This window comes from Molossus molossus, unplaced genomic scaffold (assembly GCF_014108415.1).
Source record: "Molossus molossus isolate mMolMol1 unplaced genomic scaffold, mMolMol1.p scaffold_m16_p_10, whole genome shotgun sequence".
Classification (NCBI taxonomy): domain Eukaryota; kingdom Metazoa; phylum Chordata; class Mammalia; order Chiroptera; family Molossidae; genus Molossus; species Molossus molossus.
This window is the reverse complement of record NW_023425345.1, coordinates 32,883,350-33,027,528: the sequence shown is the minus strand read 5'-3', so window position 1 is coordinate 33,027,528 and position 144,179 is coordinate 32,883,350. Positions and strand designations below refer to the sequence as shown.

The window sequence follows — 144,179 nt, the reverse complement described above, 5'->3', positions numbered from 1 at the left end:
ATATAGAAGCAACCTTTTCATCCATTGACAGATGACTAAAGAAAATACACACACACACACACACACACACACAGGAATATTACTCGGCCATAAAAAAGAATGAAATCTTGCCCAGCAGGAGTGGCTCAGTGGATTAAGCATCGTCCCATAGACTGATAGGTCTTGGTTCAATTCCCAGTCAGGGCACATGCCCAGATTGCAGGCTCCATCCCCATATGGGCCATACAGGAGGCAGCCAGTCAATGTTTTCCCTCACATGGATGTTTTTCTACTTCTCTCTCCCTTCCTCTCTCTCTAAAAATCAATAAAAACAAATATTTTTTAAAAGAATGAAAAAAATGTTGTCATTTGTGACAAATGGATGGACCTAGAGGGTATTATGTTAAGTGAAATAATTCATACAGAGAAAAACAAATACCGTATGATTTCACTTATATGTGGAATCTCAGAAGCAAAACAAACAAAATAGGAACATGTGCATAGATACAGAAAATAAACTGATGGTTGGGGGTAGGGTGTGGATAAAAAAGGTGAAGGTGAATAAGAGGTACAAACCTCCAGTTATAATAAATATATAAGAATAAGTCACGAAGATGTAATGTAACATAAGGAAAATAGTTAATATTATAGTAATAACTTTGTATGTTGAATCACTATGTTGTACACCTGAAACTAACATAATATTATATGTCAATTATACATTACTTTTAAAAAAATAATTATAGAACCCAAAACAATGAAAGCAGTAGGCCACATCTACTCTGCTCTGGCCCCACCATATCAGGGAATTCTGTTATGCTGTAGCCACCATGCTTCAAAGACAAATTATCAAGATGAATTGGACCAAAAGAGATACCAGTACCCTAAAAGGACATAAAATCATTCCACAAAGCTTTAAGAAAGAAGGCAGAAACTAAGACTGATGGCTCTGTCATCAGAAAGAAGACTAAGGGGGCCACAATAGTTGAATCCAAATATTTGTAAAACTGTCCAAATGTGTGAATGGAACAATACACTTCTACAGGACAGAACTGTGTTGAGCAAAGGCTTCAGGAAGTACAGTTTTGCCTGAATCTATCACAATTAGAACTGTTTGAAGATGAGCTGACTCTGACATTTGTGAACTGTGTTTAAACAAAGGCTTGACAAATGGTTAAAGGAGATATATTAGAGGGGATCCACGTGGGAGTGAAATGGACTATATGGATTTTAGATTTTTTTTTAATCTTAAGTTTCATACTTTGGGCCAGGGACACAGTATGATAGTCCTCACCTGAGTTGTTATAGCAAATAAAGAAGTCAGAAATATAGGACAAAACTAAAGGAGATCTTGGGTCCTGAGGTCCTAATCTTCTGTTCTTAGTCTTGGGTTTGAGGACAGCCAGGCCACTGTTGAAGTAAGGTGGAACCTCAGCCTTTATGATAGAATCACCAGATTTTTTTTTTTTTTTTTTTTATCCTCACCCGAGGACATTTTTTTTCCATTTTTTGCACAGATAGAGTGGGAGGGAGAGAGAGGAACAGAGAGAGAGAGAGAGAGAGAGAGAGAGAGAGAGAGAAACATCGATGTAAAAGGGACACATCGAGTGGCTGCCACCCGCACGACCAACCAGGGCCGGGGACAAACTGCAACCGAGGTACATGCCCTTAGCGGGACCCGAACCCGGTTCTCTCCGGACCGCAGGCTGATGCTCTAACCGCTGAGCCAAACCGGCCAGGACGAATCACCAGATCTTAAAACCTTACCAAAGAGTTTGAGATTAAGGATGTTGACTGGCCTCAAGATACCTATTACCACTAACCCAGCAACTGAAACAAAACTGAGCCTCTTGGGGGTGTCAGATGGGCAGTGGGGTAATGGATCCTTCCAATCATGAGAAGGAAGAGCAGCAGATACTGGGGAATAAGTCCATGACTTTATGACTCTTAGACCTATGTGTATAACAAAGTACCTCCAATGTTATAATATTAGATTAAATAATAGTAGCTACATTGTATTTCAACTTTAGACTTAAGATAGAAAAAAAAATGGTTTCCCATTTAGGCACAAAAATGTATATGCATATTTTTTAAATTATGAAATATCTAACCATAAAAAAAGAATATATTGATTGATAATATGGCTACATCATGGAGAATACATTACAATTCAAAATAACTAAGGAAAACAATATTATCTAACACATAAATATTATTTAAAAATAGAAAAAGTAAGTAAGAAATAATAAGTTATAGCAAACACTATGTGAAAAACCTTTATTCCCACAACCCTAATGTAGTAACTATTATAATGTCATTTTTACAGAGCTAAACTGAAGCATAGATAAATAAAGTAATCAAGGTAAATACAACAGGAGGGTAATATATTTAAGCAGAAAACAAACAAGGCATACGCTCAAACTGGGGCACACACACAGAAAGAAGGGAATGCTGAAACCCCACGGTGCTCAGTGCATAGGAAAGCAGGCGTCTCATATGCCAATGGTGGGAGTATAAACTGATACTGCATTTCTGGAAGGGAATTTGACACTAGCTGTAAAAAGTCTTCAAAATACGCATTCTCGCCCTGGCCAGTTTGGCTCAGCGGTGGAGCGTCGGCCTGCGGTCCAGAGAGACCCGGGTTCGGTTCCTGCTGAGGGCGCGTGCCTAGGTTGCAGTTTGTCCCCGGCCCTGGTTGGGTTGTGCGGGTGGCGGCCACTCGGTGTGTCCCTTTCGCATCTATGTTTCTCTCTCTCTCTCCCTCCCCACTCTATCTGAACAACAACAACAAAAATATGCATTCTCTTGTTCAATCTAGCAATTCACTTCTGGAACTTTTCCTAAAGAAAAATAAGTATGTGGACAAAGGTTTCTCCGCAAGATTATTCATCATGCCCTTGCTTAAAATTGTTTCAGTAAATAGGATAGCTAAAATACTAAATTGCAATGATATCTCTAAAAATGATATAGTAAATATATATATACACTCATGTAAAGATACTCCTAATATTTTTCTAAGTGAAACAAACAGCATATTTTTTCTGAAAACAAAAAAGTCTAAAATTGTTTGTATCAAAATAAAAATGATAATCAATCAACATCATTTTCTTTCTTTGGAGTTTTCTCTATTTTTAGACATTGTGACAAGAAATCCATACATGAGAAGTAGTTAAGAGTGTAGTTAAGAGTGGTCTCTGGCCCTGGCCAGTTTGGCTCAGCGGTTAGAGCATTGGCCTGCAGTCCGGAGAGACCCGGGTTCGGTTCCCGCTAAGGGCATGTACCTCGGTTGCAGTTTGTCCCCGGCCCTGGTTGGTTGTGCAGGTGGCGACCACTCGATGTGTCCCTTTCACATCGATGTTTCTCTCTCTCTCTGTTCCTCTCTCTCCCTCCCACTCTATCTGAACAAAGAATGGAAAAATGTCCTCGGGTGAGGATGATAAAAAAAAATTAAAAAAAAAGAGTGGTCTCTGGAGCCTAAAAACCAGGCTTCAAATGCCGGCTCTACTGTTACTCAATATGTGACCTTTGTAAGTTAATTAATCTCCTCATAACGATGATATGAGGATTAAATGAATTAGTATAGGTAACACACTTAGAACAATGCCTGTACTCTAGTAGACATCAAAAGAATTAATAATAATTATTATTGCTTATAACATTAAATAAATTCTCAACAACAAAAGTAAAGTCACCAACCTGACAGTATGATAAGAACACAACATCCTCGACTTTCAACCTATACATTTATGAATTTTCATAGATAAGAACAAAATAACACTCCACTTCAAACAAGAAAATAACATTCAACTTTGTTGTCAAGAGATGGTACCAGTGGTCACACACATTCATTGTAGTCTCAGAGAACACCTGTTTGTTGTGTCTGTGTCTGGTTTCTTAGATATTTTATAGTTTTAAAGCTATTATTAGCCATGCCATGCCAGTTAAAAAGCAGTGAGTTTAAAGTATAGTAGAGTAATAAGAGGCATATGATTATAAAGGAAATAAAAAGAGAAAAAGCTTTTCACTGAGAGTAGTGGGAAGATGATGAGATGCTACACATACAGGTGAGATGAATCACTGGACCATAAGAAAAATTCATTAGGGAAAATAAAACATGTGACATTTGAAAAATGCCAGGCCTATTTGATCTTCAGTAATCAGCAGCAGGTGAGGAAAAGTGAATAAGGACAATAAACAACTTTGAAGATATGGCCAGATGATGAGCATCAAAGCTGGACATCTGGCAACCTAATGGTCATTCATTGTAACTATTTGTCTGAGAACTTAAATGCCAAGCATGGTCAATATGCTGCAAATAAAACCTTTCTTACAAACTATGGATGAATCCATTGGTCAAGGCCTTGTTTGAATCTGCCCAGTTTCCTAATGGAGTCCAGAGGTGGTAAGAAATCCACTTGAAACACTAAGGAAATCTCCCATCCTAATTATGGAGAGAATCAGGCAGGGAGCTTTCAACAGCCTCAATAGATCTGCAATGTAAACAAAAACCAATAATCTGGGGAAAAGATATCTGATAGACTACATGCTAATTGGGAGAATAGCATGGCTAGTTTCAACTTTTCAAACTTACATTTTGTGGGAATGCACGTGAAAAATGCAAGCTTAAGCCCTTCTTAGGAATGCTACTTTGGCTTTATTATTAATTTTATAGCTAATCTTAAAGACTCTGTTATTCTTTTCATGTTTAAAGTAGTGTAGTGTCATTTTGAATTATGTGCAAATAGACTTAAAAACAACTTTTTTTGTAAGTGGAGGGACTTCTATACTTAGCCTCACTGAGGTGCCCAGAAAACTTGGAAATAAGAAAAATAAGACCAGCTGATGCATAAAATTACAAAGCCACCTGAAGGAGTCAGAATGGTTCTTGGGCAAACACTCAATTATAACTATACTCAATATTTTAACATATATAAAAAAAGAACAAATTAGGCAAAAAGCAGTGTTCATCCCAGAAATAAAAGCATCACTGAGGCCAAGTCTGACAGAGTCCACCCTGGCATTGTTCAGGAAGGAGAGGATGAGACTAATGGATTTTGAGTATGCTAGCTTTGTTGATAAGGCCAATGCTAATAGAGAGATGGCAAATTGGCAAGTAACCAGCAACAATATCTTATGCTAGGCTTATTCTATTAAACATGAGATTTATCTAACTCTTTCTACTCTGTTTACTTGATCATCAAGCAGCCATCAAATTATGGTCTCGATTCCTATGTAGAAATCCTTCCAGAGACATAATGCTATGTCAATGAAGCTCATGATAAACATGGTCCTTATAACCCTAATTTCACCGTTGTATATTGTTAAACTGGCTAGTTACTAGTTTGCTTTCTGTCCAGCTGCACAACAGAGAAAATCCATATCAACCCTGTGTCCATATATGTGAAGCCATTTCTCACTGAAAATTTTTAAACTGGCATTCTTAGTTTGTAAATCAGTCTTCCTAAATTTGGTTAATGTGAGTCAGCCCTTAGGAACTAGCTCAACCCTTCTTATGCAGACACTGCAAGACTGAGGAGCCTGACTTTGGGCACAGACAAATGAGGCCATCCTGTGCAATCACCACTAACATTCCCTGGTAGTAATGCCCTGACACTGCTGTCATTGCAAGCAAGCATCTTACATTTCTACAAGGTACAAATCAAGAATTCTCTCTGTATTCAGCGGTGTTTATTTCAGGCTCCACTGAAAGACTCATATATTGGGAAGGTACCAGGGCAAAGCAACAAATACAATTTTTTGATTAACTACATGTTTCAATCCTGGGAAATACAAGGCTGAAGGAAAGAGAAGTAGTCAAAGCCGCGTGACCTCGCAAAACAATGAACATAGCCAAGTAGACGGTGGATTCCGATTTCTACCACTTTTTAAAACATGGTGTACTCCTTGGCACTGGTTTAGGAACACTGAAAATCTGACTAAATGCATTATGATTCCCTGGCTAATATATAATAGCACCCCTTGTTGTCCACGATTGTTATTGATTACATGGAAACTACTGTGCCGAGTCATAAAATGCTATCATTCTCTACAGTAAGTGTCAGTCCCATAGCAATTTGAATGACTTAATCTACCCATAGCGGTCTTCCATCCTTTCCTCTGCTTCCTTGGGGCTCCATTTCTGATCCGTTAACTAACAAGAACAACTGACCCTCTCATTAAGTCACTTTTTTTTTTCCACTACGAGAATGCAAGTAACCAACAAAAGCTCCTCCAGAGGTTCGCAGAAAGGAAGTAGTTAAATGATAAAAATGTGAAATGTTATGCAGCAAGCTGTGTACAATTAACTAGAATTCAAATATACACCTTGTTCCAATCCAAGCCATTTATCAGATAAAAATAGTCTGCTACAAGAATGTCATGATTAATGAGGTGAGACTCCAGCTAATTACTGTTTCCTCCAGAAGTAATTAGGTTGGCATTGCTAATCAAGATGAATGAACACTCTGACCCGCTTTTTTAAATGTAAAACTATGAGCCGCGACTGCAATAACATCACTTAGTTCAGGCAATGTAGTCTTTATTAGGCTTGTAGTTTGATTAAATTCCTTTGTTACACCAGGCTTTCCACACATGAACAGATGAATGCTGTGATGTTCAAAGAGTTTTTCACCCTTAATTAAAGACTGAAAAGGCTTGTTCAATTCACAGGGCAATACGTAGGACAGCTCTAAATTGATAGTTTTAAGTAGAGAAGAACGAAAAGCGTCTTAGGGCTTGTCCAGCTGTGAGAGGTTTCCTCCTCCCACTGTCATTCCACTTATTACAGCTGGGAAATGAATGTGAAATACTTTTATTATATTTTATTAAACAGCTTTTTCTCCTTCCATTCTAGCCTCTTTTAAGGAACACAAAGCACATATCCGGACTTATTTTTTTAATGCAATTAATGTAAGAGGGAAGGAGTATAGCTGTCAGTACCATTAACAGCACAAACCGCCGCGTGGAACGTAAGTGTGCAGAAGCAGGCAGGTCCGCGCGGCTGATTTCTGCGGGTCACATTAGAGTGACTAACACTCATACTAATGGCGATGGTGACGCAAAACAATCTTTTCTCAGGATGTGAGCATATTTCATTTTCTTTCGCCCAAAGGGGCAAACTCCTTGATTAGCAGCTAAATTTATGTGAGATAAACTGTGAATATGATCTCTTACTAACCTTTTACCAAAAATGTCAGTACCTTCGCCCCCAAATTAGTTTGCTGAAGGCTTGTCTCAGATCTTGGCAACTTTTCACTTCCACACACTTAATAGGTTTGCTTCATCTGCCTCCCCTATCTTGACTTCTTCACAAATTTTCATTCTCTGATTCCTAATGTTTTTCTATAGTTATTCCAAAAGGGTGGGAATATCCTCTCCACACTTTCTATGCCAGTTGGTTTATATTTCCACTTGCCAGGTTGGGAAATCCTATTTTTATATCTTCTACTTAATTATATTCCCAGTCTAGAATGTGCTGTCTCCTCTTGATTGACATGTTTGGACCTCCTGCTGCTTTGTTTTTCTCTGTAATTTTGTATACAGGAGGATAAAAAAATCTTAAATGTTGACACCTTGTCTAGGCCTAGGAGTCGGTTTCTTTTTTGGGATTTTTCCTTGTAGAATTTCATAAATGGCTTTTAGTATTAGTAATTTCTTTTCTTTTTTTTTTTTTAAACGTTGTCTTCATTTAGAAAAATATGAATGCAGCTGACCTGCAGGTCCGACAGCGTCTGTTCTCCTGAATGCTTTCTGACAAGTAACAGAAGCCAGCCATCCTAAGCCCGTGCCTGACAGAGACACAGAGATGGAAAATGGGCCACAGAGGGGCACAAAGACTCATTGTGCAGACAGAAAGCCTAGACACCAGAGCCTGCGGCACCAGGATAGGTAAATGTGTCAGGACATGCCCTGCTGCTCCGGGGTAATTGTCGGGGTGTCATTATACACGACACTTCATTCTCTCTCCTAATTTTCCAGTTGGGTTTTGAATTTGTCATAGTTCCGTGTCATTTACTTTACTCCATCATTATTCTACACCAGGCTGCCTTGCTCAAATGTGGCTCCCCTCACATCTACGGGTAGCGTTAGATTTCATCCTAAGATGTTGTATTAAATAGCTCCCAAGCTTTTTTAGACTTGTCTCTCGGGTTCTCTCTTTTCCTTGGTGCCTGTCTGTTTAGCACAAGGATAGCTCCTGTTCTGCCTGATAAACCCAAGCTGGTATCTTGTGCTTTCTGCCATGTGTTATTTAATTAAAACATGTAGTTCTTTCTTGGTCTTCTAAATCGTTCTGACACCATAGTAGCTGCTGAGACTCGGGGCAGAAGTGGGGCTTAACAGGGCTCTTGACCTTGATCTAGCCTTTTAGTTTCATAATTTTGTTTGTTTGTTTGTTTGTTTTATTATGCAGTCTCAACTCCCTGGTGAGTATAAAGATAAACTCTTTGAATAGAGGTTGTGCCAGGGACTTCCAGCATATATTCCTAAGGCAACAATATATACAATAAATTCTTATTCGTCTTAATTATAGATTCAAAAAAGCCTCAGAAGTTTTCTATGAAAACATAAAATCTTTAAGCTGGGGTCCATCACTGATCTATTGCCTGAATTTATATAGAAAAAAATGAAGTTAAATACTAAACATGTAGTAGAATATCCATCAATAAAGTAATTCACAATACTACCCCTTCTTTATTCCTTTTAAATATCATATTTGATTGAATTATTACCAACTCTATTCTTCACATCTGTTTTGAAGATATTACATTGAAAATAAAAGTTAATCTAATCCTTTCTCAGTCTCCCTGTTCATTTTTTCCCCCAGTTAGAGTTCCTTTATTTATAATCCAAGACTAAGTTTTGCGATTCAGTTTTGTAATTATACGTGAGGATTTTTTTTAACTGACTTATACTGAATTCATAAGAAGTGTATAAACATTCGCTAATAACAGTAGATGAACCTGAGAGTCACAATCTCCAGGAGTGAACAGGGAAGAAAATTCAATTAAGGCAGCAGTGATAAGTTTAGAAAGTCTGAATCTCTTTTCTCACATGATTATTTTAGGGGTGCACTAAGAATAGACAGACAGTGGTTTCTTGAGTAAAATAAGAGTGAGAAAGCCAGGAGTTTGTACAACACCAACTTACCAGGGCCAAGACATGAACCCAGCCAGCAGCAGGGGTTCTAGCCATCGAGCAAGGCAAAGATCCAGAAAGAGTGGTGAATTCTATCTTGATTTAGCCAACTGTCGGCACCAGGGTTGCAGCAGATGGTACAAGGTCCTGGTGCAGCGAATGGAATCCAGGGGACCCTTGATATTTGGAAGTTTTAAGATCAATCATTTCTAATCTAAGGCCATCTATCCATCTGATGATAGCCACTGGGAAACAGGAAAGAGAACCAAGAACAGTAAGCACAGTACGCAGGGCCCCAGAACCTCGCGTTAGCCCAGTCCTGGACGCTACAGCACATGAGAAAGAAAAGCTGTGACTTACAGGAGAAACGCAGAGGCCAACAGGCCTGCAGAGGCATCATACATTCATTCAACAACCATTTAATAATGGTCTGCAGTGTGTACTGCAAAAATGAGGCTCCTAACCATCATGGAGTTTACAAATGAGTGGAGAGATCAGTAAGTGTCACCAGCAATAATAAAGGATGAAAATGCTATGAGATGGGGAGAAAAGAGTATCAGGAAAACCTCCCTGGAGGAAGTTGTTTAAGCTTGTGCCAGATCTGGCGTCCAATCTACTGCAAAGGAGAACCTGGGAGCAATTTGGAGACCCGTGCTCAACCACAGCCACTAGATCCGTGAAGGAGAGTATGAAAGAGGAAGTTAGGAAAATCCACATTATTACCAGCTAGGGATTTGACCCTAAACAATCATGTGGAAATCTTGATGCTAGTGAACTCTTGCAAGCAGAGAATAATACTCTCTTCTTAGATGATAAGCAGTTTACGCAACCCAGACTCAAATTTACTAAACTATGTTCCATGGATCATTAGCCCCATAGAATAATCCAGGTCAAAAAGATTATGTGGTCAAATGCCTTTGGAAAATTTTGAATACTCTATTACCATTTCTTTGAAAATCATAAATTATACTGTGTATTTAATTAAATATATTTATCTAATTTATTAAATTATTAGTTATATAGTTATATTTATATAGTTATATGTGTTTAAATAGTGATATTAGTTTATTCAACTATATAAACAAATAAGGACACATTAAATATATATTTACAGTACTAAAAAGATTTATAGTTGAAAAGTGTGCTTGAATTGTATTACCATCATAATTCACAAATTTATTTAACTATGGAGTTGATTTTTATGTAAAAACTATTAATATTTCTTGGAATTAGTATGCATACATTGTACTTCAGAAAAAAGTATTCTAAATTAGGCATTGGAAAGCTTTTTCTATAATGGGTCATAGAGTAAATATTTTAGGCTTTGGGGGGCTGTATAGCCTCTGTCACAACTAATCAATTGTACCATTGTAGTGAAAAAGTAGTCACAGACAATATGTAAATGAATGGGTATGGCTGTTTTCTAACAAAACTTTTATTATAAAAACTGGCGCCCTGGCCAGTTTGGCCCAGCGGTTAGAGCGTCAGCCCACAGACCAGAAAGTCCCGGGTTCGGTTCCTACTAAGGGCACGTAACTCAGTTGCAGTTTGTCTCTGGTCCCAGCTGGGGTCATGTGGGTGGCAACCACTCAATGTGTCTCACATTAGTGTTTCTCTCTCTCTCTCTTTTTCTCCCTCTCCCTCTCCCATGGATCTGAAGATAAATGTAAAATGTCCTCAGGTGAGGATAAAAAAAACTGGCATTAGGCCAGATTTGGATCACAGGCCAGAGTTTGCTGCACCTTATTCTTGACAATGACTCATCACCACAGGCACCACACCAGAGTTTTCCCTTAGCCATCCAGTGATTCATATGCTAGCAGGAAAAAAAGTGATAGCCAAGCTAAGTAGAAACAATGTTAGGTCTGTATTAACCAAGGGGAAGAATCCAAAAAGAAAAACTCATTGAGTAGGAGAAAGTCCATTAATGTGTTTGCTGAACACACAATAGCTCCATCACTTAGTCCCAGGGACTAATCATGTCCTTGGACAGATCCCTTATCAGCACTTTTCTGGGTAGTGTGAGTGGGCGAGGAAGCAACAACGGGGATATAAGAGCAGAGTATACTGAAATTCATACAATCAAAATACAGATACAGTCAAAATAGAGATCATTTCCATTATCACAAGAATCCGTCAGTCCAGGCGGTGTTGCTCAGTGGTTGAGTACCGACCCATGCACCAAGAGGTCACGGGTTCGATTCCGGGTCAGGGCACATGCCCAGGTTGTGGGCCCGATCCCCAATGGGGGGCATGCAGGAGGTGGCCAATCAATGTTCTTTCTCATTGAGGTTTCTATCTCTCCCTCTCCTTTCCTCCCTCTCTAAAATCAATAAAGAAAAAAAAAATTTTTTTTAAAGAATCCCTTCTGTTGCTTACTTATAATCACACCCACTTTTCTCTTAACCACACCTCCTCCTTAAGTCCTAGCAACCATTAATCTGTCTTCCATTTTCATAATTTTGTCACTTCAAGAATGTTATATAAATCAAACTAGGCAGTATATAATCTTTTGGTATTCGTTGTTTTCACTCAACATAACTCTGGGGGTTTATCCAGGTTGTTGGTACACTGATAGTTTGTTCCTTTTCATTGCTGAATAATATCCCATGGTATAAAAATACCAGTTTTTTTAAGCACTCACGGTTTGGTCATTTCAGTTTCTGGTTACTACAAATAAAGTTGCTGTGGACACTTATTTAGAGGTTTTTTGTGTGAATATAAGACACATGGTCTAACTTAAAGCCAAATGAGAAGTCCTCCCAGTCTACCCTGAGTTGTCAAGGGAGTAGCTACATTACATGGCCACAGAAGAATGAAGTTTAGGGATCAGTAATTCAATCTGCCACAGAGGAGGTACCTCCAGCTCTGAGCTACCAAAAATAATGGAGCAAAAACTTTTCTTCAGTGTGTTTCCCTCCATGCCCATTAACACTCGCATAGCAACCTAAGGAGTTCCTGTCTCTTCACATTGTTGCCAACCCTCAATATTTACCCACCGTTTTTACTTTTTTTCTAATATGTGAAAAGTAGAATTTTATTGTTGTTTTAATTTGAATATCTTAGATTATAGATGAGTTCATAAATCTGCTACCATTTAAGCTCTATAGTCTATAAACTGTCTATTCATATGTGTTACCCATGTTTTTTTCCTCAGTTTACTGTTTATTTTTTTTATTGATTTTCAGGAATTCTTTCTATATTTATATATTAAGCCTTTGTCCTTTACTGAACAGAAATCCATAATTTTTTTATTCCTTATGCTTTACTGTACATCCCCTGTGACTATTTTGCAACTACCAATTTGTTCCTAGTCCCTTCACTTCTTCCATCCAGTCTCCCAACACCCTTTCCTCTGACAACCACTAGTTCATTTTCTGTGTTATTGAGTCTGTTACAATTTTGTTTGTCCAATTATTTTGTTCTTTAGATTCCACGTATAAGCAAAATCATATGGTAATTGTCTTTTTCTGAATTACTTATTTCACTGAACCTTATACCCTCTAGGTCCATCCATGCTGTTGCAGTTGGTAAGATTTCATTCTTTGTTATGGCTGAGTAATATTCCATTGTACACTTTTTTTTTTTTAATCCTCATCCGAGGACATTTTTCCATTTTTTGTTCAGATAGAATGGGAGGGAGAGAGAGAGAGAGAAACATCGATGTGAAAGGGACACATCAAGTGGCTGCCACCCGCACAACCCAACCAGGGCCAGGGACAAACTGCAACCGAGGCACGTGCCCTTAGCAGGAACCCATCCCGGGTCTCTCTGTATTGCAGGCCGACCGGCTCTTACCGCTGAACCAAACCAGCAAGGGCCATTATATACTTTTTGTTATCCACTCATCTGTTGCTTCCATATTTTGACTATTATAAGTAGTGCTGCAGTGAACACAGGGGTGCACATATCCTTTCTAATTCATGTTTTGGGTTTCTTTGGATAGATTCCCAAAAGTGGAATCACTGAGTCATCAGGCAGTTCCATTTTTAATTTTTTGAGGAAACTCCATACTGTTTTCCATAGTGGCTGCACCAATCTACATTCCCACCAACAGTGCGCAAGGGTTCCCTTTTTTCCACGTCATCGCCAACACTTGTCAGTTGTGGATTTATTGATGGCAGCCATTCTGACAGGTGTGAGGTATATCTTAGTGTAGTTTTAATTTGCATTTCTCTGACAATTAGTAACATTGGTCATCCTTTTGTATGTCTATTGGCCATCTATCTGTCCTCTTTGGAGAAGTGTCCATTCAGGTCTTCTACCCATTTTTTAGTTGAATTGTTTGCAAGTTTGGTGTTAAGTTTTATACGTTTTTTATAAGTTCTTTAAATTTTAGATGTTACCCCTTATTAGATGTATTATTGGCAAATATGTTTTCCCATTTAGTAGGTTGTCTTTTTGTTTTGTTGATGGTTTCCTTTTCTGGGTAAAAACATTTTAGTTTGATGCAATCACATTTGTTTATTTTCAGGAATCCATAATTCTAACATAGTCAAGTTCATAAAATTTGTACTTGAATTCATCTAGAATCCACTTTTATATGTGGTGTAAAATAAGGATCTAGCAATATTTTCCCCATTTTAGTGAGCTTATACTCCACTGGTCAATTTGCTTATTCTTGAGTCAGACCAAACTATTTTATTTTCAATAGCTATGTAGTATGATAATAATCTTCATTTTGTTCTTTTTCAAGTTTGATAGAGCCATTTATTAACTTTAATATACATTTTAGAATGTGTTTGGCAAGTTCCTCAAATATCCAGTTGGAATTCAGCATAAGTTTGTAGATTGGGAATTAACATCTTTACTGGGATAAATCCGCTCATCTATCCACATGGAATATCATCTAATTTATTATAATCTTTCATGTCCTTTAATTGGATTACAAAGTATCATGCTAATCACTTATGCATTCCTTGATTGTTTGATTCATAGATATAGGACAGTGTTTATTTTAATGTGTGTGTTATCTTATACTTTTAGCTGATTGTTGTTGATTTAACACTACTAATTTTTGGAAAATCTTTTATGTAGAAAATTTGCTGAACTCTTATTAACATAATCTCCAACAAGTATTTTTGTTGTTGATCCTGGTGGATTTTGTATAAAGATTATTATATAATTTGCAAATAATAACAATTTTCTTTTAAACCATGTTCACATACATTTTTCTCGTCTTATAGAATTGAACACAGCTTCCAGAATCACATTAAATAGTTGTGTTGACAGTGCTTACCTTGCTTTGTTCTTAACCTTTACGGACATGTAGCTGAATTTTCTCCAGAATGTATACTTTCTAAAAGTTTTCAATATATATCCTTTATCAAAATAAAGAATCTCTTCCATTCCCAATTTTATAAGACTTTTTAAAAATTATCTATCAATATTTCCATTTTCTACAATTATTATTTAATTTTTCTTTTTTTTTGTTTTACTTTATCTTTTTTCATTTAAGTTATCAAACTTAGCATATAGTTGTTCATATTTTTGTATTCATATCTATAGTCATTTTTTAAAATCTCACTCAAGGACATGCTTTTATTGACTTGAGAGAGAAACATCAAAGTGAGAGTGAGATATCATTCAGTTGCCTCCCTCATGCACCTTGACCAGGAATCAAACCCACAACCTTTAGGACGATGCTTCAACCAAAGAGCCACATTGACCAGAGCTACAGGTATGTTTTAATTTTAATTTTTCTTTTTTTATATGTACGTCACTTTTACCTTATTAATCTTTTTACCAAAACAGCTTTGAATTTTGTTAATGTTTATTTTTTGTCATCTATTTAATTGATTTCTGCCTTTATGATCTTTTCTACTAGTACTTTTCAAACTTCTTGAGCAGAGTGCTTACTCATCTGTTTTTAATAAAACTTCCCTCAAAGTATTGTTTTAACTGTATTATATTGTATTTATATTGCATCATATAAATTTTTATTATCCCTCAATTCTAATTATTTTTTATTTGCTTAATATTTTATTTTAAGGGTATTTGCAGTGATACTGGTTTTCAGTTATATGAACATTTAAAAGCAACTTTTTAACTATTGATTGGTGGATCGAGAATATGATCGATGTGATATTGATTCTTTGGAATTTATTAGAGTTTCTTTTATGAGTCACAGTTTTTTTGTATGTCCCTTATATTATTTACAAGGATATATATTTTCTGCTTATTGAATAAATCTATATAGATATGTAGATTTATAATATACAAATAAGATGTATGACATTTATAAAATTTTATATTCAATAGTACATTTCATATATAAGTTTAAGCAAATTACTTATCCTATTCAAATTTTAAACTTAAATTTTATTGCCTCTGTGATTTATCAGTTTTTGAGAAGAGTGAATTAAAATATCCAATTATTGTTATTGAGCCATCTGTCTCACTTCATAATTCTATCACTTGTTGCTTTGTATACTTTTAACCTATATTAAGTACATATATTTTTATTGTTATAATATTTTTAGTCATGTACAATGTATCTCTTTATCCTTAATGACTTTTGCCTTGAATTCTATTTGCCTAATATTAAAGTTGTTTCATCAGACTATTTATTTTAGTTCATATTTGCCTAGCAAATATTTTCACTTTTTTACCTTAAAACGACTGTCTTATTTTATTATTAATTAATTTTTGTTACAGATGTTTCCCCTTTTTACCCTTGCAGATACCCTCCTCCCTATCCCACCCCACCACCCCAAGCATTATTGTCTATGTTCATTGATTATGCATACATGCATATAAATTCTGCATGTACTGTTGTATTTTAATACAATCTGAGATGTTTCTGCAGTCTTATTTTATATTTTCTGTTCAGTATGTTTTATAATTTTCTGTCTTCTATTTAGTGTAAAAAATTCTTCTGCTAATGCATTCTATTTGTATTTTCTGGGGGATACCCTTATCTTATTAAGACCTATATTCATGCTCACTTACCCATTTCAAGTTACTCAATATTCAATACTTAAGAATATTTTCCACCCTGGCCAGTTTTGTTCAGTGGTTAGAGCATCGGCCCATGGACCAAAAAGTCGCAGTTTCGATTTCAGTCAAGGGCACGTACCTCAGTTGTGGTTGGCCCCTGGTTCTGGTTGAGGTCGTGCGGGAGGCAGCCAGTAGATGTGTCTCTCTCACATAGATGTCTCTCTGTCTCCCCCTCCTTCTCACTCTATCTGAAGTAAATAGAAAACTGTCCTGGGGGGGCAGAGAGAGAGAGAGAGAAAGAAAGAAGGAGGGAGGGAGGGAGGGAGGGAGGAAGGAAGGAAGGAAGGAAGGAGAAAGAAGAAAGAAAGAAAGAAAGAAAGAAAGAAAGAAAGAAAGAAAGAAAGAAAGAAAGAAAGAAAGAAAGAAAGAAGAGAGAAAGAAAGAAAGAAAGAAAGAAAGAAAGAAAGAAAGAAAGAAAGAAAGAAAGAAACTGAGACTAATAGCATCCAGGCAAAAAGAGGATAACTGAACCAGTCTGGGGCTTGCAAATCTACCCAGAAAAGTAAGACTTGACAGTGGTGTTTAACATGGATCATCCCATACTCATCCAAACCCACTAGAGAGAGCCACAAACAGCATAACACCAACACTCACAGGGAAAATTTGGCAGGCTCCAAAAACTCACTGAGATAGCCAAAATGGTCAAACAAAGGAAAAAATCCCAAATAAAAGAACAAGAGAACTCTACTGAAGATGAGGTAAATGAAATGCAATTAAGCAAGTTATCTGAGGTAGAGTTCAGAGTCATGATCTTGAGGAAGATCAACAGCATGAGTAAGGACCTCAACACCATGAGTAAAGATATAGAAACACTGAAATCCAACCAAGTAGAAATGAAGAATGACACAGTAGAAATAAATAACACATTGGGAGGACTAACCAGCAGAGTAGATGAAGCTGAGGACTGGATCAGTGAATTAGACGACGGGGTAGAAAAAAATCAACCAATCAGAAAACCGAAAGAAAAAAACAAGAAGACAGCTTAAGAGAACTATGGGACAACTGGAAACGTAACAACATTCATATCATAGGAGTCCCCGAAGAAGAAGAAAATGAGCAATGGTTAGAGAATATATTTGAGGAAATAGTCCCAGGATACTTTCCTAACTTGATAAAGGACGAAGGCATTCAAGTCCCAAGTAAGAAGAACCCAAACAGGCCCATAGGAAGAAAAATATAACCACACTGACCACTAAAAATGGCAATAAATAAGTGCATATCAATAATCACCTTAAATGTAAATAGATTGAATGCTCCAATAAAAAGACACAGAGTAGCTGATTGAATAAAAGAGCATGACTCATATATATGTTGTTCATAAGAACCCACCTCACAACAAAAGACTCATATAGATTGAAAGTGAAGGGATGGAAAAATATCTTCCAAACAAACAGAAAGGAAAAAAAAAAGCTGGGGTAGCAATACTTATATCTGATAAATTAGATTTCAAAATGATGACCATAACTAGAGACAAAGAAGGCCAATACATAATATTGAAAGGATCTATTCAACAGAAGATATAACCTTCATAAACACATATGCAACCTAATATTGGAGCACCAAAATATATTTAAAAATCTTCTGGAGGATTTCAAATGAGAAATTGACACCAATACAATCATAGCAGGGGACTTCAACACCCCGCTGATATCATTGGATAGATCCTCTGGACAAAAAATTAACAAGGAAACAGAGACTCTAAATGAGGCACTAGACCAAATGGATTTAATAGATATAAACAGAGAAGTACACCCCAAAACTGAAGAATTCACATTCTTTTCAAGTGCACATGGGACATTCTCAAAGATAGACCACACATTAGGGCACAAACTAAGTCTCTACAAGTTCAAAAAGATTGAAATCATATCAAGCATTTTCTCAGATCACAATGGCATGAAACTAGAAATCAATTGCAACGAGAACATGCAAGACATTTGAACACATGCAGGCTAAATAGCATGTTATTGAACAATGAATGGGTTACCAAGGAGATCAAGGAAGAAATTAAAAACTTCCTGGAAACCAATGAAAATGAACACACAACAACACACAATTCATGGGATGCAGCGAAAGCAGTTCTGAGAGGAAATTTCATAGCACTACAGGCCTACCACAAGAAACAAGAAAAATTCCTAACTGACTATCTAACCTCACAACATAAAGAAATAGAAAGCAAACAAAAAGAAAACCCCAGAGCAAGTAGAAGGAAGGAAATAATAAAGATCAGAATAGAAATAAATAACATAGAGACCAAAAAAAAAAAAATCAAAGGATCAATGAAACAAAGACCTAGCTTTTTGAAAAAATAAACAAGACTGATGGACCCTTAGCTAGACTAACCAAGAAACAGAGAGAGGACCCAAACACACAAAATCAGAAATGAAAGAAGAGATGTAACAACTGATATCACAGAAATACAAAGGACCATTAACAAATACTATGAACAATTAGACGACAACAAATAGATCAATGGAATAGAACAAAGAACCCAGAAATTGACCCAAAACATTATGCTCAATTAATATTTTACAAAGATGGCAAGAGCATACAATACAGCCTCTTTAATAAATGGTGTTGAGAAAATTGGACAGCTACATGCAAAAGAAAATGAAACTAGACCATTAACTTACATCATACACAAAAATAAACTCAAAATGGATAAAAGACTTAAATGTGACTCATGAATCCATAAAAATCCTAGAAGAAAACATAGGCAACAAAATTTCAGACATCATATGCAGCAGAATTTTCACTGATGCATCACCTAAGGCAACAGAAACAAAGGAAAAAACGAATACATGGAACTACATCTAACTAAAAAGCTTCTGCACAGCAAAAGAAACAATCGTCAAAATGGAAAGGGCACCCATTGTATGGGAGAGCATAATTGCCAATGATACATCAGATAAGGGGTTAATTTCCAAAATATATAGAGTACTTATATAACTCAACAAAAGGAAGACAAAAAACCCAATTTAAAAATGGGCAGAAGAGCTAAATAGACACCTCTCCAAACAGGACATATGAATGGCTAAGAGACATATGAAGAAATGCTCAACATCACTAATCATCAGAGAGATGCAAATTAAAACAACAATGAGGTATCACCTCACACCTGTCAGAATGGCCACCATCAACAAATCACCAAAAAACAAGTGTTGGAGAGGGTGTAGAGAAAGGGGGACTTTAGTACACTGCTGGTGGGAATGCAGACTGGTGCAGCCACTATGGAAAACACTATGGTGATTCCTCAAAAAATTAAAAATTGAAATGCCATTTACCCAGTGATCCCAGTTCTAGGAATATACCCTACGAAGCCTGAAACACCAATCAGAAAGATTATATGTATCCTATGTTCATAGTTGCACTATTTACAATCACCAAGATCTAGAAACAGCCAAAGTGTCCATCAATAGATGAATGGATAAAAAAGCTGTGGTACATATATATAATGGAATACTATGCAGCTATAAGAAAGAAAGATCTCTTATCCTTTGAGACAACATGGAGGGACCTTGAGAGTATTATGCTAAGTGAAATAAGCCAATCAGAGAAAGACAAATACCACATGATCTCACTTATTTGTGGAATATAATGAACAAGGTGGGCTGATGAACAAAATAGACCGAGAGACATAGAAAGGAGTATGGTTCAGACTGACAAACCTCAGAGTGGGAAGGTGAGGGGGTATGGATGAGATGATCCAAAGAACTTATGTATATGTATGCATAACCAATGGACACAGACAACAATGCTAGAAGGGAGGGCGGACAGGATAGAATGGAGGGGGCCTGGGGGGCGGGGGGAGAAACATCTGTAACAAAAATAAATTAATAAAAATTGAAAAATAAATTAAAAATAGGCTTCCAGCCCTGGCCAGTTTAGCTCAGTGGCTAGAACATCAGCCCATGGACTGAAGGGTTCGATTCCCCATCAAGGGCACATACCTGGGTTGCAGGTTCAATCCCTGGCCCTGATTGGGGTTGTGTAGGAGGCAATCAATCAATGTGTCTCTCTCACATCAATGTCTCTCTCTCTCTCTCTCTCTCTACTATCTCTCTCTCCTCTTCCCTCTCTCTCTTCCACTCTATAAAAAGAAGTCAATGGGAAAATATCCTTAGGTGAGGATTAACAAAAATAAAACAATTAAAAAAAAGAATTATTTATTTCAATTGTTATAATTTTTATACCAAGTATTTCTACTTGGCTCTTCATTATAACTGCTCCTTTATGCATCATGTAACCAATATTCTTTAGTTTCTTTGAGAACATTTATTATATTTATTTTAAATTCTTAATCTGGCTCATTAATTCTTATTTGCCTTTGATAGTCTAGTTTGGATCCCTTATTAATGACTTAAGTAAAAATTTTTTTTTTTTTTTTTTAATCCTCCCTGAGAACATTTTTTCCATTTTTTTGTTCAGGTAGAGTGGGAGGGAGAGAGAGGAACAGAGAGAGAGAGAAACATCGATGTGAAAGGGACACATTGAGTGGCTGCCACCCGCACGACCAACCAGGGCCGGGGACAAACTGCAACCGATACGTGCCCTTAGCGGGAACCGAACCCGGGTCTCTCGGGACCGCAGGCCGATGCTCTAACCGCTGAGCCAAACCGGCCAGGGCTTAAGTAAATTTTTTACATATTATTACTTCATATTTGTATGAGAGTCATGTTTTTAACTTTTTGAAAAGTAGTCTTTAATAATTTGTGAAGTTTTTTCACTGTGATAGACTCCTCTACTGGAGGCTATTACACTGTATTGTCTAAGAAATTCACCTTAGTAGCTCTTTCTCCAAGAAAATATCTTCTTGAGTCCTGAGGTGAATCCCAAGGACAATATAATTTTTTCTTCATTCTGTTTTTTATTCTTTTTACTTTGTTTTTATTTTTGTTTGTAGCTGTCGTTCTGCCTATATTTTGCCTAGTTTGTGATTTGGGCCATGTCTTTTGTCACCATCCAGCCCAGGGAATAATAAATAATGGACCAATAGGCCAAACCCAACTAGGGTAGTCTAGATTATCCTGCATATCCACATACAAAATCCATATATACTATATTCACTGCATCTCTAAATAACTGACTTTTTTGACACATGTTCACTTTATATTTATGTATAGTTCATGCTCTGAAATTCTTGAAATATTTAACTTGACAGAATGAAATCACTAGCATTCAATTTTTGAAAAGTCAAATGATCACATATGAAATTTGGTTGTAAGCAGAAATTGACACAGAATCTTCTCCAAAGAGTTACTGTGTGCCCAGCTGGTGTGGCTCAATGGTTGAGTATCGATTCATGCACCAAAAGGTCGCCAGTTTGATTCCCAGTCAGGGCACATGCCCAGGAGGTGGGCCAGATCCCCAGTGGGAGGCATGAGGAGGCGGCCGATGAATGTTTTCTCTCATCAATGTTTCTATCTCTCTCTCTCTCTACCTTCCTCTCTCTCTCTCTAAAATCAATAAAAAATAAAAAAACAACAAAAGAAGAGTTAGTGTGTGTTTTTAGAGGATTACTGATGTAGCCTTAGACAACTTCATGTAGTAGCTGATTACATGAGGCAAACAAACTTGGATGTATAAGATTAAATGCTGCTTTATAAATCATTAAAACCATCCTAAAATCAATTTAAAAATGGACTAGCAGCCACCATACTTTGCTCCAAAGAGGAATAACATGCTGACTAAGCAACACAAATGCCACTTGCTCTGCTTCAAACCGAAGTAACCTGCTGGGTCAGCACCATGACAATTAAAACTCCAGCAGACAATAGCAGTAAAAGTCAAAAACAGCAAAACTACTGAATACAAGCTAAAAGACTGGACATTTTATTTTCTCTGTTGTTAATAACTGTATTAATATAAGGTTCTAGAAAAAGCATAATAGCAGCATGTGGCATAAAATCATATACAAAAAAACTGTTTTGAAATATGCACTAGAAAGCTATCTAAAAAATGAGAGAAATGCCTTAAATTCCCAAATATCACCTGCTATTGATCAAGAGACCTAAACTCAAATTAATTAGAGATTTTGACTTCAAAACACTGCAGCAACTTGGCAGCAGAAGCAGCAGCTGTTTTCCTGTAGATGACTCGGCTTCTTTCCACTTCTCTTCCCAAGACTTTTCCTGAAGTCACAAGAATTAGTTCTTCGAAACTCACCCATAAACACACTAAGTTCCTGCTGTAATGATATCCTCGGGGCCCTCACCCTGATATTATTGTAGATCGTTTTTGAAGATTTTTTTTTCTGTTATCTCCAAAAATTAAACAGCTTTAGCTGGGTCCAATAAGTAAATACAATAATTTCCTGCCCTTCTCCCACCAAAAAATAAATAAAACTGAAACAAGTAAAATTCCAGTATATGCCATCTCATAATGGGAGAACCATTGCAAATTGAAGATGAGATGCATATATAAAAAATAATCTGAGAATATGGAACAGCAAATACTCCTAAAATCTAGGTGTTTTTTAAATGCTTACTTACTTTTTTATTTGGGCCCAAGATTCCTACTTCTGGAAGCTTAGACTGGCAATGTAATAAAAGTTATGACGTGGAAAAGAAATAGAAACAGAGGAACATTTTAAGTTAGATTTTTTTTTCCGCAAAGTCCATGGATTGTGGGAGAAAAGTGAAAGACATAAAGAGAAAAATATAGTATTAATGAGAGGACATAGCTTTAAACAAGTTTAGGGGATAAAAAACATATTTTATTTTTGGTGTTTTGTTTTGTTTTGTTTTAATAAGTCTATTGTGCTGCGAGTTCTGTGGTGTAAGCACTATTCTTATATCCCCAACACCTAGCACATGAAGTGCTGAAAATGTAACAGGCACTGGATAATACTTGTTAAAGATATGACAAAATTAACTAATTAATGAACTATGTAAATGTTCTGTGATGATTACCATTATTTACAAATCAGATTTCAGTTAAGGCTAGGTGTATGAAGAAGTATTCCAGGCCAAAGTCTCTCAAACTTTCATGTTCATACAAATCACCTAGATGCTTTGTAAACATGTACATTCTGACTCAGTAGTCCAGGGTAGGGCTGAAAATCTGTGTTTCTAACAAGTTCTGAGGTAACACTTATGCTGCTGATTCACAGATCGCACTTGGGAACCGACTTCTGGGCAACTAAACCTTCAGGTTTATAAGGGTGCTCCAGTGGGCATCGTGACAAGTGTTGGGGCAGATGACCAGCAAGGACAGAAGAAGGCTTAGACTAAACAGGCAGGACAGTAGTGGCAGAGGAGGTAGCCACCCAAGGAGTAGGTCCACGGTTTCTTTCGCTTTTGCTCTGTTAAATGAAAGCTTTTATCTCCTGTTTTAAAAGAAAAAATGAATTTCAAGAATCAGTGAGTGAGAGGTGAGAACAGACTGTCTCTTTACCCTTGAATGATATTATGGCCATCCATACAGCTTTATGAGGCTAAGGATTGTAAAAGACCAGTCTGCTCCCCTATGGAACCTTCTCAAGGGTCCTCTTTTCCTGGAGGACAGACCTTGGCTACAACCCCAGAAGGCCTATTCCCCAAGAACTTTGCAGTTTGAAGGAGAATGTTCTGGCACCACGGGCCTCTCCAGCAGATTCACCAATTAGCTGCCCTTTTCCATCTCTCTTCCCACCCCTTAACTCTACTTCCCCTCTGCTCCAAGACTCACAGATACAGAAGATACCAAGATGAATCACATTATGCCTGCCCTCTGCCCTATGCCTGATCAGCCATCAATCTCCACCATGGCCTTCATACTAATGGAGGCCACAACGCACTCAAAGAGATTTTCCCTCTTCTAGAAATATTATTTAAGGGTCGGAGTGACTAAATCTATTCACTTAGAATTCTGGCCCAGAAGTTCCATGAATCTTTCATTTTAGCCCTTGAAGTTAGCTTTTGAACTCAAGTTCCCTACAAACACAACAAACTTAAAGAGAATGGAATGCAAGGCATGAGGGAACCATGGTTATTTCTTGTTTCTTCCTCCTCACCAGAGGTGTAATGTGTAATCCTACCTCCCCCGTTAACACAGTACCGGTCCTAGGGTTAGTGCCACAGACCTCACAGCACCAATCCAGAGGCAAGTAAAAAGATGAAAAACAGAAAGCTGGCTGCTGCTGGGTTGCCACTCTCATGGCAACCATGTGGCACCAACTCAGGGGTATAATGCACATAGAGTACAATGTATTTCTACAGCCCTGGAAGGAACTCCTGAGAGAAGATGACCTACCAGAGAAGACTGGCAGAGGAGGAGTGCATGAGGCCAAGGACGGTAAATGAATTCAACTCTCAGGAAGTTTTCTCCAGAACATCTCTCTTTAACTCAGAATGGATCTGTACAATAAAAGTGATGATTCAAATGTACATACTGCCTCAGGAAATTATCCGTGCCATTAGTTAACTACCAGAGAACTAACAAGGTCATCTCTCTAGCTGTGGAATAGAAACACAAAGTATTGTCTCTTGTGTAAACTACCAAGGATTTATTCCCATTTATCATGCTTTATGATTAAAACTATGTATAATAGAAAATGTTTCAGCTTATATTATTGAGTCATGTTATTGCAACAATAACCTATAGATTTCATAGTTGTTATATTCCCAAATCTGAATTCAATTAAGTGCAAAGGGAAAAAAATTAGTAAAATTCTCAATAATAAATGTACAAGTTGGATGGGTTCTCTATACATAATCTTTCCAAAGAGAAAAACTAAACGAGTATTTGAGTTTTAGGAGAAACAAAAGACCAATCACAACTGACATGTCATCTTAACAAAAAATAAGCAATGTTAAATGCATTCAGTGCCATTGTGCTTAATCTTATTTAGCCCTACTAACAATTCTATATAACTGGTTTTTTTTTACTCATTTTATCCCTAAGCAAACTAAAGCACAAAGGAGATCAGTGTCTCACCCAAGGCCATACAACTGTTAAGAGGCAAAATTGGATTTCAAGTCCACGCAGTCTGGCTGCAGAGCCCAGCTTTGTCACTAAGGTTTACATGCTCCCTAGTACCAGCACCCCACATTTGATTCTCGGTACTTGGCACAGGGCTTAGTGCCTTACAATACAATATCTAAATTATTAACATGAATCCATAGCCATATTCTGTTCTACTTCAGTGAGTGTGAAAAAAGAAAGAACATCAAGAAGCCTGGAAAATGAGAGTCCACAGAGGGAAAATTTCTTAAATTTTATCCAGGACAGTCCAGGGAAGGCAGCATTTTGAACAAATGGTGTAAACTGTGCAAGTAACTTGACCATAAAGAGGGATGTTTCAGACCAAGTTCATCAACCAACTCCTTTTTCTCTAAAACCATAATTACCAAACCTTGTGTTATAATTTCATTTCTCTCGGTTTCCTTCTTGCCCCTACTAGGGTAGAATGAAAGAACCATTGGCATCACTGCACAGCTCTTAGTAAATTAATGAATTAACATTCTAGTTTATACAACAGTATTTTGTGAGCTGGGATAAATTAAGTCTGTCTATTTCACTAAACTGTCAACAACGCTACCACACCAAAGAACTACCATATTCAGACCCTGTTGGAAAAGCAGTTGATGCCTGGCCTTTCAAAATGACATAACTATGTTGTGTCTAACTAAATGTATGTGTGATCATTTTCTTCATGTGTTGTTTCTTTGGGACCACATAATTTTTTTAACTATAGAAACAATCCCTTGACTATTGATTAGTTGCCATAAACTCTAAAGCATACAATTTTGTTTAAATGATGAAAGAAGTAGAAGAGAAATAACGCTTTTTAAATTTTTTTCTTATTTTTCAATTACAGTTTACATACAATATTATTATAAGTTTCAGGTGTGCAACATAGTGATTTACACAGTTATATAACTTATGAGGTAAACACCCCATAAGTCTAGTACCCAGCTGACATCATAGATAGTTATTATGTATTATTGACTATATTCCCTATACTGTCTTTAATTCCCTGTGACTATTTTTAATATCTGGAAATTTGCATATCAAATCTCTTACTCTTTTTCACCCATCCCTCCTAACCCCCTTTCATGTGGCAACCTTCAGTCTGTTCTTTGTATCTATGAGTAGATTTCCATCTTGTTTGTTCATTTATTTTGTTGTTGTTATTTTATATTCTACATGTAAATGAAATCATAGGCATTTGTCTTTCTCAGTCTGACTTATTTCACTTAGCATAATACTCCGTAGGTCTATCCATGTTGTCACAAAAGGCAAGATTTCATTATTTTTTATGGCTGGGTATATTCCATTGTGTGTGTGTGTGTGTATACCACTTCTTTATCCAATTGTCTATCAATGAACACTTATGTTACTTCCATCTATTGGCTATTGTAAATAATGCTACAATGAAATAGGAAATGCATATATCTTTTTGACTTAGTGTTTTGAATTTCTTTGGATAAATACACAGAGATATAATTGAGTTTATTCTACTATTTCATAAATGAAAGTGATTGTTTTATTTTTATTTTTTCCATGTCTGTCCATTTTTTTCATCATTTACTGAAGAGCCTGTCTTTACCCCACTGTATACTCTAGCCTCCTTTATCATAAACTAATTAAATTTATAGATGTGGGTTTATTTCTGGGTTCTCTATTCTTTTCCAATGATGTGTGTATTTGTAATGCCAGTACCATGTTGTTTTGATTACTATAGCCAGGTAGTATAGTTTGATATCAAGTAGCGTGATGCCTCCAACTTTCTACTTTGTCAATATTGGTGTGGCTACTCCGGGTTGTTGTTGTTTTTATGGTTTCATATAAATTTTTAAATTATTTGTTCTAGCTCTGTAAATAATGACATTGGTATTTTGATAGGCACTGTACTAAATCTGTAGATTGCTTTGGGTAGTATGGACATTTTAATGATGTTAATTCCTTCTATCCATGAGCATGGTTCATCCTCTTCAGTTTCTTTCTTCAATGTAATAGTTTTCTGGGTACAGGTGATTTAAACCCCCTTGTTTGAATTTATTCTAGGCATTTTATTCCTTTTGATGCAATTGTAAATGTAATTGTTTTCTTAACTTCTGTTTTTGATAGTTTGTTAATAGTGTACAAAAGTGCATTCAACTTCTAAATATTAATTTTGTATCTTTCTACTTTTCTGAATTCATTTATTAGTTCTAATAAATTTTTGGTGGATACTTTAGGGTTCTCTATATATAGTACCATGTCATCTGCAAATTGTGACCATTTTACTTCTTTTCTAATTCAGATGCCTTTTATTTCTTTTTCTTGCCTGATTGCTGAGGACTTCCAACACTATGCTGAATAAAAATTATGAAAGTAAACATCTTTATTTTATTCCTAATCTTAAAGAAAAAGTTTTCAGCTTTTCACCATTGACTATGATGTTAGCTATGGGTTTGCCTCATATGGCCTTTCTTATGTTGAGGCATGTTTCCTCTATCCCCAATTTGCTGAGGGTGTTTATCATAAGTGGATGTTGGATTTTGCCAAATGCTTTTTATGCATCTATTGATATAATCACATAATTTTTTTATTTTGTTTATGTGGTATATCACATCAGTTGGTCTATGGATATTGAACCATCCTTGCATCTATGAGTAAATACCACTTGATCATGGTGTATGATCTTTTTCATGTATTGCTAAATTTGGTTTGCTAATATGTTGTGGAAGATTTTTGCATCTATGTTCATCGGGGATATTAGTATATAATTTTCTTTTTTTGTGGTGTGTTTGTCTGATTTTGGTAATCACGATAATGCTGGCCTTATAAAATGAGTTTGGGATCTTTCCATCCTCTTAACTTTTTTTGGAATAGTTTGAGCAGGATAGGTATTAATCATTCTTTGAATGTTTAGTAAGATTCACTGGTGAAGTAATCTGGTCCAGGGCTTTTGTTTGTTGAGAGGTTTTGTTTTTGTTTTTGTTTTACTGCTTTTAGAAGCGAGGAAGGGAAAGGAAAAAAGAGAAAAACACCAATGAGAGAGAGAAACATCAATTGGCTGCCTCCTGCATACCCCCTACTGGGGATCAAGCCTACAACCCAGGCATGTGCCCTAACCAGGAATCAAACTGGCAACCTTTTGGGGCATGAGACAATCCACACTGGCCAGACCTGTTGAGAGTATTTTTTATTACTAATGTGATTTCATTATTGGTCTGTTCAGATTTCCTGTTTTTGCCTGATTCAGCCTTGGAAGATTGTATGTTTCTAGGAATTTATTCATTTCTTCCAGTCCAATTCTTTGTTATATAATTGTTGGTAGTATTTACTTATAATTCCTTGTATTTCTGTGGTGTCGTTGTCACTTCTGATCTTCTATTCATGATTTTATTTATTTGGATCCTCTTCTTTTTTTCCTTGATGAGTCTGGTTTAAGATTTATCAGTTTTGCTAATCTTTTCAAAGAACCAGCTTTTGGATTTATTGATCCTTTTTTTTTTAAAGACTATTTCATTTATTTTTATTCTGATCATTATTATTTACTTCCTTCTATTCACTTTGGACTTTGTTTGTTCTTTTTCTAGTTCCTCTAGATGTAAAATTAGATTGTCTTCTGAGATTTTTCTTGTTTCTTGAGATAGGCCTGTATTGCATGAATTTCCCTAGGAGAACTGCTTTGGCTGTGCCCAGTAGATTTGAGGTTGGTGCGATTTTATTTCCATTTTTCTCAAGGTATCTTTTGATTTCTTCCTTGATTCACTGTTAACCCATTCATTGTTTAGCAGCCCGTTATTTAGCCTCCAAGTTCTTGTGTATTTTTCAGTTTTCTTCTTGTAATTGATTTCTAGTTTCATACCATGATGATCAGAGAACATGCTTGATATGATTTCAATCATCTTAAATTTACTGAGACTTGTTTTGTGACCTAACCTGTGGCCTATCATTCCATGCACACTTGAGAAAAATGTATGTTCTGCTGCTTTGGGGTAAAATGTCCTAAAAATAACAATTAAGTTAATCTCCTACAGTGTAGATCATTGAGGATTTTTTTAAAGAAAGTCTACAGCATGAGCTGAGGAAGACCACTTGTGTGGAAAAGCTACTAGGAAAGATTCAGGCAGCATGCATGAGTTGGCAGAACAGGGTCTCAGGAAATCACTAGGGCAGGGTAAATGGTATAAACCAAATTAATAAAGAGCTCAATATGGAATCTCTTTGCACCAGCTGACTGGGTAGGGGGAAGGTTCAACAACATCTGCCGGCATTTGTGTCACTGAAGAGAGCTGCCCTAACCCCTGCTCCTCCAGCCCTCACCCTCAAGCTAGTTGGTTCATCTCCTCCCCAAATGTCACTGGCACTTTTCTAGCTGTTGCCCCATTGCTGGACATCAAAGCGAATGAGTTTGTGAGCAAGCGTGTCTGTACATGGGCCCTTTAAGAGAAATATCTGGACAAGTCCAGGAAGCACAGAGAGTCCCAAACAAGATGAACCCCAAGAGGCCCACACCAAGACACATCATCATCAAAATGCAAAAGGTTCAAGACAAAGAGAGAATCTTAAAAGCAGCAAGAGAAAGGCAGCTAGTTACCTACAAGGGAGTTCCCATAAGGCTGTCAGCTGATTTCTCAAAAGAAACTTTGCAGGCCAGAAGGGGGTGGCAAGAAATATTCAGAGTGATGAAAACCAAGAACCTACAACCAAGATTACTCTATCCTGCAAAGCTGTCATTTAGAATCGATGGACATATAAAGACTTTCCCAGACAAGAAAAAGTTAAAGGAGTTTATCACCACCAAACCGTTATTATATGAAATGATGAAGGGTCTTTTTGAAGAAAAAGATAAAATATATCAACAAACAAAATGGCAATGAATACATATCTATCAAAAATGGAATCTACAAACAAAATGAACAGGCAGAACAGAAACATTCTCATAGATACAGAGAACATTTTGTTGGTTGCCAGATGGGAGGGGGATTGGGGGAATGGGTGAAAAGGGTGAAGGGATTAAGAAATACAAATTCATAGCTAGACTGACAAACCTCAAAGGGAAAGGGGGTGTTTGGGGGAAATAAACCAAAGAACTTATATGCATAACCAATGGACACAGACAATAGTGTGGGAAAAGGTGGGAGGGGGGCGGGAGTGGGGAGGAGGTGGTCAATGGGGGAAAAATGTGAAACATCTGTAAAACATTCTACATTCAACAATAAAGATTTAAAAAAGAGAGAGAGAGAAATGTCTGGGACTCCAGAACTCCTTTGTCTCACTCAGCTGTAGCCCTTGCTGCTTTTCAGTCAGATGTTATGGGGATTTCTCTTAGCCATAGAACCCCGAGCTGGGGATTTCAGTGTGGAATCCTCTCTCCTCAGGGTGGACCTCCACAGCCAAAATATCATCCCTCCTGTTTCTTAACCATCATACATGAACGTGAAACCTGCCTGTTCTGTATCTCTACACCTCCTACCAGTCCCCATATGGCTTCTTCTTTATATGCTTAGTTATAGAGATTCTGTTTAGTCTTCAAGTGATTCTCAATGATTGTTGTTTTGTAATTTAGTTGTTATTTTGATGTGGTTGTGGGAGGAAGTGACACCAGCATATACCCTCTCTGCCATCTTGACCAGGAATAACCATGGATTAATAACAAATAGTAGCACTATTCGCAGAAAATGACTTTGAGCAAAAATTATTCATGTTCCCAAAAGGAAAAGTTGAATAGAAATATGAACAAAAGTTTCACAAACTCAAGGCTAAATACAAGCCTTAGAATAAGTCAGAGTTCTTTGGTCTATTCCTAATTTCTAGAATATGCTTTTTCAAGTGGTCAGGCAGCTGAACATCTGAGTTCTAACTGTGTCATGTCTAACGAACTGATTCGGTGTTCCCCTTTTAGAAGAGCAGATGGAGCAGACTGAAGACCGGGAGAAACCCCTGAGGATGGGACAGCCTGAGGGACAGGCTGAAACTAATGTTTAAAAAATAAATGCCTTCATGAATTCGCAAGTATTTTACAAACCAAACCTAAATACAACTTTCATCATTCTTTAAACAATGCAAAAGTAATTTTCTGGTTTTAAAGAAGAAAAAAATTACAAGAATTTAAGTTAAATAAAAAGCAATTGATTAGAAAGCGTTTAGAGTAAAAGAAACATCAAGAAAACTGGTTTTAGTATTTTCTATTAAAAATGTCTTTAAAATACAGGGAAGTGCAAAGAATAATACAATAAACCCTTATGTATCTACTATACAGTTTTAATAAATGCTAATATTTTGTCATATTTGTCTCACATCATTTTTAAGAGACAAAAAACTCTACATATATAGTTGAAAGTTTCATTACTGTTCTTCCCAATTCAATTCTCTTCCCTTTCCCCCCAGGAGCAAACATTATTATGAGTTTTGATGTGTACTATATCTACTATATATGTATGTACTATATAGATAGATAGTACTATATACATAGTACATTATATATATAATATGTGTAGTATTAAAATATGAACTGAAAAAAAACACCAAACCTACACATCTCATATATCTCATACATCTTTTAAGATTATTTTTTAAATTGTTTTCAGTCTGAGAAATTTTAGAAAATAAATGTCAGAGTTAGTTGACATGGCTAAAAAACACTGGCTATTTCTTTTTGGAAAATAATAAGAATAGAAACAATATTCAGAGCAAGGATATGTTAGAGTGAATTCTGAAAGCTATTTTATAGCTTCTGAGAAGACACTGAAAATAGAAAGGGATTTCAAAGGTGGTGATGTGATAAAAAATACTACCAAGAAGCTCACATTTTACAAATTTCAAGTTAGAAATGAAACAAGTCCAAAATAGATTTAAAAGATGAACCCAGGTACTATAAAAGATAATGGTGGTTCATTGAACTCTCTTCCACGCATGCTAAGCTGTTCTCTGGGAGTAACTTACACAGCTTCAGAAATTACATTAACTCTTCAAACCTCCAGGGTACTGTTTAGTAAATTATTATCTTATGTACTAAATTTTCTTAGCACCTAAATTACTCTCCAACATCAGCTATTCCCTGGGATTAAGTTGTGGCCTCCATAAGCCATATAGTTCTCTGATTACTTAAGAGTTCCTGTGACTCCCAAAAGTGCTCAACCTGTTCACAGAGGTAATGTAAGCCACCAAGAAAATCCAACTACACAAATGAAATTCACTCTGATGCCACTGTGTCCACATGCTTAAAGACAACACAGTGGAAAAGGTCAGTCTGATATATGCAGACCTATTAAAGATAGAATCTATGGACTGTACCGTCAATCTAAATGGCCATTATGATTGGCATGCAACGCCAATTAAATAAAGAATGCTTCACTTACTGGTTTTATGTAGTCGGAGCTTTTGTAAGTTACAAATGCTCCATAAGTCTGGCTCTTCGTCAGAATTCCTGGGATCATTAGCAGTCCCTTGGTAATTTTATCAGAGAGAGGGGTATTGATCCCAGTATATCAGCCAAATTCTAATTTACAGAATTATAGTCTACCCTCCCCAAGTTTCCTCAGATTAAGTGATATGTTCTGAGAGGACAACCACCCCCATCCTCTAATGTGCTTCTCCCAAGCCCAAGCCTCTCTCTGGAGGCCAAAATAAACTCCCCTTGGCCCAACTCAATAACACAGAAATCTGTGGGGTCACAGAAGCCTCTTCGCCTACCACACACTTAACAAAATATTTAATCCTTGTTTAGCAAGAGATGTGTTTTCAGTCATTCCACTGGCAGGATCAATTGAACAGGATGTGGGCAGATATTTATTTACAGCTATCTAATTTCTCTACACTCCATTCCAGGGGAGATAGTGAGAAGGTAAAGTGTAAGGAGCAGATGTGTAAGCTTTGAATCCACTGGAATTAGAGCAAATAGATAACCTTATTGTTATTCCCTTTGGAACTAAGCATTGGCCTTCCAGTTCAGAAATGGAAGTTGGAAAATACCAAACAATTTTAATATTTTAGCCAATTCAGAAATATGTTTACTTTTCCCCTCAGAAGAACTAGGGGAGATCATCTTTAAAGGGGTGTCAACTAAATAAAGTATCTGGGCATGTAAGACAAATGAGTGGGATGGTCTACCAGTCTTCAGTATAACTTGGGGTGCAAAACCACAAACTAAATGATTGTTTAAATCATCATCAGTCTTACAATTCTGTCAATAGGAAACTAAATTATAGGGCGTTCATTTGTTTTATTCCACTTGAAAATTGGTTGATTCAGTGAGGAAAATGGCATCACATAGGTTTGAAAACGGCATCACGTAGGCAGTAACAGGTGCATAGAGTTGTAGTTTTCATATGCTTGCTTTTGTATCATGTGTAGATAGCTCAAGCTACCTACAAACTAGAGGGAGCAATTTCTTTGGTAATAAGGGTTAGAGGCATTGTTATCAAGGGAAACAATAAACATGACCATAGCTCAGAAAGCATTCCTGTCATTTCTATGCATTTAAACTACAGCATAGTTGGCTGTGAAACATAAATACATTTAGTTAACACATAAGTACCTATTGAGGCTCTTAAAAATCATTGTTTCTCTTTTTTAAGCAATAGTGACACTCATTAGCACCTTTGACTATAATTTCATGCCAGTTAATTTTTTTATTTATAAAGCTGTTCCCAGGTGTGATTATTATTCATCCATCACAAGATATATTTTTAAAAATAAAAACTGACAGTATTCATTTTCAAATTTTATGTATGCTAACAGAATACTCTAATTATACAACAAAGTAATTTTATTAACGTAATTTTTGGTATTAGGTTATATACTCCCTAAAGATGTTTGCAAAGTTAAAATAAATATATATCTATATATATTTTTTTAACTCCGAAGTCCAGATATTTTCCATTAACACTATTTTTCTTTTATCCTTACCCGAGGACATTTTTTGATATTTTGTTCAGATAGAGTGGGAGGGAGAGAGAGAGAAACATCGACGTGAAAGGGACACATTGAGTGGTCGCCACCCACATGACCCAATCAGGGCCGGGGACAAACTGCAACCAAGGTACGTGCCCTTAGCAGGAACCAAACCCGGGTCTCTCCAGACCTCAGGCCAACGCTCTAACCACTGAAAAAACCGGCCAGGGCTTCCATTAACACTATTCACTATCTCCTTATGGATTATAACTATGTACCCCAAGGTGATGTCTGACCAGTTGGGACAGGGAGAAATAGCATCTTGATATGATTGTGAGTGTATTGTTACCAAAGCAAATTATGACAGCAGAATACGAAAGAATTACTTCAAAAGGAAGGTCCTAAAAATTAGAAAACTCAGAAAAATTTCACCCAGACTTCATCTATTTGTGATTTTTGGCAACAAAAGTCTGACAAATTACTCCCATTACTAAAGAACTCCAGAAATGTATTTCACTTTAGAGTATTTAGGTATTTTACTGCAGAGATTGTGTTGCAATCATTCATTCATTCAATATTTATTGAGAACCTACTAGATGACAGGTAATGTACTAGGTAGTGGGAATCCAAGGATGAAAAGGATGGGTCCCTACTCCAGGCTAGCGGGGGAGACAGATACACAAGAGATTTGTCTGTGGTGATTAAGACTGAGTGTGCCGTGATCTCACTTATTTGTTCAATTTAATGAACATTACAGTCTGAGGAACAGGGCAGACCCAGAGACATGGAAATAGGGTTCAGAGTGACAATCCTCAGAAGAGGGGGGGAGGGAAGAGATAAACCACAGAACTTATATGCATGTACGCATAACCGATGGACATAGACAACAAAGCTGGGGACGAGGTGGGGGGGGGTGGGGAGGAGGGTGTCAATGGGGAAAAAGGAGAAACATCTGTAGCAAAAATAAATTAATAAAAATGTAAAAAAAAGACTGAGTGTGGAAGATGAGCTTTGTCTGGGAATGAGGGTTATCAGGAGAAACAGCAATCCGGCCTGCTCTGTAGGAAGACAGTCATGTAAAAGAACAACAAAAAGCAAAAGGTACTGGCCTGAGGGTTCCTCTCGACTGAGAGTCAGCATCTCCTAGCAGAGACTCTTGGCCTCCAGTCCAGAAGGTCCCCCTTGCCCACAGACAATGTGTCCGGCAGGACACTCCCGACAGTGGAACGTAGTAGGACGTTATGCCCACTGCGTTGTTTATTTTTCCTTTCTCATAATTAAACCTTCTCCTAAACCTACAAGGTAATAAAATTTGCAAATGGAGAGCACCTGGCCTTCCAACGTGATACATTTTCAAGGCTTCTGGGGAAATAGTTGTTCAAGCCAAAAGAAATCTAACACATCCCCAAAAAGGAACCTGAGCCCTTCATACTATGAATACATGGGCACAAGGGTTAAATGTATATTCAGCGCAGAGAAACCATGAATATTTTGCCTGTGTGTGTGTACCCAGAGAATTCTAAGTTTGCAGGGCGTGCTTTATATCTATATCATATGTTATCCAGATACCAGTTGTATATTATAAGCTGCATATGCAATACCATATGGACACCATAAAATATCACATGTGTTTTCAGGATAATTTTACATTTAGTGCAGGATTAAAATGCCTTATATTATATACCTATCTCTTTTGTCTGTCCATGGATTTGTCCAACAAATTGCTTTCATTATCAATTTCAGATATAAATCAAAGTTAAAGTCTCTTTACTCAATTGTAATAAAAAGCAATATGGAAACGTGAATACAGTTTGTTTTCCTTCACTAGATCTCTGCCATGCAGCATTTAACACCGTGCAGCTGTCGATACCCATTCATCTGCTATCGGGCAGCTTTTTCCTTTCACTCACTGTGACATTTTTAAAGTGGCAAAAAAAATAAATAAAGCTTAAAACAGCATATTTGTCACTTTTTTTCTTTCTAGTGACCTTTTAAGCAGTAGGGAAAATTATATGAACTAAACCCTTTGATCATTACACCTACATTTCACAATAGTGTTTATAGAGGGGTATCATTTAATTAAATTTAAGAAATTGACAATGTACAGGCTGCTGTTCATTTAATTATTCAAAAATTTAAACATAAGGAAACCTCATAGCTCTTAGCTATGGCAACCATGTAATGCAACTTATATTTATGGTGTATATTAAGAATCATTTTTTAAGTAGAATTTCAGAAATAACTTGTACACATCCTCAGTTTCCAGCTTTTAAGTTCCAACAAATAGCTACATGAAACGCTTTTCTTCAGTAAATAGAAAAAGATCTGTGGATGGTAAGGCATCCCAGAAGGTTTTCAGAGGGAAAACGTGAGATGGAGTCTCAACCCTATTTTGGATCAGCTGTGTGACTCTGAGGGCATCATTATGACTTGCACCTTGCATCTCATCATGTGCAAAATCGGATACTGATCGCCACTTCTCTCCATTACAGTTGATTGTGAGGACCAAATTTGCAAAAATTTGTGATTATGCTATGATGTCTATACAAAATGAAGAGTAATATGACTTTTATTTCAAAAACAAATATTCTCTGCTTTCTAAAAGTGGTAGAGAAATGTAAAATTCTTATAATACACCAAAAAGACATCAGATGTTTAAAACAAGCTAAAATATCGACATTAACAATACATTTTTTGAAGGTTGGTGTCTCTTCTAAAAATAGAAATAGAATACTGCTGCACCTGCTATAAAATGGCATTAAAATATTTTTAAAAATAATTCTGAACTATCTAATTTCACTTTTATTCTTACCACTTTCACTATGATTGACGTATCTTTAGAAGTGACCAGGTCTTTCTTCTCCTACCCTTTCTATTATGGGGCCTCCCATAATAAAAGGTGAATTGATTTCACATCCTAGGACAGAATATCTACTTCTCCACATATGGATTAGTCACCAAGAATAATTTAGTTTCTCAAAGTATCAGCTTCCTTGTCGCTAAAAAAAGAGAACACGATCCCTATTACTTGAGGTCATAACTTGTGTACTGTACTATGGTGGTCCCAAAAGATTATAATGGAGCTGAAAAACTCCAATCACCTGATTACCTAGTGATGTCTGGCTGTCATGGCATTACATCATGACATCATTATGTCCAACCATCCTGACAGTTAGTGGTTCTGACATCCAGCTGTCCTGAAGCCATAGCGAAATGCTTACTCACATGTTTGTGGTAATACTGGTGTAAACAAACCTACTTACAGTCATATGCAAGTTTGCTGTAAAACAGTGTGCCAGCTATGGCCGGGGGGCTCAGTTGGTTGGAGTGTAGTTTCGCGCATGGAAAGGTTGGGGGTTTGATTCCTGGCCAGGGCACATACCCAGGTTCAATTCCTGGTTGGGGCACATGCAAGAGGCAACTGATGGATGTTTCTCTCTCACATAGGTGTTTTTTCTCTCTCCCTTCCTCTCTGTAAAATCAGTAAACATATCCTCAGGTCAGGATTGGAGAACAAAAAACAATATACCATATTATGCTGGCAGCAGCCTTGTTCATCTTGTGTTTACTGAATCTCTTGTTTGCATCCTTCTTTCTTGTGCTTCATTTTACCTCGTGGGGGATTTTTTGTGCAGTAACATGCTATAGAGGCTTGTAGCCTAGGAGCAGTAGGCTATACTCTATAACCCAGCTTATACCATCTAGTTTTGTGCAAGTGAACTCTGTGATGTTCACACAATGATGAAATCACCAGGGATGCATTTCTCAGAACACACCCCCGTTGTCATGTGGCACAAGACTGAAGCTCCTAGTGTGAGAACAGTGGGCAGAATGTACATTCCCAGGAGAGGGGTTGAGGTGAGAAGCCTCTGATTGCCCACATCTAGGTTGCAAGTCAACGGGCAGTCACGTCCTCTGGATGACCTCCTCCAGCAATCATGGTGTCCTTCTCCCCTCCCCACCAGTCTTCTCATACAGACAGGGATATGCTTGGTGATAATGCTAATGTTATTTGTGGACACTTCCATGTGCTTTTCTCTGAAATCACAGGTGTGCTCACCCCTTTTTGCTTTTTAATTTTGTATTGATTTTTAGAGAAAAAGGAAGGAGGAGAGAAAGAGAAACATCGATGTGAGACCAGAACATCAATCAGCTGCATCAGCTGCCTCCTGTAGCCCCCCCCCCCCCCCCCTTTGGTGCACAGGATGACGCCCAACCAACTCAGCCACACCGGCCATGGTCCTCCCCTACTTCTTTTACAGCAGCTAAATTTTGCTTAATTGCAGCATGGGTATGAAAAGAAACTTATTCTTCACTCATTCTGCTGCCTCTGCAAGGCCAAGCTAGAGGAGGAACCACAATAGCCTCAAAAGCACTTAAAGCTGACAAATCCCTGAGCTTCCGTTTCTTGGCCAAAAAGAGTTGAGTTTTGTCGGCCTCACAGTCACTAGAGGCTTCAGAAGTCAGTCAAATCTGCCGACTCAACGTATTTTACTTTAAAAAGAAAAAATGCCAACTGAAGTAAAATGGCAAAAGAGATGCTCAGGGAGTGGTAAAACTAAGGAGCAAACAGGAGAAGGGAATATAGAGTAATAGTGAGGATTCCTACTTCAAACCATCTGACAGCAGTTTGTTAGCTATTCTGTCTTTTCTGACTTTGTCCTCTGAGTTAAGTATGATTTTGGCCATTTCACAAGTGGCAAAATTAGAATGGCCAGATAAACAATCTATTTCCAGGACATTTGGAGAAAATAGAAATTAACCCTGGTCTTTGGATATCTTCCTCTCCATCATTCTGACTCCAGGCACATGTTGTCCATTTGGCAGCATGAAGATAACATAACTAAAATATCCTCTGAACCACGTCTATGCTTCAGCTTTTATGCACATGAATCTGTTAAATAGTTGAAAATAGTCAAACATCCACTTAATTCAGTTGAATTCTAGCATGTTTTTAAAAAATCAATATAAGCCCTGGCCGGTTTGGCTCAGCGGTTAGAGAGTCGGCCTGCGGTCCTGAGAGACCCGGGTTCGGTTCCCGCTAAGGGCGCGTGCCTCGGTTGCAGTTTGTCCCCGGCCCTGGTTGGTTGTGCAGGTGGCAACCACTCGATGTGTCCCTTCACATCAATGTTTCTCTCTCTCTCTCTCTGTTCCTCTCTCTCCCTCCCACTCTACCTGAACAACAAAAAAAAAAATCAATATAAGCTACAAATAACTCCATATGCTATTTGCTCCTTAAATATTCTTTTTTTTCCTTATTAAAGCAGTTTTATTGAAGTATAATAAGCATACAATAGATACAGAAAGTGTATAATGTGATGTTTTGATATATGTATAAACCCATGAAACCATTACCACATTCAAGGTAGTCAATATTTCATCACCCTCAAACTTCCACATGCCTTTTGTTATCTGTTGTCTATCCATCTTACCTACCCCTATCCCCAGGCAACACCTGATCTTCTCTGTCCATGTAGATAAGTTTTCATTTTCAATGTTTTATAAAAATGGAATCATAATATACTCTATGTCTGACCTCTTTCACTTAGCATAATAATTTTGAAATATATCCATGCTGTTGCATATGTCAATATTTTTTTCCATTTTATTACTGAGTAGCATTCCATATGCCACAATTTGTTTCTTCTTTCACCTATTGAAGAATGGTTGGCTCTTACACAGTTTGGAGCTATTAAAAATAAAGCTGCTATGAGCATTCATGTAAAAGTCTTTGTACTAGACACATTATTTCTTTTCTGTTAGGTTAATTCTTAGAGTAGAATGGCTGGGTCATATATAAGTGTATGCTTAACTTTATAAGTAACTGCCAAACTTTTCCAAAGTGGCTGCATCGTTTTGTGTTTCCAACAGCAGAGTTTGAGAATTTCGGTTCCTCCATATCCTGGTCAATACTTGTTTAATCTTCCTAATTTTAGACATTCTGATAGGTATGCAGTGGTATCTCATTATGCTTTTAATTTGCATTTCCTAATGAATAATGATATTAAGTATCTGTTAATGTGTTTATTTTGCCATTTATATAGCCTCTTTGGTGAAGTCTGTTTAAATCTGTTGCTCATTTTTAATTAAATTATTTTTATATTATTGAGTTTTGAGAGTTCTTTGTATATTGAGGATATAATCCTTTAGCAGATATATGCTTTGCAAATATTTTCCCCCAGTCTATGACTTGTCTTTTCATATTTTTTACAGTATCCTTTAGAGAGAAAAAATGCTAAATTTGATGAGGTTTAATTTACCAATATTTTATTTTATAGATCATACTTTTGGTGTCATATCTAAGAAATCTTTGTCTAACCTAAGGTCACAAAGATCTTTATTATTTCTTCTAGACATTTTATAGTTTAAGGTTTCATATTTAGGTCTGTGATCTATTTTGAGATTTTTGTATATGGTGGTAGGTTTAAAATTTGTTTTGTTTTACATATAGATATCCATTTATTCCAACACCATTTGTTGAGAAGGCTGTTCTTTTTCCACTAGATTGTCTCTGCGGCTTTATTAAAAATAAGTTGTCCATATGTGTGTAGGTCTATTTCTATATTGTTTTATTATCTATTTGTCTATTCTTATGCCTTGAGCATAACTTATTGATTACCATATCTTTATATTAAGTCTTTAAATCAGGTGGTATTAGCCTTCTCATTTTGTTCTTAATTTTCAAAATAATTTTGGCTATTCTAGGTCCTTGGTATTTTCATGCAAACTTTAGAATCAGCTTACCAATATCTCTCTCTCTCTCTCTCTCTCTCTCTCTCTCTCTCTCACACACACACACACACACACACCTGATAGGATTTTCTTTTTTACACTATTAAAGATGTTCTCCCACTTTCTCCCCTTTGCTTACCTCCACCCAGCCCCTGCCCTGCCTCCCCCACGAGCCTTCACCACAGTTGTCTGTGTCCATGGGCTATGCATATGTTCTTTAGCTAATCTCTTCATCTTCTTTCTTCAGTCTCACTACCACCACCACCACCACCCTCCGACAGCTGTCAGTCTGTTCCATGTATTCCATGCCTCTGGCTCTATTTTGTTTATCCGTTTATTTTGTTCATTAGATTCCACATATAAGTGAGATCATATGGTTTTTGTCTTTCTCTGACTGGCTTATTTTGCTAGGATTTAAATCACATTTGTATTGAGTCTATAAATCAAGTTGGAGAGAAGTGATCATTGCATTTCTATACACACGCAACACTCAAAAATTAAAAACTGAAAATAACGCCACTTATAATAGCATCAAAATATGAAGTAATTCAAAATAAGTCTGATAAAAGATGTGAAAGACTTGTTTACTGAAAATTATAAAACATTGCTGAGAGACTAGATAGGACCTAAATAACTGGAGCAATATACCTAGTTCATAAGTCAGAAGACTCAGTGTCGCAATATACCTTACTCATAAGTCAAAAACTCAACTTTGGAACGATTTCATCATCTTTTCAATAATAGAAGCCATTGCATTTTAGCTTTTCTTCATAGTAGGTGTGGATATTTGACTATGTCCTGCCTAAAAATAATCTAAACAGAAAGATATGTGTAACCTCTATATCATATCTTTTTCACTTTTTGTTTTTTCCTTACTTGGGCTGGGGAGGGTGAGGACAGCACTCTAGATCCCTGACCAACAGCATGGGCATCACCTCAAAACATGTTAGTAATATAAATTCTCCATCCTCACCACAGACCTATTGACTCAAAAAGCCCGAGGTTAGAGCCCAGAACTTGTGTTTTAATACGCCCTACAGGTGTTTCTGGTGCATGCTACATTTGAAAACAGCTGCCCTTAGGAATGCAAAGCATCCATGAGGAACTGGTTGGCTGATAACCTAACAGAGCAGAGTCAACCAGTCCTCTGGGCTGCCAGCCTACCTCCACCGTCATGTATAATAGAGAAATAAACTTCTCTTGCTTAACACTTTTGTAATTTTTGTCTCTAAATTATATCTCCTTCCTGCTACTATGTGATATTATCCTGCCCTGTGTCAGGGAAGATTCTCTTTTAGGGTACACTGTTTATAGTAGTATCAAAAGCACCACTTTATGTGAAGGATTATATTTGCAAGGATTGTACCCTGGGTTACATCTTAATGATAGGTAGTACTTTTTCTATATAAATTTTTGACACTGCAAAGTTGGATAAATAATAAAGTTATACAATATGCTGTATTCAAAGAGATAATTCATAAATTATTAGATATAAATCACTCCTAAAATTAAAATATGAAAAACATATTTTCTTCCAATTTTCCCTCTTTGCATAAAGAGGAACCTGTGGGTTTTTTCTTTTCCCTCCAAAGTTGTAACTTTTTCCAATCCACTCCCCTCATAAGGTATTTAGTTGTCAACAGCTACAAGAATTTCCCCAAAGACTTTGCTCAAAGGAATTGAGAAGGTATAAATAGTTCTAGTTGTTGAGAAAGAATTAATACTTAAATAATATTCACACTTGATTGTCCTAATCAAATCTTCAAGCAGAAAAAAAAAAAGAGAAAGAATGATGACCTGGAAAAATTATTATTTTAATCAGATAGATAAATAGAAGCTTTGAATTCAATATATATTACATATGTATGTGTGTGTGTACGTGTGTGCATATAAATGCTTCCCAGACTATAGTAATAGTACAGTCCAATAACTCCTGGTGGAAATTTTTCAATTGGTCATCATGAAGTACTTCTTGTGATGCTTGAATGAGCCTGTCAAGCAACTTGACTACTTCCTAGTGACAGGAGATTCAAGTGTTCTTAGCTCATTCAATATTCTACTTATTTATTAAGTACCTATCAGGCAGCCTCTTCTGTTTTTGAACAGCTATAATTGTTTAAAAGTTCTAACTCATATTGAGATGAAATCCTCTTGTAAATACCTTCAACACAGTTCCACTACAGAAACCCACTGTGCCAGGGGCTGGGGATGTAGATACAACTGCCTTCAGGTAGCTCACTGTGGGATGAGGGTAAGGAAAAGGAATTTGAAAATGGACTTAGTAAATGTCAATACACAAATGTACAAAGTGCTTTGAGAAGCTGGAGGAAGAACCCACTAACTCTGCTAAAGGACCGATCAAAGAAGCCTTAAGAGAGAACATGGTATTAGAGAGAGTTCTAAAAAATGAATAAAAATCCAAAGAGAACGAACACTATGGGTACAAATATAAAAGCATACAAGAGCATGACATATTTAGGAAACTTGGAGAAGGTCACTACATCCAGAATAAAAAGTCGTGGTGTAGAAGAGGATAAGACTCGCAAAAATCTGCAAGAGGCCAATTAGGAAGCGACTTGTATGGCTTGATAAGGAGCTTGGACTTCATTCGTCAGGCAGTGGAGAATTGGTCCAGAATGTGACTTGAGGGAGTAGCATGACAGCTTTCTGATTTGAACAAGTACTCTGAAGGGTAAAGAATGATTCAGAGAAAGGAGAAAACGTAAGAAAGAATAGAGATGAGACCCGTAAATGGTTTATAAGTTCCTTCCTCTTTCATCTGCTACCTTCTCTCTGTTCCTCCTGAAACAGGAAATATGTCTAAAGCAAGGTGGTAGAAGTGAAGATACAAGTGAATCAACAAATTTGAGAGATAAGGAGATAAGACCATTACGACCAATTTAATGACCATTTCAACATGGAGATTGAGGGAGAGGGCTCTAATTCTACCCGCTGGTGCACCACAACATTCTTCCCTAGGATAACTCTTCAGTCATTTGAGAATAATGATCACATTCTTTTCCTTACCACTCTAGCAAAGCAATTCTTGTCTGGTCAACTGAAGAATAATAAAATACCATTCCCCAGTCCTACTGCCCTCCAGTGTCTAATTTGATAAAGAAGGTGACTTATCTTAAATTTTTCAGCTCAACAATATACCCAAATCTCACTAAGTACATAAATGCATTTCTCTTCAGTGTATAGGTATTTAGACCAGCCAAAACATCTCTCTCGCTGTTCAGTTGTCAAGAAAATATATTAATGCTTCTAAAACAGGAATAAAAATAAAATCACTCAGAAATAAAGTTTAACATTTCATGTTTCTGGCACTTAAAATAGTCTTCTATTTGTGCTATCCTAACATGAGCATATGACTTGCAAAGTGAAGTAGCCATAAATCAGGCTACTAAAACACCCCTCCTCGCAGACATTTGTCAGGAAAAATAATTAGTATACTGGCTAAGAGAACACTAATAAAGCAGTGCATTGCATTGCATTTGGTTCTTATTCAATATCAGCAAAGAGTTCCAAAGCAAAAGACAAAGAAAATTAGAATTATCATTATCCTATACTCAGCCACACTGATGAAGCATATTTCTTGATGCTGGCAAAACTCCTGGATCTAATCTTTATTTTTTAACCTATTGATCCTTTTCCATCAGTGACAGACTTGTTCTATCACAAGAGATGTTTCCAAATTGGCCTGAGGAAGGCATGTGGGTTAGAAACAATATTGTCATTGGCCTAGTTTTGGCAGGATGGGTGGAAAAGCAGACAACTGTTATGTTTTGGAGTTGTGGGCTAATAGTGCCCTCTGTTTTCCATTTTTGCTCCCATCAACAGAATTACCAGATGGCCAAGAAGCCACTAGAATGGAAGTAATGTTCCAATATAGTGGTAAAAGACCAATCCAGTAAACATGCTAACTTCTATCGGATGGCTTAAAATAGCAATCTAAATGTTTGAAGATGAAGAAAAACAAAGAATACACAGCAAGAACTCTCAAAGCCTTAGTCCTATCACCAGCATACCTGATGTTTTAATACATTCATTGTAGATTCCAGCACCCTCAAAATATCACCCATCTTCACAAATGCCAAATATCAATGCCTGGTGGACTGCAGATTTGTAAGACTCTACCCTAAATCTCCCAGAGATTCTGAATCAGTGGGTCCACAATGGAGCATAAGAATCTGTAAATCTTTTTTTTTAATTTTCCAGATGATTCTGACAGTTGCATTGGGAAACCATTGAGGGGAGTCTGAGGTCTACCTCTGAGAGAAATTTTTAAATAAGGGAGCTGGACAGGGAAGTCGTCAATTAAGTAGCTTTTCAGTTTGTATTTATCCTCTGACCATCCCCAGCTGTCTTCCATGTCTCCTAACAGACAGACGGTACAGTACCCAGTGTGGAAATATGATCCCCAAGTGGACAACCAACACTCTTTAGAATGACAAATCAAGGTAGTGCTTCAAGAAAATTAAAAAAAAAACGTTCTCTCTGAAAGTGCGCCCATGTAGAACTAGAAGGGTGCAATTATAAAACCAGTGTCTCCTCATTGCCACCCTCAAGCTTGGTTCATTCTATGGGGTTAGTGCTTCCTCTGCTCCCGAAAGAAATGCTGGGAAGATGGAAATGGTTTCCAGGTATTCTCAGATTTTAAAAAGTTAGGTTTGGGGGGGGGGGGGTTCTGAGACAATGTCATTTTATCATTAAAATTCAAGTCAAGACTACAAAATTTTAAGTTAAAATTTCTCTCCTCTCTCAGTTGGACCTGCACTCCCAGTTTGAGCCTGCATATTCAACCTTTTCACAACTTCCTCTCAGGCTTCTCCCCCTCCCCCACCTCACTCAGTTTTCTCTTCCCCATGCAAGAGCGAAGGTGGGACTGGGGTCAGGAGAGGGAAAGAGAAGAGATAAGAATTCAGAGAAAAAGGTCTCGCCTGAGCCAAAGTTGATGCAATCTGACACTGGTTCCCTCTGGCTGGCGGATGTATAAAGCTGACTCATGAGGTGCATTAAAAATCCTTTGAAGAGCTCCTGCACTCATTGAAACCTCTCACCTGCAAAAGAATTCACTTGCTTTGGCTCATGGCTCACAATTCCTGTCAGCTCCTGACTTCTACCATGCACTTGCGGTCTTCTCTGAGGAGTTGTCCTTGGCCTTCCTATCCCAGGTACTCACGCAAAATCTACGGCAGTTCAAGGCCAGCTTTCTTTCTCATATGTGGCCCATATTTGATCCACAGGAAAGATTCGTGTGGCATGCCCTGTCCCGCCATCAAAGCAGGAAGCTCTAGGGAGAGCATCTTGCTTTTAGGTGCAAAAAGCCTGTCCCAAACACCAGCCAACTGTGTCCTCCAAAAAGCAGAGAACCATAGCTGCCTCCGCTTTAGCCCTTTGACTCCCATTTCATTTGACTTAGGTCAAGAAGAAGCCTCTCCTCATGAGGGAAGGAATGAGCGGCAAACTAAAAACTTTCTTTAAAATCCTCTCAGATCTCCACCCACCCCTTAGATCTGTCCCACTTCACTGATTGGAGGTAGGTGGTCTGCGAAATCAGTTCAAAGCTACCGTTTTCTCAAAACGTGTTGTAAGTGATCTTGCCCCTTCCTCGGCATGCTTCTATTGTCTCTAGGCCTTAGATAAAGCAGGGCTTTAAAGAGTCCCATTTTGCAATCGAGTGGCTCCAATTTTAGTCCCTTAAACTGCCAAACTGAGAAGGGCAATGGATTTCCATTAGAGGATCCGAACATGCCCTGTACTCAGTTGGCTCTTTGACATTTGAAGTCTGGGCAGATTGGCAGGTCCCATTTGCCAAGGAGCAATTACTTCTGTAGTAATTAGGCCTGAAATCATGTTGCCTCTTTGAATCAAAAGCAGTTATCTGCACAAGATAACATTCAGCCAGTGCAGACACAGAAGAGTAAATAAACAGCCAATGTTTCTTCAACCAGGCGCAGCACTGAATTTCATAGCAAATGACAATTCTGAGATTATTAAACATTACAAGACTATAATCATAAGGATTCCAAAGAGATTTGTTACTTAAAGCCAAAATCTGGAAACATGAACTGAAGCTATTATTTATATTATAATAAAAAAGGAACAGCGAGACAAAGCGGGGAAAAGAAAAATCTTAAATGGTCAACTGAAAAGTAAAATCATAAAAATTTAAATATACCAAGAATTCTAAAGATCAACTAGTTTAATGTCTGTTTTAGATAAAATAATAACAATAGGAATAGAAAACCCCATTTTGTTGTTGTTGTTAATCCTCACCTGAAGATATTTTCCCATTAATTTTTTTTTTATCCTCACCCGAGGACATTTTTCCATTTTCTGTTCAGATAGAGAGGGAGGGAGAGAGGGGGGGGGAGAGAGAAACATTGACGTGAAGGGACACATCGAGTGGCTGCCACCCGCACGACCAACCAGGGCTGGGGACAAACTGCAACCAAGGTACGTGCCCTTAGCGGAAACCGAACCCGGGTCTCTCTGGACCACAGGCCGATGCTCTAACCGCTGAACCAAACGGGCCAGGGCTCCCATTAATTTTTAGATAGAGTGGAAGGGAGGGAGGGGGAGAAAGAGAGAGAAACTTCCATGTGAGAGAAACACATTGATTGGCTGCCTCCCACACAGTGGGGAATGAACCTGCAATTCAGTTCCATGACTGGAAATCAAACCCGTGACCTTTCAGTCCAAGGGTCCACATTCTAACCACTGAGCCAAACCAGCCAGGACTAGGAAACTTTATTGGCCATTTACTATGTTTTAAGCCCTTTACATAGGTTATTTCATTTACTCATTACATATGAAAGCCCTCTCTCTGCTCTGCAACCTCACAGTGCACTCTAGTGGGCAAGTACATTTCTACACCCCACTGATGGATTTGGCCATGCGACTTGCTTTGACTAATAAGTTGTTAGCACATGTAACACAATTAGAGGAACTAAATGTGTCTGTGTCATTTACTTGTCATCTCGAATTCTTGAGAACGTGGCTGATCCAAAAGAAAATGAAAAAAACATATGGAAGAGACTTAAACTCAATCTGAAGCCTAGAACCAAGGTCAACCAATAAACTTGCAGACCATGGGCTAGGAAAACTAATGCTGTGGTAAACCACTGAGTTCAGGACAGATTGGTACATGGCATTATTTTGGCCACAGCTGACTAGTTTGGAGAAGTATATAAATTCTTGACATTAATCAATGGGTGTTTATTGAGAGCTTATGCAATATGAGGCTGAGAGCAAAACTGTCAGTTGAAAGCAGGTGCTTTGGGGCATGGCTAAAAATAAAAGTATGAGAAAGAGAGATCTTCCCTTGAGAAATTTTATCACAATTAAAAAGCAACTTTTAGAGGTTAAACTTCATGGCTTCAAACTCTAAAACATTTAGAACTGCATGGAAAGTCATAATTTGTTTTAAAAATAAATTTCAAATTTGCTAACAAACTAAAACATCTCTCTCCCACCATATAAAACCTAGAGCAAACATTAACAAAATAGTAAAAAATTTGAACCATTTTCTTTAAAATTAGAAGTAAGATAAAAATAGAGGATATCACAACTTCTACTCATATAGGATATCTGAAAAAAGAATTCAAAGCATGAGAACTGAAAAAAAAATTAACAACCATCATTATTTACAGAATATATGATTGTATATATAGAAAAATCAAAACATTATATAGGTAAAGTATTATAACTAGCAAAAGATTTTTTGGGGTTTTTTTTTATCCTCACCTGAGGACATTTTTTCATTTTTTTGTTCAGATAGAGTGGAAGAGAGAGAGAGAGAAACATCAACTTGAAAGGGACACATCGAGTGGCTGTGACCCGCACGACCCAATCAGGGCCGGGGACAAACTGCAACCGAGGTACATGCCCTCAGCGGGAACCGAACCCGGGTCTCTCCGGACAGCAGGCTGACACTCTAACCGCTGAGCCAAACCGGCCAGGGCACTAGCAAAAGATTTTAACAAGGTTGCTGAATATAAAATTATTACTTTCAAAATCAATATTAAAAAGTCAATTGAGCTTTTATATACCAGGAACAGACATTTAGAATATATAACTTTTAAAAATACCACCTAAAAATCAATTTTTAAAAACAGTGTGTGAATATAGTTAACAAAACTTTGCAAGATCTCTAAAAAGAAAAATATAATACTTTACAGGACAGCATGAAAGATGACAAATACATGGCAGCTATAACTTGTTTATGGATTATATGAACATGTATGTATTGTAACCATGTCAGTTATCACTAGTGTGTTCTATGCATTCAATTTAGTTCTAATCACAATCCAGTATGGCTTAATGGGACACTAAAGTTAATTTTTAGGCCCTGGCCAGGTAGCTCAGTTGGTTAGAGCATTGTCCTGATATGCCAACGTTGCAGGTTCAATCCTCGGTCAGGGCACAGGCATATATAAGAATCAACCAATGAATGTACAAATAAGTGAAACAGCAAATCAATCTCTTTCTCTTTCTAAAAAATCAATAAATAAATAAAAAAAATTTTTTTATCCTCACCCGAGAACATTTTTCCATTTTTTTGTTGTTCAGATGGAGTGGGAGGGAGAGAGAGAGAAAAACATCGAGGTGAAAGGGACACATCGAATGGCTGCCAGCGCAAAACCCAACCAGGGCCAGGGACAAACTGCAACCTAGGTACGTGCCCTTAGCGGGAACCGAACCTCTGGACCACAGGCTGATGTTCTAACCGCTGACCCAAACCGGCCAGGGCAATAAATAAAAAAAATTTTAAGTTAATTTTTTAAGTCATATGTAGATTAATAGATGAATAGATTAAGAGATGAATAATTAAGTGACCAAGCAACAGATAAAAATGTTCATTGTAGAATCTAAGTAATGGGTTCATGGATGTTTGCTATAAAATTCTGTCAACTTCTTTTCATTTTGAAACTTTTCATAATGACAATTTGAGGGGAAATCATATGGAAAGGTCAAAGGCCAAGAATAAACAGGCACTTCTGTAAAGGAAGAGTCAGGTGCTTTACCACACAGGAAAACTTTGAATTCAAGTTATAATAATTGGCCCTGGCCTGTTTGGCTCAGCGGTTAGAGTGTCGGCCCACAGACCAGAGAGTCCCGGGTTTGGTTACCTTTGTTGCAGTTTGTCCCCAGCACCGGTTGGGGTCGTGAGGGTGGCGACCTGTCTATGTGTCTGTCTCATGTTGATGTTTCTCTCTCTTTCTTCCCCCCTCTCTCCCTCCCACTCTATCTGAAGATAAATGCAAAAAAAAAAAAAAAAAAAAGGCCTCAGGTGAGGTTTAAAAAATAAAAAGTTAAAATAATTGAAAGAGTATCGTATTGGAGACCAGAAAAATGGGTCAATGAAATATACTAGAAAGCAAGCATTTATGAAAACCTGATTTATGTCATATATAACATTATAGCTCCTGGGAGAAAGATGAGCCATTAAATAAATGGTGTTAGGAAAATGTGTATGCGCATGGAAAATAAAAATATGAAGAACAAAACTTTAAAACGTTTAGGGAAACAAAGGCAGAGAGTACCTTCTAAATGTTTTTACAAAGGGGGGTTAATGATAAAAAAGCATAACCAATAAAGGGAAAGACTAATAAATTTCACTACATTAAAATTAAAAACTGCTGGTCAACAAAAGAAGGCATTAAGAGAGTAAAGGATCATTCTGTAATCTGGAAGCAGTCATTTTCAACTGATATAACTGAGAAAAGATTATTCCATGTTTTATAAAGAATTTGTATAAACCTTTGAGAGAAAAACGACCTTAATGGACAAAAAGACACAAAATGGACAAAAAGCACAGGCATCTCAAGGAAGGTGAAGCAAAGATAGACCACACAGATGTTAAAACATGTTCAAATCATTCGTTACAGAGGAACTATACATTAAAGCCACAACAAAATTTTTGTAATTGGAGAATATGTATATAAATGTTCATTTTACTAATATTTTAACTGGATACATATATACTATTTTATATATGATAGAATTTATTATATATGGTTCTTAATATATATTAAAGATATATGTCTTAATAAAACAAAAAATTTAAGTCAAGTACAGAAGGATGCTGAAAAGCCTAACAAGAAATTAAAAGTCTAAAAAGCTCATCAAGGTGGAAAGATATAGGCAAACTCTCTTAGATATCTTAGCGTTTTAGTGCCCCTCAACTATAGAAACAATAAGCCAAAACAAAGGTGGCACTGGCTTATAGTGTACTTTAGTAAACTTGTTAAATCTTCTATAATTTAATCTAGAAGATTAAAAACCGCACAGGACTTCATGAAGACTTATTGTTCTCCTCAAAGTGTATCAGTTGTGACTAAGTTTATTTTTCTGTCCTAGGAAAAAGAGCAAGGGAGCAGAAATTATAACCAAATATTCCTTTTTCCTTCCTTCCTTCCTTCCTTCTTTCCTTCCTTCCTTCCTTCCTTCCTTCCTTCCTTCCTTCCTTCCTTCCTTCCTCCTTCTCTTTCTCCCTTCCTCCCTCCCTTCCATCCTTTCTCTCTCCTTCTGTATCAGTTTTCTATTACTCAACAATTACAAAAGAATTTAGCAGTTTAAAACCAAACAACTGTATTATTTCACAGTGTTTGTGGGTCAGTCCTGTGTTCAGGATCACTCCAGCCTGAAAGCAAGGTGTGGCCAGGACTGTGATCTCATCTGTGACTCAGGGTCCTCTTCCAAGCTCATGCAGGTTGTCGGCCCATTTCAGTTTCTTGTGGCTGTAGTATCCTTGCTGGGTGTGGGCTGGGGCCACTCGCAGCTCCCACAGGCTGCCCTCAGGTCCTAGCCACACGTCATTCCTACAACACACAGCTACTTCTTCAAAGCCACCAGGAGAATCCCTCTCATGCTTCCGATCTCTGTAGCCTCTTGTGAGCATTCGCCTGATTAAGTCAGGCTCTCCTAAAATAATCTCTCTTTCAATTAACACAAATTCAACTGATTAGGGACCTTAATTTCAGCTGGAAACCATACATTATTTAAGATGTCTGAACCAGAGACTGACGGGTGGCACTGAGTGAGAGAAAGCTAAAGAAATAAAAGCCAAGTCACGTAGGACTTTGTAAACCGTGTGTGGAATATAGAAAACACTGGAGGAAGGAAGGTTTGTAAGAACAAAAATGGTGAGAAGGAAATGGTCAGATCTGCATTTCAGAGGCATGGCTCTAGGGGGCAGTAAGCAAGATACAGAGGGCAATTCATTCCTGCAAGTATTTGTGAGGCCAAAGTTGCAAAATTAATACTAGAAACTACCCCCCAAAACGCTATGGCATATTCTCAAAATTCTGTAGTCAGAAACATAATTACTGAGCCTATTCTCTGCCCAGGAACAAAGTTTATAACAAGAAAAAGAGTCATAGTCCCTCCACCGCTAGCCTACCACAAATATATAGACATGGCCTTTCATAAAATACTTGGATTAACTACTTGCTAAATTCATTTATCAAAATTAAAACTAGGTTTTCAGAATGCTGCCCTCCAAATCCCGAGAAACCATGAAAGATTAAGCTTTTGCAGAGCCTTCCAGGCTGAGCCTTCCAGGCTGAGCGCCAGTGGGTGACATCAGTGCAGGTGATTGATAGGCGCTATCTGAGGTCGCAGGAGGTGCTGACAGACACCGCCCCCTGGGACAGCACAAGTCATCCAATCAGCCAAGAAAACGCACCACAATGGCACATTTTCTATTCATATTTAGAAGACGCACAGGAATTCTCTTTTTGCACTAGTACCAGAGCTTTCTACAAGTGTCTCAGACCTCCCCAATGTTGTCAAACAGAATTTATTAATTCGGACTTTTTAGAGCCTTCTAGAAGCATCAGTGACAGCAGCAGAAAGGCATGTCAAATCCAGAACGATTCGTCATAGCTTTTCTGTGATGCGGTTTTGAAAAAAGGGCATGAGCTAACATTTTCATCTCACTGACCCCTACATCGTCCGAGTCATACGCAACCTATATCCTCCCCATTGAGAAGCACGCTCCTCTTGTCTTCTTTCTCCCGTGTCTATTTACAGCCTGTGGTGCTATCTTGGGGCCTTAGAGGCATTTCATCCAAATATCCACATTCACACGAACTGTTTCAACACCCTCCCAGCACAATCCTTGACATTTTCTCCTCCCTCCGAGAGGCACATGCTGTGAACCTGCTCCTTCCTGCCTGTGAAATGGCAGCTTCATTCCTTACGGTTCCCTCAGACCCCCTACCTCCTTCCTTCATCCCTCAGCACAAACTCTTTGCCTCGCTTGACAACAGGTCTGCTGATGCCCTAACGAAAGTCCCACCCAGACTTTGCTTCCCACGAAAGGGTCCAGGTTAGACCCAGATGGAGGTATAAAACAGCATGGGCCCCATCCCAGTGTTCTCAGATTCCCTTAATTACACTTTATCAAATCATTCCCTCTGACTCCTCTAAAGCAGTGGTGAGTGATCTTCTCCCCATAGGGGCTGTGAGCGTGCAATATAATCATTTAACTGGGGATCACACAGGTTATGTGAATTCCACTCATTGTACAAGCTGCTGGTAAGTCTGGCATTTTTCAGCACGGATGGCTACCATGCACTGTGTGGAGCAATTTACATGCATTAGTTCCACTAATGTTTAACACAATTCTGTGAGATATGTTAAATTAGCAATATCCATTTAGACATGAGGAGACTGAGGCACAGAGTGTACCTATAACTTGTCCGGAGTCACACAGCTGGAGAGCGGCCAAACCAAGAGCCAGCGCCTGGTCTGTCTGGCCCCAGCACTGGGCCCCGCTCACCAACGACTGCCTTCCCCTTTACCCTGGGGGAAGCTCTGCAGGAGGTCCTGGAGCTGTGTGGAAGGATGAGCACACGATGCAGAAGGCATATCTGTCCCACCTCCACCTAGGGCTTAAATTCCAAGAAAAGCACGTTAAGCTATTACAGAGCTGAGAACAGAGCGGTGGTGCAGAACGGCCGATGGAAAAGCTAACAGCCTACCGGACTGAAGAAAGCTTCCCCAGAGGAGTGACATTCAAGCCATAAACATGAAGAAAACTATTCTAGAGAGGAGAACGGGTGATGGACTAAAGCACAGTATTAGAGAATGGCAAGAAGCTCCACTTGACGGCAATGCCATTGGAGAGAGGAGGAGACCAGCAAGGTTAAGTTGGGCCTTCACTGCAATGCTACCGTATTACTTTTCAGGTAAGGGAGGCAACTGCTTTTAAGCAAAAGGACTGCAGTATTAATGTTGACATTTGGTTTCTCTTTGCTTGCTTGCTTGCTTGCTTATGGAATATTAGCCAAGTAGAAATATTGTTAATGGGCTACAGTACAGAGGAGGACCTGAAGGAGGCCAGGACAACAGTGACAGCCAGACAGAGAGCGGTCCTAAGACAGACCAGTGGCAGCACAAGTGGAAGGAAAAGGCCCAAACAGGATACATTTTAACATTTCTCCACAGGACTTGCCACCATCTTTTATTCCATATGTTCCCTTAATGATTTAGCGCCTCTCTCCCATAGATGGCGAGTTCCACAAGAGCAGGGCTTTTTGCCCAGCACCCTTAGAATAGACGAAGTAAAACAAAGGATTTTGGGGACTGAATTGAATAGACGAGAGAAAAGACTAGAATTTTTAGCTTGAGGAACTGCCTGGACGGTGATAGCAACCAAGAATTCACGTGACAGAACAGTGTTAAGGGTCTACAGAATTCCAGACTGATATGTGTTGAAGACTGTTCCCAGTTGGGGGATGGAGTGCGAGAGAAAAATTGAGACTGGTTTTAGAGATTTGGAGTCAGCGAAGAGTTAGAAATGGTGCTGAAGCCATAGAAATAGTCAAAAGCAGGCAGAGCCGAGCAGTGGGAGACATAAACGGGGAACCCATGAGCAACCACAAAAGTTAAGCGATCGGAGAAACCAGCAAAAGAAAAAAGGAAACTTTGAGAAAGTTAAGAGGGAAATGGGGAGAGAGAAAAAAAAAAAAGGTATTCCTGGACGCGCCAGAGGAAAGTCTGAAAAAGCAGAGCCGGGCACAGCTGAGAGTTATCAGTTGTGCTATTAGCTATAAGCAGGTAAAATAGGAGATAGAAGAGAAGCCGTTTGTATTTGGAAACTAGAAAATCATTGGAATCTCGAGAGAGAACACCTCGGGGCACGGAGGTGAGGACTGAATGCAAACTGATGATGAAGGAGATAGGAACAGGCTACCACTAGCTCTCATCCTAGAGGACAGAAGCTAACGGCCTATTCTGCAAATCAGAGTAAGGTACTTCTTTGGGCAGAGACAACCTTGCAATGGAGCACACGGGCTGGCAGGCGGAGCGCCCCACAGCCCTTGAACTGAGTATCCCTGCAGAGCCAAACCTGCCTGCCACCGTGAGGTCCCGCCGCCGGGAGACAGCCCTTGCGAGGAATTAAGCAAGGCATCGTTTTAGGAGAGAGAGACCAGAATACAAAGACCAGTGGGGAAGTCAGTCTAAGATAAAGGAAAAGGGGAGTAAATGAATTCAGTGCAGTCGATGGAGGAATACACCTTACAACTTAACGAGCAGAATAAAGGTTGGAAACAGAGGAAAGTAAGATGTATTAGAGGCAAGAAAAGTGACGATCTGATCTGTACCAATAGTTCACCCGAGCTTGGATACTGGTGCCACAAATTGTACAGAGGTATAATTTTTTCCAGTCGTTTTCAGAAGCTCAGCAACAAAAACAAAGTAGTTTGCCTTCTTAAATTTTTTTTTTGGAAAATTACAAAATGCTTCACTATCCATTTTAAAAATTGACAGCAATCACAAAAATCTAGACTGTAGGAAAATAACTTAGTTCTCTCAGCAAATAAATTGCATGCTGAAAGAGAGAAAGCAGAAATCTGTGTAGTTAAAAACGGAAAGAGAACATCCAAGTAATCACAATGTGTGTGTTTTACTTGAATTCTGATTTCAACAAACAAATTATAAAATAATTTGGCTATTAAGGAACAACTGGAAATTTGAACAAGTAGATTTTGTAATGTGAAGGAATTGTTAAAATTTTAAGAGTAATGTTGGCAAGATAGTTATGTTTAAGAGTCCTCATATATGAGATATATACACAGGCACCTTTATACACAAACTTGATACAGAACTGGAACACACTTTAAAATAAAATGGGAACCTGGCCGGGTAGGTAGCCCAGTTGGTTAGAGTGTCATCCCAATGTGCCCAGGTTGTGGGTTTGATCCCCAGTCAGGGCACATACAAGAAAAGAATCAATCAATGAATGCATAAATAGGTGGAACAACAAATCAATATTCCTTCCTCTCTCTCTAAAATCAGTTAATCAATCAATAAATTTTAAAGATGGGGAGCAGGGCCCAGCTGGTGTGGCTCAGTGGATTGAGTGTCATCCCATGGACTGAGAGGTCCCAGTTTGATTCCCCGTCAGTGCACATGCCTGGTTGCAGGCCTGATCCCCAGTAGGGGGCGTGCAGGAGACAGCCAATCAATGTTTCTATCTCTCTCTCGCTAAAAAAATCAATAAAAACATATTTTAAAAATAGGATGCAGGGAAGTAGGTGGAACTATAATTAAAATTAAGAATGGTCACGAATTGACAACTTTGTAGTGGGATGATTGGTACATAGGGATTCATGATAGTACTCTGTGTACTTACATGTAAATTTCAATTTTTCTATATTAAATTTTGTTTAGTGACAAACAAATCCTATTCAGTGAATAATGGAAAAATTTTGCATTAGTTCTAACAATGGCCAGTTAAGGAGATAAGATGAGAAATGAAAGAGAGAAAAAAAATTTGAAGGGAAGATACATAAGTCAGAAAAGGCAGAAAAATTAAACGGACTGAAATGCAGGAATAAAGGCATAAATACAGAAAAAGAGGAAGCAACCAGAGTGAAAGACAGACTTGTGAAATGACATTACCACCTTGTGGTCTTTTAGGATATTGCCCCTAAATAGTCAAACCAGGATGTTTTTTCACACCCATAAGCATTTGTGCGAATATTCTGCCTGCACTTGCACCAGGGGTAACTGAGTTCAAGGCCATACCTAAGCTTCAGTCTGCAAGTTTCTTATTTGTGACTTAAACTTTGACTCTCCTGGCATTTTCAGAAGGTACCGCCATCATTGTCACAAGGTATACTTACCAAGCTATATTGCCCCAAATTTCCCATTGTATATAGTTATGGTTAACCCCTAATTTGGTATTTCAGGATTCTATGAATATATTCTTGTTCACCTTTTCCGAACCATTAATGGTTTGTTTTTGTTAAACAGCTTTATCGAGGTATAACTGATACATTAAACTCTGAACGTATTTAATGTATATAATTTGTTGAGTGTGGAGATATATACATACACCCACGAAACCATCACTGCAATCAAGGTAATAAATACATTCATCACCTCCATTTATTGTACCCTTTCTGCACCATTATTTCTCCAGCCTGACTCATCATCATTTCTAACTCTTCCATCTCCTTGAGCACTCTGCTCACCTTTCTCTTATCTTTTCCAACTGCATAGAAGTTATTTTTCTTGCCGAGTGAACAAAGCATCATCATGGATTTGTACAGAACGGGAGTGGTGCCATAAGACAGGGGAGGATTGGGAATGTGGAACCAGAGAGATCCTAGGGACTAAAAGGCCTCACTATTCAGCCAGATGACCTAAGCCCGAGCATTCCATCTCTCTCATGATGGACAACCCAAACAACCCAAATGCTGTCACTATTACTATCATCATCATTGACATTCACCCTCCTCTCCACCCACATTCCTGTGTGAGCTCTTGTAGTGAGAGCTGTCTGGTGGACTAATGCACTGGGCTCCTACCTAGCCACCGTCACCTAGATTGGGAGCCCCTCCAACTGACTGACTCTCTGCACATCTTCCATGACTTCTGCAAAACACAGATCTAATCATGTGACTCTCTGCTTAATACTTTCTAGCATTTCTCACCACCCACAAGAAAAGGATCCTAAATGCTGACAGCCAACCTCTTCATAACACAATCCCAGTAGCTTTCTACTCCATCCACTGCCGTCCCCCCACCTCCAACACACTGCCCAGCAGGACCAGGCTTCTCTCTGCTTCCGACAAGGCCTCTGAACGCTTCGGACTTTCTTGCCCTGGCACAGATTGTTATCTCTGTCTGAAAACTCATTTTTATGCCTGGTTAACTCCTACTCCTTGGTTTGTCTTAACTCAGACCCTGAGTTGACCCTCAGACCTAACACTCAGGTCTGGCTTCATTTTCCAACCGTGTTCCCATAGCACTTCCACACTATGGCCTTTAATGCACTCTATTGTAATGATGCATTTACTGGTCTCTCTGAACCCCTACCTCCGGGCCCCTTAAAAACAAATGTAAGGTAACTGGAACTGTGCTGTATTTATTTCAGCATCCCCAGAACTTAGCATGATGCCCGGCATGGCATGGATATGCAATGAAGATTGGCTGCCTTCCCTTCTGCAGCTATTTGTGGGACTCTGATCTCCAGAAGAAAGATGGACGGCCAGAGCTCTAATGAAGAAAAGGTGCCATTTCGGGCTTATCAGCTTGGATATCTTTGAATGATAATTAGATAGTAGTAGCAAGGATTCTCTCTTAAACTTCAAGTAGAAGAAAAACTTTAAGTTTTCTGGAAGTAAATACAATATATATCAAAGATATGCATATTGCCCTGGCCAGTTTTGCTCAGTGATTAGAGCGTCGGCCCATGAGACCAGAGAGTTATGGGTTCAATTCCAGTCGAGGCTACATACCTCAGTTGTGGTATCGTCCCAGCCCTGGTCAGGGTTGTGCCAGAGGCAATTGGTCGATGTGTCTCTCTCACATCAATGTTTCTCTCTCTCTCTCTCTCTCTCTCTCTCTCTCCCTTTCACACTCTGTCTGAAAATAAATGGATAAACATACTTGCGTGAGTATTTAAAAAGAAAAAAAATATGCACATTATCAGACCCAGAATTTCACTTTTAGGAATTGAAATTGATAATATGCACAAAGATTTGGATATAAGAATGTTTGTCACAGCAGTATTAAAGAAAAACCTAGAACCCCCCCCCAAAAAAAATCTAGTAACCCCAAATATTTACAATGGAAGTATAACAAATTGTGGTACAGTAGTTTCCCTTTATCTATGGTTTCCTTTCACAGTTTCAGTTACCCATGGTCAACCACAGTCTAAAAATATTCAATGGAAAATTCCAGAAATAAACAATTCATGTATTAAACCGCATGCCATTCTGAGTAGTGTGGTGAAATCTCATGCCGTCACTCCCTTATCTACACTGTTCATGCTCCCCACCTGTCGGTCACAGGAGCCACCTCGTTTATCAGACCGACTGTCTTGGTGTTGCAGTGCTTATTTTGCTTAATAATGGCCCCGGAGTGCAAGAGTCGTCATGCTGGACAGTCTGCGGATATGCCAGAGAAGCCATAGAGTGCCTTCTTTAGGTGAAAGGGTAAAAGTCCTTGACCTAATAAGAAAGAAATTGTATGCTGAAGTTGCTAAAATTGATGGCAAGAATGTATCTTCTGTCCATGAAATTGTGAAGGAAAAAGAAATGCGTGCTAGTTTTCTGAGACCGACCACATTCACATAACTTTTATTATAGTACATTGTTATAATTTTTCTATTTTGATATTAGTTATTGTTCATCTTTTACTGTGACTGGCTTGTAAATTAAGCTTCATCATAGGTAGGTCTGTATGGATGGATGGGAAAATATATAGTATGCATAGGAATTGACGTGGCTTCAGGCATCTACTGGGGGTCTTGGAACGTGAACCTGCAGATAAGGGGGGGCTCTGTGTAACTACAAAATGGAATTCTAGGCAGCCATAATAAATGATATAATATGAAATTGAAAAGTATTCTTTTGATAAGCAGAAAACAAATGCTGGTTATGAAACAACTATGGTCAAATTTTGTGTGTATGTGTGTGTGTGTGTTCATTTTTATCATGAACTAATGCAACTTATGTACATACATTCACTTATACACAAACATAAGATATTTATGCCTAATAAAAGCTTATAAAATATACCAAAAGTGAAAATTTATATATCATTTAATTATTGGTGCCTCTATATTTTTTTATTTTTCTCCAGTAGATATTATCTTTATAATAGTGAGGGGAAAAAGAATAAAGGTTTTGTGTTGTTGGTTTTTTTTAAGAGAAAAAGAAGAAGAAAGAAAAGGAGGCTAAATCCCTGAGGCCATTTAAAGGACAACCTAGGTAGCTGGCCTGAATTTGAAAGAGCATCTGAATCTTAATAACTGAAAGACCTATGGAATTTTACAGAAGGTTAAGCCAGTTGGTCATATGTGACTTAGTGTCAAGTACTCAGATCAATATGCACTTGAGGTCAGTGTCACTGAAGGAACATGATTTGGAGAGGAGGGAGCTAGGAGGAAGAGGTGACATCTGTCAATACTATGGGTCAGAGTCTTCACATAGCCCTTTCCTTGGTTGTCCCACCCCCACCCCTTCACTATGCCTCCATCCTTACTACAGGAACTTGGAGAAGACTAGAAACTTCCTCCATTTTTGGAGAACAAAGGAAGCTATTTATGGAAGTAGTACACAAATAATACCTAGTCATATACCTGCCCAGGCTACCTGAGTCTTCTTTATAACACCTGGGCTTCCCTCTACCAACCACAGCTCAGTGGACAGATAGATCCTTTCCAAGTGCTTGAGAGTTATTTAAATGTAGGTTTCATCAAAAATTACACTGATTGGTTTACAAAGAAAACCAATTAAATAACATCTGCTCTCATTAGAATGGATATTAAATATTTACCTTTTTTTTTTTTTTTTAATCCTCACCCGAGGACATTTTTCCATTTTTTGTTCAGGTAGAGTGGGAGGGAGAGAGAGGAACAGAGAGAGAGAGAAACATCGACGTGAAGGGACACATCGAGTGGGACGCACCCGCACAACCAACCAGGGCCGGGGACAAACTGCAACCAAGGTACATGCCCTTAGCGGGAACCGAACCCGGGTCTCTCAGGACCGCAGGCCGACGCTCTAACCGCTGAACCAAACAGGCCAGGGCCTAAATATTTACCTTGATATCCAACAATAACAAAAAAACCCACTACAACCAAAATAGATAAAAGAAATCATTAAAGGCTGTGATGGTTAACCATCTCTGCCAGGGCCAGGCCTTAGTTGTGTCAGGCTCTGAGCAAATGTCTTGGGGCATCTGGTTGACTGATGCAGTGTAGAAGGCCAAAGAGCTCTCAAAGGGCAGAAATGGGAACTGGAGCCCAGTGTCCTGGTCTAGTCTTGAGGTATCCCTGGATGGCAGTCCCAGTCCAGCTAGACACAGCACCAGAGGAAGACTTGAACAAAAATTACCAGCAAGGTCGTCTAAATCTTGGGGCCCACAGCAAGGCGTCTGCTTGCCCACACCTAATGGTGATGAGGATCTGAAAGTTCTACACTGGTCAGGCTCCCTTGGCTGCTACCTCATGCTTGTTGGTTACTTTCACATTTATGACCCACTGGTTCCCGGCAGTGAAGTGCCACCATTTGGCCCCTACACTTAGGAGTGCTATCATCATCCTTGCTGTCACTGCCACAAGTTCTGTAGGGCTTCTCTGAACTTCTTGGTGATGCTGGTGACCCCTTCACCTGCTTGTTCCTGATGGCCATGGTAAACAAAGTGTTCTACCATTGAAACATAATCCTCTGGTGAGTCCTCTGGTTTAAATATCCAATTTCTGTAAGTCCCTTCTCCTGACCCTTCAGAACCTTTTCTTCTAATGCCTGTCATGGCAATACAGGCACATCAGCCTCACCCAGGCAACTACTTTTGCAGCTTCTAGGAACCATCCTGGTAGCATGTTTGCATCATTCCCTGAAGCCCCCCAGTCAATAATCTCATAAGCTACCAAAGAGATGAGTTCCATTACTTAGTTTTCAGTCATCTGTTAATTTACCTGTTTTTCATTATTTAACTGCAGGGTGTCATTACAATTTATGAACAACAGTCCAATTCTGTTATCTTCATATTTATCAGTTCTCGTGTTTTTTTTTTTTTCTTTACTGATTTTAGAGAGGGAGAGAAAGATAGAAACATTGAGAGAGAACATCGATTGGCCGCCTCCTGTATGACCCCCACTGGGGATCGGGCCCACAACCTGGGCATGTGCCCTGGCCCGAAACCGAACCAGCGACCTCTTGGTGCATGGGTCGACCCTCAACCACTGAGCCACATCGGTCAGGCTCCTCTTGTTATTTTAAACCCCTGAATGATCACTCTGACCACTGCAGTCCATCCATGAGCCCACTACCCCAGTTCACCAGCATCGAACGTATTATCAGTTTGTCGGCCACGTAGTGCCAGGATCTGTCTATGCGCCACCTTGCTGCTGCTTTCTTGGACCACTCCTGTCATTAATTGTTGCACACTGGGTTTTTCAGGAAACAGATGCCAGAGAAGAGTTTGAATGTAAAAGGCTGTGAAAGAAAAGGGGAAGAAGCAGTGTTTGTCAGGGGGAAATTCCGGACGATGAGGCCAACCTGACAAAGTTTCTGTCAGATCGAAGGGGCAAGGATTCCCCACTAGGGGAGTCCCAGATGGGGCCGAAATGGCTAGGTCTTTGTATGACTGGATGGGGAGCCCCCTGAAAAGAGTGCGATGTCAGTTTGAACGATGAGGCAGGGCCTGAAGAAGCTATCAGCTGTGTCGGCTACTCACACTCCACACAAAGCAAGTGCTTCCTTGGTGATGTGAACTGCACATTTCCAAATCTGCCATGAATATTGATAGGCACGATATTGTTAAGCTCAATACATTAAGATACATAAATATGAGCATGGTGTATAAATTAAGGTCAACCACAAAAATAATAAAAATTATATGCATAACTTTTAACCCAGCAATGGTCAATTTTATGTCTACAATAGAAAATAAGGAGTAAAATGGAACAGAGAGTACAATCCAATGAAATACCGAGGTCAAAGTTGTTTTAATGTAATTGTACTAAAAGTAAATGTTTTTACTCAGCAATTAAAGGACAGACTTTCAGAATGAATTTAAAAATACAAAGTGTCTTCAGTAGCCACTCAGAGTAAGAAGACACAAGGTTGAACAAAAACAATGGGGAAAAAAAGATATACCAGGCAAATATAGAGTAGCAGATTTAATATCTGACAATACATATTTATATTCCTTATGAGATAGATTATAGATCTAAATATAATAGAAATAGCATTCATTGATAAAAGGGACATTAGAACAATCCAGAGAGCATTCTGGCACGACTTAGTCAAAATAAATGACCCGGCAATTTTTCTCCTTAAATATATCCCAGTGAAATTATCCTCATGTCCATTAGTAGATATATAATGATGAATTTCATCATTGTGTTACTGTTAGGAGTAGCAGAGTTGGAGGCAACCTTGGTGCCCAGTACTGGGAGAAAAGATAGATGAAAAATGTTGGATGCATTATAAACTATTATGCAGCTGATAGAAATAGTACCTTAGAGGTACATACATATTCATGTAGCTACATCAATTAATCTTAAAACATAGAACTTTGAGAAAAAAGTGAGAACAAGAATGAAATCAACAACATAATATCAGTTGTGTGAATTAAAATAAATGGTCACAACATATCTAAATGTTGTAAAATTACATTCAAATAAGACATCCAATAAAAATGGTTGCTTATGATTAGGAGAATAGAAGCGGAGGAGACAGATAAAAAGGGAATGGAGAAATTAATGAGCAAACTAACCAGAGGGGCTTTGCTAGGACCAGCAATGAAAACAGAGCTTTGACAGATGAGTATGATTATTAACTTTGCTCTAGAAGTCAACTGCTCTTGAAGGCCCAAGCTGCGTCGGAGACTTTGGAACTGGGGGAGCATCAACTAGCAAAATTGTGTCACTCAGCAGGGCCAGTCCCGGGGTCAGGAGTGAATGAGGCACATGGTTGGATATGTCCAAGTCCAAGGACCGGCCGGACTGTGGTGAGAGAAGAATGGAGGAGGCCAGTAGTTGAGGATGCTGGCAGGAGGGTCCAAGGTGACACAGCAGAGTCCAGGCCAAACATCAATGATAGGCCAGAAGACGGATGTTTGGGCAGAAAGAGATTCAAGTTCTGGAGGTTTTAATGAGGTAAAAGGTAAGGTGGAAGGAAGAAAATTTTGAAAACTGGATGAAAAGGAAAGTGTAGTCAAAGGTGGTATAATAAAGCTTTACATTTCTACAGTTCATTTTCAGATGATGAATTAGGCACAGACCATGACCATGCAGATATGTTGACGTGAAAGGAACATCACTAGAATTTGAAGAGTGCTCTGGCCCCGGACAGTGGACTCACGAAAGAATGCGCAGCCTTTGCTCTGGGGCTGTGACTAGGTGGTTTCCTTAGGAGGAAGGCTGTTTTCATCTCAATAAAGGTAAGAAGAAGAAAAAAAACCTTGTAAAAGTTAAGTTATATACTCTCATTCTTTAAACCCCAACCCCCACAAACTTCCCTGATGTACTTAACATTAAAAAGTCTTAATAATCCACAGTACCGCCAGCTGCCTTCAGTCGGCTCACGTTCCCATATTAAAATACCAGACTTGGTTGCTTCGATTGAAATTCATTTTCTCACAGTTCTAGAGGCTAGAAGTCCATGATCAAGGTGTCAGCTAATTTGGTTTCTGCTGTGTGCTCACATGACCTTCACTCGGTGAGTTTCAGAGAAAGCTCTCTAACATCTTTTTTTATAAGGACACTAATCCTATAGAATCAGGACCCCACCCTTTTAATTCATTTAACCTCAATCCCTTCCTTATAGGTCCCATCTCCAAATAGCCACATTGGAGGTTAGGTCTATAATGCAATGAATTTGGAACATACAATCCATAACACTATCCAAAACCTAGGTGAAAATGGTCCCTACTCAAGGAGAAGCCCCACATTTCAGAGGTAAAAAGCAGGAAAACTGAAAGCCTGAGACCACCAAACACAAAGTAGCTGGTGTTCAGTTAAGAGATGGTCAGCTCATGTACCTTCTGAGTTGGAATTTTAAGTAAGGAATACAACGAAGGGAAAATGATGTGCCCAAGTGACAGAAGAACATCGAGGTCCCAATTTTTATATAAAATCTTGTCAAAAGTAGTTTTGGTTACTGTATTCTAGCATTTTAAAGCTAGAGGAAATTCTGGAGGTAATCTTATTTAATCGATTGTTTTACAAACGAGAAAATGAAGCCCACAAAACCCATGGTCATCACTGGAATTTCCTGCGTACACAACACTCTACCTCTAGTTTATGGGTGTCTCCAAGGAGGTTCTGAGTTGACAAGAAAAAGAGCAGAAACTACACTCCGTTCAATCTTTGTGCCTGGTGCTATTAGCAAGCCTCCCACCCCACCCCTGCCTTAGTTTTCATTTACTTGCAAAAGATAGATGAGCTATTGTAGCCATATATACATTATCAGGTAACAGAAGACACAGAACTCTGCTCCCCGAACCAAGGAAGAAAACTCACTGGCAAATGTGGTCAAGTGGTTATATTTCTTCCTTGTTTTTTCTTTTCAGAATATTTCAAAGCTGGAGCTCAGAACTCATTTTTAGCCGGATTGCTTGAGGTTCTTGTTAGGGATGTCACCAAGACAGCCTTTTTACAAGGCACCTACACAGCCTTCTGCTTACATGTGAAAAAAAAAAACCAGCAAGAAGCACAATAAAATTTTAAATTTTTTCCAACTGTTACAAAACTGAGGAAAAGAGAGAACAGTTTGAGTTAGATGCTTAAAATGCAACTGACAAATCTTCAGGGGGGAAAAAAGTAAGTTGTTTCCTGCATAATGAATTATTAATGATGGCCACTTGAAATATTAATTTATAGTTAAATCAAGGATGCTTGGCTTGGGTTTTATTGATATATATGCAATATTATGAGAAAAACAACTGGTTTTGACTGAAACTCATCTAGAGAGGAAACATTTTCACTGCTGTTTCAATGTTATGGACATACATTTTAAAAATAAACACTGGGTGGGGCTTGAAAAGCTGCTGGAATGCTAAATTCTGGTCACCTCTAGGACATCAACAAAGTATCTACATACTTCTCTAAATTGAGAACCAACTAAATAAAAACCAAATTCTGCAGAAGTATGTGGTAAAAAATAAAATGAATGTCTAACTTCCAAAGTAGTGAAGTATGCCTTCCCCAATGAAGTCCTATCAGCTCAAAAGTTATCTGGATAGCCATGTCCAGGGTTTGTCCCTCTCCAAGACCAAATACTGTTTTCTCATTTTACTTATTTTTTGCTTGATTGAAAATAATTATTTACAAATTCAAATACTTTCATTTGACAAGCATAAAGTGAGATCCCATTACACACCTATGACACTATCAAGCTCATGGCCTCAGTGAGCATAAAATCTACTCGGGAAGACAAACTCATAAACAGGCAGTTACGATGAGATAACTTCACTGATAATAGGTGTCCCCGGGCACTCCGTGAGGTAGGAGAAGAGGGCCAGAAGGGATAATTGACCAAGCAGAGATGTTTTCTGGAAGTGATACTTCCAAAGTATTTTGAGCAGAGTTTTTAAAAGTTTTCACAAAGTAAGAATTAACCTGGTTTAGAAGATAAGCAGCATTTTAAAAAGCAGAGATATGACCAAGATTGATATGTATCAGAACTGTAAGCAGGTGGGCGGGTTCTGCTCTATTTAAAGTATAGGGCTGGGAGTGAGACTTGACGCTGAAGAGAAGTGAGACCAAACCAAGGAAGTCTTCAGCACTATGCTTGAGGGCCATTTTAAACAGTGAAACAGCCTGGCGGATATGGCTCAGTGGTTGAGCGTCCACCTGTGCACTGAGAGGTCGCTGGTTCAATTCCCAGTCAGGGTACATGCCTGGGTTGCGGGCTCAATTCCCAGCAGGAGGCATGCAGGAGGCAGCCAACGTTTCTCGCTCATTAATGTTTCCAGCTATCCCTCTCCCTTCCTCTATCTCTAAAAATCAATAAAAACATTTAAAAAAATTAAACAGTGAAACAGGTAACAAAAATGCAAAAGATGTGGCACTAAATAAATATATGGTGAAAAGGACATTTGTTTACAGAATGAAAGGGAAACAAGAAGGCAATGTCAGCTTGTTCAGCCCCAGCTGACTGCACATGTCCAGCGACTCAAATGTTTTATCACTGCCCACGTGCATGTCTGCAAATTACCATAAAAGTGCCCCATGGACTGACTTTGGGATTACAAATAAATTTTAAGAAGCAAATTAAAAAATATGGATCAATGAATAATAAGAATAAACTCAGTGTGTGTATGGTTGTGTGTGTATAAAACACCACACCGTGACATACAGAATATATCTTATTTTGGAGTACACATGTAACATTCCCAAAAGTGGATCATATATTAGGTCAAAACATCAATAATTTCCATAAGGTAGAAATATTATAAACGACACTCTCTGATAACAATGAAATAAATCAAGATACGAAGAACTCAAAATCAAGGGGTCCTTCCACCTATAAATTAAACAACTTTCTATTAAACAACTAACTCTTGGGTAAAAAGAAAAATACAAATTCTGAAAAATAATTAAAACTCTACAAGTTAGAATATATGGTATTTGTTGAGAGCTGTACAATTTTCAGAACCTTAACATCTATAACAATTCAAACTACCAATTATATTTCCTATTCCCAACTAAAAAGCCACGACGACAAGGTTTTACCTTGAGTGATGGAGTAATAGCTCCCATTGGACTAGCGTTCCCATATAGATAAACTTGTGATATAATATATAAAACTACCTAAAAGCACTAGAAAGCAACCAACAGCTAAACATAACTGGAGCAGAATTTACACTCAGGAAAAAAAATAGCACTAACATGCCAATTTTGTTAACATTAAGCCATCCATCAGAGGTTCATGAAACAGCTAAAGCTCAGAAAACCTGCAGCCTTACTTGAAGAACTAAAGAACAGAGTACAGCAAAGCAACCTCAATATCCGGAAAGCATGAAAAAAAATTCCGAGGACCCAGAGAGAAATAGCACTAAAATCTGCATATACATTGTCAAAAAATTTAGGGGCTATCCAACAAAGGGCAGCCAGAGCATTTGAGGTTTGAGTATGGCCAAGTTATATGCCTGCTTAAATAAACAAAAGCAATACTTTCCAGAGAATCATACTAAAAGCAAGTGTATCTACAATATATTAATCATAATGTCCAGAATACAAATAAAAACTACTATATATACAAAGAAACAAAATATAAAGTATACTCAAAATAAACCAAAGCAATTGATGGCCCCTGAGATGACCCAGTTTCTGACAACAGTGGACAAGGATTTAAAGCAACTATACAACATGCTCAAAGACATAAAGAAGATTATGCTCATCACGATTAAGAAATCTCAAAAACAAATTAGAATCTCTAAAAATAATCAAATAAAAATTCTACAACTGAAATAACAGCCAAAATGAATGAAGTGACTGCATAGGCATAATAGCTGTTTGGAAATGGGGGTGTGGGGAGGGGGTGTCAGTGAAATATGAAGAGAGACTGATAGAAATCAATCCAATCTGAAAAACAGAAAGTGGATACTGGGAAAATAACGAACAAAACATTAGTGACCCGTTGAACAATATCAGTCTATGTGTAATTGAAAACTCAGAGAATGGGTCCTGTATATATATAGTTGAAGAAATAATGGCTGAAACTTTCCCAAAATTCGGTAGACGTCATAAATTTATAGAATCAAAAAGGTCAAAACACCAGCAGGATAATAAATACAAAGAAAATCACACCTAGATACATCATAATCAGGTTGCTGAAAAACAATTTATAGAGATTCTTGAAAGCAGCCAGAAAAAAATATAACACTACATACAAATATTGATTTGAATAATCACCAACTCATCAGAAACAGTGGAGGTCAGAAGACAGTGTACTTAGGAAATAGAAGTATTAAGGGATAAAAAAGATTTATGTGTGCAAAGTACTGTCAAATAATTCACAAAAAGAAATAATAAAGCAAAGGAAGTAAATATTAACTAGGGGACTATGAAAAAGAATATATGTAAGTACACTTAACTATTCTAGTGACTTTTCTGTAAACCTAAAATGATCAAAATAGTTACATAACCAGATGAATCATGAAATATAGATGCATGTGTTATTATACATGATAAAAATTATAATTTCCTGATTTTGTCAATTGACAGAATTTAGCAGTAACACCCAGAAACAATGAATACACCTGGTACCAGATCTTTCAAAATATTCTCTAAAAATAAAGTGTCAGGGCTCCTTGAAGGAATAGTTGAGCTGAGGGGGTTATTGGGGCAGGGAAGGTACAGGCCTTGCTGGGAATGTCTTAAGTTGCCAGAAAAGGAAGCGCTCAAAAAATGACATGGGCATGTAGAAAGGATATAGCAGCCAATTTGAAGGAGCTTTCAATCACCAAACTGGAACAAACTGAGCAACAAAATGATTGTTACAAATTATAGCCCATAGACTTAAATATCTTTGTGTCTTTACTGATATAGTTGAATAAATAAGGAAGGTACAGTTCTTCCTTACAGCAAACGTCGTTTATGAATGTAAAAGGAAAGAAGACAATAGAAAATTGATATCCAGTAAACATCCAATAATTGTTGTAGGTAAAATGTTTAGCCAATAGATGCTAAAATTAATTTTTTTAAATCAGTTTCAAAGTATCCCCTCCCAGAAGATATTTCATACATTAAATTAGAAAATGGGGAGAAACCTGGCAGGCACCACTTTAATTAAGTGCCTGTAAGGTTAAAATCACTGGTAATATAAAGATCTTATACCTCATATGATACACTGTTAAGGGCACATCAACTCCATGGTATTCTTAACAATACATACTATATTATCAGAGTGTAAAACAAATATGAAATGGAAGGAAATGAAAAACTGTGAAGTTGAATTAGAAATTCAAAGTATCAATATGATCTCAATTTCTAAAACATGTATTTACACAAAATATAAAAGATAGATGTGTGTTTATGTATGTTTTTTTTTTCTTGTTTTGCCAGCTAAAAGGGCCTAGGGTCAGTGCTACACCGGGAGCAATAAGCATTCATAGTTGCTAGATCTAAGTTTCTAAGTACCATTCCCCCTAAAGGAGCCATGCTCCTTGGAGAAATGGCTGATTCCAGGGCTCAAGAAGGGAAGGTACAGAATTAGTCTAGAACATCTTGTTTTACTAGAAAGTGAGGAAGTGCTCAAAAAATGTTGGTGCATATCAAAATGACACAGGAACCAGATTTGATGGGGCTCCCCACAGCCAAATCTCAGGCAATTTTAACATCAGTATAAATATGTCCAGTAACATTATAATCCACTGAATAAAATAGAAACCAAAAAGACTTACTTAAAATACAGCCACGTGGATGGTATATGATAAGTAGATAGATATAGACAGAGTATGGCATATGGAGCAGAACGGAAAAATTACTATTTTGCAGCCATCATAGTAAAAACTGGTTCAGACAATTATCAAGTGTTGCTAAATCAGGATAGGGAATGTTGGACAAGCCGCAAAATACTTACATCAAAACACCTACATAATCTTAAAAGTATCTCCTCACAGATTGCTTATTATTTTCAAGGAGGGAAAGAGTCAGTGAAGACACAGAACGAACTTTAACCAGGTGATCAGCATTAACATTGACAATGAGTTCGTTCCATAGATGTGATACCCTAACAAGGACACATCACTTTTCTAGTCTTTTGGCTTGAGATAAATAACCTCAATCTATTAATTAGAAAACAACACATAAACCCAAACTGAAAAACATTCTAACACACACACACTCCAACTCACTGCTGACTTTTTTTGTTATAATTGATCTCATGATAAACATTATCTGAAGGTAGAGATTATGTCTTTGTTCTCCATCTATCATATCACCTGATAATTAGAAAGAGCTGAATAAATGCTAAATTGAATGGATACTTCCTGCCTAGACTGTAGATGCTAAGTCCCAGACAGTGTCTTGTATTCATCCATGTTTCCAGCCCCAAGCACAGTGAAGACAAAGTATAGTGGTTAAAAGAATAATAAATTTTAAAACAAGATAAACAGACTTTGTTTATGAGTTATATTCTACACTCGTCTCAGCCAAATTTTCAAAAGTAAACTTTTTACCACAAAAGAAAAACCACAAAAATTAGTTGAAGTGACAAGATTTATGGAGACACTGCAACTAGAACCCAACTTTATTGTTACAACCAATTTTTATTTACAGAATATAAATCTCTTCAAAAAGATACATTCCTTCATTTAATCAATGGTATGAGGCCTTATTAAACAGAAATAAAGCCTAAATGTCACATATTTAAACAGAAATGCAAACAGCTTCAGTAAAAGTTTATGAACATAGAGCAAAAACATATTTTTACTTAAGCAGTTACATGAATGAGGCTGTTTTTAATTTTCTTCACTGGCAACCCCATTTTATCCACAGAACAACTTTTACTTAAATTAACAGTAGTAAAAATGTAAAAATTAAATTTTAAACATGAAAATATGCAACAAAAACAGGAAGTATCTTCATTACCAAAGAGATTAACAAGTTCTCAGATTCTCAGATACTTTCTGAGGCATATCAAAACACCTCCATCAAAAGTTGCATTCATTTGAGAGGTATCAATACATTTTCAGTGCTGAGACTATTTGTAGCACTTACAGTATATACAAAGCAGCATTATACTACTATGGTTCACATTTGATAATCACAAGCTTAAGCTTTATGCCAATTTCCAATTCAACATACAACTAAGGCAATGACAATTATTTTGTTTTTTATGCTTCTGAATCTGAATAAGAAATGTATCATTTAAGAACATGGAATAGTGCCATGTTTTCTTTGTTATAATAGTATATTTTAAAATTCAAATATTTCATATCATGGAAACTCTACCCAGCTGTACAAAGTCTCCTAAATATAGTACAGTTTAAAAGTTTCCTCTTAGCAAATTCCACCAATGTATAGTTACTTTAGTAAAAATGACAGGAAACTTCTTCAGATCATTGGAAAATAAAAATTTCAGTGTGTCACTACCAAAATTGAGTAGCAGCACACCACAACCATGACAAGCAAATTCTCTCCTCCACTGCTTCTTGGGGGTCTTTTCCAAGCCACAGGAGCTAGTTTACATAGATACCGTCAGGTCTCAACCTAGCTTTGAAAGTTTCTTTGTTAGAGTTTTAAGATTTAACTAATGTAACAATTTATATCAGCTGGGTTTTTCTTATTCATCACTAACTAGTTTAAATACAGTATGTAATCTTTTCAATTTTTATAAGTCTCTTGTGTTTTGTTAAAATGATTAATGGATATTTATACCATTAATGGATAAGATGTAAACAAAAATATGCCTACATTGGGTATTTTACACAATTTTTTTCATAACCAGAAAAGCCATAGGATTCATAATTAACACATTTTATTTTAACCTGCTGTTTGATAACATCAGTGGCATAGTAAGTGCATAGCAAAGAAGAGAAAGCAGACTTCAGGACAGCAAACTACTAAAAACTTTAATTTTGGATGCCCAGCACAAATGGGTATTCTCTATTAGCACTACCATTATTTTTCCCATTGAAATAGTTGAAAATCTCCTATTTTAAATTATGATACAGAAATAAAATTTTTAACATAAAAGCCATGTCCAGAAAAATTTAATTCATTATGTAGTATATCTTGTTAATTTCAGTTTTTTTCCCCGAGATTTCAAGTAATAGAACCCCAAGCATTTTCTTTTATAGTAACACATTTTAGAAACTAAAGCTTCAAAGAAGGTGGAAAATTCATTTAAAATAATTGATATGCTTTTCTGTCTAAACACATCAAACCCAAAATATAACACTATAATCACACAGGTGGCAGGTAGGAAGAAAAAAAAGACAGTTCAATATAACTCATTTCTTTTAAAAAAGAAGCAAAAACAAAACAATGCCTTATGTAACTAAGTTTCCAGTCAAAGGACAGTCTAAAATCTAATGAACTGAAGAAAAATCAGAGCAAATTAATTTTGAAATAAAGATAAAGCTGCTTTACCACATACTTGTAGTTCCATTTCCCTCTGTGCATAACAATTACTAGCATTTGCCTATTGTGTAAAGTAGTGCAAGTTGCTGCCAATAACAAAACTCTCCTGCTAGCACAAAGCACTGTTAACTTTATCTATCAGCTGAAGTCTGTATCACTTTGGAATGCAGTATAAAATGCTTATTAAAGGCAATTTAAAGCAGAAAAATCAAACTGATAGTATTCTCATATATATATTACAAAGGAATTAAAAATGGCACAGGCTTTGTGTAATGTAAAAAAAAAAATACCTATATAATTATTAAAGTGGAGGTTTTTAATTTGTAACGAAGTATCTGAGAGGACTTTTTTCTTTAACTCTGAAAGCTTTAGTAACATATTTGTGAAGTTAAAATAAATATTTTTAGTACAGCAAAAATGGAAATAGCAGTCATTAAAAGATTACTTATATCTTTTTGTTGTTTGCAATCCCATAATGAACAACTTTATATTCAGAGAAGTCAACTGAGATATGCTTCGGTTAAACTAAGAGCTATTATTTATCATATCTCTTGTATATATGGGATTGAGATTCATTCACATTGAGATATCAAAACTTTCATGTTTTTTGTAGGAAAAGGTTAACAACCTGGAAAATAGGAAAGAATAATACTTCCGTTTGCACTCATTAAATTGTATTTTTAATTTTCTTGAGCTTAGAATCATGGAATGGAACTCTTAACAGTGTGTACTAACTGACCACTTGCAGGAATCTAACCTCACGAAAACGAATGAACAACTCAAGAATGAAGAAGTCATATTAGGCACTGAGAGGCTAAATAAATAAGTACTGATTAACAAAAACTGATGAACCCTATTTCCAGTTCCTCTTGTTATCCTACTTGTGCAGCCAGAACTGCTGGCTATTTCCAGTCTAAAACCAAGGAACTGGATCAGTTCCTCACAGAACATTTTCTACAAAAGGGAAGAGAATCCAAAACAATACACAATCTCATATGCAAGATACAATTCACACTAATTTACAAATTTTTATTTACACTGTTTTATATACATTCCAGGCAGACCTATAGTTGATGAGTTTTGTGCTCATTTTGATCTCAAATGATCATGTGAACAGTATGATTTACTACCACATCTCTTTGATTTCCAGAAAATAGTGGTAGCATGGGGGTAGGGAGGTAATCGCATATTACTGGTCAGGTTAGATCTAACAAGTATGTAAAGAACAAAGATGAAAAAACTGTGGAATTTTGCTTGTTAAAGCATCCAGGCCACTATGGTCTATTGACTAACAATGAGTACACATGAATGCCACCTTTCTAACAACCATTTTCATATTTACAAAATGAGCTTACAAGTTGAATTATTAGGTAAGGCATTCAAGTTCCTTAGCTTAACGTAAAAAGGCAACAGACATCTCAAGAAGCCACAGGATAAATTTTAGGAGAGTTCTTCTTTTAGAATCTCTTAAATGGTCAACAAAAAGAGAAACGATTTTGAACCCTATTAATACCCTGCAGCATGATCCAAAAAAAAAAAAAAAAAAAACACCAAACAAACAAAAAACCTGTACAGAAGTGAGAGCATCACAACATCCAAAATCTAACCAGAGTGGAGGAATATCTTAAATATCTGATTAAGTTCCAAGATCCAGTGGATGCTCCTAGGGATAAAGTGAGAGCCTTTTATTCCCCTTTACATTCACTTCTATATGAATCTTTCTGAAATGCTTACAATAGTGTCACAGCTAGTATGCACAGTCTACCAGCAATGGCTCAGTGAATCTCTATTCAAAATGGTTTGAAGAATACGGAGTAAGATAGAAAAATGATCTTCTCTACTCCCACTGTAGATATATACTGTTGCAGTTTAAGAAGTCGGAAAGCAAAAAACTCAAGAGTATTACATATTCTTCATCGTTGAAAATATTCCAACCACAGATGAAAATTCCACCAAAACAATTTTTCAAGTATACTCTAACATTATATAAAAAGGTATTGTTTAATTGGTTCCATTCATTTAGTCAATTTGGTAAAATTCTACAACAATGTGGTTTATAATAACAGAAGTGAACATCTTTAACATGGGGAGGTAGAAAACAAACCTTGGTCTAACACTGTTATAGATACAAACAGATTTTAAGATTCTATTATGTAACTAGAATGTACCATTTTAAATGGCCTTTAAGTTTTTCTACTTTATTATTTTTAAACATCTTGAGATAATCCAAGTATTTTAAAGCACTTATCTGAGAATATAAGTCATTTGGAATAATACATCAGACTCCCCAGAAGATTTCTCAGAGGATAAATGTGTATTTGCATATTCTGAATATGCAGATTCATTAAACCAACTTTGTACATGGGCACTTATGTGACCAAGTGAAAAGCCTGTCAGACTAATTTACTAAGTAAAGACAACCATGAACTAAACTCCACACAGAAGTCTTCAAAATTTGAAGCCTACTTATCCCAAAGCTCTAACTTCATCCATATAATTACCATCCTCTCAGGCAAAAACAAAATAAAAAAATACACAAACAAAATCAAGACAAATCAAAACTAACAGAATCCTTCCTACCAGGAGTGTTTCTGCATAATTCACATTTTGTTATATCAGATTTTAAGTGTACAAGATCAATGCCTTAAATGTTCCTTATTTAATTATTTTAACCACCTCGACTTACTTCTCTGAACCTACAGGAATCATTTATTATCATTCCAAAGACATGAAGCCAAACTAAAACATGAAACTAAAATGTAAAAAATGAATCTACAGGGGTAAAACAGAATCAACCTAAATAACATTTTCTTGTTCCCAAGTATGATAAACATTCTATCTTTGTATCCAAAATTAGCAATTAGTCTACTAGCTATTATTTAATAATAAATGCACAGAACATCTCAATAAGAAAATAAAACGTTTGTTTAGAAGTAATTTGATATACTAAAATGTTAAAAACAAACTAGTAACTTAAATGACCATATTTAGTATATGAGGACATTACTGAATGCAGATTTTGGTAACAAAATCATCCTATCTATTCTAGGATTATACAGTAAATATTAATATTTATACTGCCAGACTATGTATGGAAAGGAGAATTAAATTCTAAGGTATATTCCCCCAAAAGAAACAGTTTTCAATATTCAATTCAAAACAATGTGCCACTACCATAGATAGTGTATGTATTTCACCCTCCTAAATAAGTATTTTTCAATGAACATCCTAAGTTGTCTATACCAGTGTCTGGCATTTCAAGAGTAAATGATCCATTTTGCTTATATAGTGTATCAAGATAAAAAAAGTTACAATGAACACCTAGAACGTTTAACAAAAATTAACCTTATTAAGTAAAAAAAAAACTTTCCTCTGGAACATTTTCATTGCTTACACTTAACAGATGAAATAGATGAAAGCAATCACGGAATCATGTTACATTTATAATAAATAATTCACATATAACAGATTAAATTATCAAAGAAAAGATTAAACTGACATCATCTTTATACCTTTTTGCAGATTTAACAATTTTCTAATCTACTGCATACTAATAGCAGTAGGTATATTTTTTGACATCATTCAGTCTATTTAAAAAACAAACTGGTTGGTAGAGGCATAATTTGTAAAGCAAGATAACCAAATTAAATAACAGAATTTTAACAAATAATTAGCTTTTCAGAATTTCTTAAGAAAAAGATTCACAAGCATTGTTCAGCTCCTTCAGAATAATTACATCTTTACTCAGGCATTTTTAATGCAGTAACCTCAGGCTTCATTTTAAAGTATTGGTTAAAACGAACAACTGCATACCTAGTGAGAAAGAAGAGTAACAAAATTAGTCAACGCTGAAAACTTAATCCTCCTTTTATTACCACTCACCCCTCTAACCTAATTTTTCTTAAGTTTTAAGATTTCTCAAAGAACATATTTTTAGTTTATTGCACCACCTACTGGTCATCTTTCTAATGTTAAGTGCATTAAACAGATCAGATTTCCTCTGACCAATTATCAAATGTATGTAACTTTTAAAACATTTGACGGAAAATAATAACTACAAAGTCCCCTATGAGTTCTAAATGTTAATTCAAAAGGAAGTAGAGACAAATATAACGCATACAGTAAAATTAAACTTACCCAAGGAAATCAAAGTCAATAGTGGAGTATTTGGCTTGAATCAAAGCCCACAATCCCCAAAAGAAATGAGAAGCCTAAGAAGAAAGGCAGAAAAATAAAGAATTATGATAATTCATTTCTTTGTTAATTTTTTCCTTTTTCATCAATTCTAGAAACAATACTTTCTTGATGTTTTTTATATTTTATATAAAAAACAAGGTAATATTTAAGTGTAGTTATCTAGGTGGCTATAAATCACTTCTATGTCAAAAGAGGCAATAATAAACTACTGTCATTTAAAAACTAGAACCCAATTTCTGTAACCTGCTTTGTTTAGGCAGAGTTCAGCATCAGCACTGATAGGAGTTGATTAAGCGATGGTGTTTTTTCAATCCTGGCTCTTTTTTTTTCCCTTCTCTTTTCCCTACCCTCTTACATGTTAGTGTTCCCTGGTGTTCTGATTTTGGGCTGCTCTCCCCTCTTTTCACTTATATTGTTATTGGGTGATCTGGTACCATGACTTTTATTTCTCTTTTTGTTAATGATCCTAAGTTGAGTTTTATTCCCTCTGTCCAGATCAGTACCGACTGTCTCTATCCAGGTCCCATGTATTTGACCACAGCATGATTATGCTTGAAGGTTATTTCATGCCTTCTGTCCTCTATCCCATTTTTCTTTCTTCTATTATCTTGATTTAATTAAAATACCATCCATTCAGTTGCTGTTTGAAACCAGGAAAAAGGGGAGTTTCTTTAATGTGCTCCTCTTCTTCATTCTCACATTTTTTCTATTTCCAAATTGTTATTCTTCGCTCCTAATATTCTCTCAATTTCAATCCTTTTCCCTTAGTTTTATGGCTTTTGATTAAGGCCTTAATTAGCCTTGTAACTTCTGTTTGCATCCAGGATTTTTCCCTCTGTAATTCATCCTGTACATTTAAAAAGTGATCTTTTTAATAACTAGCATCTAATGAATGAATCTGATGTCTTACTTTCATACATTATGGCTCCTCGTGACCTACAGAGTAGAATCCAAATAGCATCTACAAACTTTGTCATTTTAAGCTGGATTTCCCACATCCCACCGCTGCTCTAGCAGGGTCATCTTTTCTGCACACTCCATGATATTAAGTGAAAGGAGGGGAGAGCAGCCCAAAATCAGAACACCAGGGAACACTAATATGTAAGAGGGTAGGAAAAAGAAGAGGGAAAAAAAAAAAAAAAAACAGGGAAGGCAAGCACAAAAAAGGGAAACCAAGAAAAAATAGTATCATAAAATTTAATGAAAGACAAAATTCTAAATATCAATGGTAAATATGAAGAGATCAGGTAAGATAAAGACTAAAAAGTTTAACCTGGACTTATCAATTATGTCGTTATTGGTAACACTGGCCTCAATTACTTTTTTTATAATAGTAGGGGAGAAGACAGGTTACAGTAGTCTGAGAAGTACATGAAAGATGATAAAGTAGAAAAATTAGGGTTTGCTTTTATATTTTATCCATTCAAACACGTGAGATTATGACAGGCATTCACTTAATGTATGATGGGATGAAATTACAAGTTGGTAAGAGAGTTAAACTGGTTAGCTTAAAAAAAAAAGCCTTGGAAAAGAAAGATGCCTCAAAAGGAAAAAGGGGCTGGGTGAAGCCAAGCTTGAATGTTCTGCTGTATTATTTCCATTCAGAAGATAGTAAGAGTAGGTAACCCACCTGAGAAAAAAAAGGTCAAAAAGAGAAAAGCATTTGACAGGATCAGTATAATATAGATAAAATGAGATGAAATCAAACCCAACTAGCTTAATAAATGGTTTTCAGTGGTCTCCTAATGACAAAGAAAAGAGCATAATAGACTTCTGTAAAGCTTATGTGAAAACTAAGAATATGTAAATTATGAGGACATACTAAATTAAAAAAATGTTATTTAAAAGTTATTGAAGTTTTATATATCTACCAATGTTCTTTTTTTTAATCCTCACCTGAGGACATTTTTACATTTATCTTCAGATAGAGCACAAAGGAATGAAGAAGGAAGAGAGAGAGAAGCATCGAGTGGTTGCCACCCACACAACCCCAACCGGGTCCAGGGACAAACCACAACAAAGGTATGTGCCCTTAGTGGGAATCAAACCCGGGACTCTCTGGTCCACAGGCCAACACTCTAACTGCTGAGCCAAACCAGCCAGGGCTCTACAAATGTTCTTTGTCCTTCTTCTATAAGACCTACTGAACATACATTGCATAAATATGTTTGCTATACATTTCATAAATATATTCCCTTTATGAATCAGGTTAAGTTTTCCTCCAATTCTAATTTGCTGAGAATTTTAAATATAGACGTGTATCATCCAAAAAGAGGCATTTTGTACAATTTATCTGCCCTTCTAAATGATAAGCACTGTAAAGGAATGCATTACATTTTATTCCTTTTTTAAGCCTCCAACCCATCAGAACTATAATAACAATAAGTACTAGAAATCTGATTAATGAAAATTTATAAGCAACTTGGTAATCAAACCAGAAGTAACTGTGTTTTTCAATACCATGCGTATATATATTAAACCAAAGTATCTAACGGTGTTAAATAACACCAAAAGTTTTCAAGAGAACAAAGTTAGGACTCTAACAGTAAACAGTGGCACTGTTGACTAAGAATTCAAAAGCTATGTAAACTTTATGTGGAAATTAATGAACTCAATATTTAAGGAACAATTTAATTCCTTTAAATGGGTACATGGAAAAAATACAGATTTTAGCAATAATAATACTCCTCATGTTAACACAGAGATTGGCTAAATAAAAGTACTAGGTTGATTCTCAAGTTCATAAATGACCTCGTGAGAAAAAACACTATTATTTTCTACTTTAAAAGCATGCTTAAATAGAATAAGTAAAAACAGCAGGCATCCTAGGACCAGCTAGAGAGCATGACACTAATTTAACTAACAGTTCTACTGAAAAAAGATATCAGAACAGCAGGTAAAGTCCCATTTCGGTGTACATTCTTACGTGAGATGTATTCTGAATGGCTTTGAGGAAATGCTGCTCTTATAATTGGAAACAATACACGAATGAGAAACCAAAGGCATCTATTTGTAGAGAATACATAGCAAAAATTCCCCATACCAACTGTACAGGATTATATTAAAACTAAAAAAGAAGTAGCTAAGATAACTTCGACCTCCTATTAAATTAAATGTGTAACACCCTAGCTGAAAGCTCATTCTTATGTATCACATAATTCTAAAGATAATTTAAATCAACTAGTTTAGGAAGTGGGTCTTTAAAGTAATAAGGCATTAACACATCAAAGAAACCAGAAATATCTGCTTATCAAAAAGTCAAGATAAAATACTGGTAAGTTCAAAAATGTAATTCTACTGGTTCTTCCAACATACTTTTATCTTGTTAACATTAAGGTGTAATGATTGATGTATTGTGGAAAACCTCATTTTCCATAAATCTGTCCTTGATTATGCTTTTCTTAACAAAAAGAAATAACAGAAATTGCTTCACAATTAATCCTAACTCTAACTGAAATCCATTCATTAAATAAATAATTGCTGAGCACTTATCAAGTAGCCAGGCACTATTGTTCTAGGGTTTGGAAATATAGTTGTGAATGAAACAAAATCTTTATCCTCAAAAGTATTACAATGGAAGAATTGTAAACAATCATATTTTGTCATTTTTTTGAACAAAGATTCACAAAATTCAAAATGAGAAATTGTTTTATAAGACGAAAATTTAAAATTTTTAAAGCATATGAAGAATCTTTTGTTGTTTACATTTAAACTTACCAATGCAAACTGATTGACTTGAATGAAGAGTATTTCTACCTCCTTTTCAGTAACTTCAGTCCCAAAGCCTTTATATTCTTTGTAGGCTTCAAGGTAAGAACGCAGCCACTGGCCCTGTAGTTCTCTACCTGGATAGAGACTATAATCTACCTCACTCACACCTAAAGTGAGAAAAAAAGTGCAATAAGAAAAATTAAAAACATATTCTCTTATATATACTTTCATAATTCTTACTATCTACATAATTTTCATAAAAAACATTTGACTGAACTAGACTTAATTAGCATCTATTAAAATAATAAAGCAATCATAATGTATTATGACTTAAGTTAGGATGCACAACACAGCTAACCACCATAATCAATTGTTATTGTTTCAATTTTTCCTCAAAGTGTGAAGCTTGAATTACCTGCATTTGAAGTACCAAATCCTCTTTTTAATAAGCAGAAGATTCTTGTGCATACTGATATTTAGAGCATTTCTTAGAACTATGGCTCTAAAACTTTCTTGACCATTACTCACAGGGTAAGAAAAATATTTTATATTGACACCTTATACACACACCTGATATTAAGTTTCACAAATAATATTTACCCTAACTATACCTTCTAACTCGAATGTTTTCCGATCCTTGCTTTAAAATAATTACCCCACAAATTAGATTTCATTATCTGCAGTTTGCAAAAACTAATCTAGAAAACAAAGTTAATGCTATTTTGCCTAGCATTAAAGGTTCTTCTTAAGTTGGTCCAAATGTACTTTTCTGCTCTGATAAACTACTCCTTCATGAATTTTATAGTCTACAAAAATAAATACCTTCATCTTGAAGTTTTCTTCCTCCTTCCTGCAGTAGTCTCCTTTCTCTTCTATCTGCACATGCAAATGCTATCTAACTCTCAAGTGTCAGTTTTTTGCTATGCTAACTTTTAAGTGTTAGCTTAATTTTTTTATGCACAAAATCATATTAAGATCTGTCAACTTTCCTCTTTCATATCCACAGCAGTAACTATCTTTAATACTAACAAGGTGATATTTCATTATATAAACAGCTGCTTTCCCTTACTACAGAGATGTGGAAATATGTACAGTACATATGCAGATATGGCGTATATGATAAGTTTGGTGTAGGGAAATTACTGAATACATGTAAATTGAAACTTCTCCAACTTTTTTCCCAGCCTGGTAACCTAAAGTATATTAAAATACCTGAATGCATGAATGTATACAAACACAATTCAGCAATGAAAAATTCCAACTAGTTGTAAACTATCCAAAGGAATTTCCTATTCTTTAGTTTTAGAGCACTTCAGGTTTCTAACTATAGTCATAAAATGTATTTTGAATTAATTCCACTTACATTTAAAAAATTAAAACTTTTATACTTAATGGTACTAATAAGTTTTCAGAAGGAAAAAGGACCAGCTTTTCAATATTCATAGTCAAAGACCAAAATAAAATTCTCAAGCTTTTTCATTAACCAACATTCCCAAAGCCCAAGTACACCATGGAAACAGTAAAGGCTTTTAAATGATTTTAAAAGTTGGTTTCAGCCTGGCCAGTGTAGCTCACTTGGTTCCGTGTCATCCCATGCACCAAGGTTACCCGTTCAACTCCTGGTCAGGACATATGCCTGGGTTGCGGGCTCAATCCTCAGTAGGGGGTATGCAGAAGGCAGCCAATCGATGATTTTCTCATCGATGTTTCATTTCTCTCTCTCTCTCTCTACCCTCTCCCCCCCCCCCCCAAAAAGAAAGGTTTCAAATCATAGTTCTCTGTATTTTACTGTGACCTTGGTGAATTACTTCCCTCATCTGTATACTAGGAATATTACCTAACTTACAAAACTGATGTTGAGAAAAAACTAAGGTGAGATGAGATTTGTAAGCACCTTGCATTGTGTCAGGTCTTAATTATATTAATCACAATAATTATTTCTTACTTCCCTTAAGACATTAATGAAGAAGTCTCCTCTGTCCTCCAGTAATAAACAAAAAGAACAAAGGTCAGAAAAAAGTTAAAAGAATAGTGCTCCTCTTCCCAGTTATTTATTTTAAAGAAAAAAAATAACAATTCTAAAAGTGTCATATCAAAGTTATATATGCTATTTCATTAGTTAAGTCCTGAATCTTACCTGCAAATTCGTTGAAATGATTTCCAATATCATATGCCAGGTAGTTGTATCCAGAATATTCATAATCAATGAACTGTACATCACCTATGTGAGACACAAAAACAAAGACATAAGAAATCATATAAAAGATGAGAAAATCCCTAAGCTATTTGTATTTAAATAGCTTCCAATATTTTGTCTCATTGTACGTGCTTGATTACATGCACTTCTGAGACAATACAGGGTAAGGCTGTGAATTCTATGGCAATGAGCTTTACAAAATTCAAATTATATATCTTTGTCAACAGCTTCTTTATGAATATCATGTCCACTATACTATAATCAAGTCATATGGTTTAGTCATTCTCCGACTTCCAACAAAAGTAAAATGTCTTTCACCACATGAGGGCATCAGTAACTTAAAATTCAAGTTTAACAAGAAATGAACATTTTTGGAAATTGTTAATAAACTAAGCTATGTAACAAAAAATTAATCTATGATACTCCAAGTGAACTGACATGCTAATCTACATAAAAGAATCAAATATAAACTTTGTAAAACCTTAATTCTGTGAATCCTGCAGTTATGCTATTAACACTTACTGATCTACTTAACAACATTCCTAATTAAAGAATTTGGTTGCAATCAAACTCTTACATTTTCCTTGAATGTCGCATAACTAAGGTTTCCAATTGCATACCAGAGCCAACATTAAAGTGGTTGTTTTATCTTTTTTTTATAAACCAAAGGTACACTGAGTACTACAGAGGATTTTGGCTTAATAAAGATATATGTTCTCTTTTTTTTCAAGAGAGATGAGAAAAAGTTGAGCGAGAGGAGAAAGAGAAAACCTATACCAGGGATCACAAACTCAAAGGCTTACAAGGGCCAACAGTTAAAACGGATACATAAATGGAGATTAAGAATAGTCTAAGCTGCAATTGTGAAAATAAATAGTATATGCCTAATTACCTTGTCTTTTAAAGATAGATCATCTAAGGTAACAAAACAAACTCCTGGTCTTACACACACTGGCATTTTCCAAAAAAATAAAAAAAAAAATCTTTTGAACTATGTCATGATATAGATAGATATGTATGTTTAATTTGGAGATGTATGTTGATCATATTCAAACTCAGAAAAACAGATTTTATGACAAAACATGTCACAGCAAAAAATTTTACATAAAAGCAAATTTTTAATGTAAGTGCATTTAATATATAATTCTAAACCTATATAAATAATAGTCAAGTCTAGAGTAAAGTGAGAATCATCAAAGTGTCAAAGCCCAGTTATCAAAATCTATATGCATATTGACAAAGTAAATACAAGATTTTAAAATGTTGCTAACTACAATAAATCACTACAATTCAACAACCGCAAGTATTATATTCTTGAACTTACAAAAGAATCATCCCATGGAAAGTCTTAAAGTTAACCAAATCACTTTACTAAAGTGCAGAATGGGAAGAGAGAATGTGTGTCAACCAATCACTTTACTAAATTGCAGAATAGGAAGTCAGAACGTTTTTCTAGTTACCATTGAGAATGAGAGGGTAAAGACCACCATCATGATAAAACACTGCAGTCATAAAAAAAATTAATTTTCATTTTCAAAGATGATTTAATGACCAAAAAAATTACAAATGTTATATGAAAAAAGATATAAAAATAGTAAATGTAGTAAACCAAAATTATTAAAATATTATGCCTAACAAGAGAAAAAAAGAAATAACACAAAGGAGAAAAAAGATGAATGGAAATAAGCCAAAATAAAGTATTTCAACTGCTTTCATTATCAGAGAGAGACAAGTGACCCTTTTCCCTTTATATTTTAAATTTACAATAAGCATTACTATTAGAGAAAAAAGATATCATTTAAAAAGATTAAGATGAATTCTCTAAACAAAACTATAAATAGGTAAAAGACTAAACACAATGATTTGGGAGAAGCCTATCCACTTGATCTTCAAGAAATCAGGATTCAGATTTACCAAGTTGCACAACGGAACTAACCAGTTTTAATATAAAAATGTTGTAATTGCAGCTGTTGATTGTTTTTGCTCTTTAAACAAATTCTTGTAAAGCTCATATTAACTGTTACATGCCAATAAAAATACACAGCCCAGTCCTGAAGCTTACTTTTGCCACATAAACAAGAGTTTCTATTGTAATTTCAAAATTATATTTAGAATTTGGCAAATATAGTTAAAATGGCAGGTAAAACATGCCTGCTTGTAAATATAATTTAAATAAAGCACAGATCATTCATTTTAATAAAAGTTAAAATCTGTTTCAGTATGAATGTTTTAGCAATGACTCTTTGTAGTATCTATTAATTCATTAAAACTAGCCTTTATTTTTATATGCTATGTCGAGTTTATAAATAATGAAATTTTAAAAAATAAGAAAATGAAGCTAAGAAGATACAGATGAGGCTGTTACCAGGCTCCGTGCATGTGAACAAGTGATGCGATAAACCTCCAGTCAGTGCGTTTAAGAAGCACGGGGTGCGCCGCCACATGGCAGCAACAATGGCATACCTAATCTGTAGCAGATGAAGAAAATTTGGCAAACTCACATTTTACAAGACACAAAGCTTAAAAGGAAAAAAAAAATTTTTAATCCGCATTAACTATTCTTTTTCAAACTATTGCAAACAAAGTGGAACTCAACCTTAAATTTAATCTTCTGCAACAAAGTAAAATTAAAGACGCCTACTTCCCTTATTTTGGGTGCCAGAAAAATCAAATTACCACAAAATGCTTTCTACTAACAGAAAGTATACTTAACTTTTTTCTCCTACAAACTGAACTTCTGACTTCTAAAATTTCCAATTATTTAGGGGAACGTCGACATCACAATTAATAATTCATAGTTTATATGGCATGATTATCTTGCTAATCCTTTAAAACATAAATTTTTAATAAGATTTCAAGGATGGAAAAAAAATGAGAATACTCCTTAAAATTTTATACAAAATTTTACAGTCTGTGCATTTTCTGAGGAGATTCTCAATTCTCCAAATTCTCAAGGGATCCTTGACCTCTAAATAAAGTAGTGCTTTAAAGGCTAAGACTACATATTATCTTTATTAATTAGCACAGTGACTAGCACATTATAGGTAAAGCAAAAGATTATTGAATAAAATATATTCTGAATTTCCAAAGCTACATTTTTCTTTTTATCACTATATTTTTTGCACATCTTCACAGTAGTAAAATCTACACACTAAGTTAAATTGTTTAAATCTCAGTACAACTGAAAATAGCTCATCTTTAAAGTACTTTAAAACCAAAAAATATATATATTAACTAAGAATATAATTCACATGAATTCCTTTATTTTGCTGTTGTTAAGAAGAAAGAAATAAAGATAAAAAGTAAAATAACCAATATAAGTACTTGAAAATTTTTCCAACTTACTCTCTAGTTTTAGGTAAGGCAGAAAGAGAACATAAAGTCTAACTATGATAATACTAATGTTAGCAAAATGCTTTCTCTCTTACACAGAGAAAAGGAATATTCTGCTCTGGGAAACCATCCCTTCTTTCCTCACTCTGGTGTCCAGCAGTAGCTTCACCACAGCACTCATCATTCTGAACGTAAATATCTGTTTCATGATCTGACTCCTCCTACATGGCATATGGCCTCCTGGAAGGGCAGTAGGTCCCTTTCATCTTTCATCATACAATCCACAGAGCAATACCTAGCACACAGTAAGTTTTAAAATGCTACTAGAACAAATAAAGGCTTTTAAGAGAATGCTGAGACACAATGATAACAGAACATGTTTAAATGGGTTGTGGGGGGAATAAGCATGAAATAACAAAGAACAAAGGGTGGCACTTTTTACATTCATATTCAAATATATGATTGAACATACAGTGGGACTAAATGTATGTATAGAAAAAACATTAAACTACTAATAACTATTTTAGGTAACTCTTTTACAGTCCAGTTAAGTTTTTTATTACCTGATTTAGGGATATTTTATTTTACGCCAACTATGATCTGAAATACAAGTTAAAACAAGGTTTAACTATTCTTCATAAAAATTCCACCCTGGAAAATATAGGTTACCAAATACAAAAATAAATCTGTATTTACTTAAATTTTAAAATAAAACCAACTAAAAAAAACGCACAAAAAAACCCTTTTCTAAGTTTTTAAAATGTCAGTAAAACGACCACAACCACAACAATGCCTTTTCATAAATAATAACAGATAAGATTTAGAGCCAATCAAGTGATGAAGAATGGTGACTCACCCATTTTCTATTTATATTGTACAAAAATCTAAAGAAAAACCTGGTTTACACTATAATTCCCAGAAAAATATTTTATTCCCAGTCATTTGTATTTCCTTAAATTGTTGTAGCTCAGCTTCTTGCATTTTGGAGACACAGAAAATAATCAATGACTGCTATTACTGAAACTTAAAATTATATATTAGATCTTTATATGAGCTTTTATGAAGAAATGGGGAGAGGGAGAAAAATGAAACAGCCTCCAATTAACATTATGACAAAGCATCAAGACATGAGACAACATACTAAAAAACTTTAGCAATTACTTCTGGAATGTCAGCAGCTAGGATTAGTTGAAATTAAAATATTAAGACTTAAAATCATGTAATAAGCAGTATTACAATTCTACTTAGTATAAATTCTTTTTAAAATTAATTATTGATAAATTTAACAAATGACTAGTAAGCCTTATCTTCCAGTTCAGGAGCAAGAACCACTGTTTTTTGTTTTCTTATTATGTAACAAATCCTATCATCATATCATTAAGTATTCTTTTCTTACCTTTTTAAGATGTCATGTCACTGATGGAGGGAAATGGGCTGCTGTTTAAAAACCATCTAAATTCTGGGACTAACTTTTCAAAAATCTTGACAGCTACCATCAACTCCAGAAAGGAAGCTCACTCTTCTCCCACATTCCTGAGTCCTGTCAACTGACATGGTGAGAAGAGGTAGTGGCAGTGTTTTTTCCCTGTGATGCCTGTCAGTCCTATAATATTCACAGGTGAAAACACCTATAAACTGCAGGGTGCTCTAGTCTTCATGTGTGTCTATATGAAAATGTGCTTATATACACATACATATACACACACATATATAGATTTTTAAACTTTAATCACTCAAGGTACAATTAGGATGGAATCTGTAAGTTGCACTGAAAGACAAATTGAATTGTTTTCTCATACCTATAAGCCATAATTCCCCTAGTTATAGGACATAGTTAACCTTCTGGCTTACAGTAACCATTTTCCCTTTTTCAGAATCAGATACATTTTGTAAAATGCTTCCTAGAAACAAAATACAGGGGTTGACAAAGTATGCATGCTGATGTCAAATCCAGCCAGTCCATTGCCTGTTTTTGTAAATGAAGTTTTATTGGAACACAGCCACACATATTTATGTATTATCTATGGCTATGTTTATGCTACAACACAGAGTTGAACTGTTGTAATAGAGACTATAATATGGAATGAAAAGCCTAAAATAAGTACTATCAAGCCCCTTACAGAAAAAGTTTGCTGCCCCTTTCATGGTACAAATAGCTGTATCTGAGAGCTGCCAAGTACCTAGCCCAGTTATAAACTTGATAAGCATGATCAGGAACCATCTGAAGTAAATATTACCAAAGTTGTAAATAAAGCAAACTAAAGTTCTAGACTATTAACAATGTAAGTTCTGCCTGGAACTCTGTTAAGTAGGCAGATTCCTAAACCCATCTATAGAAATTATTTTTCATTTGGTCTTAGATCTTTTTCCAGTAATCTAGATGATTCTGGTGCAGAATTAAACATAAACACTTAATATAAAGATAAAATGACTTGTCTCATACCACTTACTTCCATATGTGATTGAGCAGAAATTTGAACCCAAGTGTGCTTGGTTCCAAAAATCGACACTCTTTCTGACTTCTCTTGGTTATAACTAAGCTTTAATATATCTGCTTTAAAGAGTTAATGTAAAGATTTTAAAAATTAAGTTACAATACATAAAATCTAAGTTTTTATAGTCAAAAAATACATGCAAAAACATCAAGATGATCTAGTATAAATGCATAAAGTTTAACTAAAATGTGCACTTCTGAGATATTAAGGATCTACAACATACAGAGAGATACTAAGCTTGATGATGTCAAGGCTTTCATCTTATTATTTGTATATATTTATATCTCACAGGTAGGTACGAAATGGTGAGGCCCTGGGCTCAAATTACATGAATAATTTAAAAAGTGATAAATCAACCTTGGTTTTGAATATAATACGCAGCTTAGTCATTTATTGTGTGTAGAAATTATTTTAATCCCAAAAGACTCAACACTGGGCTTTTAGATGTTGTACAAGGTTACTAGTTAAGGAATTAAAGAACTATGTGATACATGTTTCTCATTTAAATTATCCTCCTTCAGATTGCAGCTATAAGTAAAGTACTAATGCTAAGCCACGGTCTATTTTTTTGCTGTTAAATTTATAGAATTTTCATTTTTTTGAAGTCTGAGGCACGTTATCTTTGCCTCATAAAGACAAAGATGTCATAATTATATTGTTTCAAAACCATTAGCTCCTAATTTGAAACATAATTAAGTTAATAACAATAGAAAAAGCTACTAGCTTTGACCTGACCAAGATTCCAACCACATTTTCCTAATGCTTATCAAGTAAGCACATAAGAACTGATTGTTTTTTAAGTGGATGCCATGGAGTCCACATCAGCCTTTCTAGTAAATACTATAAAACTATTGGTAAGTAAAAATACAGAACATCTCCATAACTAACATACAAATATAACCACAAAGATAAGAAACAAATGGTTTATAACAGACATCTATGAAGAAGGGCAAACTCTAAAATATGTATCAAAATAATTATATTGGTAGTACTTTGAAATTTATTCTTCTGGGTAGGGGGAAAAACTAGACACAAAAGTATGAAGTAGGGTATTCTTTTGGTAATATAAACAAACGACAACCTTCAATTCCTAAAGCCAAACTGAAGCATAAAGATTTTATATAAAAATATGAGAACTTTTTATATCACTGAGCAATAGTTTAAATAGGCAACTAGAAAAATTAAAACATAAAAAGGTACTTTATAATACTTAAGACAAAGTAATCTGATTTTTTTGGTCCCTTCTATTTTAGTTTTGTAAACAAGTTTGTTCTATGAAATGAATATGCAAAAGAAACATAAAAGTATGAAAAGTTAAAATTATATTCCAAAGGAAATAGATCTCTTTGATTAACTTGCAGTTAAAAATAAAGCTGAGTGTCCACTTCAAAAGTAAGATGAAGTCCCTCACTTGAAATTCCATTATATAAAATAATGTGTTATTTAGTCTTGTACTGAACTTAAAAGCTAATACATTACTTTAATGCATAACTAATACTCTTGTCTCACAAACGGAATTGAGATTTGGTTACTAGTATCTAATGTAGTGCATATTTGTATTATGACAATTATATATAATAAATAAACAATAAAAAATTAAAGGACACTGTCAAGTACTAAGGTTTTAGGGTACTCCTAAAATTCTTAAAAAAATAATTCCACACAAAAACTTCCAGACATTGAAAATAAAGATGTTAGTTCAGTATATTTTTAAATAACAGAATCTCTAATCCACTTGAATATATCAAATATAAAAGTTACTCAAATACATTTCTGAAAATAGGTGCTTCAGGCTACCACCCTTGACAGTGTTCTTCACTTGGTTTTCTTCAAGTAAAAGCAAGTTACAAATATTAACCACCTTTAAATTAGAATAGTATCAATTTACAATCTATAAATAATGGTCACAAATAGTAATGTAATATAATTATGACCATTTAATCACAAATCTTTGGTTTTAGTATCTTCATAGCAGCACACATTTGAATCAAAATAATCTTCCAACTATAATGATAATCTTCAAAACTGATTTGCTATAAAATGCAATAACTTCATAGTTTCAGACTTTTTGATACTAATCCTTTAACCAAAATTGTATTTTTAAATTTCAATTTAGTACTATAGGACATCTATTGTTTAGCAACCAAACCTCAAACCATTTATTTTATCCAATAATACAACCAAATGTTTCTTTCTTAAATTTGAAAACACAGAGAATTTGAATACAGAAAGATATGAACAATCACAGAAAACATTTCAGCAAAAAGTATCACTGTCTAACTCAAAATATATTAAAACAATTTGCCAGATCTTCTTGATTATTACTTTAGTAGGTATAAATTTCGGCAACTACAAATAACATTTCCTCCACCTGTGGCTCTCCCCTTAGCATCAAACTACCTAAAAAAACAGCATAATAAATAGGTAACAAAAAACCTGGAAACATATTTGTTTCTAATACTATTGTCCTTCCTAACATTGAGAAAATTTCTATATTTATAAAGTAGTGCAATGTCAATTGATTTTTCAATAATGCCCATTACAAGCAGGTGTATTTTCAAACCATGAATTATCAAATAGGGTTTACAGTTAAATCTTATAAAGTCATTTTTATCATTTTTCATTTAAAACTTGCTTAAAAGAAATCAATGTTTCAATTAAACCAATTCTAAGAAACATCTTATACAAATATATAGAAAATATATATTCCTAATTTAGCACAGTTACCATGACTTTATAACCTAAAAGAAAATATTTAAAGACTTCACACATTTTCAATCCTTGCATTTGAATTAAATTTGAAACAAAGATCAAAACACCATTAAGAACATCAAAGAATTCATCTCTACTTACTGCTAAGGTCAAATACCTACCTTGTTTTTCATTGTAGATTATATTCTTACACAGTAGGTCATTATGGCAAAGCACAACAGGTGAGCCCAGGTTGGAAAGAATCCTCTTCATCCAAGTCATCTCTTCCTGAAGAATCTGAGAGCTTGGAATATCACTTAGGAACCTTTTCATTTTAAAAGAAGAGTTATATCTTGTTTAGAGTAATGACATGTTTTTCAAGTTTGATTAAGGATTAATATCTAGTTTAACAAGTTCTTCCCACTCAATTGCACAGACTCCTGAATTAAAACAAGCCAACTATTCCAAATAGATGGAATACAGAAAAACCTTCGAAAAAACTTAAACATGAAAAAAACTGAGCAATAGTTTAATTGCAGGGCAGAAAAGTAAAAATGATATCACTACAACATTGAAGGAAAAAGTAATATATATTGTTAATAGCTAACACTAAGCAGCATTCTAAATGTTTTACATTTATCTACATTTTACAGAGGGAAAATTAAGATGCAAAGAGTTTAATAAAAAGAGGTTTAAGTATATTACTTAAAGTTATAAAGATGGTCCATTAAAGAACTAAAACATCTATTTCAAGGTTGCAAAGGCAGTATAAATCAGCTAAATTCACATTTCAAACTCAATAGGTATTATCTACCATTGATAAATGGACTCACTATTACATAATCATATCATTATATTATCATATGGCAATAATATTATAGAGTTCTCATATTATCTATTATAGAAATTGCCTCAGAGTAGTCAGACTGGGAAGAGTGAGAGGTCGTGTGGCAAGCTGGCCTAAAGATCATAGCTCTTTACCCAAAACTCTTCTGTACTACTGACTATACTATATTTGTATTAATTTGATGAAAATGAAACAAAAATAGGGTGCTACCACAAATTCCTCAATAGCACCATTAGACTCATAAATGCTGTTAGTTTACTCTTTTTTTGGGTACATGCCCCTAGCGGGAACCGAACCCGGGACTCTCCGGTCCGCAGACCAACGCTCCAAAAGCTGAGCCAAACCGGTCAGGGCATCTTACTCTTTCTCTTCTTCCCTTTACACTTTAAGCTAAGTTCTCTTTATTCTTTCTCTAGTCTCTCAACTTATTCCTTACTTTTCCATTTTATAATATAATAAAGATTCTGTACACTGAATTGACTTTAATGAATATGCCTATTCAGGTGTTTGCCCGTATTTTTCTCACTACTGCATTCTCCTCTACACACAGCTTCCAAAAGTAATTCTTATAGGTTCTTTTTTAAAATGGTGTAACTGTTCAAGAATCTATTTTAAAAGTAAAGTTAAATGAAAATAACAGTATTCAAAGGATTAAGAAAATAATAATTTACAAACATGTACAAACATAAAGGTAATTGATTTTAATGTTCTAGTTGTATATATTTCTATTGGGACAGGATGCTCTCAGCCTGTTATTAATCACCAGGCCTCTCCAGCCTTTCCAAAGTATCACTAGCATCAAGAATTTAAAGTATACCTCGAAGAGTCTAGAAAATATAACCCAAAACCTATCCTAAATAACCTTCTTTGAATAATGATTTTTTAAATAGCAGCTAACATTTATTTAGTACTTAAATGGCTAGGCACTATTCTAACTACTTTCCATATACTAACTCAATTAATCCTCACAAAAACCCTCAAAGTAAATTTACTATTCTTGTTTTTTTTTGTTTTTCATTTTTACAGATGAAGTACATAACTTGTTCACAGTCAAAACGTAGAAACATTAATTGGCAGAACTGAAGTTTGATCCCCAGGCAATACAGCTCCAGAATCTTGTGCTCTGAAACTGTACAATACTATACTGCCTCAACTCTGCTGTCATCTTAAAAAAAAATAAAAATAAAAAATCAAGAAAATCTTGCATTCACCACTGCCATCTACTTCATTATTTTTAAGTACTCTTCCCTAAAATCTTTCAGTAAAGTAGCTATTTCCAAAGAGAATTCTGTTTTCAATCTGTCACGTCCCTAGCACCCTGAACACACTTTTAGACATTTGACATCCCAGTTAAAGGAGTATAATATCCCTGTCAAATTCAAAGTTTTACAAGATACCTGTAGATATTACAGAGAGTGGCTCAAACTGGTGAAATAATCATATTCAACAGAATACAGCTATTTTTCCCTAATAAATTATTTTTAAAAAGACAAGGAAAAAATCTATAGGTCCTATGTGTCGGCTGTTCTAAAACAAAGACTTTCTAAATATAAAAGGTGAAGTTTTCATGTATACTGTACTTTAGATATAAAGAACAAAATAAAAATTCCAATTTTTATACTAATACTAATCACACTATGTAAAAATATAACTTGGAGTCTAAAAACTGATTGCAAATTGTTTTATATAGAAAATAACAAGATGCTGTAGTCACTTTAAACCTGGGGAGTCAGTCTTATAAAATCTGAATAAATGAATTTTCAATCTCATTATATGGGACTTCAATAGTCACAATAAACTAATACAACCTAAACTTTTTCACATTCCAATATTACTATGCTGCTCCAATGTAAACTTTTAGGCTTATTCAAAACAGCTTTGAACAAAAAGGTTTTTTAAAAAATCTCAATGGCCCAGCTGGTGTGGCTCAGTGGTTGAGTGTCAACCCATGTACCAAGAGATCGCTGGTTCGATTGCCCGGGTTGTGGGCTCGATCCCCGTGGGGGACATGCAGGAGGCAGCCAGCTGATGTTCTCTCACATAGATGTCTCTATCTCTCTCGCTCTCCCTTCCTCTCTCTGAAATCAATAAAAAATAAATAAATAAATAAATAAATAAGTCTCAATGGTCAACTGATACTATGCAAAAACATAACTTATTCATAGAAATCTTTGTATTCATAGTTACTTGCAAATATATTTCTATATTTATTTTTTGGCCCCTCACCTCTGCCCACTCCATAACCCCTGCTTTTGTAGGATTCTTTTCTTTTCTTTTTTTTTTTTTTGAGTCATCTAGGGGAAAAAAGAGCCTTTATTTCTGTAGTGCCATCTGAAAGTCAAATGAATCAATGCTTATTTTATTTAAATGCAAAGAGATAAATCAAACCAGATTTTATACACAAAAACCTCGTAGTTATCTTTGAGTCCTAATACACAGAGCAAAGAAATGTAAAATATCATTTCAAAAGTAAGAGTAATTTTGTAATTTTTACCTTTTATTAAGATCTTCATCTGCAAATCCTGTGGGAATGAGAGAGAAGTATTTCCTCATCTTTAGCCATAGATTAGATTTGGGAATCCAGCCATTGTGTGCATGGATAGCATGAATTTTAGCAAGCTGACGTGCTATTAGTCTGTTTAGAAACAAAACATCATAAAAAGAAAATGTTAAGCATTATATAGTTCTTATCTAGTCACAGGTAAACTAAACCAACTAGTGTGGCCCGACCACTGTGGCTCAGGGGACTGAGCGTCATCCCATGAACTAGGACATCCTGGTTCGATTCCCAGAGCACATGCCCAGGTTGCGGGTTTGATCCTGGGTAGGGGGTGTGCAGGAGGCAGCCGATTGATGTTTCTGTCTCAAGTCGATGTTTCTCTCTCTCTCTTCCTTCCTCTCTCTCTAAAAAAGTCAGCAAAAAACATATTTTAAAAAACAACTAGTGTGCATTTCTTATAACATAATTTCATTTTTATCATAAATTTATAAGATGCAAAATAACCTGGCAAGTCAACTCTCACAAGGAAAAACAAAACAAATGCTTAAAGCATCAGAAGGAAGAAGACTATAATTAATATGGCAATTAAATAATGTGTAAAAAAAAGGGTTGAGTGTCTGAAAGCAGGTGGCCTATTTTTTTTTTTTTATCCTCACCTGAGGACATTTTTTCATTTTTTGTTCAGATAGTGTGGGAGGGAGGGAGGGAGAGAGAGAGAGAGAGAGAGAGAAACATCGATGTGAAAGGGACACATCGAGTGGCTGCCACCCACACGACCCAGCCAGGGCTAGGGACAAACTGCAACTGAGGTACGTGCCCTTAGCGAGAATTGAACCCAGGTCTCTCTGGACCGCAGGCCGATGCTCTAACCGCTGAGCCAAACTGGCCAGGGCAGCAGGTGGCCTATTTTGATTACACAATGTTTGAGACCAACAGAACAATACACAATTATAAATGAAATCTAGACACATATCAGAAATTAGAGATACATACATCTAAATTATACTGAGTCACTTAAATTTTGAGCTTTTGAGATTAAAGGGCAAAAGGGACTAACGTAAAAAGGGAGATAAATAGGTTCTATGAGTTAATTTCTATAACTGTTCAAAACAAATTCTCTGAACAAATATTAAGATTTTATGACATTCTTGACGAAACCTCAAAATAATTTGAAGTTGCATATACTTGTGTTATGTTTGTCTCTGCAGAACCCAGTACAGCCTATGTTGATGGAGGAAAAAGCACATGCTTTTTCCTACCAAACAGAAATAAGAAATAAGTTACCAAATGGCCTAGGGTAGCGAGTGAAAAAATGACTTAACAGTAATCCATAAATTAAAGAACTTAAAACTGGCAAATTTTCAAGAGGCTAACAATCTAGTGTAATGTTCCTCTATTAGTTCTACGTCCTAACATAGCACCATGTACAAATGTCTGAGTTCCTACCTCAGATCTAATTAATCACAATCTCTGTGGTTGGGCCCCAGCAATCTACAGTTTAAGCAAGATCTCCAGGTGATCCTAATCCACTGTAAAATCTGAAGGGCAGTAATATAATGCTCTGCAACTTGGCTACGTTCTGAAATCAAACTTTGGCACTTCAAAGAAAAATACAGAGCCTTGGGTACTACCCATAGAAATTGTGATTTTAATTGGTCTGGGCATCAAGATATTTAAAAGCTTCCCAGATGGCCTCGACCAGTTTGGCTCAGCAGCTGGAGCGTTAGCTTGCGGACCAGAGTCCTGGGTTCGGTTCTGCTAGGGGCATGTACCAAAAAAATAAATAAAAAAATAAAAGCTTCCCAGGTGACTTCAATATGCAAAAGTGGTTGAGAACCACTCAAACTAAGGCACACATCTAACACTGTAGTAATACTTCCCCAACCTGTGATTATATAATAATTATTAGTTTTATACTATAGTGAATATTCTTATCTATCTAGTTTCTAGTTTCCAGTAACAAAAGAGTTCTGATTTTCCTTTGGAGAAACTTCCATCCCCCTCATTTTTAGTTCATGTGATTCATACAGAGTTTATCTCAATCCTGACTCCCTGTCCTGTCTGCAACAGTAACTTTAGGAGTGAACATGAGATACACACTTGCCCAGAGCATTCCATCCTTCAGGTCACAATAATTGTTTCATATTACCCTAGCTGGGCCAAAAGGAGTTGATTATAGAACTTTTCTTGAAGCTTTGACTTTGGTTGAAGCCATTAGAAAAAGAGGAATCCCTCACCCTACAACCTGGCGTGGCAAAACTAATTAGATAAGCCTGAAACTGCTGATCATTGTAATTGTCACCCTTAAGAAAGCTTGCCAGAAATAAAACACAGAATTTTTTTTTTAAAAGAGAATGATATTCCTAATGATACTGTTCTGAGCCCATGGATCCATCCGTCCTTAAACCATTTCTCAGTTATATGTACCAATAAATTTCTTCAAGTCAGTTTGAATTCTCAACTTACCATCCTCAATCAAGAGTCCTAATGCATTACCAAAATATTAAAATTTGTAACCTTTTTAGGTGTGTGTGCTTTGGTTCATACCTCTCAAACAAATTAGGAAACAAACTATTCTTTATATAAGTTAAGTAAATGCTACTTGACTGACTTTCCCAACGATCACATACTCATGTCTAACAAGAATACAGTAAAAGAGAAATCTATTGTTATGGCAATTTTTCATACATGCATACGCCCAAATGAATGTATGATACTTAAAGCAGAAGGGAACTTCAGGCAAAAGCCAGGTGGTGATAAAGACAAAACAAAGGAGAGGGCAAATGCACACACACGTGCGCGCGCATATGTATACAGACATGTATATGCGTGTGAGAGACCTGAAAAAAGGTGTGATTTGTGTTGCATAAAAATCATGGGGCAATCTGTATCAACAGAACATTATGTTCTAGAAATGTTTACTGAACAAATGAGACTGGTGATCCAGAAGAGTCACATATTAGAACAGGTATTTAACACCAACAAATTTTATTTACTGTTATTTTAATAAATAAGTTAATAATGTCAATTTTTATCATTTTACCCCAGAATTGGTATGAAACTCAGATTTGCAAACTATAAAATGTAGTTTCAGAAGTTGCCTGATTATAAGTTATTTAGCTGGGAGTGACTGGAATGACAATTCAAAAATGAATAATATATGTGGCCACAATTCCAAGGGGTTCTTCTTCTAGATTAATACAATCTGTTAAAGATGAATAGTTGCTAATAGAGAAAGCACTTACAAATTTTGAATGCCTTGACTTTTCTAGCAGAAAGATGGAGTTAATTGGGGCTGAGCCAGGATTTGAACTAATTATGTGATGCAAAAGCCAAGCCCTTTCCACTACAAAAGACCCTCATAACACTGCACAAATTTAGATGGGTTTTCATTACGACTTTGCCATTGTATTTTCAACTACAGAACTAAAACAAATGATTCAATTTGAGCTTCAGTTTTCTTACAAAAAAAATTTTAAAAAACATTACTGTTTTTAAATTATATGCCACTGAATACCAGAAAATAAATTACATAAAAATTTAAGCCCAGCCAGTATGGCTCAGTAGACTGAGCATCGTTCCATGGACTGAGAGGTCTTGGTTCCATTCCCAGTGAGGGCACATGCCTGGGTTGGAGGCTCAATCCCTAGTAGGGAGCGTGCAAAAGGCAGTGGACTGATGTTTCTCTTTCACATCGATATTTCTATCTCTCTTAAAAAAAAAAAAAAAAAAAAACAGCCCTGGCCAGTTTGCTCAGCGGTTATAGTGTTGACCTGCAGTCTAGAAAGACCCGAGTTTGGTTCCCACTAAGGGCACGTACCTCGGCTGCAGTTTGTCCCCGGCTCTGGTTAGGTCGTGTGGGTGGCAACCATTTGATGTGTCCCTTTCACGTCGATGTTTCTCTCTCTCCCTCCCTCCCTCCCTCCCTCCCACTTTATCTGAACAAAAATGTAAAAATGTCTTCAGGTGAGGATAAAAAAAAAAAAAAAAAAAAATCAATAAAAAAATTTAATTGGTGACAGCATGAACTTCACATTCATAATCATATACAAAGATCCTGTAAAATAACTCTCCATTTCACACCAATTTCCTACTAGTTATACTAGAAATATTGAATGAACATAAACTATGAATTAACAAGCAAAATTTTCCAAATAATATTAATTTTTAAAAAAAATTATCATATATAATTTCTACTTTGCCCAGCCTGTTTGGCTCAGTGGTTGAGCATTGATCCATGTACCAGGAGGTCTCCAATTCAGTTCCCGGTCAGGGCACAAGCCCGGGTTGTGGGCCTGGTCCACATATTAAATAGTGGGGGGGTGTGGGACTCGGCCAGTGGATGTTCTCGCTCATTGATGTTTCTCTCTCCCCCTCTCCCTTCCTCAAAAAAAAAAAAAAATACATATATATATATATATATGTATATGTATGTATATATATACACACACAAAATTTTCTACTTTGAACAAATTTAATAATACATATAAAATGAGTTACTTTTATATTAATTTTTTTAAAAACATTTCTGCATAAGGTAATATATCCCTGCTCAAATGGAAAAAAAACCTAAAATATTAATGACCATACTATAGCAAAATTAATATTTGCCAAAAAAATCTATATCAAAATTAAGAGCTAATTACTTTCTAAAGTAAATTATAGATGTATTTATTTGCCTTATCTATAAGTTCATTGTTGAAATAGAATTAAATTATATAAGGGGCAAAATATTAAATAACTGTACCGTGCTTAATAGATAAAAATACATTGAGTGTTATTTAAGCCTCATTCTTTCATCTATTGTAGCACTCGGCACTTAGAAGAGCTACTTAACAGGTACTGATGAATTAAGAGTCATTATCTTAGCAACAGACTCAGAGTACATTTAGAAATTTACCATAAGACCAAGGGATTCTCCCACTATTAGGTTTATTGTCATGTGGATTAAAATCTATCATGGATTTTTAAACATTTCATATAGTAAGAACTGTAACAAAATTAATGCCTTACTATATAAAAACAAAGTGACCATTTGAAATACTGCCTGTTCTTTTACAAGAAAGACACATCTTATAAAAGCCTCTTCTCAAAGTACAGAATTCAAGTCAATTTCTACAGGTCTCAAAACTACCTGGTCTATCTTTTCTGTAGAAAAATTAACAAGAGCCCTGGCCAGGTGACTCAATTGGCTGAAGCATTGTCTTATACACCAAAAGGTTGCAGGTTTGATTCCCAATCAGGGCACATAACTCGGTTTCTGGTTCTGTCCCCAGTAGGGGCACATACAGAATGTTTCTCTCTCACACTGATGTTTCTCTTTCCTTCTCCCTCCTTCCTCTATCTTTCTCTCCCTCTCTAAAATCAATAAACATATCCTCAGACGAGAATTAAAAAAATATATATTAACAAGAAAATCTATTTATAATACAAATAGCCTCATGGAAATACAAATATAGTTCACTTGTAATCATAGCACCTACATACTAAAAAACTAGGCTTTGCTAACAGATTTTAAAAATTTAATAAGTCCTAATTACAAGTTTCATACTCATCTAAAAGTTTTGATAAACTGGGCTTGAATAAAATATGCAATTTGTAAAAAATGGCTTTGTTAAGAAAAGTAATAGTTTCTACTAATAAATGAATTCAATAAAGCTGCAGAACACAAAAGCAACACATAAAAATCAACCACAGTTCTACATTAACAGTGAACAATCTAAAAAGGAAATTAAGAGAACAATTCCATTTACAATAGCATCGAAAATAATAAAATACTTAGGAATGAATTTAACCAAGGGGGTGACAGACTTTGTTCATTAAAAAATACAAAATGTTGCTGGAAAAAATTAAATTACACAAATAAATGGAAATACTTCACATGTTCATGGATTAAAAACTTAATATTGTTAAGATGTCAATACTACTCAAAGTGATCTATATAGATTCAATGCACTCATAAAAATCCCAAGTGTTTTTCTGCATAGACAGGAAAATCCATCCTAAAATTTAAACAGAATCTAAAACAACCTTAAAAAACAAAAATAAAGCTGGAGGTCTTCCTGATTTCAAAACTTATTACAAAGCTACAGTTATCAAACCAGCATGGTACAGGAGGTTCTCAAACAATGTTGTTTTGTTCAGTGTTGATGAGGAAAAGAAAAATTGATTTCAGTCAGGGCCACTGTCTGTGTAGAGCTTGTATGTTTCTCCCATGTCTGCATGGGTTTTCTCCAGGTACTCCAGTTTCCTTCCACCTAAGATGTGTACATTAGGTGGATTGGCATGTCTAAATTGCCCCAGTCTGAGTGAGTGTGGATAGGTGTGTGAATATGCCTTGCAATACAATGGTGTTCTGTTCAGGGTGGGTTCTCATCTTGCCAAGATAGCCTCTGGACACCTGCAACCCTAAACTGGAATAAGCAGATTAGAAAGTAATTCTCTTACTTGTTTTTATTAATCTTTCTTAAATGTATGTATAGCTCACATTTATTTCAGTGCTTCATAATAGAAGTATTTTGGGTCATTATTTAGAAAACCAGTGATGTTTTTGCGACCAGATATATGCCCTTCTCTTGTTTACAGTTGACCCTTCAACAACACAGTAATTAGGGGCACCACAGACTCCCCTGCACAACAGAAAATCCATGTATAACTATGACTCCTCAAAAACTTGAATATATTATATAGCTGACCAGAGATTAGGGGAACTGAATTCCCACAGAGTTGAAAATCTGCATATAACTTTTGACTCTCTGAAACAGTAACTACTAATAGCCTACTACTGATGGGAAGTCTTACTGATAACAATCAATTACCCACAATGGGACACCACCTTACAGCCATTACAATGGCCAGTATAAAAAAAAAAAAATTAAGTGTTGGCAAGGATATGGAGAAACTGGGACTCCTGCACTGTTGGTGGGAATGTAAAATGTTGCAGCTGCTGTGGAAAACAGTATGAGAGTTCCTGAAAAACTTAAAAACAGAATTACCATATGATATAGCAATCCCACTTCTGGAAGAATTTAAGGCAGAGTCTCAAAAAAAAATCTGTACACCTGTGTTTTTAACAGTATTATTCACAATAGTCAAAAGGTGGAAGCAACACAAATGTCCATCCATGAATGAATGAATAAACAAATAAACAAATATGGTATACACCTAAAATGGAGTATAAGTCAGCCTTAAAAAGGAAATTCTGACATATGCTACAGTAGGGATGAGCCTTGAAGACATCATGCTAAGTGAAATAAGACCAGAAATGGTCATAAAGAAATCATACTGTTCTTGCCCTGGCCGGTTTCGCTCAGCGGTTAGAGCGTCGGCCTGCGGTCCTGAGAGACCCTGGTTCGGTTCCCGCTAAGGGCACGTACCTCGGTTGCAGTTTGTCCCCAGCCCTGGTTGGTCGTGCGGGTGGCAGCCACTCGATGTGTCCCTTTCACGTCGATGTTTCTCTCTCTCTCCCTCCCACTCTATCTGAACAAAAAATAGAAAAAATGTCCTCAGGGGAGGATAAAAAAAAAAAAAATCATACTATTCTTAAAAAGACTTGAATAGAGCACTCAACTGTTTTCTACTAGTAAATTTTATATACAACAAGAACAAAGTTAATTTCTTCATTAAGGCAACATTATTTAATAAACCATTAATTTTGGTGTTATATATACAAGAAGGTAATAAAAAGTTACTTAAAGCCCAGGCAGAGTGGCTCAGTGGACTGAGCATAGTCCCATGGACTGAGAAGTCCTAGTTCCATTCCCGGTCAGGGCTCATGCCTGGGGTTGCAGGCTTGGTCCCCAGTATGGGCATGCAGGAGGCAGTTGATCGATGTTTCTCTCTCACACAGATGTTTCTCTCTCTCCCTTCCTCTCTCTCTAAAAAAAAAAAAAAAATCAAGAAAAACATACTCCGCCCCCCTTTGGTATGTGCCCCTAGCGGGAACTGAACCTGGGACTCTCTGGTCCACAGGTCGATGCTCCAACCGCTGGGCCAAACCGACAAGGGCAATAAAAACATACTTTTTAAATTTTTCTGATGATCATATATTGGTCCTTCTACCTAAGTCTCAATAAATAAGGTTTTATTGAACTAACATCAAGGCAAATGTCTTTTTAAAATCCCATACTCAAGCCAAATGTTTAAAAATCTTAAGGCTTCAGAGAATTCCTCAAATACTAATATTCACTAATTGCTCCCCATCTTGGTACTTCTTAAATAATTAAGAGCACTGTAAAAATAAGAGAAAATTTTTGAAATAGAAAAATAATCCCTAATCCTACCATCCCAATATAGTTTATTTCATTTTCACAAACTCCCTGTGAGTTTTCACATAAGCAAATGAATACCGGATTGTAGCTACAGTTCAGCTATCAAGCTGATTTTTTTCTTCTTAGCCCTGTATAAGCCATTTTGCATCTTTGACAATCAATATTCAAAATTACCATTTCAATAGCAGCATAATTATTAGTGCTGCTGTACTTTAGTTATATCTAACTAAGAGTTGTCATGACAGAAACCTAACATATAACTTCCTTTTATAAGTTGCTATATATTGCCTTAGTGATTTCCAAAACAGAGCATTACCAATTTTACTTGCAACCCACAATGAACCAGTCTCACAATACCCTCAGCACTGTTACGTCAGTGGTTTTTTGTCTTTTTTTTGGTACATGCCCCTAGCAAGACATCAGTATTTTTTTGTTACACTTCTTGAAAATGGATAACAATTAATTTTAAACTGCATTTCTTCCATTTGTCTGTTGCTGGGTATTTTTAACTAAACTTCAGCCAAGATTCCCAGCAAGAGGCAAGTTTTACATAAATACCTGATGAGAAAATTCCTAAATACCTCTGAATTTGAAAAATGTTTCTGAAGGTCTCTGCAATACCTGATTGTTACAGAAGAGTTCAAATAAAACAGAGCATGATAACTTTCCATAAGTTGAATTACTAGTTAAATATTAAGTTGGTACAACTCATCTTTACCTATCATCCCATTCCCTCAGCCTCCTCCATGCTTTGCTCCATCCTTTAAAGCCCAGTTTAAATGTGGTCTCAGTGAATCACCGCCTACTTTCCCAAGTATACCACAGTAAACTATCTATACTTTTTTGAAAAACTTTTCTCTTCTTCCGGTTATACCATTTCGCTCCCCCACCACCACCAAGATTATTGCCTGTCAGACTGTAAATTACTAGGAGAGCAGGGAATGTTTAAATTCTTTCTCCTCCCCTAATCTAGATCAAACATAAACATATGTTCCAAAGCTTCTTATATTCCAAGTAGATACTCTTTGTTATAATCATAATACAGACAAGCAGGTATGTCTCAATGAGCCAAACTAAACAGACTACTGTGGACTTTGATCTAAGGTTCAATCAACATTTACTGTAACTGTGTTTAATCAGTCCAGATTGTTGCATGCATATTAGGCTGACCTAAAAACAATGGCTTAAAATATGACATCTAGCCCCAGCCAGGTAGCTCAGTTGGTTGGAGCACTGTCCACATATTCAAAGGTTGTGGGTTTGATCCCTGGTCAGGGCACATACAATACAAGAATAAACCAATGAATGCGTATGTTAATGAAAAACAAAACTGATTATTTCTCTTTTACTCTCTCTAAAATCAATGAATTAAAAAATGTTTTTATTTTTTAAAAAATAACAATAAGCCCTTGCCGGTTTGGCTCAGCGGTTAGAGCGTCGGCCTGCGGTCCAGAGAGACCTGGGTTCGGTTCCTGCTAAAAGCACGTACCTCGGTTGCAGTTTGTCCCCGGCCCTGGCTGGGTTGTGCTGAAGGCAGCCATTCAATGTGTCCCTTTCATGTCGATGTTTCTCTCTCTGTCTCTCTGTTCCTCTCTCTCCCTCCCACTCTATCTGAACAAAAAATGGAAAAATGTCCTCGGGTGAGGATAAAAAAATAGTAATAATAAAATAAAATGTGACATCTAACTAAAACCGAATTGGTAATGAGAAATGTGAAATGCTTTGAGTCAAGTACTGCTTTAGAAAATTAAGGGAATACAAAACCTCTCGTAGTCCTTTCTTTTTCAGAGTCAACAATTAGAATGGCAGAAAGAAAGAAAACATTTCTTTAGCCAAAAGAAAACCCTAATTAGAGTTTCTAAGTTAAACAAATAGTTGCTCAAAGAAAGAAAGGGCAATTTTAGAATATATTTTCTTAGTGTGCTTAATTCCCTTGTTTTTCAAAAGGAAAGATTAGAAAAAGAAATGTACCTGAAAATGGCAGGGTTGCAGACATGCTTTGGATCCAGTGCTTCTCCCTGTATAAATTCATAGCACAGTCCATTGTTGAAGGTACAGTAGAGTTGTGGTGCACAGCCATGAGCCTGTAACACTCGGAAACTCTTCACTTCCTCATCTCGATCGACTAACAACTCAGTCTTGTTGCCATAAATTCGCACCAGGACTACATCCTCCATTGTATCACCCACATAACAGCCAATAAGTTTATTTGTGATTCCATCTGTGAAGAGCTGCAAAAAAAATAAAAGAAATAAAAAATGGAAGAGGAAAAGCAATTATATACTCTCAAGGAACTATATCAGAGATAATGTGAAAATAATTAAATACCAATTAAAAGAAAGTATCTACTTTTTAATATAAAAGAACTACTGAATACAATTTTGCCTAACGTCTATAATTTTAATTCTAGATTTAAGCAAATAGCAATTATACTGTTTAATCTTGCCCTTAATTTCTATAACATTGTCTTTCTTGATTCAAATGTGTTCATTATTCAACAACCAGTATGTCTATACTTTTTGACAGCTATTGTATCTCAGTACGCCTTTGTAATCATTGTATTCTCTCTCTTGCTAAACACACACACACACGCACACACACACACACACACAGAGTAACCTCTCCTATGACTAATAGAATAGAAAATCTCTGAAGACAGATACACCGCCTTCTTTCTAGCATGGTATATGATATAAAAAAGGTCTTTAATAATGTTTGTGAGTTTAAATATACAAATATAATCTATCATAATTTACATTATGATAAATCTCCAACTTATAAAAAATTGAATTTTGAATGTTAATTTTATTTATTTTTAAATTTTGTTTTCTTTATTAATTTTAGAGAGAGAGGAAGGGAGAGATAGAAACATCGATGAAAGAGAACATCGACTGGCCACTTCCTGCATGCCCCCACTGGGGATCCAGCCCACAACCTGGGCACATGCCCTGACTGGGAATCGAACCGGCGACCTCTTGGTGTATGGGTTGACGCTCAACCACTGAGCCACACTGGCAGGGCTCATATGTTAATTTTAAAGGTTACTTAACATAACATGCATTAGAAAATGTTTTAAGTATTCAGGTTATAATAATTTCAACTTGAATGCTACAGCTACAAAAAGAAACACCACCTTAATTACAGGAAAATAGGTAAATAGAGATTCTACAATCTTTTCTAAAAGAAACTTTTGGGCCCTGGCCAGTATGGCTCAGTTGGTTGAAGTGTCATCCGCACACCAAAAGGTTGCGGGTTCTATTCCTGGTCAGGGCAGATACCCAGGTTGTGGGTTCGATCCCCAGGTCTAGGAGCTACTTCTTAAGAGCCCCTCAATGGTGTAAGTTCTTGTATGTTTCTCTCTCACATAGATATTTCTCTCTCTCTCTCTCTCTCTCTATCTATCTATCTCTATCTCTCTCAAATCAATAAAAACATATCCTTAGGTAAGGATTTTTTTAAAAGCCCTTTAAAAGGGACTTTTATGACTTTTCAAAAGCATTAAGTCAAGTACATCAAGTCCTCTTTTAGATCTGAACAAAGATGGTACATCAAAAAGCAAATAGATGATTGCCAATATTAGTCTTCTAAGTCTATAAAAAAATTCTTTCATTTTCCTCTGCACTAATTTGATATGAAAACTCACTCTTCCATTTACCCAATTATAACTCAAAGCCTTTGGAGGCTCTTAAGTAGAATAAAGGGACAAGAGGTAAAAGTGAAAGTAAGAGTTAAGGACATTTTTTTCTAAGACAACTGGAAAGAACAGGAAAAAAAAAAGACAATAAGTTTTAAATGTGCACACATAACTAATGCCTGAGAAAGAGGGTAAATGTTTCTATTTCAGTAAGAATGTTGTAATGATACTTTAGACCTTCAGATGAAATTCTCAAAGTTTACTAAAGTTTATAAACATCTGACAAGTTGTTATATAATGTTATTTTAAATTTAAGGTTTGACTATTTATCCATATTCATCTAATGCAGGTAAATTATATAAGCTAATGTAAAGAGACATTTTGAATATATTTTTAGCTATACAGAGACATATAATATGCTTTCCACCTAGCTTTCAAAAAGATTGTATGTAGGAAGACATGAAGCACATGCACTGAAACTAAATGCCAATCATCATTTCATTAAAATCTGTGTTGAAAGTATGTTATTATTATCAATTCACACATTATTTATAACTTCTTCAGTTGTCATGTAGAGATAAAATATTTCAATTACATTTATCAAGACTGAGACACATTCTGAAATGCTCATAACTAATTGATACTCTACACTCCTCAAATGCCAGAACTTGAATTTATGCATTCTGTATACTGATAGAAAAGAGTAGGTACTTATTAAACACGAGCACCCATACTGTCTTCTTGATCTAATCTATAATAAATGCATAATCTCTCTTGCTTATAATAAACTTCTTTAATTATGCATGCTACATTATACATATATGTCTATACACAAAAACATACACATAAAGATGTATGCACTTAAAACAACTTAGAGATAGTAAGATTACTGAATTCAGATTAATGAACATTATAGGCATTCATATGGGTAACAAAGAATCACAACTCCAGTGACACTAACCCTAACATTTTCTATTGTACAACAATCATGTACTTGCAGTGAAAGAACAGTCACAATAAATTCTTAAGGTAGAAAAATAAATATATGAATAATATAACTTCATATTTATAGAAACATTTTAAGTAAGCATAAAAATGTCTGCAAAGACATTCAACAAAAATATGAGGTAGTGTAAATCTTGTTTCTTGTTTCTCTCTAGTTAAAAACTCTTTTCTTTGGCTTATGTAAGTATTCTTACTTTTTTTTTTTCTTTTGCAATGGAACTAGTTTAAAAGGAAAAAGTTAAATTAGTGAGAAGAAAAGGAACCTAACAGCTAGGAATCAACCTAGCACACACAGTAAGGCCTTGAGGTTATGTTGAACATAAACAATGCCATAGAATAATAACATTAGATAAGGCCAGTCTGTGACCTGAATGGATATCAAAACAAAAAAGAGGCATTCTGTAATCATATCTGAACATAGACAAAATTATGAAATTTTCCCAAACCACAAAAATAACCAAACATCCCTCTATTCTGGCTAATATGAGTGACTGCTAGTCCTTTTCCAGTCACAGCTTTGACCTATCTTCACTCCTCTAGTCCTCTAGGCAAGATTAATATACCCATAGTGATCCATAGACTTGTCCCACTTCCTTGCTGACAGCACCCAAACCAGAGGAAAGCCTTGCTTCCTCGAACTCTCCCAAATCACCAAACCGAAATCCTATATTAATCCTTTCTAGCATCTACTTCTTAAGATCCCCACCATTCTCCATGGTATAAATTCTCCCGAACTGCAGTGAGTAGCAATTCAAACTTGTTCAGATATAGGTGTGTTCCTGATAGTTTCTCGATGGAGAACACTAATGTTAAAGATGCACAGATAGCCCAGGCAGTGTAGCTCCGTTGGTTGAGCCTTGTCCCATGCACTAAGAGGTCAACAGTTTGATTCCTGGTTAGGGCACATGCCTGGGTTGTGGGCTCAATACCCAGTAGGAGGCGTGCAGGAGGCAGGTGATCGATATTTCTCCCTCATAGATACTTCTACCTCTCTCCCTCTCCCTCCTCTCTAAAATCAATAAAAACTATTTTTTAAAAAAGAAGCATGGATAATGTTCTTTGCTCCTGGATAGTTCCCACTTCATATATAAACCTGCAAGTAATTCAATGTGCTGAATGTTTTCCAAATATACAATTAAATATACTACGCCATATACTAGGTAAGAATACTACACTAGTTATATACTAGAAATACAAAATTCCACCTCAATGGAGCAGAGACAAAACCAATACAAATTTCATGGACCTCCTTTTCATAGGGTTTATGCTGCACTGTTTGTAAAATATTTAGAAAGTACTAGTTCAAAGGATGAGCTACAGAGCAAGACTGCTTGAACTGAAATTCTAGCTGTGTACCTACAAGCTGAGTAACTTTGAGTAACTCACTTAACCTCCATGTGTTTCATTTTCCTCATGTATAATAACAGCATATTAGAATCTATTTTATAGGACAGTTATGAAGATTAATGAATTAATGTACATAGAAACACTTAGAATAGTGCCTGGCACACACTAAGCTCTTAACAAGTACGCAGATAACTACATATTTAAATTTTAATACAAGAAAACAAAATAAGTCAAGATAAAATCATAAAACAGTGAGTAAAGTCCCGGAGACTGAAAGATGGTAGTGGCCACAGAGTTGGCACTGCTGCAATCCCTGGGGCTGATTAAAGGGAACAAGAACAGTGCTCAAGAGGAGTGCCAGATTCCAGTTCTTCACAGTCCAAGTCTACTATAGCAGCTCCTCTAGTCAAGCAAGCCAACAAAGACTATTTGCTTGGGAGCACTGCAGAAGAAAAAGCAATAGTGCAACAATAGTTAGAATACAGAGTAACTCAAGAAGATGGGAACTCCAATAAAGATGATATCCACATTCTGTTGAAGGATCTTCATTCATATCTTGAAGATAAAGTCTACCTTTTAGGATATAACTTTACCTTAGCAGATACCCTATTATATTATGGACTCCATCACTTCATAGTTGACCTGCCAGTTCAAGGAAAGAAGAAATATCTTAATGTGTCTCACTGGTTTTGTCACATTCAGCATTATCCAGGCATCAGGCAATATCTGACTAGTGTTGTCTTCCTCAAGAACAGACTATATACTACTTCCCACTAGAAGCCACCCATGTCATACAGAGAAGAGTGATTAAAAAGATGTTAAATGGCCCAGCTAGAGTGGCTCAGTGGCTGAGTGTCGACCTATGCACCAAGAGGTTGCTGGTTCAATTCCCAGTCAGGGCATATGTCTGGGTTGCAAGCTCAATCCCTGGTAGGGGACATGCAGGAGACAGCCAATCAATGTTGCTGTTTCTCTCTCTCATTGATGTTTCCATCTCTCTCTCCCTCTCCCTTCCTCTCTAAAAAAAATCATGTCCTAGCTGATTTGGTTCAGCGGTTAGAGCATTGGCCCGCAAACCAGAGTCACGGGTTTGATTCCGGTCAAGGGCATGTACCTTTGGTTGCGGTTTGGTCCCCGGGCCCTGGTGGGGGTCATGTGGAAAACACCAATTGATGTGTCTCTCTCACATCGATGTTTCTCTTTTTCTTTCTCTCCCCCTCCCTCCCACTCTATTTGAACAAAAATGTTTTATCCTTGTCCTTGGACAAGGATAAAAATAAATTTTAAAAACAAATTAAAAATATGTTAAATGGAAAGTGTATTCAGGTCCAGAGGACTAACGTAAATTGATATGGAGTCATTCTTTATTTGTTTACGTTAACAGAATTTTTAAAGAATAAACTTGTGTCTAGATCCAGGGATCCCACTCCTAGGAATATATCCTAAGAAGCCTGAAACACCAATCAGAAAGAATACTTGTACCCCTATGTTCACAGCAGCACTATTTACATTTGCTAAGATCTGTGAACAGCCCAAGTGTCCATCAGTAGATGAGTGGATTAAAAAGCTGTGGTACATATACACAGTGGAATACTTTGTAGCTGTAAGAAAGAAAGATCTCATATCATTTGAGATAACATGGAGGGACCTGGAGAATATTATGCTAAGTGAAATAAGCCAATCAGAGAAAGACAAATATCACATGACCTCACTTATTTGTGGAATATAATAACAAAATAAACTGATGAACAGAATGGACCCAGAGACATGGATGTGGGGAAGAGACTGACAAACCTCAGAAGAGGGGGTTGGGGAGAGGGAATAGTTAGACCACAGAACTTATATGCATGTATGCGTAACCAATGAACATAGACAACTATGATGGGGGGGAGGGATCAGGAGGAGGGTGTCAATGGGGGAAAAAGGAGAACCATCTGTAACAAAAATAAATTAATTAATAAAAAAGAAAGAATAAGCTTGTGTCTTAATGTTTTAGTTTTTTAGTTGAAATTTTGCACATATGTGAAAAGTCAACTGCTGTCAAAACTTGAGTTACAATCAGGTTATAAGTTACTTTGTTTTTATAGATGAAGTTTATTTTAGTAAAAGTTGCAAATCAGTGGTTTAATTTTTTTTTTAAGTGTCTTTTTTTTTAATCCTCACGGACATTTTTGCATTTATCTTCAGATAGAGCAGGAGGGAGAGAGGGAGAAAGAGAGAGAGACATCGATGTGAGAGAGACACATCAAGTGGTTGTCACCCACATGACCCAACCAGGGCTGGGGACAAACTGCAACCAAGGTACGTGCCCTTAGTGGGAACCGAACCTGGGACTCTCCGGTCCACAGGCCAACGCTCTACTAACTGCTGAGCAAAACCGGCCAAGGGCTTAATTGTCCTTTTAATAGTTTACCTATTTGGCTATTTATTTACCTCTCTTTAATATTTTAAAATTCATTTTCCTCTTATGAATATATACAGTAGTTTGTTTACTAAGAGCTATAATAAATTGTGGCAAGGATAGAGAAAAAGACAGACTTGTTTTCAAATATTCATGTTAACCAGTAAATGTGATTGAAAAAATTAAAACAAACAAAAAAAAAACTCAGTTGGTTGGAGTGTCGTCCCATGCACCAAAAAGGTTGTCAGTTCAATTCTGTCAAGGTGTATACATCAGTTTCAGGTTTGAACTCTGGTCAGGGCACCTACAGGAGGCAACCAATCAATGTATCTCTCATTGATGTTTCTCTCTCCCTCTCTCTCTCAAATCATATCCTCAAATAAGGATTTAAAAAAAAAAAAAGTGAAAATGCAAGCTAAAAACTGCCAGTAAATAATTGTAAATATTTGTAATACATATGTCTTATAATACATTTAAGTCTTAAAAAAGGACTCAAATCTAGATATATAAAGAATATGTAAATATCTTTTAAAATAATCCAATACAAAATTAGCAAAAGACTGCTTGAATAGGCACCTCAAAATAGAAGACATCCAAATATCCAACACACACATAAAAAGATGTACTTAGTTATCAGGAGAATTCAAATTATAACCCCAATCAGATACCACTAATGCCCACCAGAATGATAAAAATGAAGACCTATAATACCAATTGTTGGTAAAAATGTAGTAGAACTAAGTCTCATATAATGCCATTAGGGGTATAAAATGGCACAACCACTTTGGAAAACTGAAAATATCTGGTAAAGCTGAAAATACACATGCCAGATGAGGCAGCAAGTCTACTTCTAAGGATTTACCTAACAAAAACAGATATTTATGTTTAACAAAAGATGTATACAAGTATGTTCACAGCAATATAATTGTAATAGTAAGAAACTAAAAATAACCCAAGTGCCTATCAATAGGAGATAGAGGTATATTCTTACAAAGTCAGCCATGAGGGAAAAAATAAACAAATACATATATATGAATAAATCTCTCAGAAATTGAGCATAAGTCAGACCAAAAAAAAAGCCTTTTTCCATATGGTTCCATAAAAAAATTCTAAAGAGGCAAAACTATGATGTAAGGAATCAGGACAGGAGTAATTCTTGTTAGGGAAGAGACGATGAATAATGACTGCACAAAAAAAGTCTGAGGTACTGTTTCCCCAAATCTGTTTTCAGACTTGGATACTTTCAGGGTATGGTTTCTTTGTATGAAAATTCATCAGGTTCTATACTTGTGACTTAAGCAATTATGTATATTGCACATCAAAAAATTTTCCATTTATTAGAAAGAGTTAAGATAATATTAAAATCAGAAGAATGTACTTCCACTTAAATCTTTTTATTACCTTTAATTTGTAGTAACCCTAGAATATCCTAAAGCAATAAGGTTTTTTAAACTGAAAAGAAATATATAGGTACAGTGGCTTTAATTTCTACCATATTATTTTGAACATGGGATATAGGTATAAGTATAAATATACATATAGATAACCTCTCATATAAATACAGGCATACCTCACAGATACTGTGGATTTGGTTCTAGACCGCCAAAACAAAGCAATTATCACAATAAAGGAAGTCACACACAGTTTTTGTCTTCCCAGTACATATAAGTTATGTTTATACTACACTACAGTCTATTAAGTGTGTAATAGCATTATATCTGAAAGAACAATGTATATAACTTAATTAAAAAATACCTTATTGCTAAAAAATGCTAACCATCACATGAGCCTTCAGCAAGTCATACTCTTTTTGCTGGCGGAGGGTCTTGCCTCAATGCTGATGGCTGCTGACTGATGGCGGGGGGGGGGTTGCTGAAGTGGGGTGGCTGTGGCAATTTCTTAAAATAAGAAAATAATAAAATGTGCTATATCAATGACTCTTCCTTTCACAAATGATTTCTCTGCAAATGGGATGCTGTTTGGTAAGCATTTGACCCACAGAACTCCTTTCAAAAGTGGAATCAATCCTCTCAAGCCCTGCTGCTGCTTTATCAACTAAGTTTCCGTAATATTCTAAATCTTTTGTTGTCACTTCAACAATCTTGACAGCATCTTCAACAGGAGTAGATTTCATCTCAAGAAACTACTTTCTCTGTTCATCCATAAGAAGTAACTCATTTATTAAAGTTTTATCATAAGATTGCAATAATTCAGTCACATCTTCAGGCTCTACTTCTAATTCTAGTTCTCTTGCTATTTACACATCTGTAGTTACTTCCTTCTCTGAAGTCTTGAAACCCTCAGTCATCCATGAGGGCTGGAATCAAACTCGTTAATATTGATATTTTGACCTCCTCCTATGAATCACATAAGTTCTAAATGGCACCTAGAATGGTGAATCCTTTCCAGAAAGTTTTCAACTTACTTTACATAGATCCATCAAAGGAATCATTATCTAGGGCAGCTGTAGCCTTATCAGATTTATTTTTTAAATCCTCACCCAAGGATATATTTTTATTGGTTTAAAGAGGAAGGGAGGAAGGAGGGAGAGAGAAATATTGATGAGAGAGAGAAACATCAATTGTTGTCTCCTCTACCCTCCTCAACCAGGGTTCGAACTCGCAGACCAAGTATGTGCCCTGACTGGGAATTGAACCCATGACCCTTCAGTGCATGGGACAATGCTCCAAACAACTGATCTACACCAGCCAGGGCTGAAATGTAGTTCTACATATTAATATTATTAAGACATGAAAGTTAAAATTATTCCTTGATCCATGGGCTACAGAATGGATGTTGTGTTAGCAGGCATAAAAACAACATGAATCTCACTGTACATCTCTTGGGTGACCAGTACATTATCAATGAGCAGCAATGTTTTCAAAGAAATAATTTGTCTGAGCTGTTCTCAACAGTGGGTTTCAAATATTCAGGAAATCATGTTGTAAACAGACATTCTGTCATTCAGGCTTTATTTTTCCTTTCATAAAGCACAGGCAGAATGGATTTAGCATAATTCGTAAGAGCCCTAAGATTTTCAGAATAGTAAATGAGCACTGGCTTCAACTTAAAGTCACCAGCGCATTATTAGTCCCTAGTAAGAGAATCATCCTGTCCTTTTCAAGCTTTTAAGCCAGGCATTGACTTCCAGTCTTTAGTTACAAAAGTCTTAGATGGCATCTTCTTCTAATAGGAGGTTTTTTCATCTACAGCAGCGTTCTCAACCTGTGGGTCACGACCCCTTTAGGGGTCGAACGACCCTTTCACAGGGGTCGCCTAAGACATAACAGTAGCAAAATTACAGTTATAAAGTAGCAACAAAAATAATTTTATGGTTGGGGGTCACCACAACTTGAGGAACTGTTTTAAAGGGTCATGGCATTAGGAAGGTTGAGAACCACTGATCTACAGTGAAAAGCTGTTGTTTAGTGCAGTCACCTACATGAATTATCTTAGCTAGATCTTCTGGGTAACTTGTTACTGCTTCTACATCAGCAGCTGCTACTTCACCTTGTACTTTTGCTTTGGAGATGGCTTCTTTCCTTAATCCTCATGCCCCAAACTCCGCTAGTTTCAAACTTTTCTTCAGCTTCTTCACCTCTATCAGCCTTCTCAGAATTACAGAGTTAGGGCCTTGCTCTGCATTAGGCTTTGGCTTAAGGGACTGTTGTGGCTGGTTTGATCTCTAAACTGAAACTTTCTCTGTATCAGCAATAAGGCTGTTTCATTTTTCCTGTGGCACTTTCAATTTCCTTCAAGAACTTTGCATTCGCAACTTGGCTAAGTGGCACAAGAGGCCTAGCTTTTAGCCCATCTCAGCTTAGGTTTCAATTTCAACTGAGAGACATGTAACTCTTTCATGTGAACACTTAGATACCATTGTATTAATTGGCCTAATTTCAATATTGTTGTGTCTAAGAGAAATGGGAGGCCTAAGGAGAGGGAAAGAGATAGGGAACAGCTGGTCAGTGGAGCCAAACACTAAAACTAAACACCCAAACTACTTATCAATTAAGTTCACCATCTTAAATGGATGTGCTTCACGCCACCACAAATAATTACAGTAGTAATATTAAAGATAACTAATCACAGATAGCCATAACAAATATCATAATAATAATGAAAAAGTCTGATATCCTGTAGGAATTACCAAAATGTGAGACACAAAGTGAGTAAATGCTGTTGGAAAAATGGTGCCAACAGATTCACTTAAAGTACAATAAAACCAGGTATGCCTGTATATAAAATGAAATAAACTTTCTTAGTCTATTAACACGCATTCTCAACAGAGATGATGATATCATGACCAAAGGGGCAAAATTGGTTCTTGGGGGGGGGGGGGGGGGGACTTAGTACAATTGTTTGTAGTCCTCCAAAGCTCACACCTACCTGACAACACCCCATTCTTTCTATTCTTTACTAATTATTCCTGTTACAAAGAAGTTAACATAATTTAATTTTAATTAATTTACTTTTAACTTTCTCTTTAGAGAGTAATTATAAAAAGGTTTGAGAAACGGGGCCTAGAATATAGAGATATTCAGTAAATGTTTGTTTATGTACAGACTAATTATAAAGTACCTTGGAAATGATCAATTTGTTGGATGAGAAAACTATGGCCTAGATAAGTTCCAATACTTATCCAAAGTTACAAGTGACAGAACAGGTTAAAAACCTGGTGTCATGACTCCTTTCCAGGGATATTAAAACCATCCTCAATGTTATGTTTACTGATTTTACAGAGAGAAGCAGTGAGAGAGAGAGAGAGAGAGATTATGGGTCCTCCAGCATGACCCTAGACTCACTGTAATAATGTTAAAGTTTAACATTTAAACTTTAACAGTTAAAGTATTATTTGGGGAAAAGAATAAGGAAGAGGCAGAGGGTGACAACCCCCTAATGCCTGGGGTGTTCACCAAATCACCTTTATTATGAGACAGTAGGCATGTTGCCATCTGTTACAGGAGGTAAAAGTAAATGACACCTAGAAATGAGAGCTGAGTCTTTCCACCACAATAAAGTGCAAAATAATGAAAAAGTAGTTAAATGCATGATTCTTTAGAAGTTGTTAGCCATACTAACTAGAACAAAAAAGTAAAAACAATTTTAGAGTAGATCCTGGTAGCGCACTGACCCAGATTCCAGCCAGTCCAATCCAACATCAGGGTGTTAACTATCATAAAAGAGAAGAAATTGTGCTGAACAAAAGATAACTCCACTACAACCTCTGTTTACCAAGATTCTTCAGGTGGCAGGGGGACAAAAATCAAGAAATATTTAAACACCAAGGGATATAATATGAAGTTGTCTCATTTTGGAATATAGCTAGTTCCCTAAAGAACCTTTATTAATATGGCTCACACGAATGGTTAAGTTAGGAGCAGTCCCTGGTTTGAAGACCATGGCATGGTTTGGGCTAGTGCAGGACCCACAGCTCATTACTAAACAGGCCTAACTGACTGTGACTAACTCAAACACGAGACCGCTAGCCTGGAACGATAGATAAAAGCAGCTAGAAAGTGTGTTTATTGAGTGGAATTGTCCTGCCCTTCCTTTGCATATGAAGTGGAATATCTAGATGCAGGCCATATCAGAATGACTCTCTCTATAGATATAGTGAGCAAAATATTCGATCATTTAATATGCCCCATCCCCAGGTCCTGGTGAATACTGTGATAAAGGTGGTTCCTTCTACATGGGTTCCCATATAACTTTACTGTACCAATGCAAAAAAACTGTCCAAGATGCTACATTTAATTTGCTGTCTCAAGCTTCCTTTTATGGATCGTAGGGATGATACTAAGAAAATCAGAATTGTTTAAAAGAAAACAGAAAAGATAAGGGAGATAGCAAGTCTATGTGTATGAATAGAGTAGAAGTTTTTAGTGGTTATTGAAAAATTGGATGAATAAAGCAGGCATTGATAGGGCTGAAGCAAAAGTTTTTCAATGGAGCTCTGGCCAGGTGGCCCAGTTGGTTGGAGTGTTGTCCGTATATCAAAAAGGTTTTGCGTTCGATTACTGGTCAGGGCACATACCTAGGTTGCATGTTTGATCCCCAGGGAGCATATGGGAGGCAACCGATGGATGTCTGTCTGTCTATCTGGCTGGCTGGCTCTCTCTCTCCCTCCCTCCCTTACTTTCTCCCTCTCTAAAAAAATCAATGAAAACATATCCTTGGGCAAGAATTAAAAATAAAAAGTTTTTTAATGGAGTATTATCAGAGATTGGATGCAATCTCTACAGGTCTCCAACCACTGAAGGGCCCTAAAAGGAAGCAATTTTGTTATGTGTTTATGGTCTAGAATGATCAATTAACCACTAAATTCAACTGAATGAGCATCCTCAGACCAATGAAACAATAAAGGCAAGTTTCGAATATTAAGATAATGACTACCAGACAAACCTAAGAAACCTAAAAAGGTGGAAATTAATGCACACCCATTAACTGTTTTATGAAAAAAACTACTAGATTTCACTATCTTCCAAAATAAAAAATGTAATGTAATAACAAAATACTATCATCAACGTATCCAGCTGACAAACAATTTTAAATTTGGAATCACACTGTTTTGAGGATTATAAAGTAATACAACTTTTGGCCAGCCAGTGTGGCTCAGAGGATTGAGCATGGTTCCATGGACTGGGAGGTCCTGGATCAATTCTGTCAGGGCACATGCCCGGGTTTCGGCTCGATCCCCAGTAGGGGGTGTGCAGGAGGCAGCCGATCGATGTTTCTCTCCCACATCAATGTTTCTATCTCTCTTTCTTTTCCTCTCTCTCTAAATCAATAAAAACATATTTAAAAAATTAATACATCTTTCACAACAATTTGGCAATATCAAAGTGAGAAATATGACAAATTTATATGCCAACTTGGCTAGGATGTAGTACCCAGTTATTCAATCAAACACACTAATCTGGATACAGCTGTGATTAACATCTACAATCAGTTGACTTTAAGTAAAGGAGATTATTTTCAATAATGGGAGTGGGCTTCATCTTCTCAGTTAAAGGACTGCAAAAAAAAAAAACCATTTAGGTTTTCCTGAAGAAATTCTGCCTCCGGACTATAGCATCAACTCCTGTATCATAGTTTCTAGATTACCAGCCTGCCCTACAAATTTCAAATTTAACAGTCTCCACAGCTACATGAGCTAATTCCTTGAAATAAATCATATACAGGAGAAACTGTTTCTCTATACAACCCTGACGGACATACATGATTTTTAACCTTTTAATTCCATTAATAAGAATTTACTCTATGAATATACTTTTTTAAATTTTCCAAAATATATATATAAAAGCGGTTCACTGCAATACTATTTTTAATATCTAAAAAATAGAAAGAATTCAATGCTGCTTTAAAAATATAGGGCATATTACATATACTAACATAGGAGGATGTCAGATAATATTATTTTAAAAAGATACAGCCGGGCAGGTGTGGCTCAGTGGTTGAGCGTCAACCCATGCACCAAGAGGTCGCCGATTCAATTCCCGGTCAGGGCACATGGCTAGGTTGTGGGCCTGATCCCCAGAGGGGGGCATTCAGGAGGTGGCCAATGTCTCTCTCCCTCTCCCTTCCTCTCTCTCTAAAATTAACAAAGGAAAAAAATTTTTTAAAAAAAAGCAAGATACAGAGTAACTTCATTATATATACAAAAGAAATACAGTGGTATTTATTGATATATAAAAACATACTTGGATATGCATTCTAGTAAATCCATAATTTGCTATTTTTTTTTAGAAGTTCAAAGGAAATTGTTCATTCACAAAATTACCTGTGAGAAGAATGACTTGGAGTTGAGTCAGTTAGACTTTTCATTTTTCACTTATACCCTTGTATGTGTTTTAAGTATGTTATTAAGGGCATATATGATTTATATTTTTTAAACAAAGTCAACAGGTTTAGATAGAATATCAGCCATTCTCATTTTCTTCTTTATACTCTTCAGAAGTTTTTAAAAATTTCATTTAAAAACAATTAAGTCGCCCTGGCCAGTTTTGTTCAGTGGTAGAGAGTCAGCCCACAGACCAATGAGTTCTGGGTTTAATTCCAGCCAATGGCACGTACCTAGATTAGGTTAGTCCCTGGCCCTGGTCAGGTCATGCAGGAGGCACCAGTCAATGCATCCCTCTCATGTCGATGTTTCTCTCTCTCTCCCTTTCTCTCCCTCTCTCTACCTGAAGATAAATACAAAAAATATCCTCAGGTGAGGATAAAAAAATAATAAAGTTAATTAAATAATTAACACAATCAAATACTGTTTGTTTGTTTGTTTGTTTTTATCCTAACCCGAGGACATTTTTCCATTTTTTGTTGTTGTTGTTCAGATAGAGTGGGAGGGAAAGAGAGTAAGAGAGAGAGAGAAACATCAACATGAAAGGGACACATCGAGTGGCTGCCACCCACACGACCCAACCAGGGACGGGGACAAACTGCAACCAAGGTACATGCCCTTAGCAGGAACTAAATCCAGGTCTCTCCCGACCGCAGGCCGATGCTCTAACCACTGAGCCAAACCAGCTAGGGCCCAAATACTATGTTTGTAACTATCAAAAAAGTATAGTCAAGCCCTGGCCGGTTTGGCTCAGTGGTTAGAGGGTTGGCCTGCGGTCTACAGAGACCCGGGTTCGGTTCCCGCTAAGGGCATGTACTTCGGCTGCAGTATGTCCCCGGCCCTGGTCAGGTCGTGCGGGTGGCGGCCACTCGATGTATCCCTTTCACGCCGATGTTTCTCTCTCTCTCTCTCTCTCTCTCTCTTCCTCTCTCTCCCTCCCACTCTATCTGAACAAAATATCGAAAAATGTCCTCGGGTGAGGATTAAAAAAAAAAAAGTATAGTCAATATCACACAAATAAGAAAAAAATGGTTATGAAAGTCCATATGGGGAAAAAAAGGAAATCAAAACTGTACCTATAGTGTGATTACATGTATGTAAAATATATACAGGAGAAGTAGAAGGTAATTTTAAAAATAGGTAATTTTAAAATAAAATATAGATAGAAATATTTTTATTCAAAGTTTTATTATAATACATGTTTTTAGTAAAACTAAATTATTTCATGCTCATGTAAAAGGAAATTTCAAGTCCCTTATAAAAGGAAATTTGTGTACATAGTATACTATTTTCCCAGAGTACTGACTTGCCAAAAAATGACTACTTCAAAATATTCTGTTAACTTAATTTTTTTTAAAAAAAAGAAGAAACCTACTATTGTGATTACCACTAGAGGGACAGAGAGAAGACCAGGAAGGGAAATGGAGATACTCTGGGTTACTGGTAATATTTTATTTCTTTCCCTGGGTTTGGGTTACACAGGTATTTATTCTACAATTTATGTTTACACATTTTTCTGAATGTTTATTGTATCTCACAAATTTTCAAAAGGTAATAGAAATTTATGTATTTATAACCCATTTGTTATATCAAAGAGTAAAATAATTCCTTATAAGACAAAAATCATAAGATATATAACTTCTAATTCCTTAAGTATAGATCTTCTATTACTTCCCTGTCTGTCTCACTTCAAAAGAAAACAAAAACCTTAAGCTTTCCCTCTTCCCGCACCTACAAGTATTAAGTCCTGCACACTTATTTTCTGAAATGTCAAATCTGTCCCTTATTTCCATCTCCAAGGCCACTGTCCTAATATGAGTCCCAGCACCTCTTGTCTAGACTAACATAACAGTGTTTCCTAGATTAATTCCTGCTCAAACATTTTTTAATACAATACACAGAAAGGAATATATGTGTCATCTAATTCAGTACATAGATACTTTTACATGAAACTAAAACGAGCTTCACAAAACTTGCAAGGCTCACCCAGCGGGTATGGCTCAGTGGCTGAGCATAGATAGACCCATGCACCAAAACTTGCATTTTGTTCATCTATTGCACATCCCATTTTAATTTATCTATTTAAAATATAGTGGTTTCCATCCACTACACTGATTTAGCATTCTATACTGCATGTTAACCACCAGTTTCAAAACCAATGTCCTAAGTGATCACTTATTCTCCAATTCAAAACATTTCCTCCAACCTATGCTGCCTATATTATAGCCTGACACTACTTTAAAAAATGCATGATATAACTCACCTACTTAAAACATTCAATAGCTTCCCATTATGTCCTACATAATAAAATACCACCTCCTTAATGAGGCACAAAATTTTCATATCTAACCACTCCCTTTCTCAGAAATCAATTTAATTCCTTTCTTGTTCACACTCCCTTCTGCTCAAAATACTTTGTCTAATTTGTGAAAGTACTTTTCTTGTCCAGTTCAGCTCAGGTACCCTTCTCCATAAAGCCTTCACCTCCTACATTTTCCCATGCCTACCCTCTGCTACAGTTACTGTACAAAGCAATGCTGCTGGAAATCAGCATTATGACTAGCACACAAAAATACATGTCAGAATTACTGAATTTTAGGAGCTTACAATTCTTTCAGATCCAGTTTTCCCATTATAAATGGTGGGGGGAGATGCAAGGGGAGAGTTATAGATGGGAGATAGAGGCATGTAATACTAAAACATACTATGCATAATTTTATGTATTTAATTCTCAGGATAGTCTATTAGTAAAGTAGTATTACTAGCATAATTAGTATTAGTAGTAAAGTAATAGTAGCAAAATTCTGTAATTCTACATAGTTCATAGTAATCCCATTTTGTAGAGATTTTAAAACGTGTCAAAGATTATAAATGACTGGAATCAGAATTCAAAAACCATCCTCTTCCACCACATTATACTTAGGCCCCAAAGAGAAGTAAAGTGGTTTGCTTAGTCCAAGTACACAACTTAATATCTGAAAATGAAATAGCACGTGTGGCTCCTCCTTTTATTCATATCTTAATAAAATACACAGGAGTGCTTGCTTCAGCAGCACATTTATTACTAGAATGATACAGAGAAGATTTGCATGACCCCTGCCCAAGGATGACAGGCAAATCTGTGAAATGTTCCATATTAAACACACACACACACACACAAACAGGAGCCTAACAAACATTATATATCAGTAGCCTTAGGTCCTACCTTATTATTATAAAATACTGAACACAAAGAGAGAAGGAACAAAGAACATAAAACTGGACCCAAACACTGATATTAAAAGTTATGTTAAATAAAAACTATAATCCCTTATATGTTTCTATAGGGCTCAAGTTTTCTAGAAATATTATATCCTTCTGGCATCCTTAATATAGTACTTAAATTTATCTAAGACTGTTCAGAAACTTCTATCACATAAAGGAACAAACTCATCTTTATAAAATTGGGAAGGAATATTAATTATTACATTAGCACACTAAAGGAGACCATTTAATAGAACAACTATTTATTCAGATTTTGATTCCTCATTAAAATAAAAAAGATATCAAATTCAGTATTTGCCCTGGCCAGTTTGGCTCAGCGGTTAGAGCATCAGCCTGTGGTCCACAGACACCAGGGTTCGGTTCCTGCTAAGGGCATATACCACGGTTGCACTTTGTCCCTGGCCCTGGTTGGGTTGTGTGTCCACTCAATGTGTCCCTTTCATGTCGATATTTCTCTCTCTCTCTTCCTCTTTCTCCCTCCTACTCTATCTGAACAAAAAATGGAAAAATGTCCTTGGGTGAGAATTAAAAAATATATATATATCAGTATTAAAATAAAAAGAGTTACAGATTTTTAATAGAGTATCAGTAACTACCTCCAGCATAGTTAGGAAGAAGGGAATATGAAACTACTATGTAGCTACACAACCTAACACAAGCATTGGTTTCAAAGACAGTGTATGTATACTTGAAAAAAATAGAGGTTTCGCCCTGGCTGCTTTGGCTCAAGGGTTAGAGCACTGGCTCTTGGATCAATGAGTCATGGGTTCAATTCCAGCCAAGGGCATGAACCTTGGTGGCAGTTCGTCCCTGGCCCTGGTCAGGGTCGTGTGGGAAGCAACCAGTCTATGTGTTCCTCTCATGTCAATTTCTCTCTCTCTCGCTCACTCGCTCTCTCCCCCTCCCTCCACGCTATCTGAAGATAAACAGAAAAATAACCTTGGGTGAGGATTAAAAAAAAAAAAAAAGGTTTCAAACCTATGCATTCAAAAACTTATACTACAGCAGAACAGCACGCTTTTTAAGTGTTTCTGTGTAATGTTTACACATGAATGAAATTTGAATGTGCACTCCAAAAACCCCATAATTATTTTCTTCCATCTGTATTGCACGTCAGAGTGCAAATTTCAAAGAACAGATTACTGTTTCTTTTTTTGATTCAGGCATCCAACATATAGTAGGTGCTCAGTAGCAGTTAATAATTATCATGAAAATAAAATAAAATAAAAATAAATAAAATGTATTTTTAGGGAACTTTTAAAAAAATTATCATGAGATAGCATTTATTTCATTCTCACAACAACCCTTTGAGGTAGAAGCATTTGGATCCATTTTACAGCTAAGAATACTGAGCACTAGGGAAATTAAGTAACTTGACCAAGATAACACATCTAGTAGTCAAGTAAAAAGCCTGGAATCAAAACAAGCTGTTTAAACCCCACAATCTTGACCACTATAATATACTGTTTATTGAAAAATTAAGTTAATACATGGTACCATATAGCAATTGATCTCATTGAAACCCTGTAACAAGAATAAATATGTTAGCTTACAATGCCACATAATAATTAATGCCTTCTATCCTATCAAGCCTTTCCCATCATCTACTATATATAGGTCCCAAGGTATAGGGAAAAAAAAAAATTCACAAGTTAGTGAAAAAACACTATCCAACATTGCAGAGAAAGATCCAGAGACAACAGACCAGAATATTACAAACACTGATTCATCAGTTTTTAGAAGGAAAACAATTTTAAGAGCCGCCTGAGAATTAGTTTGTTAGGCCTACAAGATCTCACTTGATTCCATATTCCTTTTTCAAAGACTTTCCAAAGAAATGAAGATAAACCAAAACTCCACATCTTCATATAAGATAGGGAGTTATTACACAACAAAAGGAAAGTTGAAGTGCGTCTCTTTTCTAAAATGTCACATGTGTAAAAAGTAATGCAGATTTATGTTCGGGAGAACTTAAAGCAAAATCTTTTTATGGGCCAAAGTTTTATTTTTAAGAAATTAATTTTACACAAAAATGGCTTCCCTGCCTTAATCATAATATACAAACAAACTTTTCTTGATCAAAGAGCAATAAATCAGAAGATGGGTTCTTATCCCAGATCTGCTATTTACAAACTGCAAGTTCAATTTCATTAATTATAAAATACATTTTAATAGTCTACATCTACCTCACAGGATTGTTGTAGTGAGAATATATATGAAAGTGCTTTATAAACAGTAAAATATTATTTAACAGAAAGCACTTCAACTTAAACTGTTGTTTTAGATATTACAGTCCAAAAAGCTTATCACCCCTTTTATACTTTATTATTTTATCTTGTACAAGTAGAAAATCCAAAAAATTAAATTTGTTAAAACCCTATCTAAAATGAGATATACTGTTCATGTGTCCATAAGTTTTGAGCAAAGTCCAGGCCCTCTATCTCTTTGATTGTATCAAAGTCTTTTTTGCTTGCTCCTGGATTTTCCGATTTGTTATGAATAGTTCAGCTGGCAGGAGTAATTGCCTGGTTATAAAAAGTATGTGTATTACTAGAGTAAGCTTCTAAGGTACATTTAAAGCATATTTTAAATCACATAAAAATTTTAGAAAAAATATTTGACAAGAAATGGACTATATATATATATTACTGATACTGTTTTAATCTGTTGAGTTCATGATACATATTTCCACTTCTGAAATGTGATGTATAATTTTTATTTTCTACTTCAAAGAAAATAAAAGTAAATTTAAAAATATATATTCCCAATGAGATTTACTAAGAAAATCCTGACGCATCATAAAAGTAGAGTTTGTAATAATCTACAACGTGGAAGTCAAATCTAAATTGATAGATGAATAACCATCTCAGCTTGTTTGTCCCAGCTTCTAGATCTAAAGCTTTGCTTGCACATGGAGGAACTGTATTTCTAATCATCATCCCTAGAACAAAACAAGGTGGTATTTACCTTCACTTACAAATAAGTATATTAGAGGTTTGGGTTTTGAGTCCAAAGGTCTTAAAGTCAGAAGTTGCTACATAGAAGACAAGGATCAATCCCAAGTACCTGCCAACAACCAAAAACAGTTTGATGTGACCACGTTTTTGTCCTTTTTTTTTTTTTTACCTATAGTCTGGCTTTTCTCTGAGGGAGGTAAGGGGGGAAGGAAAGAGGGAGAAAGAAAAGGGAGGAAAGAAGGAAGAAAGGGAAGGGGGAAGGGAAAGGGGGAAGGAGGAAGGAAGGAGGGGAGAGAGGAAGGGAGGAAAGAGGGAGTTAGAAAGGAAGGAAAGGAGGGAGAGAAGGAGGGAAAGAGGCAGGGAGAGAGGAAGGAAGCTAGTCCTGGCCTCTGTGGCTTAGTTGGTTGGAGTATTCTCCCTTACACCAAAAGGTCGAGGATTCAATTCCCAGTCAGGGCATATACCCAGCTTTGAGGTTCCTGCTGCTCAGGGTGCATATGGGAGGCAACCAAGCTATTTTTCTCTCAAACTTAGATTTCTGTCTGTCTGTCTGTCTCTCTGCCCCACTTCTTCCTTCCCCTCTAATATTTTTAAAAGAAAATTTGAGAGAGAGAGAGAGAGAGGAAGGAAGGAAGGAAGGAAGGAAGGAAGGAAGGAAGGAAGGAAGGAAGGAAGGAAGGAAGGAAGGAAGGAAGGAGCGAGCCTACCTAAATGGTTGTTTAGGGGATTAAATGATAAAAAATACAGATCACCGAATGCAAACCTGGCACATAGTAGCTCCAGGTGGCTATTATTACTGTTTTACAAACAGAAACTGCAGTCTTCAAAACTTCAATCTGTAAAATCTCTGCTTAAAAAGTAACTCGTTTGCCAGCACCAGAGTTTACCAGGAAGTAGCATGATTTTAATTAATACGTTTAATTTATAACTGACAATTCAAATAATTTTAATATAAAAATATACAGTAAACCACAAATAAGTTAGTGAACAATGAACTAAAGAAGTCCAGGTTTCAATTAATTTAATTTTCCTTAATTAAAGAAAATATATCATTAATTTTTTAAAACTATACATAAAAATCATTTGGATTCACACTGTCCTACCATAGTTGGCTAATAAACACTTCCTCAAAATTTCAAAATTTTTGTCTAACAATTGTTTTTACCAAACATATGGGTCCTTTTAATTTGCTCAAAACTCTTCTAGGTAATAAGAACTGAAACTAACACTGAAGAAAGTTTGAATGTCAGGAAGTGTTCTGGGACCTAGGGCACTGTGTTCATGTTTTATTCATCTTTGTATAGGTGGCTACTTTAGCAAAGAATCTGAGATATGTACTGTTAAATCAATAACACTTTGAATAAATTAGTCAACAAAACAAGGCAGATGATTTGGCTACTTCAACTGATGGTCTTAAAGTTATTGCTCAGATTTGAAACAAACCTCGAATATCCCAGTCTTTAAAATTACTTTGTTTTCGTAAGGGAAAAAGAGGTTCCTTTTCGTATACAGTTCCTAAAACTCCAAAAGTTAAAAACCAATTAGTATTCAAAATAAATTTCATGTGTACTAAATCATAACTTATTAGAAGTTACTAGAAAATGCCTAGATTAAGAATTTGTTCTTTCAGTGTGTTTGTCTATCGCTGAATACAGGGGCTCAAGAAAAACAAATATTCACAAGCCACTGGCCATTCTAACATCAAATATTGTTCATTTCACTAAGACGACTGAAAAAATTAATTGATATCGATCCAAATAAAACAATGTGTATAGTGCTACCTAAGAACCCAATCTAGCAATGCATGACCTGGTTCTGGATTAGCCAATCCGAGGATTTATGAAGGTAAAACGCAGGGTGAGGTATCAATGGGAGTAAACCGCCGGGGGAGGGGAGGAAAAGGAAAAGATCAAAGAGGATTAATTACTGCATTATTTGCGGAAGGAGAAGGGAAGGTTACTCGGGCGGCTTGGCGAGGGGGTGGAAAAGGTTCATTTTGCATTTAGAATGGACGAGGAAGAGGGGGGAGGGGCGATATCAACAGGAATCCCCCCGTGTGGAATGGGATCGTCACTTACGTGGCCGCTTCTAGACAGAGAAAATATGCCCTCAGGACTGTTTCAACAGGCAATTGTGCAGAAGGGGGAGTGACCTTCCTCGGCGCGACGAGGAAATACAGGGTCACTTCTCAAAAGGCTGGGGGAGAAGACGTGCCCGTCGGTCCTCCCCAGTTATCTGGGAATGGAAGGTATTGTGAAAACCCCAGGGCCGCGTCGGGGCAGCGAACGGCCGAGGGCTGAGGTGTGGGCGTTACCTGCAGGGTCACCTCCTGAGGGTCCCAGTGCGGCCGCAGGTGCTGCAGGAGGCTCAGGGCCCCTTCCCGGCAGCGCTGCTCCTCCTGATCCTGAACCGTGACGTCCAGCTTCGGGACCTCCGGGGAGCCGGACGGGACGTGGATATAATTGGCCATGGCCCAGGCGACGGCAGACACTACCACAACGACGACCGCGACGGCGACCACGAGAACGGCGGGCGCCGACAGACTGGTGGATCCTTCCGTCCCGGGGAGCCCTCGCGGGAGGGCTGGGGGCGCTCAGACTGACGGGTGGGCAGTAGGAGAATGGCTGCAGGCGGCAGTCCCGCCGACCGAGTCTGGACAGCAACTGAACTGAACCGAGGCTGATCACGGGAAAAATTCCTTTCGCCTGCGTTCGACCGCCGGTGGTCGCGGAGCATGCCGGGACTGGCCTGACGCTTGCGTCACGCGCGGGGCGGGGCCTCTGCGTGCGTTAGGGGCTGAGGCCGACTTTCCAGGGCTCCGCACAATGGGCCAGCTGACGCGGGCTTGGTTCTTCGGCTGTTGTCTGACACTATGCTTTGCGTGCAGCTCATCTGAAAAACGCGGGGCTCTTCCTCTGGAATGAGCCTCAGCCCTGCCAAGAGCCCAAAGGCATTGAAGTTTTAGCTCATCTGCCCAGGAGGGTCTTGGGGTCTGGGTTTGAGGTAGGGAGGGGTATTTCTGGGAAGCAGGGACAATCTTGAAATAACCCCTGGATCAGCCTCTGAATTTCGCCTGAAATCTGGGCAAGCTGAATGAAATGGGTCGTGTTGATCTTGGGGCTGCCGTGTACTGGGGATCCCATTGTTGGGTTGGCAACTAAATTTCCATGAGGTGTATACTGAGATCATGGTATATGGAACAAATAAGATAGGTAAGACATACTGAGAATTACTCAGAGCCAGGAAAAACAGGTTACAGTCTGGAATGAAGAGGAAAGGAAACGAAAGGAAATAGTTTTGAGGCCTAGCGCTAGCCTGGCTGAATGGCTGTTTCAGAGTATCCCTGAAGGGACCTCAAAATGACTACCTTAAGACTTAGTCTCCAAGTGTTGTAGCAGCTATTTCCCAATTAGGGGAATACTGGAAATTGGAGAATCCGCAAATAATTTATTGGGACCTCCTAATTTTCCTTATAATTGATGAAAATGTACTGAAATTTGACCTCTTGATCTATGTTTTCCCTATAGCATTTAGAGTCAAAGTAAAGATGATTCTGACCATTATGGGATAGGTAATACAAGTTAATCATTAATAATAGGCCCTTTACCAAAATTCTAAGGTCCCAAAATCTTTAAAAACCAAAAGTTCTTTTTGATATTTGCCACAAACTAATTGGGTAACAAATTCAAACCTGAACAAACAAAATAGAAGCAGAGGCATAGATACATGAAACAGTCTGACAGCTGTCAGAGGGGAGTGGGGAGAGGGGACTGGATGAAAGACGGTAAAGGGATTAGCCAAAGAACATATATGCATAACCCATGGACACAGACAACAGTGTAGTAGTGGCAGAGGGAAGGGGGGTGGGGGAGGAGGCAAGGGGGGGGGCAGCATCTGTAACAGTGTCAACAATAAAAATAAATTTTAAAAAAATTCAGACCTGAACTGACATCAAACTACTTATGATTCTCACTTGTCCCACTTTGTGTGATTTCATGTTTAAATTAGATGTATTTATTTCTTTGCTTACGGAGAGGTTTCCAGACTCTGATGAAAATGTAAACTAAAATTTTGTATATGTTCTCATTTACCTCTCTACAATCTGAAAAAATTTGAATTCCAAAACATGTAAATTTTATCATTTTCTGATAAGGGGTTATAGACTAGTAATAGTTAAGGTTTTTAATAATATGTACTCTGTGCCAGACTATTCTAAGTGCTTTATTTATTTTAAGATAATTAATCTCACAAAATGTATAAGAAAGGTACAGTGGTTATTTCCATTTTACAGATGAGGAAACTGACACACAGAAAGGAAAAATAACTTGCAAAGCTAATAAGAAGTGATACCTAAAACATATGGCTCCAGACAGCTGGACTATCTAAGCTGGCTTTTGAATCAGAGCTCAAGGTTTACTTACTTAACAAGTTGGTAAAATCACTAGTTTTCTCATTGTAAAATGTGAATATTAAAAAATAGCTTATCAGCCCAGCTGGTTAGGCTCCGTGTACTGAGCATCGTCCCATGGACTGAGAGGTCCAGGTTGGTTCAGGTTGGGGCACATGCCTGGGTTTCAAGCTTGATCCCCAGTAGGGAGCATGCAGGAGGCAGCTGATTGATGTTTCTCTCTCACATTGATGTTTCTCTCTCTCTCTCCCTTCCTCTCTCTATAAAAAAATCAATAAAAACATATTTAAAAAATAGTTTATCAGATTATTACCTAGATTAAATAAATCATGTAAATCACAACACATTGGCAACCTACTCAATATACATTTTCTATTGTTAATAGTGTTGGTCAGTTTAAATCAACCTAAACTATCAATCATAATAGAAACCTTGAAATACACTGGACTTAGAAGCAACTTAGATTTTGCACTGATAAAAAGAAAATATATATTTGGACTCTCTAGGACCATGTTTATACCTTTTAATAATATATCCAAATGAAATCAATGTATTTTCTTTTGCTGTGGTTGACCTATATAGTACAATGTCTGACACAGTCATCAATAAGTATTTCTTGAATAAACTGTTGTAAAGTTATAAAAAGTCAACCACGTGCTTCAAATTGTGAAATGTTGATTCTGAGTCCACGTGAAATGCATATAACTGAAAGCCTTGGTTTATAATGGCAGGTAATAAAAATGTTAATGGGTTCACTGACTTCCTGTAAACAAACAGTAGAGTCCAGAGTCTATATTTCATTAGAGTTGTACAGAAAAAGATCCTACCATACTTATCTCGCAAGATGTCCAACAAAGAGTGAAAGATCAGAGCTTTCCTTCCCATTTCGAGTCCCTTAGGACACTGGCTAACATGGGGAGGGGCACTCTAGTGTGCTGAAATGAGTCAAACTAGGCTGAATTTTAAATAACTGAATATGACTAGAAAGCTCTGGGATCTGACTGGAATGTCATTAACAGATGAGTCAGAGAGATTTGATATTAGAGTTGAAATAATTTTTAAAAATATAAGCTATGTTTATACTGTATAGCAGGGAGACTGTTTATTAAACTATATATATATATATATCTAACAAAAAGGTTTTGAAAAACTTTTTTTTTTTCCTCACCCGAGGACATTTTTCCATTTTTTGTTCAGATAGAGTGGGAAGGTGGGAAAGAGAGAGAAAAACATCAATGTGAAAGGGACACATTGAGTGGCTGCCACCCACACAACCAACCAGGGATGGGGACAAACTGCAACCGAGGTACATGCCCTTAGCAGGAACCGGACCCAGTCTCTCTGGACCATAGGTTGACGCTCTAACCGCTGACCCAAACTGGCCAGGGCAGGTTTTGGAAAACTTTTAAAGCCCTTAAAGATTTTAAGAACCCATAAGCTACTGCAGAAGAAAATAATTTGTAATATATGTGACTCACCTGATGTTAACATTAGTAACAAATAGTGTGCCAAAACTAATATATTACTTGTTTCACTTAATTTTATCATGCTAGAAGTATCCCATGTGACTTGTGATTAATGATCTATAATCAAAACAGAACACCTGAAGTATGTCCCTCCTTCAGTTTGTGCCTGAATAAAACTCCTACTCAGATTTCAAGACCAGTACAGATCGGCAAAATAAAAGGCAAGTTACAGAATGGAAGAAAATATTTGCAAACCATATACTTGATAAGGGGTTAATATCCAAAATATGTAAGGAACTTACACAATTCAACTGCAAAATGAAAAAATCAAATAATCTGGTTTACAAATGGGTGAAGAACCTGAAATACATTTGCCCAAAGAAGACATAAAAATGATCAACAGGTACAATAAAAAGTATTCAACATTACTAATCATTAGGGAAATGCAAAACAAAACCACAATGATATATTACCTTTCACCTGTTAGAACGATGGTCATAAAAAAGATGAGATAAGAAGCGCTGGTGAGGATGTGGAGAAAGGGGCACACTGAACACTGTTGGTGGGAGTGTAAATTAATGCAACCACTATGGAAAACAGTATGAAGTTTCCTCAAAAATTAAGAACAAAGCTACCATATGATCCAGTAATCTCACTTGTGGGTATATATCCAAAAAAAAAAAAAAAAAATGAAATCACTATCTCGAAGAAATAGGAGAGATAGCTACAGTCCGTATTCATTGCAGAACTATTTACAATAGCCAAAACATAGAAACAACCTAAGTGTCCACTGAGGATGCATGGTTAAAGAAAATGTGGTATATATTATATTCAGCTATAACAAAGCAAAGAAAATTATGCCATTTGTGACAGCATGGATGTACCTAGAGGGCGTTACGTGAAACAAATCATGCAGAGAAAGACTAATATTTTATGAACTTACTTAGATGTGGAACCTCAAAAAACAAACTCAGAAAGAGAGGGCAGATTGATCACTGCAAGGAGGGGGTGAGGACTGAGTGAAGGTAGTTAAAGTGTGTACAACCTTCTAGTTTTGAGTAAGTTATGGGGTTCTAATGTACAACATGGTGACTATAGTCAACAATACCATATTGTAAATGTAAGAGTTGCTGAGAGTAGCCCGGTGGGTGAGGCTCAGTGGTTGAGCGTCAACCCATGCACCAAGAGATCGCCGGTTTGATTCCCGGTCGGGGCACATACCCAGGTTGTGGGCCTGATCCCCAATGAAGGGGCATGCAGGAGGCAGCCAATCAATGTTCTCTCTCATTGATGTTTCTATCTCTCTCCCTCTCCCTTCCTCTCTCTGAAATCAATAAAGAAAAAATATAAATATAAAAAAAAGAAAGAGTTGCTGAGAGTAAATCTCAAAAGTTCTCACACACAAAAAAGGGAACTACGTTTAGGTGATGGATGTGTTAACCAACCTAATATGTGTTAACTAACCTCATTTCATAACATATACATACATCAAATTGTTACCAGAGAAATCAGTGGGCCAAATTTCCCCGCCACTAGTGAGAGTGGGGCTCTTGGGGTGCTGCTGGAATAAGCATTTCCAGAGGCCCTCATGGGAGAATCAGATGTGGTAAAAGATTTTATTTGCATGGAGTTATATCCTTTGGGTTCCAAAGTCCCAGTTCCCTTAACCCAGTCCTAAAAAAGGGACAGCTAGCTGTGGGTTCAGCAAAGCAGGGCATGTCCAGAGTTTTCTTTCGATGGTGAAGCTGAGTCCAATGCGGCATCAGGCACCGGGCTAGATTTAGTCCATCAGTCCATTGTGTGGAGTCCACATGGCTGTGGGCCACATGGGTGAAAGCAGGGGAATGCTCCTCCACAGCAACAAGAGTCCCAGGAAGGCCAAGAGAACCAAGACGGAGAACTTCCTTTGTTCAGGAGTTTAAGTATTCAGATTTTGTGCCTTTGCTGCGGCCACGCCTATTCTGGCCAATGCCCAGTTCCCAGCTGTGACTGACAGGTAAGCATCCTCCCATGTCACTCAGACCTTACTGGGCTTAGGTCTAAACTGTCTTTGTCCAGTCCCTTCTTTTAGCGATCTGTGGGGGAGTAGACCTGGAGAGTGTTATCTGCAGCTTCCGGGCAAAGCTGTATAAATGGAATGACTATATTATTCAGTCTCCCCTTCACTCCTTTCCTGTTACTTAATAACCAGGTTATTGTAACTGTATCAAAATCGTCATATTGTATACCTTAAACTTACATAATGTTATATGTCAATTATATCTTAATAAAACTGGGAGGAGAAAATATTTTGGAACTAAATCAAGGTGGTGGTTGCATAACATTGTGAAAGTACTAAATGACACTGAATTGTTCAGTTTTATATAGTTAATTTTATGTAATTTCAATTTCATGTCAATAAAAAGGAAAGAAAAAGACCAGTACAGATGTTACTTTTAGTAAAATTATAGGGAATTTACCACTATATCATTTTGTGTTATAATCTATTTATGCTTCTTTTTCCCTAGTTGGATCTATGTTCTTTAAGGATAAGAACTACATTTTGTTTTTTGTGTCCTCTGCATAGCACAATGCCTGACACATTGTAGTCACTGAAAAAGTGATTGAGTTAGTTAATGGATTGACTAAGTCACATATATTTCTCATCATTTGAAAGTTGAAGTTTTGGATAACCAGCACATTTTAGATAAGTCATTATGTTCCTGAGCATGAAGAACTGAATGAGCTAGGTTACAGAGACCCTTTTTCATAAGGATACAGGAGATTTACCTAACAGAGCTGATAATTGAATTTATTGCTCACAAAATTGCTGACACTAACATAGCTGTTAAAATTATGAAAAACATCTAAATTGCGCTTGCTCTTTAAAGATCACTGTTTACTTCAGGCTGTGATGAATTTATTACTGTGAAGCCAGTGAACAGTTCTAAGAGATCTTAATTTCTCAGTAACGTGATACTACATGGTGGAATATGACCTAAGGCTTGCAATTCTACACTGAGTGTTTAACTTTTTCAAGTAACTCATTAACTACCTGTATTGCAAATATAAAGTGCATGATGACTGTGAAATAACTAAATTGACTGATAACAGTTTTTGGTAATGGGAAATACTTCACGCTTTTTTACTATTAGAGTACTCTACTGCTTGTGAGTTTGCCTTTCCTTCACTGAGATATTATCTCAAAGTTTTCCTTTGTGTTTAAAAATTCCAGCTTCAATGTGGTGCATTTGGGTTTGTAAAGCCTTGAACTTTGTTTTATGACTCATTTCTCATAACAATGGAAACTTCAACTTGATACATACTCAAACATGTGCACAGAAATAGTCTTCAAAGAAATAAGCATAGTGATGCAGTGATGAATTAAAAAAACAACATTCTATTAAAAAAGCAACTTTAATATTGTTTTGTTCAGATTCTTATATGTGAGGATATACCTTTTAGATTCTAACAAAAGGCATTGGTATTAATATAGTTATTTTTCATTTTAACAAGTCTCTTACAGGTATCTTCTGATCTTTTGACTTGGGTACAAAGTGTCCAATGTAAACAAAATTTTCTCAAATAAAGATGAAATGTTTTCAGAAACAGTATTAAGTGAAACCTCAGCTTAGCAACAATATAGATATTCATGGCTGTCTTGTTTATCTTTTGTTTCTTGGTTAAAAAAAAAAAAAAAAAGACTCAAAACCCTGAATTAATTATTTTACAGCTTAAGAGTAAACTGAACTGCAATTAAAGAATTTTCTTTCTTTTTGACACATGGTTTAGTATCTTAAGCAAGAAAAGTAGATAGTTCCACTGAATTGAGTTCAAATAAGACTTATGGGATTGCTATTAATTTATAATGTCATTAAAATAAAAACAGAATACTATTCTTTCAGTGAGTATATAGATAAATAACCAAAAGATCGAGACTGATTATATCTGTGCCTCCTGGGAGCTAAAGTAATGTTAGTTACCAATATGTAATGGACACTTATTGAACATTGCTCTATGCCAGCCAGTGTTCTTTGCATTTTTTTAATATCATTAATTTCTACAACTACTCTATGAAAGAGAATCATTATGAGGTACATAGCTCTCTTCAAGAAGAAAAACTTTTACTAATCTTAGCAATATTAGGCAACTGAGTCTATTTTTAAAAGTTATTTCCAACATAACAGGCAATTGTTTTCAGTTGTAGTTTTACAAATGATGTACAATGCCATATCTGATATTCTGCTATCAGTTCTTGGAAAGAGTAAATAAGAGCATGTTCAGAAAATGTTGAGAAGGTTAGTGAGGCATTTCCAAATGTGATTGCTTGTAGAAAGATTAAAGTCACCATGGCTCTTTAGCAAGAAAAGAGAGTACTTAGATATCTATCTTCAGATATTGAAAGAGCATTTTGTACAGAACAGATTAGATCTTTTTCTTTTCTCCAAAACACAAATACGATAAATAAAATGGGATAGGGAGACTTTATGAGTGAATTAGTTCCTTTCCCATTGCTGTAAGTGCTCAAGATTAACATTATCAGGGTAGAGAGTTTTTGTTCTTTTAAAATATATTCCAAAATACATATAAAACAGCTTTACCAAAAAAATGAGAGGGAAGGAAAAATGGAAGGGGAAGGAAGTAGAGAATGGAAAAATCATAAAGGGTAATTATCAAAGATAATTAAGATAAATGCAAAGTAATTTAAGATAATAGTCACTATTTTCTTAGGAGAATAGGGAAGCTTGTCCAATCTATGATCTGGCAAGCTCATTAAAAAAATCAGAGTAATGCCCTGGCCTGTTTGGCTCAGGTTAGAGCGTCGGCCCAAGGACCAGTGAGTTGCAGATTTGATTCCAGTCAAGGGCAAGTACTGTACCACGGTTGTGGTTTGTCCCTGACCCTGGTCGAGTCATGCAGGAGGCAACCAGTCAATGTGGCTCTATCGTATTGATGTTTCTCTCTGTCTCTTTCTCTCTCCCTGCCTCCCACTCCATCTGATGATAAATGAAAGAATATCCTTGGGTGAGGAATTAAAAAAAAAAAAAAATCAGAGAAACAATCATGTAAAAAAAGACACTAAGAAATAAAAACCAATGTTGATGAAAGTATTTATGATGGGAGTTATGTACAAGTTGATACATTCAAACAAAAACCAACTTGACAATATAAAATATTCATATTTTCATCCTATAATTATACTTCTGTACATATCCTAGTGAAATATTCTTAAATAAGAAGCAATGAGTACAGATATATTCCTCACAGTGGTTTTTAAATAGTTGAAAAATGGAAATAATAGAAATCCAATTATAGAAGAATATTACATTAGCTACAATATATTCACTTGATAGAACATTGTGTCATCAAAAAGATGTTTTTAAATAATGTATACAGATAAAGAAAAATGTTTGTTTATATATGCAAAGATCCTCAAAGAAGTACAGTTCAAATAACCAAAATAGGCCCTGGCCAGGTAGCTCAGTTGGTTAGAGCATCATGTCCCCATATGCCAAGTGTGCAGGTTCAATCTCCAGTTACAGCACATACAAGAAGCAACCAATTAATGCATAAATAAGTGGAACAACAGATAGATCTCTCTAAATAAATAAATTTTTAAAAATCAATAAACAAATAACCAAAATATTTTAATACTAATAATTTACTTGGCTCTCCTCCAAAATTGTTAATAAATTCCCATTCATATACCCTGCAATAATTCCCACATCTATTTTTCCATCATTTTCAATTTTTTATCAGCCCATATTATTTGGGAGTCTCTTATTTACACACCACAATCCAATTCTTCTTCCCCTTTTCTCAACTGCTTTCCCTTTCTTCCATCCCCTTTTTGTCAGTTATTTTCAAAATTCCTCCCAGATCAATTAGCTTTTGCTCTTCTTCCCACCCAATCCTGAATTCAGTATCTCAAAAGTCCATCAATTCAGTCTGGTGGAGTGACCTTTTCTCTGGAGGAAAAGGTAAGAAACTGGAATGATCTCTCTTTTGGCAGAGCAGGGTCATTTGACATTAAGAATGACTTGCCTTGCCCTGGCCAGTTTGGCTCAGCGGTTGAACGTTGGCCTGTGGACCAGAGAGTCCTGGGTTCAGTTCCCGCCAGGGGCACGTACCACAAAAAAAGAAAAGAATGACTTGTCTTGTTCAATTATGAACAGGCTAACAGAATTAAATATACCAAAAGTAGGAATCGCCCTGGCCAGTTTGGCTCGGCGGTTAGAGCGTCGGCCTGTAGTCCAGAGAGACCCAGGTTCGGTTCCCACTAAGGGTGCGTACCTTGGTTGCAGTTTGTCCTCGACCATGGTTGGGTTGTGCGGGTGGCAGCCACCTGATGTGTCCCTTTCACATCCATGTTTCTCTCTCTCTCTCTTCCTCTCTCTCCCTCCCACTCTATCTGAACAAAAAATGGGGGAAAAAAAAAAGTAGGTATCAAGTTCCAAGTATTGAAACCTAGTATTATTATCAAACTAATTTTGTGTTTAAATATATCAACTTATAACTACTTCCACCAGAAATCCATCATATATACTTTCATCACTATTTTTATTTCTGTCTTTTTTCATGTGAAACTAAGAAAAATTATTTTAAACTACTTATAAACACACAGTTACAATAATTGTAACATAAATGGAAGTGTTATAATATAAAGGACTAGAACAGTCTCCCAGACAGAGGGCCAGGATTTTTCTATTGCGGGAGATGACAGTTTGCCACCTCAAAATAAGCTTTATGGGATATTGATTATTTTAAGCTGGTTATCTTTAAGAAACAAAAGACTCAGAAAGAACCTTTGATTATCCCTCTTTGCCTTCCTAAAAAAATAGAAAAACCTGTGGAAAGAAAGGAAGCTACTCACTTTAGCTATTCCTTTTAGCTATTCACCTTAACATACCTGAGTTAAGCGGCAGACTGGGAGGATCCAAACAAGCCTGTTTGTTGGACTCCTCTGTATCCCCTAGTTAATGTGTGACTCAGCAAGAATTTGCTTACCACATGTTTGCTCTTTCTCATCGACCTGTGATTTGTCTGTTTTCCGTTTGAAATCCTAAACCCCTGCCTCCCGCTTAGTCCAGAATAGGGTATAAGCTTCAAATGCCTACTGCATTCTCAGAGCTCACATTCTTATAAACCCCCACATATACATATATAATAAATTCAGTCATTTTCTCCTGCTAATCTCTCTCGTGTTAATTTGATTATTACTCCAGCCAAAAGAATTTACAATGGTGGAAGAAAAATTATTTTTTGTGCCCCCCCATTGAAAAAAATGAAAACTTCTATTGGAACTGAGGGTGGGAGCAGGGTTTGCCACCCCAAAATACACCTTTTGGGATATTATTTTAAGCTGGTTGTTTCCAAGAAATGAAAGACCCAGGAAAAAATCTTTGCTCTTCTCTCTGACTGCCTAAAATAATTTAGGTAAAGAAACTGCTCCAGACAGAAAGCTATCATCATAGCTAACTATAGTTTAATATGAACTGGTGTGTGATAGACAGGGCGGAACCCATCAAGGCCAATTTAATCAAAGTCCTCTCTGTGTCCCTTGGAAACACAGCCCGGAAAACATTTGTTTACCAAACATTTCCTTTGCCATATCCACGTGAATTGCCTTACTGCCTTCTGAAATCCCAAACTATAAACCCTGTTTCTCCTTAGTTCAAGGTGACATACAAGCCTCAGGTCTCATATTCTTATGGAATCCATTTATATATATATAATACATTTGGTCATTTTCTCATGATAATCTGTCTCATGTCAATTTGGCTTTAATGCAGCCAAAAGAACTTAGAAAAATAGAAGAAAAATTCTTTTTCCTCCTGGAACTATGTCCTAGTGATACCATAATAATTAACCTAGTTATTAAATAACAGAAAAGAAGTAAAGGCAGACTGAATAATATAGGCATGCCATTTGTACAGCTTTGCAAGGAAACTGCAGTTAACACTCTCCAGGTCTGTCCCCTGCTAATCAAAGGGTGAAGAAACTGGACAAAGGCAGTTTAGACATATGCCAAATAAGTTGTGGGTGATGTGGGAAGATGCTTACTTGTCAGTCACACCTAGAAAGAGGTAATTGGCCAGGATAGGCATGGCCACTGCAAGGGCATGAAATTGGAGATATTTAAATTCCTGAACAAAGAAAGCTCTCTGGCCCAGGCAGGTGGCTCAGTGGATTGAGCACTGTCCCATGGGCTGAGAGGTCCCAGTTTGATTCCTAGTCAGGGCACATGCCTGAGTTGTTTGCTCCATCCCTAGTAGGGGGTGTGTAGGAGGCAGCTGATCAATGTTTCTCTGTCTCTCACATTTCTTTTTCTATCTCTCCCTTCCTCTCTCTCTAAAAAAAAAATAAAAATCAATAAAAAAGCATGTAATATAAATATATATATATATTTCTTTATTTCTTTATTTTTATTTTTTTAAAGACAGCACTCTTTCGCCCTGGCCGGTTTGGCTCAGCGATTAGAGCGTCGGCCTGCGGTCCAGGGAGACCCGGGTTCGGTTTCCGCTAAGGGCACATACTTGGTTGCAGTTTGTCCCCAGGGTGGCCCTGGTTGGGTCGTGCAGGTGGCAACCACTCAATGTGTCCCTTTCACGTCGATGTTTCTCTCTCTCTTTCTCTCTTCCTCTTTCTCCCTCCCACTCTATCTGAAGAAAGAAAGAGAGAGAGAGAGAGAGAGAGAGAGAGAGAGAGAGAGAGAAAGAAAGAGAAAGAAAGAAAGAAAGAAAGAAAGAAAGAAAGAAAGAAAGAAAGAAAGAAAGAAAGAAAGAAAGAAAGAAAGAAAGAACTCTCTATCTTTTACCTCTTGACCTTGCTCTCTTGGGACTCCTGTTGCAGGGGAAACCTTCCCCTGCATTTACCCATGTGGCCCATGGCCACGTGGATTCCCACACAATGAACTGATGAATTGAATCTAGTCTGATGTCTGATCCTCTCCCAGACTCAGCACCATGGAATAGAAACGCTGGACACTGGCCCTGCTTCTAGCTTTACTAAAGCCCCAACTGCCCCTTTTACAGGACTGGCTTCAAGGGACTGGGACATTATAACCCAAGGGATATAACTCCATGCAAATAAAGTCTTTCACCACATCTCATCCTCCCATGGGAGCCTCTTGAAATGCTTATTATAGCAGCACCCCAAGAGCCCCACTCCTATTAGTGATGGGGAAATTGGACCCACTCATTTCTGCAGTAACCCTGGGATCCTGCCAATCCCTTGCTGAGTTACACAAATATGATTTACATATATCCTAGTTACTCTGAGGGGCCAGCGTGCTGAAGTAACTAGTTGTTAATAGGAAATAAGTCAAGAGGAAGGAAAACAGAAGTAAAGGCTTAAACATACTTTAAATTGCTTCCTTGTTTTTTATTTTTAAATAAAATTTCCATTTCTAAACATAATTGATATCACTAGAGTCCTGCTGCTCTCTTTGATTAAATGATAAAAGATTAATTACTTCACTTTGCACCTCACTAGATACTTCCTGTAATATCCTGTTTTCTGTTAACTACTTAATCAATAATTCAATTAAAAGTCAGTAGAATTATAACTAGGTGTATGGAGTCTCATGAGGTCTTGGATTTACTTTAAAATACTTTAGCAATATAAAGAAGGAAGTGAAGGATAGCTAAAGCCAGAATGGCAAAATACAGATAATTATTTAATTTGGGTGTTGCATTTATTAGAGTTCGTTATACTAGTCTTTCTACTTTGTAAGTGTTGAAAGTTGTCATAAGAAGATTAAAATCAGTAGTTACATTGAAGGCAATTTCAAGCTCTTAGCTTTAAAGAATTAAGTTTTATTAGACATAAATTTAACTTCCATGGGTGAAAGTCCTGTTTTGCTTTTTAAGGTCATTGCTAGTAAAGGGACCAAAATTCTGCCATCCTGAAGGTGCTTATGGGGATACTGATTTTGAGCTGTTTATTAAGAAGTAAAAGATGAAAAAAAGAACCTTTGACCCTCCCCTCATTCCTGCCCAAAATGTTCAGATGGAGAAACCCACTTTAGGGAGGATTTCTTAGGATGCTGTCTTAGCCTAATTTGAATTAACTATGGTAAACAAGAGGGCTTCAGGCAGGGGACTGTCAGCTAGAGACCCCTGTCCCATTGTTTCTGAATCACCTAGCAAGGATTTTCCTATAACTCTTCCTCAACTACCTGTAAATCACCCATTCTCACTTCTGAAATCTAATACTCCATTCCCCTCCTTTCTCCCTTGTCCAAAAATGTCTTACATACCGAATTAGGCCTCATTGTCTTTGGAGTTTCATGGAATTATCACATCTATGTAAATTCTCCATGTGCATGATTTGATTTTCTCCTGTTAATCTGTCTCTGTTAATTTGGTTGTTAGCCTAGCCAGAAGAACTTAGAAAGTGGGAGGAAAGTATTAATGTTTGTTTTAGCCCCCACAATTTGGGGAGCCAGCCAGGAGAATTACTGGCTGGGACATGATAGTTCCCTGGACTACTGTAGCTAAGAGATCATGGACAGGCAGGAGAAGTAGTAAGTATTGTACCCTGTTTGCCTCTCTGAATCCTTGTCTGTGGGGTTTGGTGGAAATTGGAAGTGGTAACTCTTTTCCTTTCTTCTAAATTTAGATCGGCTGGAAAAAATACTTGTGAAGCTGTTTGTTTCATTTTATTTTTATTGATCCTTTACTCCTAGAGATGATTATTTTGTTTTTCTTTGTCTATATCTGTTATGTGGTTTTATCATAAGAAGGAAATACCATAGGCATAAAACACAGGCCTAGACACCCAGTAAACCTGTTGTTTGAGCCGGCCTCACAGGTTGGTGTTCAGTGGTTCTCTCCAGACTGAGTCAATGTTGCCATGAGTTTATATAAAAACCGAATGAGGTTTTTCCTTCTGTCTTGTCCTATGTCCTGTAAGAGCTGGCCTGTGACCAGTGAAAATATATTCTCTGGTCTCTACCATCTGGAAGGTGCACTAGTTAGAACAAATATGAGAGCAAGGACAATCCTCCAGGTACAGAAGGTTATCAGGGTGGAAAGCCCAGGTGCCTACCAAAGGACAATTGTAGGGTGGGACCTTCTCCCCAGGGAGAATATTCCTACCCTAGCATATCTGTGGCCATGCAATTTGGATCCCCAGACCTTTCCTCCCTAGAGATAACATCTAGGCCTCTGTTGTATTTCAGCTCCAGGGCCAGAAAAGCAGCAAAACCAGACAAGTGATCCCATGGCTGACCTCAGGACTAGCTGCATTGGATAATGAACCCCCTGCCCTGGAACAATCAGTGGAGACCTAGACCCTGACAAGACGCACCTGGAAAGCTGCTGAATATTCTATTGAAATCTTCCCCTTGGTCCTCCTCTAAAATCTCCACCCTTAAAACCATGAGTATGGAGGACCCAGCATGCTCTCCCTCCAGGGAGCACGACTGCACCTTTCCTTTCCCCCTCCTTCCCATTCCCCCAGCTGTGTCACCTTTACCTTCCTCACTTCTAAGCTCCAAGTGCCCTTCCTTTACCTCTATAGCTTGTTTCCTAAGTGCATTTCTTCTATGAATTACTTCTCCAACCTCTGTAATTTTCCAAATAAATGTTCTCTTATAGTTTGAGTTTGGGCTCTGAATTCTTTCCTAGCCAGAACTCAAGTATCCAGGTTACTGAACCCAAGTCTGGCCTGATCCCACCGGTCTAACACCTGGTATCATTCCTGCCACCGCCAACAAGGGTACACCTGTGACCAGCCTAATATACTGGGGTTCCAAGTATTTCTTTGCCCAGCTGTGCCAGCTCTCAGGGGAGTTTGTCATCTAAACCTTTGTTACTTGTTAGTGCTAGAAAAATCCCATTTCAGTAGTGCCTGCCACAAACTAGCAGGTTTGTGGCTGGAGATGTCTCACATTTCGTGGGAGACCAGAGACACCGTATGCACCGCACCATTCTGCACACCTGTGCAATGAAGGACTGTGCATTCTCTGACTGTTTGGGGGAGTAAACTTTGGAACCATGAGTGCCACTAAAAGATTAACAACTAATCTTTTGCACTCTTTGTGGAAGCCATTGTGCATCCTAGATAAAATTATAAAAGGCTTATTGATTGGATTACTACAAAATCCTACTGTCACTGGCCACATGGTGAATGTTTTTAATCGACAAATATTTGTAAATTAAAAAATTTTAGAGAACTGTCATATTGATATAATAACTAGCCATTAAGCCACTTAATAAGGTGGAAGGACAGAAATTTAAATGAAAATCCAAGTTCACTCAGACCCCTTCCTACTGACCTTCAAATATTTGCAGATATTGTAAAAACTAGAGCATGTGAAGGACAACTGCCCGGCACTTAAGAAGAAGTTAAAAATAGATACACAGACTAGAGCTAGTCCGAAGACTTGAGTTTGCTATTTAGCTTTCTGGGTTTTACAGATGCTAATTGGGTTAATTAACAAGAGAATTTTTTTTAAAAGGCAGCAGGGAAAATTAACAGTTTTCACAACAAAGTGGAAAATTTTAAAGGTTATTGAGATAAAATATTATGAGAATTGGTATATTTGAGCAGGTTTTAAAGGATTTAACTGATGAGAAATTTAGCAAAACTGGAAGCTGAATTGTTCAAAGTCTGAAAGGAATATTTTGAAAGTCTCCATGGGTCTTCCGGCTAGGTAATCAAAAATGTAAACAAGGCTGAGGTAATTGAAGGAATAAAACTGGCATTTTAAAAAACACAAGCAGCTAAATTTGCCCATGCCTGATACCTCCCCTCCCACTTCTTCAGCCTCCATAAATATCGTAAAGGACAAATGTGTCTTCTCTACAATTATTAGTAATTCTGTTTATGTATATGATCTGTTTGTGATACCTGTGTTTGTGTTTATACATGGTGTGTTTTCTGCCTTTGGATGGTATAA

General features: G+C 36.6%; 1 protein-coding gene, 1 non-coding gene and 1 pseudogene across 3 annotated transcripts; 2 read left to right on the top strand and 1 right to left on the bottom strand.

Annotated features, from left to right (window-relative positions):
- Window positions 1–70,880: 70,880 nt before the first annotated feature.
- ETNK1 (ethanolamine kinase 1) lies at window positions 70,881–128,147 on the bottom strand. Of its 2 annotated transcripts, XM_036250905.1 has the most exons (9): window positions 114,866–115,213; window positions 109,548–109,596; window positions 104,940–105,199; window positions 94,693–94,833; window positions 91,534–91,676; window positions 82,773–82,856; window positions 80,642–80,802; window positions 76,865–76,938; window positions 70,881–76,540 (listed from the first exon to the last, which is right to left on the bottom strand). In XM_036250905.1, exons 3-9 carry the CDS (start codon window positions 105,143–105,145, stop codon window positions 76,468–76,470), a joined length of 882 nt encoding a protein of 293 aa, XP_036106798.1. In that variant the 5' UTR covers window positions 105,146–105,199; window positions 109,548–109,596; window positions 114,866–115,213; the 3' UTR covers window positions 70,881–76,467. The 2 variants fall into 2 exon arrangements, with proteins under 2 accessions (XP_036106798.1, XP_036106797.1); XM_036250904.1 differs by lacking the exons at window positions 109,548–109,596; window positions 114,866–115,213 and adding an exon at window positions 127,734–128,147.
- Window positions 109,232–109,731, top strand: LOC118623399 (annotated as a pseudogene).
- On the top strand, window positions 122,236–122,339 carry LOC118624816. Its single transcript, XR_004958483.1, has one exon. It is a non-coding gene; the product is annotated as a U6 spliceosomal RNA (small nuclear RNA).
- Window positions 128,148–144,179: the final 16,032 nt, after the last annotated feature.

What these genes read in the sequence shown, in the direction of transcription:
- ETNK1 (XM_036250904.1), bottom strand. Translation starts at nt 127,889, where the DNA reads ATGGCCAATTATATCCACGTCCCGTCCGGCTCCCCGGAGGTCCCGAAG. An exon ending in CTCAGGAGGTGACCCTGCAG is followed by an intron (nt 105,200 to 127,733) that starts GTAACGCCCACA and finishes TTTTTTTTGCAG; the next exon opens with CTCTTCACAGATGGAATCAC. An exon ending in ATTGACTTTGATTTCCTTGG is followed by an intron (nt 76,541 to 76,864) that starts GTAAGTTTAATT and finishes CTTTCTCACTAG; the next exon opens with GTATGCAGTTGTTCGTTTTA.